The 125,552-nt window shown below is 41.0% G+C and overlaps 5 protein-coding genes and 1 long non-coding RNA gene across 6 annotated transcripts; 4 read left to right on the top strand and 2 right to left on the bottom strand.

Moving 5' to 3' along the window:
- The first annotated feature begins 16,406 nt into the window (after nt 1–16,406).
- On the top strand, nt 16,407–23,243 carry LOC134459106 (uncharacterized). Its single transcript, XM_063211432.1, has 6 exons — nt 16,407–16,543; nt 17,369–17,421; nt 19,608–19,665; nt 21,086–21,409; nt 21,624–21,932; nt 22,652–23,243. Exons 3-6 carry the CDS (start codon nt 19,620–19,622, stop codon nt 23,014–23,016), a joined length of 1,044 nt encoding a protein of 347 aa, XP_063067502.1. The 5' UTR covers nt 16,407–16,543; nt 17,369–17,421; nt 19,608–19,619; the 3' UTR covers nt 23,017–23,243.
- Nucleotides 23,244–29,506: 6,263 nt separating this feature from the next.
- LOC134458605 (uncharacterized) lies at nt 29,507–42,731 on the top strand. Its single transcript, XM_063211024.1, has 8 exons — nt 29,507–29,595; nt 30,368–30,685; nt 30,789–31,115; nt 31,243–31,551; nt 38,011–38,205; nt 38,303–38,341; nt 38,538–38,576; nt 42,367–42,731. Exons 1-8 carry the CDS (start codon nt 29,559–29,561, stop codon nt 42,552–42,554), a joined length of 1,452 nt encoding a protein of 483 aa, XP_063067094.1. The 5' UTR covers nt 29,507–29,558; the 3' UTR covers nt 42,555–42,731.
- A 7,726-nt stretch (nt 42,732–50,457) lies between these two features.
- On the bottom strand, nt 50,458–52,156 carry LOC134459105 (uncharacterized). Its single transcript, XR_010036770.1, has 3 exons — nt 52,112–52,156; nt 50,826–50,895; nt 50,458–50,550 (listed from the first exon to the last, which is right to left on the bottom strand). It is a non-coding gene; the product is annotated as an uncharacterized LOC134459105 (long non-coding RNA).
- A 9,466-nt stretch (nt 52,157–61,622) lies between these two features.
- Nucleotides 61,623–66,243, top strand: LOC134459104 (uncharacterized). The gene is made up of 5 exons (XM_063211431.1): nt 61,623–61,679; nt 62,428–62,472; nt 62,623–62,949; nt 63,694–64,014; nt 65,154–66,243. Exons 2-5 carry the CDS (start codon nt 62,430–62,432, stop codon nt 65,603–65,605), a joined length of 1,143 nt encoding a protein of 380 aa, XP_063067501.1. The 5' UTR covers nt 61,623–61,679; nt 62,428–62,429; the 3' UTR covers nt 65,606–66,243.
- LOC134457802 (endoplasmic reticulum protein SC65-like) lies at nt 65,668–72,506 on the top strand. Its single transcript, XM_063209772.1, has 8 exons — nt 65,668–65,688; nt 67,440–67,880; nt 68,854–69,000; nt 70,254–70,413; nt 70,498–70,626; nt 71,347–71,492; nt 71,799–71,882; nt 72,360–72,506. Exons 1-8 carry the CDS (start codon nt 65,668–65,670, stop codon nt 72,456–72,458), a joined length of 1,227 nt encoding a protein of 408 aa, XP_063065842.1. The 3' UTR covers nt 72,459–72,506.
- A 796-nt stretch (nt 72,507–73,302) lies between these two features.
- Nucleotides 73,303–124,847, bottom strand: atr (ATR serine/threonine kinase). Its single transcript, XM_063211023.1, has 47 exons — nt 124,696–124,847; nt 124,471–124,562; nt 124,218–124,361; nt 122,545–123,428; nt 121,732–121,892; nt 120,923–121,102; nt 119,797–119,999; nt 118,784–118,936; nt 115,468–115,666; nt 114,816–115,066; nt 113,452–113,639; nt 112,858–112,958; nt 110,878–111,049; nt 110,557–110,727; nt 109,952–110,146; nt 108,481–108,666; nt 108,095–108,190; nt 107,693–107,823; nt 106,151–106,294; nt 105,575–105,668; nt 104,339–104,464; nt 103,391–103,597; nt 102,435–102,548; nt 101,749–101,864; nt 101,375–101,495; nt 99,280–99,417; nt 98,637–98,823; nt 97,758–97,930; nt 91,047–91,211; nt 89,122–89,213; nt 87,678–87,769; nt 86,486–86,663; nt 85,832–86,029; nt 84,025–84,187; nt 82,723–82,908; nt 81,448–81,590; nt 79,834–79,931; nt 79,264–79,496; nt 79,003–79,137; nt 78,573–78,773; nt 77,621–77,764; nt 76,572–76,722; nt 76,218–76,374; nt 75,623–75,776; nt 74,895–75,046; nt 74,710–74,815; nt 73,303–73,568 (listed from the first exon to the last, which is right to left on the bottom strand). Exons 1-47 carry the CDS (start codon nt 124,749–124,751, stop codon nt 73,395–73,397), a joined length of 7,905 nt encoding a protein of 2,634 aa, XP_063067093.1. The 5' UTR covers nt 124,752–124,847; the 3' UTR covers nt 73,303–73,394.
- Nucleotides 124,848–125,552: the final 705 nt, after the last annotated feature.

Below are 125,552 nucleotides of genomic sequence, written 5' to 3'. Positions count from 1 at the left end.
ATGAAAGCATCACAGAGGCTCCAACTCCTGCTTGCTCCTCCCAAAATTCAATGAACTAAATTTGTTTTAATTGTTTAATTTTTATTTTTGTGTTCAAACTGGTTAGTTTCACCACTTGGTATGATGATTTTTAAAACATCTAATGCAAGTGCAACAGTATGTGAAGAGGGTTTCAATGTCATTTTATACTTGAATATAATTTGTGATCATACTGTACTTTCCCAATTTATTAATATATCTGTTGAGGAAGTAGCTTTGACTTACTTTTCATGCAGTGGACAACTTGGAAAACGGTTGATTACTGTACAATTTGGCCTACTCATTTCCCTTAATTATGCTGTGGCCGTAGAGACAGGAGGAGCAGGAGGCAAAGCTTTCGGGTGGGTGTGGGGACATCATCCCTGTGCGATCCCATCTTATTCAGCTGGGTGGATGGATGACCCCTCCTTACTATACCTCTATATTCGAAAGTGGTTGTCGCGCCTTTCACTTTCAAGTTGAGTCCTGGAGGGTGTGTAGAGGTTACACAAAGCGGCCCAGGAGGTACATCAAAAAGGAACTCGCAGACCACTTCACCAAGTTTAATACGTTTAATGCAGAACTAAAGAAAAATAACATGCTACCCAGTGAAGTGTAAGATGTTTCTAATACTGATGATGGTCTGGGTGACTGAAAAACCTTTAGCAGTTCACTGGGTATAGCACTTTATTTTTCATTCTACTTAAACTGCATCAATATAAGTGATGTGCAACTTCCTTTTGACTGAACTCCCTACAGTATACACCCACCACTGCTGTCAGGTTTCAATGGCCAATACCTTCCCACCCCATCCACCCCATTTGGTGAAGAGTTACTTCTACAAATATCACAAAAAACACATAGTCTCAAATATGTGTTAATTTGAGGAGAAGCTTTACCCTTAGGAGCAAAACATACAATTTTGATTCCTGCTCGTGTAAAACCCTCAAGATGTTGAAAAGTTCTCAAGACAAGACACCTTCAAATGCCTACAGTTGCATGGTGAGCTGTAGAAAGGGACCTGGTTTATCGGACTGATACATCTAGAAAACTTTTCAATCCACTCCCCAAGATCCAGCCTGAAAGAGTAAAACTTTAGCATCATTCAGCTAGATCTGCTACAGCACAAAAAACACACCTCTTAATGCACAACCCTAAATCACACATTATTAGCCATTTTGATCTACCCCCTTTGATCTACTAAAGCAGTTCATGTTACATACAACATGTGAAGAACTCTTGGCCTGTGCAGGACCACAACTAATTCTCATCTTGGTGTTGATTCTAAACACACGCTCACACACGCTCATACACGCTCGCACGCGCACACACGCTCATACACGCTCGCACGCGCACACGCTCACACACATACTGCCGGACAAAGGCAAAGTGCAGTAACAACATATTTTGTGAAAATTGAGTTTAGACTGAAAATGGTCTTCATAACACCTCCTTCATCTTGTGCCAAATCCTTATGGTCCAAATTGTCCCATTTTAGAGATATTGCTATGCCAAATTTGCAATAACTACAATATCCAAACTAATACTAATACCAATATTTTGAAGGCCATTTTCTCAGTTTCAATGTCGGCGTAGTTACTAGATTTTGCCTTTGTAGGGCAGCACACGTAAAATCATTGCAGGACCCCAGCCTCCTGAAGAAGTCATCGCTGCCCTTTTTACATATAGTGTAACTTGCAGCAGGACAGCTTCTCAAAAGGAATTTTTATATTCTTACCAGGGCTGGGTATCGATTCAAATTCCAAGAATCGTTCCAATTCCGATTCTGAAGATAAAAATCGATTCAATTTGATTCAATTAGATTCAATATGATTCGATATGAAAAATAATTGTGATCAAATAAATCAATCTTTGGACGTACAATCTTTAGTAATTCATATCCATATCAATTCTGAATCAGAAAATCGTTTTGTTTTTTCCAACACAGGCCAAATCATTATAGGGTTAGAGGAACACAAAGGCTGTGGAAACACAAGGTAAAATTTTATCGCAGAGAAAAAAATCCTATTAATGTGGTACAACACAGGGCTGCAAGAACGGTCCTACATTTGGCTCAAACTCCAGATAACATCCTCCTCCTCTGAACAGATCTTTGTGAAGCTCTTAAACTGAACCGTACTGCTGAAAACTGTGACATTGATAACATTAAGGGCCTCCTCACGCTGGTTCTGACAGCACTGCAGAACACTGTCGGTTCCGTCAGTTGCAGTTACGCCCACACACTGGCGTAGACGTGCTATAGCATCAAATGGTGAATTTCACCCCAGTAGATCATGGATAAGCAACTGGCAGCTCCGACAAAAATAGATCCCTCCCCTAATCGTCCGCCGAAATCCGCGGACATCAGCACTGGTGTGCTGGGTTGTATTGAAAACAGTGGAATCGAACGTTGGCAGACCAGTGTTCCGCACTCTGTGGGAACTGGTATGCGGAGGCCCTAAGAGGCTCATAGCTCACAGTTACCTGTATCAATACAGCTGTAAAAATATACAGAGCAGCTTTAGCACCGTGTGTGTGTTGTACATTGTCAGTGTTTAGTGAAAAACTGAAAAAGGCTTATGCATGTTTGTAAAACTACTAACACATCTGTGCTCAGTGACTAGTGAAGGTCTCTCTCTGTTAATTGGAGGAATATAATACAAGTGTTTTAAAAGCTGGATTATTCGTCCCCTTGAATTACACACCCCTAAGAAGTCCACCACAAAGCAGCATCCAAACTATGGGTGTTGTTCATCTGCTAAAGCCATGCCACAATTTGTTTTGTTTGTGTTCTTAACATGCACAGTGAAAGTGTGTCACGGTTCTATGACTGTTACGTTATGCTGCTATGCTGTACACAGACATGATGACCTCTGTTCTCTCACCTGCTGAATAGTTGAACACCAAGTTAGTGTTTGTTCCTCAAACAGTTTCTCATCTACACTCCTAATAATGGAACCTTTAAATGGAAAAAAGTATCTTGTGCTGCTGACCGGGTTGCAACTTGTAGCACAAAGGTTAAAGTCTTTGATGAAATGGTGTTCCCCTTCTCAACATGGAAATGAACAAGTCCATGTCTTTTGGAGTATAGTGGCAAAGACACAGGAGATAGAACTCTACCTAGTATGTGCAGTATGCCCCAGTGTCACATACTGCCACATTTGCCACCTCTCAAATGGAAAAGCCGTCATCTTTCAACTTACAAAAAGACTAACTTTTCACCGTCTCTGGGTCTGGGTTGTCTGATGATGACTATGTTTCGGACTGCAAAATTAGCAAAGCTGTGTAAGTGTGCCAATGCACAACAGGCAGAGATAAGAGTTAACAGGGCAAAACCAGGCAGAAATTGAATGGTACTTTTTAACCATCTTTTAACCTGTTACTGACACGCCCTCTTCCCATCATTCCCCTTCACGACCCACAGTGCCATGACAATTTCCAATGGACTTGCTTACATCCTCTTATTCTCTGTATGTGTAGATTCTGTTTGAAAGGTTATAGACCTTTAGTCATTTAAACGTCACACACACAGATTTGTGGGATAACACCCATAATGGAAAAATGAATCATTAAAAGCTTGAGTTTTTATGATGTTGTGCTACACAGCTTTGTTTTAGAAACACAGTCTAGATCAACTAGATTGACAAACATTCCGGTTGCTACTTGTGTTAATAAAAATATCAAACTTGTGTTCCACAATAAGATCAGAATTATACGTAGCAAAAACATGCATAGGCCATATTTTCCAGTAAACTTAAGATAATCATGTGGGACAGAAGTTTGGTTTGTTTGAATCAGAAATGTGTCCTCAGCTGAAAGACGCACAACCGCCGTTTCGTGTTTTACAGGCAGAATAAGCCGAACACATTTCCACGTATCCACGTCAAAATGACTAAAGCTGCACATTTGTTAATTGTGTTGTTTTGGACAAATTTGGTTAAAACTGTCATGTAACATATCAAACGGGACAATCTAAATTGTATTTCACCTATCATTATACAGTAATGATGTATTAGGGCCTACCCGTAAAGTGATACTATACCATTTTTGGAGATAAGCTCATATTACTCATATTACATATTACTCAATGCCATAATTGTATGTTATAGGTCTTTCCTTGTTCCTTTATTCTAGTCTGTTTCTTGCACATTATGCGTATTACTGAGTCTTTGATCCTCTCATATTTTGAATACCGTAGATACTACAATAGTCAATTTCACAATACAGTCACCGTCACCGAAACCATTAGTAAAGTTAGCTATACATGCCTTCTTTATCCACTGGCAGCTGAAAACACATTTTCATGCTAAATGTTTAATCAGAACTAATTTGTTTGTTTTGCTGTCTTTGTGCTCTTCTTTCCAACACTCTTCTCTTGTCATTCGACGTGTCTCTCTCTCTCTTTCTCTCTCTCTCAGGATCGACTCATGTGTTCACTCCCACCGTCCTGCTGGATGCCCTTAAGAACATGAACAAGCCAGACGAAGAGCCGGCAAGCTAAACTCAACCCTGCTAGGCTACTCAACATTCTTCCCCCAGCTCCCTCCAAACCCAGCACCTTTATCATGTACTAGATTACTGTGTATGCATCTTGCTTGATGAAACAAAAAAACAAAAAAAACATGAATTAAAGAATATTATAAATAAGTATATATATATATATAATATATGTATATATATATTATATATATATATTTATATATATAGTATGTTGAAAGTGCAAGTATTCTTGTGTTTTACAGTGGATATGCAAATGACTTTAAATGGATGAAACTATAAAGACTTGGTTCAAAACTAGAAGTACCAAAATGCTACCCCACCTCCTATATGTATCAAGGTAGAGCCTTTTGTTGGATAGTCTCCCTTTAGTTGAATTATTGGTGTGATTTTTATAGCAGGGGATGGGGAAATGAATGGCTGAGATGGGGCAGAGACAGTCTGAATGGAATAAAATTATTACTGGGAGCTGTTGATACAATTGGCAGAATCGGGCGCAGCATTTAAAATAGTGGGCCATGGTCTTGACCGAGTCTTTGATTTTTAAAAAAAGCCATGGCATCTGGATATACGGAGCAGATGGTCTCAACATGTTTGTAGTTTTAGGCTGCTGGTGTGACTGACCGGCAAGACTATTTTGGATGCTCAGCTAGGTGCATGAAAATAAAATAGCTGATGCTTTAGGAGCTATGGGGTATGGTAGCAGACCCGCAGCGAACAGACGGACCTTCCAGCCAACCAGAATATGGAATTTTAAAACTTGCCACGTCCTCTAACCTTTTTCCTGTTTTCTTTTCTTCTCAAGATATCAAAATGGCCACATCTTGCTTGCAAAACTGTTTGGAGTATATACTAAGGGCCTGTTGTATTTCAGTATTGTATCCTGTCCTGATTAAGTCTTTATCATTGGTTAGTAACTGGGCTATGCACTGAGTGGTGTGATGTATGCCATTTGTTTGTTTGATGTTTCTAGGGTCTCACTGTTGAGTGGTAATATTTCTGACTGTGAAGTAGTTAAAAACACAAAAATGTGAATACACTGTGTTAGTGATGTTAATGTTGTAGCTGTAGTACAAAAAAGGGACTTAAATAATCTGAAAAAAAAAAACAATTTTGTTTAGTCTGTCTGTTCTCTCTCGTCTATTCCCTCTTGGTGCAATGATAAACCTTCCAGTGGTGAATGGCTTTGCAAATAATCCTCTCCGCCCAGTTAAGATGTGTATATATATATTTATTTTTCTGAATGATTTCACTGTTCCCTGTTTCCCTGTTCCTCCCCCTTTTCTTCTGGCAAAAGGCTGTATATTACACGGTTTTCCTATGTTGCAAACACTTTTTACATTTTATTTATTTATTTATTTTCATATTTATGTTCCTATTACTTGCTCCTGTTGTAAAAGTGTCGACTGTGTCTTTTTGATTGATATTAAATGATTTATCAGAGAAAATAATTAATGAAAATGTTAGTCTGCCCTACACCTGTTAAAGCTTATTGGGATTCTATGTTTGCGAGTGTTGAAGCACAACCACAGTATACTTTGTGTGAACCCTTATGTACTAAGGCTGTCAAATAAACTGGCTTCCATTACCAAGGGACGCTGAAGCAGTGTGTTCTTGTACCATAGAGCATGTTTGAAAAGAGATGCGCTTCTTAGATATATACTATGTTAGAGTGTGAAATGGTCAAAGATAAATGGGATCAGGCAGGGGAGCATATGGGGAATTATAACACACCTTACTGACTTGATCACTCCCAACAGAAAAGCTCTTCGAGGATGACTGTGGAGACAAGGCAGGACCAATCAAATGCCTCATGGAATGCCCCTTTCTCGAAGTCCTGTCTAGCCCATACATAGGCTGATGCATGTTTGTCAATTAATGAATCAAATGGATGGTATAACTAGGTCATTTTTTGATAGATTTTCATTTTTCACATAACATCCTGGGTCAAATTAACCCTAAAGAACACAGGTAGAGATAGAGATATAGTAGGCCTACTTTTTAAGAGTAGATTACTAAAATTAGAAAACTAAATTCATGAAAAATGTAGGCTGCAATTCTCCAGCATATTACAGTACATTGAAGACCACATCACACATTACTGTATGTGCATTCAAAAATCAGAATGTTAGTGTAAAAATGGGACACAAGGCAGGAGGGGCAGGGACACTCTCTCACACAGACAGACAGACACACACACACACACACACACACACACACACACACACACACACACACAGACAGACAGACAGACAGACACACACACACACACACACACACACACACACACACACACACACACACACACACACACACACACACACACACACACACACACACACACACACACAAAGTAATCACTGGTTGTGAGCCTTAACTCAAAACTAAGGAGATGTCTTGATGGTGCAGTGTGGTACTGTGTAGGATGGTGGCCATGCCTATTGCCAAATGTTATCTTTTCATGAATATTTACAAAGTAATAAGCCAATATTTACTAGTATGACCAAAGTACTGTATGTTTTACAGGTAAAAATGTCTATTGGACATGCAATGGAATGGAGAAAATCCACAATTTAATGTATGAAAAGTGCAATTTTCCCAGTCATAATGGGGGGGGGGTCTATAGGCCTTATGTGAATGAAAAGATGGAAAAATACAGAAATGTGAAAATAGCATACCAAAGTGTTTTCTCTGGGGGAAAAAGGATTCAAACCACAGTGCAATGCAGCAAAATAGCACAATAAAACAAATGCCTAGCCTAATGTATCACAGTCTCTTAAATGAATTGCAGTATAGGCTATTGCAACTGGGTAGCTGATACTTAGGACTGTCTGTGTGATAGCTACACAGTATAAATACATTATAGTATGACAAGGGACTTGGAGACTAAAGGACCATATGATACGGAAGATTTTAGCTAGTCAGTGTTACAAATACAATTGAAACAAAATAATGCAATGATCACCCACTATTCATAAGATGTAGTTCACCATTCTTTAAGTAATTATGGTCGATTTACATGTATTCTTATCTGTTTTATACAGCTAAGTTGACCACAGCCTGTCACTGGCCTTCCACTCTCTGCTGTCCTCTGGTGGCCAATCACTAAACATGTTGAAGAGATGCAGTCATCAAATATATGCAACAATTATAATTACTCTGAGGTCAATAACCTTAATGGCACTAAAGAAACCGTGTATGTGTTTAAACCTTAGAAGTTAAAGCCTTCATTCAGTGAAATATGTTTTGTAAAACACTATTATTGGGCCTACTGGGGGAAATTTGACTTTTTTTTCAATGGGGATTTCAAATCGTATTTTCAAACAAAAAACCCCAATGTGTCCATGATTGAAGAGGAAGGTGTCAGGGGAGCCCTTGTAATGAAGGTGTGATATTGTTTAGGGAATAGATACTGTATGTATACATTGTGTTTAAAATCTAGTGCAGCCCAAACATTGGATTGTCTTTTATTTAAGAGTTTTACACATGTAAGCCTACAAAATCAAATTATAAGTCAAATTATAAATCAAATTATTATATTATCACGTAGAAAAACACATTTACCTTTAACTGATTGTTCCTCATATACACTTGCAGAGACTTGGAAAACCTGAAGCTTCGTCTGACAAACCTGTTTCCACCTATCTGTGCATGTAACAGCGTTTGTTTATAAAGGGTGGGGCTGAGTGCTGTACCACAGCATCCATTTATTATTATTATGGCATTTTTTATGTACCTTGGGGTTCCTATGTGGGTGTGTATGAGTGACTTGTCTGCATTGGTAGATATACTAGCCTATAAAGAGTTTGGAGTCTGTATCTGATGTCTGTCATGATTCTTTACTAAAATAAATCTGAACAAACATGTCTTGTCTGTAAACCTCAGTGGGAACCAGGAAATATTTGGAATGTAGAAAAACTTTGGCAGTGCATCTGGGCGTACAGGAACCTACTGTACAGGAACCTACAGGAATCTGGAAATAGCAACATTAATTTTCAGTCTTTCTAGCTTAAGAACTCAACATTTAAAGTCAGTCTTCTACCTCAAGACAGTGATTTCAGAATAATGCCAAAACTCACTGTTGTAACTTGTATATAGTTCATACCATCATAACTACTGTAAGTCTTTCTAGATCGTTACGTTTTTTTTATTATTATTATTATTATTACTATTATTATTATTATTATTATTATTATTATTATTATTATTATTACAACTATCATCAATACTACTACTACTTGTACTACTACTAGTGCATAGTGCATGTTTCACTCCAAATCTCTATCCCTTGTTTTATTTTCCAATCTTTCTTTTTCTTTTTCCTTCAGGATCAAAAAAAAATCTCTACTTTACAGCATTCTAAGCAGCAGAAGGTTTAAGGAAGTTATATTGCAAAATAACTTCCATCTCCTAACCACAACTGCTCCCACATTTGACAACAAATATGCAGACCAACCGGATATACAGGTAGGCCTAAGTGTGGCGCTTTGCTTCAAATGGGCCTACACAGGTTTCATACCATCAGAACTGCACCAACATGAGGATTGGTAGTCAAAAGATGGCGGTTGGCTGGAAGTCAAAGGAATCACAACACAATGTTAGTCACATTTAGTCACACATTTTTTTTGTCATCAAATTCAGTGAAAAAGGTTCTAAGACGACATTTGTTCAACTTAGTTATAGACCTACATGAATCATTATCTATCAGTTTCAATTTCCTGCTGTAACTTGTGAAGGGAGTGACATCTCTCACAGCGACACATTGATACGGTGATTGATGCAACAGCATGTTTTCACCAAAAGGGGGTGTGGTCATTCCAAAAAAGTGAAAGTGAAAGGGACAAAGTTGGCAAAGAGTCTGAGTAGAGAAGAGCTCCGCCAGAAAACTTCAGTAAAACATTTGTTCTGAGAAATGCTTGAGGTAAGTTTTCGGATATATAGATTGAAGATATTTGCAGGCAATCTTAAATATCATGAGAGAGAGAGAGAGAGAGAGAGAGAGAGAGAGAGAGAGAGAGAGAGAGAGAGAGAGAGAGAGAGAGAGAGGGAGGATGGCGAGAGAGAGAGAGAGAGAGAGAGAGAGAGAGAGAGAGAGAGAGAGAGAGAGAGAGAGAGAGAGAGAGAGAGAGAGAGAGAGAGAGAGAGAGGCTCCAAAATAGAATGTGTAATGACTGAAAATATCTCCTTTACATTGTAATACCAGCAATACTTTACATTCTCTACTTTACCTGCCTGCTATTAGGTAACGGTTGGGTTTGCAGTTTGCCGATACTACAGCAGTTTGTTAATACTAATCAATGAGTACCGTATAAGTCTACATAACTTGCATTTCATCTCCCTTTCACACTCTTTCACCCTCTCTCTCTCTCTCTCTCTCTCTCTCTCTCTCTCTCTCTCTCTCTCTCTCTCTCTCTTTCTCCTCTTCAGGTTTTACAACTATGGCATGACAACATTAGGCCTGAAGTTGGGCCTGTATGACACTTTGTTTAAGGAAATTTGAAGAGGACGAATCAAGACATATATTTAAAAATGAGACTTCAATTCAAGGATTGGATTCACTTGATAGGTGAGTGTAAATAGTCTAGTTCCATATATGTTTTGTTTAGTGAGTTGAATTATCATTTAAGTGAGTCCCTGTATGCTTAGATGTTTAGATTTCAGACATTTGACACTCCTTTTGAATTGGTAGACTATCCAAGCCAACATACTGTAAATCAGAAGTTAAATCATATTTGGAAATTATGCTAAGAAAAAAATGGCATAGTGTACATTGTGTTTTTCAGTGGTTTCTTCTGTAGCTGGAGAACATTATTTGAAGTCAGTGGAACTTGGAAAAGCTGCCACTCTTTTCTGTGATGGTAAAGGCTCACTCAAAGACGTGGAGATCATATGGAAGACTCAACATCAGTTGGTGGCTAATTTCTCCAGGGGTCATTTCAGCGTTGGCCCAGGGTTTGAAAATAGAGTACGTTTTGAAAATGTGCATGGTGAAGTTAGATTTTCCCTTCACATAAATCCTACTGTCTTCAGCGACTCTGATACATACAGTTGCTTCAGAGGGACAGAGTTGATAAGGACACTGAACTTGATTGTCACTGGTGAGTTCAGAAGGGATGTTGGGAAGTTTGTTGGACTTCTTAGATTGAGAAAGTACAATCGAACACTGTTTTACATCATGCTTATGTTGTTTTCCCTTGCAAGTGGCACGTCATAAAGAAGTTGAAGTCATTGAGCGAGGCAGAGTTACTCTGCCTTGCTATGGCATTATCAATCGACGACTGGCAGATGAACAGTTGAATGTACTATGGAAGAAAGATGGCTATGTGGTGCTGAATTTAACCAAGGGAGCGACACATCATTATCCAGGGTTTGGTTACAGAGCAAACATATTCTTGGATGGGATCCGCAAAGGAGACATGTCCATGGAGATAAGAAAGGTTGAACTGACTGATGCAGGAAATTATGAATGTTCAACAGAAGATGGCGAAGGGAAGATTTTGAGCCCTGTGTCACTCCGTGTCCATAAAGGTATACCTGTAGGTGGCAAATGCCAATATGCTACACTTACTGACACATCCCCTGTTTACTAAACTAACAATTAAGTAGTATGCTATTTCTTGCCATTTGTCTAAGTTACTGAAACACTCTTTTTCTCCCTGCAGGCATACACCATGGCTATCGTCAAAAAGTGCATCAATACACAGGCTATTCCTTCGTCTTTTATGTCACTTCAGAAGATGCTGATGTCAATCACCTAGGGGAAAATGTTAATGAAAAATCAACTGTTTGCTGGGTCAGGGATGGTGTCGCAAATTGTAGTGCACATAAACGTGAACGCATTGTCATGGATCAGGGCTATTTAACTCTGAAAGATTTGACTGAGGACGACAATGGTGTGTACCAGGTCCTGGATCCCAGAGGCACCGTAATGAATGAGATTGTGCTAGAAGTGGGACAGCTGTACTCTAAAGGTAAGGCAAGGCAAGGCAAGGCAAGTTTATTTATATAGCGCATTTCATACACAGGTGCAACTCAATGTGCTTCACAAAGTTAACAAATGTAAATGAAAGGAAAGCAGGGAAATGAATTAGAGTCAAAAAAAACATTTAAAACATTAAGATAAAACATAAGGTAAAAATAATAATAAAATAAAACATAAATAAACATAAAACCTTGAAAAACAATTCTTATTTTACTAATTTACTTCTCTTATTTTACCGTCTTTTCATTCAATAATTTAAGAAAGCATCTGAGAACAGCTTTGTCTTGAGTCTAGATTTAAAGCTATCAATAGTGGGTGCATTTTTTACGTCATCTAAAGGTAGGCCTATGTTTCTGCTTCTCTCATGATGTTATATAGGTGTACATAAGGCCTATTCAATTAGAATTACATTAGGGCCACATTTCAAAACCAAAAAATTAAGGTGGGCCGTACATTTTCAACTATCACTAAGGTGGTAATGACACTTCAAATCAGTAGTCTAGAAACTATTTTTAATGTAACCTAAAACCTAACCATATTGAATGTTTAGTGTACAAGACAAACAAGAGATCCACAAGAAAATCATGTGTTGTACTGCAGTATCAAAACTGCATTGCATATGGGGGGCACGCCTGGGCCGCCAATTGAATAGGCATGGTCTACATGTATACCAAGTTCAGAAATTGCAAACTTAATGGTAGGGCACTCGACTGCCCTTCCCCGTCTCTCTCTCCCCGTTTGCTCCCTGTCCACGTCTTCACTGTCCTGTCTCAAATGAAGGCAAAAAGCCCAAAAACTTACACTGGTGTTTTTTTGCAGGTAATGTTTTTTGTGTGACCCTATGCCTTCTAGCAGGCCTTCTGCTGTTTTGGTGTTTTGGAAGAGGACGAAGAGGACGAAGAAGACCAACAGCAGTTCTACCCATTTGGGGCAAAATATAGACCTATAGACAAGTATAGACAGTCATTTCAATTAGGCTACTTTCACTGGTACTACTTAACATGGCAGGGCTGACTGTTGTGGGTCCCATAAAATGGGGAAATTTGTCGGGGCCCTAGGCAACTGCCTAGTCTGCTTATTGATAAAACCGGCTCTGTCTGCCAAAAGATGACGGTGGGCATGTCTGATTGAATGTGAATGTGTGTACACATGGTCTGATAGGCTGATCCATCGCTGCCTGACAAGTTGAACTTTTTGGCGGAGGCAAGGGTGCAGATGGAACTGATAGCCCCAGAACTTATTTTGCAAGTCAATGGGATCTATTGGTGGACAGTTTTCAATGCTTTGAAATGCTTGAATTTCATTTAAGGTTAATTTGCTCCTGAAATGCCCATGGAAGTAATTGAAATTTGGAAAAAATATGCCACATTGATTACGGCATTAGATAGTTCACTAGGACCGTGCCCGTGTGTTCGAGGGGTTAGTGTGGGTTTTGGTACATGCAAGTTTTGTGATCACTGCACATCTTTAAAGTTTTCTGTGAAATGATTAGCATCTCTGATGGTTGTTGTGTAATGCATTCCTAAGTTTTGTTGTGTGAACCTGCTGTCCTACTTGGCTACTGACCTACTTTGTGAATCTACTGCCTCTTGTTGTTTCACTGACTGGTGCTGTGAGGGCCTGCCCAGCTGTGTTGTGGTTGTAGTAATTCTCTTTTTTATAGTCTTTGTCTGACCAACACATCATTCATATTTTAAATAATATAAATAAAGAAGACCAATTGTTTTTGGAACAATTTCTGCCTCTTCGTATCCATTCATTCTTCGTATCCCTTTATTGGGTCCCTGCATTCACTTGGGTCCTACCCACTTTGTTACACTTACGTAGCCTCTTACTGCAGATGGGGTCACCAGCGGGCGTATTCACTATTTGCTGAAAATACTTAACATCATAACAACATTGCTATGACAGTCCCAAGAGCCTTAAGTGGCATATTAAGACATAATTATTACAATTTTGGTGACAGTAAGGTTATAACTGCTCTAAGGACAACCCAACCCATCCCCAGACCCACCCCAACCTTAGATATAAAACCACATTTTTAATGGCACTCATTTACAGAACATAGTACATTTTCCCAGAGGGCATCCAAACTGTGCATGAAGACACGTATAAGTATGTGCTTAACATAAAAATATCAATTATAAAAAAATATTTAAAAATGTCTAACAGCGATGTCAGCTGGAAACTTACCTGATGTCAACACAGCACAACTAATGGCGCCACACGTTTCAACAAGCTTTTTTTTGTCTATTTTCAAGTAAAAACACCCAGTCAGTCAAGTCATACAAGCAATACAAGCAAGGTTGCCTTGATGTAATAATGAGTCACTTGGTCTAACATAGCTGATTATCTAGGTGGAACAGGGATATAAAATATAAAAGTAAAAGTGAAAACCCCTGTCACAGATTCCCTCCAACACAGGTTTGTCCTCTCCATGTCATTGGCTATAGACCAAGTGACTCAATATCAGATCAAGGAAATTTCTGTAAAATGTTTGTATTGGCAAATGGACCTTGTGGAAATGTGTGGGGCCATCAGTTGTGCCATGCTGACGCCGGGTGGATAGACCGCTGACATTGCTGTTGCACAACAGCGAGAATTTATATTTTTTGTCAAGCACTGCATATAATTCTACATGTGTTCTTGCACAGTTTTGATGCCCTCCTTTAACCCCTTAAGACGTGGCTTTATACATTCGTTGTTACCAGTATGGTAATGACCAAGTCGTGGTGCTTTACTAAAGGGCCTGTGTTGTGTCATAGTATTGTAGTGCTATGGTAGTTACATTTCAATGACTATTACAGCGTGCCACTGGAGGTACGGCGCGCATTAAGGGGCTACAATCCACGATATATATGGAATGTTGAAATATGTATGTCTATGGGACACAAACACCAACTGAAATGTTTCTCTTCCCCTGCGGTTAAACATGTTGAAATGAAGTTGCTTCAAAAGCTCTACCAAAGATAAACTGATGTAATGATTTTCCAAAAGGGTGCCCAAACTCATACCACTGTATATCAATAGAATTTAGTTCAAATTGCTGCCAAACAGTTTTTTGCACATCTATTGGGCTGGAAATCATCAAAACCACGTCTGGTAACACTGACATCTGTGGCTAGTGGTTTTCAATAGCCTTTCTACTACACACAGTTTGTCATCAGTTGTGTTTCTTTACCCTGACAGTGCACAGTTACAGGTAATATCAGAATATGAAGTGCTAAAGCAAGAAGATTAACATAGCTTCCTACATAAACCCAAATTAAGGCAAATAGAACCTGTGCAACTAAAAAGCTTTTTTTTAGCTTAAAAGTGAACGAGTAATGCAGAGGGGAAACAGAATACAGGCTATTCTTATGGTATACCTTGTAATAAGGTACCTGCCAAAGTGGCTGGAGATACAAACAACGTATTACTAGCCAATTTTACCTGCATTTGGCCTGTCGGGAGGTCCCAATGTCAAGCCCTATTGCCCTATTGGCAGCGTTGTGCTGTGAAGATGGATTGAGATTTGTCTTGCCCACTCTGTGGTGCTCTACTAGCACTCAGTGGTTGAAACGTGTTATTAAACCAACATTGTCCAGACAGCTCCTTTGGTGACAGTTTGGTGTCAAGTACCCATAGGTGTTAGAGACAGACGACAAATAGCAAATGCGATGCAATATAGATAGAACAAAAATCTCTGTTATTATCACACTGCTGTTGTTAAAAAAAATGCCCAGTCTCGGAACAAGACAATACAGGAACACTAAACATCCATTTATATTATATGTAATTTCAGCATAATTTGCCAGTGCATCACCCCAGGGGTTCACAAACTTTACCATGACAAGGCCCCCCATATTGCTGGTATACATTCCAGCCAAGACCCCTCTTACATAGGTTGTGCCACACTATTTTTCCTTTGCACCCTCTTTCACGACCATATTCTGAGACAGTGCCCAACTGAAATATATACAGTAAAATAATAAAAATAGTCCATAATTTTACAAGAGATGCAATAGGTTATTCAATCTTTCATCTTATTTTGGTTTATTTTGGTTTACGTAAGTTATTCAGTTCGTTCAGTTCATTCTTTTAATATTTTGTTTTGTGTTACTTTTCCTGCCAGTCTGCCAAGGCCCTGTAATGTTTTATCAATGAGCAGCCATCTTGTAACATTAGAGAAGCAATGCTGACAACTGCAGCCTCCTAACCGCAATAAAACCTGACCTCAACTGCTGACACCATTTTATTATGCAAACAATGTGGCACGGTGACACTCGATACCACAATAGTTTCATTTCAGCTGAAATGTGAGACAGTTAGGGGGGAAATCACTTGGGTGGGGTGGGTAGATATTCTTTTTAATTCTACATGAATAATTTTACTGCCAATATTGTACATTGTACAACATTTTCACATTTTTGACAGTGTTATTTTTAATTAAAGGTAACAAATAGTAAGCAGAAGCTTAACACACCTTAAAGATCAGTCAGACAGTTAGTCAAGCCTTTAAAACATTTGTTCAAGCTGGTTATAATGCATACAAACCTTTCTTTCTTATCTTTTCATCAGGGCTTGACATTAACTTTTTGTTCACTTTTTGCCACCGCCCACAGTGACTAGTGGTTTTCCAGAGTCACAAGCCATTCAGCCTTTATAGCCACAGTTTTGTTGTCAGTATTTTTTAGACATAGCCCATTTTCTTTACTTTGATACATCTGAGCTCAGAAAATTAAGTGATAAAACAAGATGGACAGTGCTATGAATGTATATGTCAAATGATACAGTTTATCAGACAAAGGGAATCTGAATGACCCTTATATCATACCCAAGAATAAGTAACCTGCCGAAGTGGCTAGTCAGGCTGCAATTGTTACTAACCACAGCGAAGTTTTACCCATTTTTGTCCAGTTGGCAGGTACCAAAGTCAAGCCCAACGTTTGGGTGTGTTGACAAAGTGAAAGTGAAAGAGTTTGCCAGTGGAAAACTACCGAGAGGTAGAGAAATGTCTGCCAGTAGATGTAACCCCGAGAAACAGTTTCAGGTGGGCTACCTGTAGTACGTTTCATAGCATAACATGGATTAAATGACTTAAGTTGTTTGGTAGAGACCCAAACTGATGCTTATATTCGTTTCTATTCATGTCAAATGGTGAATGCAGATAGGGTGTGTGTGTGTGTGTGTGTGTGTGTGTGTGTGTGTGTGTGTGTAGAGCCCAGTCTCGGGGAAAATCAACTGTATACTTTGTGGTGCCACTACGAGATAGCCTCATTTTTTGTAGTTGGGCAACGCACGCTGTCGTCGAGAGTGGGTGAGAGAGAGGGTGAGAGAGAGCGAGTTAGAGAGAGACCACCCGAGCAGCGTGCATTCCGGGAGGAGAGCGCTATGTCTTGTGCCAGACAGGCAGCCTATACTGGGAATGTATTTCCAACCAGTCACACAGTATTGTGGGAGATTGTGAATTTGAATTTCTGAAAAAATATGTGCTATGTAGTATCTCTCTCTCTCTCTCTCTCTCTCTCTCTCTCTCTCTCTCTCTCTCTCTCTCTCTCTCTCTCTCTCTCTCTATCTCTCTCTCTCTGTTTTTTATTCTCTTGGAATTTCTGTTGCGTGTGAGTTTGAGTAAGTAACCATCATTTTTTAAAGATGGTATGGTTTATGGCAGAAAATCGAACAAAGCATTCTGCCTTACTGTTCTTCCAGATTCTCTGAATGCAGTCTGTCAGTTATAGCAATATGAACTGATTTGGGGTCACAAGTTGGCCTAACCCTTGCCAAGCGTGTTGTATTGTCACTCACTGTACTGTACTGTAAATAGACAAACAGATATTCTGTATCTCATACATGCAATGTTCAATAAGGACAACTATTTGCTGTCTACAGAAATTTGGGATGATGTCTTCTGACATCAATCTGCATGGAATCAGCGTGCATTCGTAAGTACTTATGTTTTATCACAGGTGCATCAGTCAGGACTCACCACTGCACTCTTTATAGAACTGTACAATGGTTTTCTCTTTCCTTCAGGACAAAAATGAATGCACTGACTTTTATTGCCAAATCCTTTATGGGTTAACTAACTTTATACATTTTTAATGTACTTTCTTTTCAAGATAGCCCTTACAGGACTAGGTTATTAGAAAAAATACTTTTGCATACTCCATTTACAAGAACTGAATTAGGAAAAGCAGCATTTTTATCATTTGCACCAACAGCTTGGAATGAACTTCAAGCCACTCTAAATCTTGAAGTTCTTCCATCCCTAAATTATTAAGACCTGTTAAAATCATCATTAACTGACAGATGCAACTGTTTTTGAGTTTTTGCCTTGTTTGCTTTATCTTTTTGGTCGTCTGTTTATGTTCAATTTTGTTGTGTACAATTTTGTTTAGATGTTATGTAGCTGTGGTTGTCTTGTCTCTTGTCCCTTGTGGTTTTACTGTAATGCAACTTTTTAAACCGCCTTCTTGGCCAGGACTCCCTGGAACTCAATGGGACTTACTGGGTTAAATAAAGGTTAAATAAAAAAGTTAAAGGTATGGCTGGATTTTAGGAGTATGCAATTTCAAGAAGCCAGTTGTCTCCAGTTAATAAATGCCAATTTTCTTTAGTGCTCTGGTTTCAAGTTTCAGGATGTTCATGTTTGATGGGTATAGTGGTTAGGGGTTGTTGTAGGTTTGAATCCTAGCTGACCTCTCCCTACACCTCCGTCCATGGCTAAAGTGCCCTTGAGCAATGCACCTAACTCCACACTGCTCCAGGGACTGTAACCAATACCTTGAAAAATAATAACTGTAAGTTGCTTTAGATAAAAGCTTAAGCTATGTGTAATGTAATGTAATGTAATGTAATTCCATACAGATTCAGTAAGCGCTCACCAAATAGAAAATTTGTTGTTCAAACAAAGTCACCTTTTAAAGTCAAAGTGCTACAACAAGACGCTTCCAATAATCACATGACTTTTCTACTTCATACTGTTTCATCACTTTCTAAGTCCTTTTCTTACTGTCCATTTTCTTTCACTGACCGAAGTTGGCAAGGAGAATAAACTTTCTAACTTTGTCTTCATCCAGACAGGACAGTTTGAGAGGGTGACCGGACATGAATAAAAGAGAGATAGTATCAGGGACAATCATTTAATGTATTGGGCCGGAACCTGTCCTCGAGGTGTAACAGTACATTTGAGCTATAGTTGAGGCCAATTAAACAACATTTTAAAGGAACTTAATGAGCTGTCATATTTCAACAGAGTAGACATCCCAGTTTCTTATGGAATGACACCTACGAAAGAAAACTCATTTTTAAATCTGTAGAGTAAACCTCAATATACCATTCCTTTATAGACCTATTTATAAACACACAATACATTACATCATGTTTACGTCACATCTTGTTCATACACATTACATAATATTACATTACATTGCATTTGGCAGACGATTTATAACCAAAGCGACTTTCAAAAGAGGACATAATCATAGCCAACATCAAAAGCAAATACAAAGTGCACAGGAAACATACAGAGCTACAAGTGCAGTTGCAAAGGGGGGTTAGTTTTTGTTTTGTTTTTTTTGTTTTGTTTTGTTTTTTTAATTAATAAAGAATACACACACACACACTCACAAACACACACACACACATACACACACACACACACACACACACACACACACACACACACACACACACACACACACATACACACACACACACACACACACACACACACACACACACACACACACACACACACACACACACACACACACACACACACACACACCCACACCCACACACACTCAAACTAAACTAAACTAAACATCATGTCAAGAGTCTGCTCTGGGGCTAGACCAGCTCAAGCATTAGTTTAGCAGATACTCAAGAGGAAAGAGGAAGGTCTTTACTTGTTTCTTGAAGGCTGCAGGATATGTGCTTAGTCTTGCTGCCTCTGGGAGACTGTTCCACCACTTGGTGATGGAACATATACACATACCGGTAAAGTGGGAGTTGTGATTTCCTCTTGCCCTCTTGTGATTTGCTCTCTACTGTGTGTCTCTAAACTACTTCTTCCTCTCCTACATCTCTCTAATTCCGTAAGTCAATGTTCTTTGTTCATTTACAGGTAGAGCAATTGATGCCAATGGCGCTAATGTTGGTGAGCTGCATATTTCTGTATTTAGGTATGTGCAAAAATGTTCATTGTTAAAAATGAAATCTTTTTCATAATTTCCCAATGAGAGCTAGGACACCAATAATTGACCTCTGCAGAGGTATCCAATTGAAGTCTGTGTTTTCAGACGTCAACAGGCAGCTTAAGTTCTCATGCGAAGTTGTTCAGGCTGGCATCCATTATACACATGTGGGTGCAAACCGGAATCACTTCCTGTGGTGGGTGTTGAAGCAAGATGGTGAAAGAGGAGTGTAACCCAGTTGTCTGAAATACTGAGTGGACAAAGTCACCCGTTAATTCCCTGGTCATATTCTATCTTTATCATAAGATTGTGGGATTGGATGCAATTGCATGCTTCTGTTGATCTGGTATGGTCCTCCCAGCATTTACACGGGTTTGAACATGCTGAAGGTATACTTTAAAGTTCAAAGGAAGTCCACCTCATTTCAGGAAATTGCTCATGTGTAAGCCCTGGTAAATAAGAGAATACATAGGATTTTTTCTTTATGTGTTTGCATTAACATTAAACTCATTTTCTGAGTTGTCTGCATTGCATTACAGTCCCCCTCAATTTCATGTTTGCTTCTGTCTCTGTTATTTAATTTGGATTTTGTCTCAACTGGGCATCTTGGCATGTCCAAATCTGTTCTTAAAACCATACCATTTGTTTTCAAGAATATGCAACTCACCAAGGGTTCAGGGGTATCCACTTGTATTACATAATTTGGCTTCTGACGTTTTATGCAGCTGTTTGTACAGTAAATATTTGGCACAAAATGGCAATGATGAAATTACAGAAGCCATATTTCGCCTTCAAACTTGTTAGGGAATGCCATTGACCACCCCTAATCACTCAGTGAGATGCATACTTTTAAGAACAGTTGTTTATGGTGGTTTTTAAGAACATATTTGGACAAGCCCAATAGACGACCATTGTAAATGTGACGCATGTGATTTATGAGGCTTTTGGGAGGGAGGTTTACTAACGTTCCACGACAACTCTGCTAGTTAGCCTCCGTTACACTCTCACTCCCACTCTCACTCCCATACCGGGTCAATCGGCACCACTGTGACGGAGGTCTTCCTGCACCTGTTTGTCCCCCTTGGGGCGCAAACCTGCAACCTCGTCAACTACATCGGTTCGGAATTGAGAGGCACAGTACCGCTGGACTAAAGGACCAGTCCCCAGTCCAACGGCATCAACGACATCAACCGGCTTTCGGGAGGGAGATTTACTAACGTTGCATGCCAACTCTGCTAGTTAGCCTCCGTTACATAAAACCAATTGAGACAAAATCCAAATTAGCCAAATAATGGAGACAGTAGCAACTATCAAAAAATGGTGGACTGTTCTTTAAATAAATGCATGTAAATAACCAATACATCAAACAGTGTATTTTAACTTTCTATGTATTTTCTTTTGCACCAAGGGTGTCTATCTGCTGCTGGTTATGATGACATAGAAGAGAAAATCGTACACGTTGGGGATCCTGTTACACTCAGTTGTTATACAGATCCAGAGAATGTGGATCCTTCTAAGATTACATGGAAAACACATGGTAACATCGTGGCCAGAATTTCCAATGGAAAACTCACCTCAGACTGTGGGTATGAGGGCAGAGTACAGATATCTAAAAGCATCGCAAAGGGAGATTTATCCCTCACCATACATCGCACAGTGTATAATGACTTTGGTGAATATGAATGTTGGTATAATGGAGAACACAAGACAGCTTGGTCCTTGAAGATTACAGGTAGGGACTACACATCTGTTCTTAATCAGAGAAAGCAAATGTATCTGAATTTTGATATTAATTAATAAGAAGAAGTAATTAATGTAGTCTGGTAAAACCAGGATAGCACAATTGTGGCGTCAATTTGTTTTTTTGTTACTCAGTGAGTGTAATTGTTGTATCTGTTCATGAGCCCCAAAAGTTATATGCCCCAAATTATATATTTTGTCTTTAGCAAACATTCCAAAGAAGCTTGAAGTAACTGCTGGAGACCCTGTGTCCATCCCTTGTTTTACACGACAAAATAAAGGTTCTCAGAAGGGGATGATGTCCGAGGACATCAGTTTTGAATGGAAGAAAGATGAGAAAAGTGTACTTCGAGTAGAGAGAGGTGGAATAATGGATAAGGCAGATGAAGTGGACTTCTCAGATGATGTACACAATGGAAATTTATCTCTCATCATTGCTCAGGCATTTTTTTCCGATCGTGGGACCTACAGGTGCAATGGGGATATAGATGTGACTTGTCTTCTTGTAGTAAGTGGTAAGTCTACTAAACGTGCGAAATCTGTAAAATTGTTTATCGGTAATTCAGTTCAATGATGTTATTCCTATTAATTATCTTGTTCATGTCTGACTTCTGCTAGTCTGTCATTTCTCAAGGATGGCACATAAGACAACTCCCTGTTATATTAGTCATAAGGCCGGGGACATGCTTTTTTAAACTTTGAAGTCACGTCTATGAAAATACAGCGATCCTGATTGGCTCGGCTACAAGGTGGTTCATGAGCAGGGCGAATCTGAAAGTCCTCCAGACCCTCCTGTGATCTCACAAAGCTGAGCGGAATAATCACACAAGGGTCTGGCGAGAGTCAGGCTAAAGATTTGATGCAAATTGTTGAAAACACTGAAGAAGGCACACGCCGAAATGCGTCTGTGCAATAAAAAACACTGCTATGCAAGGTGCGGCCTCATTGAAACAACAAATTGTTCAAAAGCCATGATGCAAAAAAAGTTGATCATGTTGAAAGTCAGCTATCTTGAAAGCGCTGGCCTAAATATTGTCAGTTCATGCATCTACCAAACTACTAAGGAACCCATGCAAACCCTCTAATATACACAATTAGACTTTTAGATTTTTTGAGTACATTTGATTGAACTAACATTGACAATGCACATTGCAGCTTTTCTCTGTCTGTGCCTTTACACTGTTGAAAATCCATCATAATTTCAGAACAAACATATTTTACTGTTCAATTTCAGGTCACAAGAAGAGAAGAGAAGTTTCTCTTGAAGACCGACTCTCCCTGCAACTTTACACAGTGGATCCTGTTATTGTGTACTTCCAGAGGGACCATTACAGCACTCCAGTCATAGTCTGTAATGGTAGTCAATGCAGTCCAGGCTGGATTTATGTCAAAAATGGACACAAAGTTGAACTGAACACTGTGACGAGGGACCATATAGGGATATATACTGTGAGAGATAGACAAAGTGATGAATTATTGTGCACGTACAATGTTCAGGTAACCACGTCAGAGGGTGTTTATATTCATAACATTGTTCATGTTGTGTATTTTTTTCTTGTTAGCATAATTAGCATAATTTTAGCCTCCCCTTCACCCTGATGCAGGACAACTGATGCTTTTGATTCCCCTGCGGCTTTCCATGGTTTCCTGACAACCATAATCCCGCTCATATTGCTCCAGTGTGCTATATCTAGACTACTTACTACATAGGGTGCATGAAACGCCCCTCGAAAATGAAAACTTTGCAATATCCCACTCTGCTCTTGCAGCATTTTCCCTTTGCACTATCATACTGTAACTCCCTTGTAAATTTCTAGGAAATTTTATTGACGTTAAAGGGTGGGTAAAAGTTCAACTAAGGGTAAAAGTTAAATTAGACGTGCTGATCTGAATTATCCCATAGCCTGTCACGTTGTAGAGTGTGCCCACCTTGTCTCTTCCCTACGGTTTCACGGAATTGAGCAAGTTAAATTATCAAGGGGTGGGAATATTGATAAAGTGTTATGCCAAAGGGAACTGTTCTGGATCCACACGTTGGATGTCGTACATCCCAAAGGTTTAAATGTTGATTTTGATATGGGTGTCATGTTATGATTGGAGGCATAACTCTTACAGTCTTGAAATTGCAATTTATGAAGTTGTTTTTACTGATGTCTTTGCAGTTATCTAGAACTTAAACTGTTTGTATGTATGTGGACTGACATGTAAATATATTGTTTTGGTGGAGGGTAACTCTGTTTGGTATATTGATGTAATTTTTATGCCTAGCTACCTTAGGTAGAGGAAGTATGACAACCAGGAAGAAGAGAAAAACTACAACTCCCACCACACTTGGACTACAACCAGTGCAGGTGTCACTGAACACCTAATGAGTCTTAACTGATAAGTTTGTTTGTATGTTCCATTTGTAACTGAGCCCTGAGGAAGGTCAGTAGACCGAAAGCTTGGCCTATCATTAAAAAGAACACAAAGGGGATTTAAGTGTGCAGACATTTTTCTTTCAATTTCACAAATTTTTTGTTTATGTTTGGCACCTTTAAATTGAGAGTGCGGTGGGATCCGGTTAAATATTGATGTTAAAAGGTGGTAGCCTGGGCGAATAGCTGACTGTTGACTCCGTCAATCAGTCTGGCAAAAGCCATGAGGAATCCGTCTCCGTGGACGATGGGAGAGGTCTGATCTTACTCTATCATTTAAATTAATTGAAGTTCCAAACTCAAATTAAAACCCATATTGTGCTTTATTAGCATGCCTGTTACGTTATAGCGTTGCAAAAGCATACAAATAACTAAACGAATTTGTGACTTTAGTTACCTTAACCAATCAGTAAAGGAACTCGCGGGTGAGTTCTACGTCACCACTCTCAACTGTTTGCTGATTGGCAAAACACTGAGAGAACCGAGCTCGAGGCTTTTGCCAGACGATGTGCGGAGCCAAAATCTTTGGGTGGAGTACAGAGGATGGCGTCGCGAAGCTAAAAGGGTGGCACAATAGGTTTGAAATTTTGAATGGTGAATGGGCATTTTAGCTAAATCTGTGCAAAGTGTATTTTGAGACTGTTTGATCAAAAACAGTAAGAACAGTAATTTGGAGGAATGCTTTTCCACTTCCCCAGGACACCAAAACCCCACAAAATGGCTAAATAATGGACACATGGGTGTTTGAACGTGGCTAAAAGATTAGCGAAAGAAGACTCTAACAAACAGGCACGCGGAATTTCAAATCTGGGAAAGTGGAACAGGAACTGGAGCATTCTTCCAAATGATTCTCTTTGATTGTACTTAACGTTTTCAGCAATTCACTATGATTCCAGCATTGACATTAGGTGTTAGGCGCCAAAGTGTGCCTCTGTGGCAACATCAGTAGACTTGGATAGTAGAGGTCGGTAAGGCTCACGGTGTCACAATGTACGGTACGGATATCCAGTAGGCCTAGGCTATGGTAGGGGCCTACAGGTTTTTTTTAAAATTCAGACGATAATAATTATTGTCAGCACTTTTTATCGCAGTTTCACGGTTTAACAGTTAGCGTGAAACCCCTAGCAAGGTTTTCAGGATAGAGGGCATGACCTGATCATGGCTTCCGCTCTCAGTTTTTGGTTGGAATGGTGGCCTGCTGGCTGTAGTCTAGTGGTTAAATTGCATAATGAATATGATTATTCATGTGTAACGGGTCCTCAGTTGGTATGTGCACATATGAAATGGATGCCTATTGGGTGAGGGTGGACCCCTTCTGGGTCACATTTAGCCCTGGTGTTTGGATGTTAGCCAGTCTCTGTTGCGTTGGCGCTGGCAGGAGCTCTGTAAGCTGTTCCCGGTTGTCTATTGTGGCACTTTGCGGATCAGACCCCTGCTCATGGTGCTTTAAAGAGCGCAACTGAGGTGTGAATAAGGTTATTTGACTTTGTTGCAAGCGTCGATGTTGACGAAGCACGTGAGCGAGAACTTGTTGTCACGATGTGAGTGGTATTAAAATACAGCGCATTTAAAGTCGGCCACAAATATGCATGAGACCAGTTTGATCTACTAACACACCACGTGTGAGGTGTGGGGGGACAGGAGGAGAGGAGGAGCTGAAGTGGGGAGCAGTGCAAACTTCTGTAGGGGTTTGAGACAAGACACACGTGAGTGAGTTGTTGACCAGTTCATGGACACGTGACCTCAGAGGCGGTCTGCAGACGAGCATCGGCGGGGATAAGCAACTGCATTGGTTGCAAGATCCGACTGCAGTCGCATTCATCCCGCGATAGTTTGACACCATGTGACATGTCACCTCGTCGACGCAACATGACTGAAATTTGTAAGTTGGACAGGAAATCTAACCATCATGCAGTGTTTTCATCCAGAGTGCATTGCTGTCTGCAGGCGTTGATGGAAAATCGAATAAAGCTAATGTGTGGTTCAGATGGTGACTTAATCGGCTGGTAAGGGTATAGGTTCTCCTGCAATATGCACCTGGCAATACTTAATTGCGTTTTGTACAGTGGCTAATGGAATGTTGCACTGCCTAGCTAGAACCCTGTGGAAGCAGGGGGCAACGTACTCCTGTCCTGCTACAGCAGTATGGTCATTTATAAGTTTGCCTTTTGTCACTTAACCTGTGCCAGTAGTGCATTGCTCCCATGCCTGTCAGGTTGGGAGGCACGTTGTCAACGGGCAAGCGTGGGGAAACGCCGCTGTCTTTTCTTGACCTTGTCTTTTTTTTTTTTTTTTAAATGTGTACGAGCCCGTTTTAATTGAGACAGGTGGTAGCCAGTGGCTTGATAATGCGCATGTGTTCATACATTTTCATTTTTGATTATCTTCTGTTTGGTTTACCTTATTTCTGTACAGTTTTTGGTTTGCTGTGTGTCAAGTTCACAATGTGAGTAGCCTATCCTCTATAAAAAATGATAGTGTGTTACTCAGTGTTCTCATTCTTCAGCCTTCATGGTTTCACGGTTCATGGTTTGCATTTAGCAGTTTGGTGTGTAAATTAATCTAAAATAAACTGTGATCTATCTGTCCTCTTGAAATTTGCACAATTTAAAGATTAAAACAAAAGAAGAAGAAAATTAAAGAATCATATGTGTTTACAGCTGTGTCCTCATTCATCTAGAACCTGTCAGGGAAATTGTTGTGCAGGCAACTACAGGGTTGTCTCACTCATAACTTCTTCTTCGGGAATTTGTCGTTGTAAATAATGTTACTGAGCATTAACTTATTATAATAATTATTATTAAATACATTTTGGACTGACTTAATGGATTTTTTCTGTATTTGACTTCTCTACTTGGATCATTTTTTAATGGATATTTTTTTCTATTTGCCTATTGACTCAGAGGGCCTGCACAAAGGCTCCAATGTGCCTGAAATGCTACTTTGTGCACACATTGCTTATAAATGAAGAACTTTGAACTTTAGTCAAGTCAAGTTGGTTTTATTGTCAATTTCTTTACATGCACTGGTCATACAAAGAATTTGAAATTACGTTTCTTGCTTTCACATGCAGAAATAGACTAATCTAGGTAAGGACATAGACAGTATAGACAGTACTCATACGTGGACATAAGACAGTATGGACATAGACAGTGCTCATACAGACATTTAAAGTGCAAGACTGGACAACAGAAGACTTGTAGAGAACATACATTAAGAGGAGGTATTTGTTGTGATTTTTCTAAAAGTCCTTTATAGCGTCCTGACATAGTAATAGTAGCATTTTGAAGAAAAATAAATATTAAAATAGGTCTATCAAGTACACCAGCAGCAGTGTGTGTGTGTGTGTGTGTGTGTTTAGTGCAGGTAGAAAGTGCGGTGTGTGTGTGTGTGTGTGTGTGTGTGTGTGTGTGTGTGTGTGTGTGTGTGTGTGTGTGTGTGTGTGAGTTGTGTGTCAGTGTGTGTAAGTTTGGGTTTAGTGCAGAAAGTGCAGTGTGCTTGTGTGTGTGTGTGTGTGTTTGTGTGTGTGTGTGTGTGCGCGTGTGCATGTTTTGAGTTAGTGCAGGTTGAAAGTTCAGTCACAAATATAGTAGTGCAGGTGGAATGTTCAGTCGCAGATATGGTGGTGGGGATGAGGGGGGGGGTGTCAGTGGCCTGGCTGGCTAGAGGCTGACAGTGGAGGAAGAGTGGGTTGAGTGTTCAGTATCTTGATTGCATGGAGCTGCTTGCAAGCCTGGTGGTACGGGAACGGAGACGCCTGTACCTCTTTCCAGAGGGCAGGAGGCTGAACAGTTTGTGTGCAAGGTGGCTTGTGTCTTTGATGATCATCAGTGCTTTCCGGGTGAGGCGTGTGGTGCAGGGAGGGGAGTGGTACTCCAATGATCTTCTTCAAACTTAATTAGAACTTTCTTTCTTAGAACTTAATTATGACGCTGATTATGGAGAGAACCAAGTAGGCCTATTGCATGTGGGTCCTAAATGTTCCATTTTGCTGTACACAATAGCCTACTACAGGCTTCTCAAAATAAATTGTAGTAGCCTACAGAGGAACAAAAATGACAATTTTTACATTCAGCCCAAGTGAAGAGGAGACGAATGCAGATGTTCTCAACAAACAGAAAAATTAATCAATATTTGGCCACAATAGAGCTATGTCTAATCACACCAGAAAACAAAAAAATCACTGAGAGAGTGCAGACCTCCTGTGACGGAGGTCTTCCTGCACCTGATTGTCCCCCTCGGGGCTGTGAACCTACGACCTTGTCAACTACATTGGTTTGGAAATGGGAGGGACAGTACGATACCGCTGGACTACAGAACCAGTTCCCCAGCCCAACGGCATCGACACTTAACGCTTTCGAGAGGGAGGTTTTACTAACATTCCACGCCAACTCTGCTAGTTAGCCTCCGTTACACTCTCCCCCTTAAAACTCTCTCCCATCCGGGTCACGGCACCACTGTGACGGAGGTCTTCCTTCACCTGTTTGTCACCCTCAGGCCTGCAAACCTGCGACCTCTTCAACTACATCGGTTCGGAAATGGGAGGCACAGTACGATACCGCTGGAATAATTAAGGACGAGTCCCCCAGCCCAACGGCATCGACACTGTATGAGGCTTTCAGGAGGGAGGTTTTACTAACGTTCCATGCCAACTTTGCTAGTTAGGCTCCGTTACACTGCACCAAGAAAGCTCTTTGATGGAACATTTTATTATGTTATCCTACACCATACAAGAGCTCTTTTCCAAAATGAGACATAGGCCTATCCATTTTGTAGAATGTTGGGAAGTTGACAGTTTTGTATTGGGCATTCCATTGAATTGCATTGCAAAAACGCATTTTATAAGCCTAGAGGTTTAAAAATGATGTTCCCAAAACATTTGAATGGCAAGTCACACATAGATCATAGGACAAAGCACTGCAAAGCGTTACACGGACCAACAGTCAGTTCCAAAATTGAAATACAAAAAGTCAAAAATTGTGGAAAATTGGGTAAATTTTGGAAAAGAGCTCTTCTTTTGTCTTTCTGCCTTCTTTTTGTGGAGTAGAAACTAGACGGTTCAAATTTCGCTCTAAAAATCCTGGTTCCGCGTCGTGATCCGGATCAGCACCAAAATGTAATCCTTTCGTCATTAAACAACTCCAAGTTTAATCCAAATCTGGTAACTTTCTGAATAAACCTGCTGTCAGATAGACAAACAGACAACCCCCGTTTTCCGTCAACAGTCGATAGTTTTGTTTAGTTGGCGTCGGTATCACCAGGCTACTGTCCAACTAAACGGACACTTTCACTTTTTAGCAGGGGAGGATGATGCTAAAATCAATGCGCACTGTCCTGCAGGCATTCGTCGAATCGAAAGTAAACTGCATGTTTTGACAGCGTGGCCGTGGCGCATGGTAAGTCTGCATTTTTGCTCCTTTTTTGCCTAGTCTAAAGTATTTACTATTTGGTCGTAGGCTACCCGGTGTAGGTTATTATGTGTAGGCATAGCCTAATACTATGACAATGGGCCTAGTATGTTTTCAGTATGCTGTAGGTCATAAATGCTTCATAAAATACGCCGTTGTTTGCGTCTGGAGGGCTTACGCATCTCTCTCTCTCTCTCTCTCTCTCTCTCTCTCTCTCTCTCTCTCTCTCTCTCTCTCTCTCTCTCTCTCTCTCTCATCGCCTGGGAACAGTGGCGCTTGTAGCAACGTGAAATCCAGCGTTCAGACGTCTGTAAATATGAGACTTCGACTCGAGACATGGCTCCAATTGCTAGGTGAGTTGGTCTACAAAAAGTTGTTTTTGATAGTTAAGTGAAAAGATGTGCTGCTGTATGCCTATCGTCTCTATTCCTATCTTGTTGGAACTAGTCCAAATGTTTAAATCGAAAGTGAAAGTGGGAGAGCGGGCGGGGACCTAACACGGAGCAAGTTGAAATAATTACCTTTCCATCCACAGGTCAGTTTCTGCCCATCTCCACCCAATGGTCGCCAACATAATCAGATAGGCCTATGTGTGGATAATTTCCATAGAGTTACTAGGATGGACTAGTAGGAGGACCAAAGTACCGCAGTTGTCAAGCTAAAAATGGCGGACATGGGGAAGATGCGACTTTTCATATAGTGCCATTTTACGCATCTGTTACTGTTAAAGGGTAGGTCTAGTGTGTTACAACTGAGTTCGCAAATTGTAAAATAATGAAACGTTTTGCTCTAATGAAAACCACATTTGTGGTCGAAACATGTTGGCATGACATGAGCAGCCACATTTAATTAAGGCTTCCCATAAATCTATTTCCATTCTTCCTAATTTGAATGTAAGCTAGTCCTACACATTGCCTGGAACCTGTAGGTTTTTTTTAAAATAACAAACTTGCAGTGTGCATTTGTAGCAGAGATGTGTGTGGTAGAGTGAAAAATGAATGAAAAATATATAAATATATCTAGATATCGATCCAAAAGCAAATCTGTTAGGTTGATGCCCATGCTCCTGGGCTATGTTGGCAAGTCATGCTAAAGAAAAGATAACATGCATGCTATGTTTTTCAGCGGTCTCTTCTGTAGCTGTAGGTGAACAATATTTGAAATCAGTGGAAATTGGAAAACCAGTCACTCTTTTCTGTGATGGGAAAGGCTCACCTGACGACATGGAGATCACATGGAAGACCCCCCATCAGTTGGTGGCAAGTTGCTCCAAGGGTCATTTGAGCGTTGGCCCAGGGTTTGAAAATAGAGTACGTTTTGAAAATGAGGATGGTGAAGTTAGATTTTCCCTTCACATAAATCCCACTGTATTCAGTGACTCGGATACATACAGTTGCTTCAGAGGGACAGTGTTGATAAGGACACTGAACTTGATTGTCACTGGTCAGTTCAGAAGGGATGTTGGGAAGTGTGATGGACTTCTTAGATTGAGAAAGTACAATCTAACACTGTTTTACACTATGTCCATGTTGTTTTTCATTGCAAGTGTCACCTCCTAAAGAAGTAGAAGTAATCGAAAGAGGCAGAGTTACTCTGCCTTGCTATGGCATTATCAATCGACGACTGGCGGATGAACAGCTGAATGTGCTGTGGAAGAAAGATGGATATGTGGTGCTGAATTTAACCAAGGGAGCGACACATCATTATCCAGGGTTTGGTTACAGAGCAAACATTTTCTTGGATGGGATCCGCAAAGGAGACATGTCCATGGAGATAAGAAAGGTTGAACTGACTGATGCAGGAAATTATGAATGTTCAACAGAAAATGGCGAAGGGAAGATTTTGAGTTCTGTTTCACTCCGTGTCCATAAAGGTATAGGTGGCAAATGCCAAGTAGCCACTAACTGGCACATTCCCTGTTTACAACTTAAAAAATGAAGTAGTATGCTATTTCTTAACAATTTTTTTAAATGAGTGAAACTCTCTTCTTCTCCCTGTAGGCATACACCATGGTTATCGAGAGCGTGTGTTATCTTACACGGGCGACTCCTTTATTTTTTACATCACTTCAGAAGATGCTGATGTCTATCACCTTGATGAAAAGACTAATAGAAAAACAGGTCTTTGCTGGGTCAGGGATGGTGTCGTAAAATGTTCTGCACATAAACGTGAACGCATTGTCATGGAGCAGGGGTATTTAACTCTGAAAGATTTGACTGAGGATGACACCGGTGTGTATCAGGTCCGGGATGCCAGAGACATCATAATTACTGAGATAGTGCTAGAAGTGGGACAACTGTATTCTAAAGGTATGTTTTGCTTTTTCCTTCATAATGTCATTGATGGAATTCTCAGTTTCCAAACATTTGCACTGCGCGCACGGACAGGAACTCCAAAATAATAAGTGCTAGGTGTTAAACCTTTGAAGTCCGATTGGTAGTGATGACACATGCGTGCTGGAACGTGCGAAAACCGTAAAACCACTGTTCCAAAGGTTGCTTTAGTAGAAAAAAGAATGTGACATATTATGTATGAAATAGTAAACTGTTTCAGTTTTCCGAAAGCTACTGCAGTGTTTCGTGCTGCCACACGGACCAGTAGGTGTATACATGCGTTTGGCCCATAGTAGAGCCGTAGGTCTGCCTAACAGATATTTAATGCAATTGACTGTCATTACGTCCCAATTTATTTATAGACAAGTAGACAACGCAACAAGGACAAGAGAATGTTCTGACGTGTGGTAACATTTTATTCTGACAATTAAAAAAAAATATATATATATGTGTTAAGACTGGTCAGGAGGGATTTGTGTAACGGAGGCCAACTAGCAAAGTGTGACGTAGAACGTTAGTAAACCTCCCTCCCAAAGTCTCATACAGTATACTATTGGTAGCTCTGAGCTATCGGACTGTTCCTTTATATCAACGGTATCATCAGAGATTCTTTAAGTATATAGAGATATGCCAACATAATAGGTTGCTAATAGGTTCCGGTCTGCCTAAAGGGGCGTGTCATAATACTCCTAGCCATAGAGGTAGAAAATAACACTAGAGAGGAAACAGCAATTTGCGACAGCACTGGGAAATGACAAATGGAGCTTCCCAACTTCCGTAGGTAGTGTAGGTACCTTCAGGCAATGCAAGTCAATGGAGAACACGCCCACCCCTGTCAAAAAATTGACTAAAACTGTGAATATGAAGTAACACATTAATCAAAGACCAGATTTGAAATGTCAGGCTAAATATCTACTTAAATCATATGAGTCGATAAAATACATTTAAATCAAATAATATCTTTTATGAACATAGTTAGCACTATTGTCCTTGTATAGTGTGTTGATGGACATTTTCACATGATTAAGCCATTTTTGACAGAGGTGAGCCTCGTTCTCCGGTAATTTCCATTTCTCTGATCTACCTACAGATAATGGCCGCCACAGATTACCGTAAAAAGGGGGGCAGGGTCACCTCTAGTGTTATTTTCTACCTCTATGCTCCTAGCATTGAATAGAACAGTCCTTAGGTCTGCCTAAAGGGGGATTTCCCCCCCCCCCCCCCCTTGCAATAATAGAACCCGGAAACAATGGGCCAATGGAACCTCTCTCTCTCTACTCTCTCTGGTATCATGCTGTGACTCCCATGCCCGAACTGAGGCATTGACAAGGAGGTGGTGAGTTCGAGGGGCAAAATAAGATATATTGTCTGTAACACATGAAACAGAAAATTGTATTTGGTGTGGCTCATTCTCACAGACATTAGACAAGACTTGACAAAACAGGACATAACAAGACAAGACAATACATGTATGTTGAGGCAGGTCATTGTCTGGGAACACCTCAGTTGTCACATGTTTTTATTACACATAAAAGACATCTCATTTTTTCTTGAACCTGCACACACCAAACTTGGGAAATCTCTTCCTAGCTACATACTGCAATCTCATGCACAGTTGGGATGACAGCAACAAGGATTATGAAAAAACTGGCGTTTTTCTACGTTTTTGGGACTATAAATGCACGTTTTGTTTATAAAATGAAAGTTCGGGAGAAGCGTAATGAAATTTGACAGGTCTAAATCAACACCTGCTCTGTATTCCCTGCTCGTCTGTCATTCGTCCATTTTTGCGCGCTAGTACAGGCACGCCTACCTACCCTGAATCTCATTCCCTTCAATTATCAACACCATATTTATTCCCCACTAACCTGCTCCAAGTCAGAAACTCGCTTTCTCGCTCGTACCCTCCATCCGCCCCTATCGCCCCCTATCTTCATCGTCTCGATCATTTTATCCAGGATTCCGCCCTCGCGCCTCCTTGGTTCTGTTCACTCTCCCAAAAACCGGCATGGGGGTGTCCGTTCAGAGCTCGCACATATTCACGGACGTGGGTATTGTCCGAGCTCTCAGTTGGAGCCCCATACTCCCGAGCCCATGCATCGCCTTTTAATCATAACCAGGATTTGGGCTCGGCAGTAATTTCAGCACCATGGCCAGTGACCTCGCCCAACACGCTATTTTCGCAATTCGCTTTTAACTCATGTTCCTCGAGTGCAGTGGTCCAGCGACCCCGTAAAGCACTTTCATGATTTCTCGAGTGCAGTGGTCCAGCGACCCCGTAAAGCACTTTCATGATCGCTTCGCGGGCAAGACAATTCAATAATTGATTCGCCAATAATGCCATAATCGATGCACCATATTTTTTTCAAGTTACTTCTGTGGGCATTTCCAGAGCAAATTAACTTTAAATGAAATTAAAGCACTTCAAAGCATTGAAAACTACAGGACTGATACACACAACAGCCAATAAAAAAATGTTGTCCAGTATCTGTCTGCTTGTATTGCCTCATGACTGATGAAAAATGTGCCATGCTTTCAATAGAAATGCAATGCATCATAGAATCGGACTGAATTGATTAAAATGGAATCGTTACCTCCCGAATCGTAACCGAATCAAATCGTAAGGGCAGTGCCAATGCACAGCATAATTTGCTTAAAATTGAATAAAATCCAGAAAACTTCCAATACAATTTTTTTAGGTTTATGTCCCTAATACAGTGGAGATATTTCACACATTTTTTGGCTTGTCTCGGCGCTCCTTCTTGACATAAACAGCCTAAGCCTAATACTGCTTTCCTATGCATTAAGAAGCTTCCTCAAGACGGCAGATTTATCACTGAGACATGTGACTCTGGCTTTGAAATCCCGTCACATGTTCTCCTACTCTGTGTAGTCAAGAGTACAGAATCCACTTAAGTGAATAGAACAGCCAATGAGACAACAGGTTCTTATCATACACTGTGCAGAGTTCCAATGGGACTTTCAATGTCAAACACCTAGCCACTTAGCATTTCTGGAATTCCTGTAGCTTGTACAGCGCTGCGCAAATATTGGTGAACTGAGAAATGTGTGTATAGGATTACATGTATGGCAATTTCAGAAACTTACACTGGTGTTTTTTACTTTATTTGTTTGATTTTTTTGCAGCAAATGTTTTTTGTGCAACGCTAGGTCTTCTAACAGGACTTCTGCTTTTTTGGTGTTTCGGAAGAAGACGAAGAATTCGTTCAAGATTTTGAGGTTCCTGAAGTGATGAGAATTAGGAATATAAAGTAAATCTACAAACCCCAACTCCGGTGAAGTTGGGACGTTTGGTAAATAGTGAATAAAATCAAAATGCTATCATTTTCAAAACGTTCAATCCATTCATTAGATGGAGAATAGTGAAAAGACAACATATTAAGTGTCAAAACCGAGAAAAAATATTGCTTTGGGGGACATATGTACTCATTTCTAATTTGATAACTGCAACACGTCTCAAATAAGTTGGGACAGGGATCAGTGAAATGTAATAAACATCCAAATAAGATAAAACAACAAAGAAGAACATTTCAAAATGAATTGTACTGATGGACAATATGAGTGTCCAGGTATAAGACCATCACAGAGAGGCTGAGTCACTCAGAATTGAAGATGCAGAGGGAATAATTGCCATAGTTATTACATACATTTTTTAATTCCCTTTGATTTACCATGATTGAGTGTATATAAGACATATTTTTCTCATTAAAATCATTGTATAGGTTCATGAAATCATGAAATATATATTGGCTGTAGTCTCACTCTAGCACTCCAATAATTACAGCTATTGAAAATTGACCATTTTAAGAATGCTTCATGTGTGCAAAAGATACAGGGGTTTAACATTCTCCTATGCACCCGAGCTCACTTGAAATAGACCTAGAAGACATGGGGGAAACTGTCCTTTGCTTACAGAAGTTGCAGAAGTCTATTCTTTTTGAAAATAATAGAGTATTGCACATCCTGTGCTACATCCTGTGCTACAGTGTGTTAGTGCTAACTTCAAAAGTCAGCCTCCATAATGGCATGGGGGTGCAGTAGTACATTGGTTAAGTTGTTCTCACTCATCTGTAGAGTTAAATACAGTGCTGAATGATATAAATGGGTTTTAAACAGCATGAAAAGCCACTCGTGCATTATATTTTGAAGGGAGATGTTCAATTACTGCCATATAATAAGGACAAATTGCATTCTCTACTATGTTTTAACAGTTTAGCTCCATCATAAGGACCAGCCGGTGATAAAATGGCGGGCTTTTGGTCAAGACCTGTCACACTGTAAGCCCTACAGAAAGGAAAACAATGACAAGGAATACAACCACCATTTAAGTTGGAGAAATCATGTCCAAGATAGGAATTAACACTGTTTTTATATAAATTCATCTCATCGGTTAATGTATTTAACTGTTAAGTGTTGCCTTTTGTTTTATCTCTGTCTTTGTCTTCCTCGACATTTTCTGCCTTTTATTGTCCCTGTCCCAACTCTTTTGAGACGTGTTGTTTTTACATATTCATGAATATCCCCCACAACAATAATTTTGGTCAGTTTTGATGGCTGATGTGTTTCTTTGTGCCGTTCTCCATCTAATGTAAGAATCAGACGTTTTGAAAATGGCAGTATTTTGTTATTATTCACAATTTTTGTGTCCCAACTTCTATGGAGTTGGGGTTTGTATTTTATCTTAGGTCATTGACCCTTTTTGTATGTTCCACAGTGCATTGAATAATTTTAGTTAGGCCTATTTATTTAAATTAGGAATGTGTACCATGCTTGTTTTTCACTGTAATCCATGTTATTACATGGTGTTCTTTATGTTTGTGTGTGAACAGTGAAATTGTATATTAGATATTTATATTTCAAACATTTATATTTTAAATGTAGGCCTATCTAATTTCCAAAGTGTAATGGAATTTAAAGACACAATAAGACACCAACTGTCCTCAAAGTGATATCCATCCTGGCATAAGCACTACTTAAACGTGAATCAAACAATTCTCCAGGAATCTCTGTGCATTCATTGTATTCATCCATGGCTGTTATTAATTCTGTGACTGGTGCAAGTCTCAGAGCATACTTAGGATATCAGTATGGGAAAAGATAGAAACCAAATAATAATGTCATGTGTGTGTAAATTGTATAAATATATTTTAATAAACATCTGCTGTACATCGTATTTATTTACATTTCTGCTAAAAAGGAATTTGCAATGCCCATTTAAGAAAAGTACTGCACTCTGCCCTTTGCTTTCACTACCATGTCCCTTCGGCAATGCATTTCAGACAGACTTAAAGAGGAAGTGGCCTGTTGGTGTCTTGGCCACAACAATGCATGCACATAAAGTGTTTTGTTACTCATTGAGGAGGTGGGTAAAGAAAAAAAGTTTTCTTTTCAAAGGTCATGAGCTATAAATTACTTCTGAATTTTGGTTTTATTCTTCATAGCAGGACAAAGTTAAGAAAGTTTGATCAAAATTCGCACAGATCACCTTGCCATACAACTACTGTAGCTACACCAACAAGTTACGCATGAATGTGACACTCAGCTTCACAAAACATTTGTTTCAGTTGCCTCATTTGAGTCACTTGGAAGTGAAGAGGTAGTGGTGCACACATACAAGCTACATGCATAGGTCAAAAGGGCCAACAACTGAAAAAAATGAAATGGAATGTCCCCCCACTATAAAATAAAAAAGTGTGCAGATATTACTGTTTATTTGTATATCCTCAATCCAGTCTCACCTATGTGAGCTTTCTCAGTGAGGTTATGTAAAGCTAGGTTTTGTAGGTGCACAGCTGGGCAATATGTTTATATACAGTACACTTAAAAAAAAAAAAAAAACATCAAGAGATGAGTTTTCTGTGGTCACAGCAAGGTCCTTCCTGTGAAGCTTGCGTATAAGGTCTGTAGCTTGCAGTTCAGCACTCTGGTTTTGTTGAGGAAGTGTGCCAGTACGACCAGCCTCATCTAAAATGTGTGTCTATGACATTGTTCTTCTAAGTAAGTATGAAATCGTCATTCCATATTTTTGTACTTTACTCTCTTCCTCTTCAACAAAATACCGCTAGTAGTAATCGGGTTAAAGTTATATTAAACTGGTTGTTGACCATAGTAGGTGTAATGTTTTTGTTTTGTTTTTTTTTTAATTATAAACGTTAGACTTAATGGTAAAATCTCATCTTGATAGCTTTAGATTTCATTGTTTTATATAAAAATGTTAAGTAAAAAAAACTTAAACCTAATGCTAAAATCTCATCTTGATAGTTTTAGGTTTCATATCTCCTGCTCAGATGCTTGACTTCTGGAGGGTGAAGCTGGGAGACGATGTGACTCTACCATGCAACATCTCTTTTCATCGAGAGGTAGCTTGGGTACGATACAGGCCTGAGGAGATGCCTGTGATTCTCCTCGTTGCAGGTCCAAATCACCCTGATGGCAGTGTGTTCAGCATGGACCATGTAAGTGACCGGTACACAGCAGTTGCCAACAAAAGCCTTGGATCAAACGACTTGAGAATCAGACGTGTGACCGAAGAAGATCTGGCTCTGTATTACTGTATGGGAAGGGTGAAGGGGAAGCAAGCATTTGGAAAAGGAACCAGACTTTTTCAAGGTCAGTAGAATCATACAGTGAACCAAATGTAAGGTAATGTAACCTTAAATGATATATGCCGCCCTGTAAAACACTAAGACTTTGTCATGAATTTCAGACCATACTATTCCACATGACGACAGTGTCACCACAAAAGGTAAGAACACTTTTGCTCCAGTCAACTGCGACCAAAAGAAAACAAATTTGAAGTACAGTGTACTGTGCTAATACATGACTTTTTCCATTTTAATAACTGTAATACTATAGCGAGATGTTCAGTTTAATTTGCTTGTAATTTGCTGTTAGTTCTAAATGTTTGTGTCCATTATTATGAAGCATTCAATGAATTTCAGAACATAAAAGTGAACACAAAAACAGTGTTACCACAAAAGGTAAGAAATATTTATAAATGCATTAGTCAACTGACCTGAAGTACAGTATGCTGCTGAAAGATGATTTGTTCTGTTTTATAACACACTAGTCCTAGTAATAGGTCAGTGGGGTTCAAATACACTAGTATGTGTGCATTGGCCTTATGCCTCAGCTGCACATTGTCTGGTGAACTTGTGACTGCCCATGACTGGTTCTGCCATAATGCACACTACGAGGGAGGAGACATGTGTAAGACTTTACCGTGACAATGAACTTAGGGAACAGCAGGTACAGTCAATCCGGAAAGTACTCACAGCGCTTCACTTTTTTCACATTTTATTATCTTACAGCCTTATTCCAAATGCTACAAATGAATCTCTGTTGTCAAAATCCTACACAAATTATTCCATTATGACCATGTGAAAAACAAGTTGTCTTGACAGTTTTGAAAATTTATAAAAAATAAAAAACAAAGAAATCATATTTACAAAAGTATTCACAGCCTTTGCTGAATACTTTGTAGAACACCTTTGGCAGCAACTACATTCTTGTTTCATTTCGAAATGAAAAGGGATTAAAAGGGAGGTCATCGGTGTGTGTTTCAACCTTTCAGTATGTTGAAATTGTACATTTTGAGTCTGCACCTGGCTAAAATAGATTGGTGTGAGTTTTGAATGAAATCCTATGGAGAGTATCATGATCTGCTTCTGTAGTCACAGTGCATGTTGACATGCATGCTTCTTTAGGTGTAATTCATATTTCCAATGTTGACGGCATTCATACATCCCCAAACAATGTCAGTCCCACTACCATGCTTGACGAGCCAGATGATGCACTTTTTTGGTCAAATTCACTTGTTTACCACCACACATGCTTGACACCATCTAAGGCAAATTTGTCTAGTATCTTGGTCTCATCAGACCACACGACATGTTTCCAGTGATCCATATCCTTGGTCTGTTTATTTCTCTTGAGACCAAAATAAACAAATTTGCTTTAGATGGCGTCAAGCATGTGTGGCGGTAAACAAGTGAATTTGAACAAAAAAGTGCATCATCTGGCTCGTCAAGCATGGTTGTGGGACTGACATCCTTTGGCGATGTATGGATGCCGTCAACATTGGATATCTGAATTACACCTAAAGATGCATGCATGTCAACATGCACTGTGACTACAGAAGCGGATCATGATACTCTCCATAGGATTTCATTCAAAACTCACTCCCATTTATTTTAGCCAGGTGCAGACTCAAAATGTACAATTTCAATGTACTGAAAGGTTGAAACACACACCCATGACCTCCCTTTTAATCCCTTTTCATTTCGAAATGAAAAAATGAATGTAGTTGCTGCCAAAGGTGGTTGTACAAAGTGTTAAGCAAACGCTGTGAATACTTTTGTAAATATTTCTTTGTTTTTTATTTTTATAAATTTTCAAAACTGTCAAGACAACTTGTTTTTCACATGGTCATAATGGAATAATTTGTGTAGGATTTTGACAACAGAGATTCATTTGTAGCATTTGGAATAAGGCTGTAAGATAATAAAATGTGAAAAAAGTGAAGTGCTGTGAATACTTTCCGGATTGACTGTAGGTAGGCTGCAGTAACTTTCATCCCTGGGTAGGAGTCTGTGGGAGTCCATGTTTGACTAACTGGGCCGTGAACTCTGTGAACCACAATCTCTGTGTGCCTCATGCATGCTATAAGTTGTTGGTACAACTGGCACTTACAAAATGAGATAGTAGGCTACTGAAATATGCTCGGATGGCTCACAGGCAAATATAAAGTATCGCACTTATGGGATTTCTATAAGGAGGCTACTTTGTGCTGCACTGTAGATGTATGTTAGTCACTCGTACATGAGTCACTCATTGCAGAATATATGCACTGAATTGACAGATGTCATTGATTGATTTCGTAAAAGTGATCCGTTTCTTCAAGAACATTGCTTTGCAAAGCTTCTCTTCTTAATTTCTGTGCTGCCTGTTGCAGAAGGTAAAAAAACAATGTTCTCCTATACAATTCCAAGGTTTGATGGCTTTCACCTCAAACAGGTGCAAGGTGCGGGTTGGAACTGCACAAAAAACATTTGTTTACTTCTAAAGAGCAGAGAGCTGGCTGAACCTTTCCGTGACAATGATGGGTCAGCCAGCTGGCCCATTTTGCTAATGTTTTCGCTGCACAACCTGAAAAGTTAAATGCAAGGTTGCAACTTATGCCATTCATCTGTATATCCAGTACGTGGTGGAAAGCTTTAAATAATAATAATAATCTTTACATCCAAGAAAGAGCTATGTTTATGACAATAGGCCAAATTGATATTTAAGACCCCTAGTATACATGGATTTTTCAGTTTTGATTCTACCTGAATGCGCACGCAGCCAGGGATCTCAAAATGCTAAGTGGCTAGGTTTTTAACATTGAAAGTTGCATTGGACCAGTGTGGTGCGTGGTTAAAACCTGATTTCTAGACGGCTGGATGTTGTAGCGGTTTCTGAGGTTTCTGTACTCGTACCGACTCCATTCTGGAATAACATATCTTAACGCGAGTACATCAGAATTGATTCATATGTTTTGTAAATGAAGTTATATTGCTTCTCTCCAATCACACGTGAGGACAACCTTTGAGTAACGGCAGCTTCCATACAATCAGAGGCTGCCTCCAATCGCGAAACCCCGCCTTGTCAGCAGTGGCTTCACAACACAATATAGCCTTTTTTAGGGAACATGGCAAAGAATTCTGAGCGACATGATAGTATGTTCTTCTAAACGGTGTCACCTACAGTACAGAGTGCAAGTAAGTGGATAAAACCGCAAGCCGACAAGACAACAGGTTCTTGTCATACACTGTGCAGGGCTCCAATGGGACTTCCAATGATAAACACCTAGCCGCCTAGCATTTTGGAATCCCTGGCTGCGTATGCATTCAACTGTATACAAACAGCCAGAAGCCATGTATAGCAGGCCTTAATATAAATAATAATTACCTACCGTTTCAATATGCAAGAACATTGGTGCAGCCAATTACCGGTAGGTGGAATTGGATTAACAAGAGGCATAGCTTTATTTATATACAGGTATTGGGGAGGGCTATTGAGGTCAATTAGGTCACAATCTCAGGCTTGATCACCATGTATCCGAAGAGCCCAGTGCTGAAAAAAAAACCTGTTGGAGCCATATTTGTGATTTCAATTCATTTGCTTTAAGTTGTATTGTAAGATGTAAATCAGAGACTTTTAGGTTCCTTGCTTCCTGTTTGTTTCATATACTTATCTTTTTGTTAAACCTGTTTTGTGTATCCTCTTGTGTTTTTATATTTACTTCTTGTTCATATACGCTTACCTAGACCTAATCACCCTTTGTCTTGTCTTGCACCTGTAATGTGAGTTTGTATGGTACTGTGAATAAGTGCCTCTGATGCGCATTGGTGGTGTGAATCACAGATCAATTAATTAGTACTCTCACAGGTGCCTGGCAGACAGAGTGTGGAGAGGAAACAGTTTTTGACCGTATAGCGTTTACTCTTTAACCTTTGTTTCTTCATTTGCTGGAGTCATTGAAAGTCTATGGATAATAAATAGTAAGAACATATAATTGTATTACACTCTCCGTACGTGCATACTCTGGAATGCGCGTTTCAAAAACGCCCACACTGTCTCACACGTTTGTAAGAAAATGGCCTTTACACCCCCAGACTCAGAGATACTTAACATGGCTGACGATACGGTATGTCTCAAAGTTAAACGCCCATGCCACTCTCAAAGGTGTGATTACCAATGTATGAATCTTAATCATTCCTTTTTTTCCAGCCCCATTTCAAACTGAAAACCATTACTTCAACCTCTACTGGCTTCTGGCTTGTGTGCGGGCCATTGGGCTATTGACATTTATGTCTGCTGTACTGGCTGTCCACATCAAAACAAGGAAAACAAGAAGAGATGCGGACCGCAGACCTCCACCAAACCGGAGAGCTGCTGCCGCATTTCTTGCCAGTTGATATATCCAACAAGCGAATCATCTCCATCATAACTGTCATGCACCTTCATGCTTTTCTTTTGACAGTGTTGTTTTTCTGTCCATACCGAAAAAATGGTGAAGAACTTATAAAGAACTTATATATAAAACTCTTGGTAAATCATGCTATAGCCAAAATGAATAAATGCTTTTTAATTTCCTTCCTCTTTGTTTACTCCTTGCAGTTGCCTGGATTAACTGTGTTTGATTAAATTGGACTAACCACCTTTACCTAAGAGCAGTGCTACACTATTAGTCGAGTATATCTATGGCCTTAATACACCAAACCCCAAAAAATTGATAAAAAAGGTTTTTCAAATGATTTCAATACACAGGTGTCCTTACTAACATACTAAAGATCTAGGAAAATCTAACTTCAGGAAAGGTGTCATTTTCAAGATCAAAGTATTTTTTAATAAATGTTATTACATGATAATTACATTATTAGCTAACTTCAAAAGACCTATTTCTTTTTTATTGGAAACCCAGAAATGTTGTGTATGTTAATATGTTTTTGTCAACAATATATATTTGTCAAAATTGCCAGATGCTAACTTCCTTATATTGTTCAACTTCACTATGTCATGCTATTTGCATGAATTAACATGTTTTCAGGATCTGTTTGGTTGGAGTGCTGTTAGGGTGGATAAAGACACTACTTCTATGGTAAGATCCATGTGCTGTTTGTCAGGGCACATCATCAGTGATGAATCATGGTGTCACTGGGTGTTTTGGGTCTTTCAGCAGCTGAACTGAACAGACAGGAGCCACTACTTGTGTAAGTAGAGGGCAAGGTGAAATGGTTGGTAGAGGAAGACAATGTCCTGGAAGGAACATGGGGCTTTAGCATAGCTTTCAGATACGCCAGAGTAGAACCTGTTGTAGCTTTGTAGGCAAGGGTCAAGGCCTTGTATTCAATTTGGCATGAAAAAGAGGAGTGACATGCAGTGACATTTGCAAAGGTATTATTGCACAAGCTGGAAGACCAGTCAGGAGGGAGTTGCAGTAGTTGAGGTCAGATGGACAGTAGGCCTACCAGAAGTTGAGTCATTTAGGTCAGGCACAGTCTGATTGTATGCATATTGAAGTTACTGAGAAGCAACATGACTGGGAAACTGAGGCTATGTGGTCAGAGGATGAGGTTTCTTGTGGCCTTATTTGGGGCAACAGCAGAGTCCATATTGAGTTTGATATCATGGCAGCCTGATTCTTTGCCTGGGATCACCAGCAGTGCTGTTTTAGCGAGGCTCAACTGCAGGTGGCATTCCTTCATACTTGTGGATAGTTCAGAGAGGCAAGCGGTAAGGTGTGCGTAGACCGTGGAGTCATCTGGCAAAAAATAGATATATGACTGTGCTTCATCAGTGTAACAGTAGTATGAGAAGCTGTGAGAACAGATGACATGACCCAGTGACGTGCTATACAGTACATGGCAAATAGGGGCCCCAGCAGCAGCCCTTAGGACACCCCTGTGGAGAGGCTATGAGTTGAGGACAGCTGACCTTGACATGGAGCCCTATCTCTGTCATTTCGTGAAGTATTCACGAAAAAAAATAACTTCAATTTTCGTGGTGCATTCACGTAATTGCCCGTTTTTCGTGGTTGGGCAACGAAACACTGCCTATTCATTTGAATTGCCCCACTGCTGCTATGGTTATCCAAGTGTCTGCAGGGGCGGGGAGGGGGTGCTGACAGAACACTGCTGATACACTCGGGACTCACTAATTCGACGCCCTTTCGGTACTTACGCCCAGGGCTCTAAATTAACTTTTTCCACCACCAGCCAATATGGCTAGTAGACATTTTTTCTTACTAGCCAAATGGAAGGTCAACTAGCCATTTTTTTCTCACCAAAATAAACCATGCGTTAATTATGTTGCTTTTAATTATTTTATTAAACTAGGCTATGTCCTCAACACAGATAAACAATATAAATATTATACTCAATATAATTCAGTCTATTCTATAATTATTTAGTAATTATATTTTTATTACCTGCATTTCATTATTTTTCATTGCATTTCCATATACTGCACAGACAGCCAAACACCTCACACACCATCACCCAAACCTCATACAGTATAGGCCTACAACTCACACAAACACAGCATGCCTTCAACACTAATGTCACACACATACCAGACTTTCAACATACACTAGCCAAACACACACACAACCAAACACTGCAAAACCACATATCCCCTACACAGCATCACTTCACACACAGTGGGCCAAATACCATGGACAATGCACAGAAGACAGGTGAAGGGGAGAGATGAAGGGAGGAGGAGACGGAGAGGAGAAGGACAGGAGACACCCCCCCGCGCGCGCACACACACACACACACACACACACACACACACACCAGAGACGTGCGGTCAGGGTAGGCAGGGTAGGCAGTGCCTACCCTGGGATAAATGTCTTAAAAATAAAAACTAACACGTGTTTTAAAACATATTCTTCAGAGTTCACATACACAACAATAACATTGATTCAGCATAAATTATGAGCTGTTTAAAGTACAGTATACGCAGGACAACGATCAAAAACCTAAGTAATCGCACGAAGCAAAGCGCTCAGGCTTGGGCAGGTTGCCGTGGCAACGCGCAGTCCCGGCTGGTAGCAGAGCCTGTGAAAGCAGAGCTTTCGAATGCCAGCCAGGCAGCCAGGTAAGGCTCGCTTTTCCTCTGCCTACCCTGCCTTCAATGCTGTCAATGTAGAAGTTTGCGCATGCGTATTAAGTTGTCTCATAGCTTGTCAATGGGACTAAAAGCAGAGCCTTTACTCTGTGGCGGGAGTATGTGAGCCAATCACAGCGCCCAAAATGAAAAATTGTTACAATTCAGGTGTAATAACTATGCAATAGCCCAGCGCAGAGTCATGAATAAGAAATGAAAAAGAAAAGTCATGTTTATCAATGGCTCTGGCCCAGCGAAGACACTCTGCATTCAGCACTCTATCGAAGACTTTGGAAGTGAAATATCGGCAGCTATGTCAACAATTGCACATCTGAAGTGTTTTAGCAAGCTGGATTACCAGCAGAAGTTGCTTACCATCAATCGGGCCAACACCTCCGCGATTTATATCAGCGCAAGGGGCAGAAAATAGTACGTACATTCCATCAGGAATGGTATGAGAGAAAAGAGTGGCTCTGCGGGTGTTAGCAACCGTCTGTTCTGCTTCCCTTGCTTGCTGTTCTCAACACAGCTAGCACCCAGTAAACAAAATGACGTTTAAAGGACGTCTTTTTTAGGTCATTTTTGGACGTATAATTTAGGTCATCTGAAGGTGCAGACTGTTACTCCAGACGACGTCTTTTTCAGACGTCTAATGGACGTCCATTTTTGACGTCTGTACTACGTCCATATTAGAGTCATCTCTAGTCCAAATAGGGTCTTAGAGGACATGTTTTTGACGTCATTTTGTAGGTGGTTATATTGACGTCATCTTTGTGGACGTCTTTTTGACTTCAAATTAACTCTGTGAGTTGTCATTCAAACATAAAAGTGACAGCATTAAAAACCTTGAAACTTCTAGTTTTCAAAATATACAGACAATTATCACATGGAAAGTGACAGGGGGGTTTACTTTTATTTAGCAAACACTTTTGTTTACAAGGTTCAATCTTCAAAAGTCTTGACTACATACCTCTGCAACGTTTTTTTTGGTAGAGTTGTGTTTACATTCAATTAAAAAAAAATGTATTACATTAACTTTACTGTCATATTCTTTTTTGTTAGGCTTTTCAGAAGAGGGGGAGATAACAAATGTGATCTTTTTCAAGAATAATTAACACCACTGCGAATTTCATGAAGTATTGATGGTTATGACTCGTACACTATCATCTCTTAACAACATTACCGGTGTATTACAAAACCCGAAAGTCTTGAAATTCGAAGTAGTGTTAAATATTCTTGAAAATAACATTCTTATGAAATAGGTTCCAACATATTGGAAGAAAAGACATTGTACCTTGGGTTAAGAGACAGTTCATCTGAATGAAAACTCTGCATTACATCAATGGGTCTTACATCTGCCACATATCATTTCACAATCGTCCAGTTTTACAACATATATATTTTTTAAAAATATGATGGTAACACTTTATTTTAACATTACATCGCTTAGCACTAATACATACAATGTTAACCCATTGATGCCTAAAGCACTTGCAGAAAAGGGTGCTGATGCCATACAAAACTCCAGGCGCCAGGGCCAATGTTGCACAACGCAACATCCAGCATCAATGGGTTAATGCCTGTATAAGTAACTTGTAAGGCATGTACTAAGCGAAATCAAACATTTGTTAGGTCCTTACTGAGGTTATATTAGGTAATAAATCCCAAATTGTGCATGAACAAGGCATTTGCGAATACATGCCTAATGTATGTTTGATTTTGCTTAGTGCATGCCTTACAAGTTACTTATACAGCATACAGGCATTAACACTGTATGTATTAGAGCTAATAGATGTAATGATAAAATAAAGTGTTGCCAAAATGATAATCAAAATAATTCCCTGTAATAATCCTAACAAGCATGAACACAGATAAATTGTCATTAAGTGGTAAATTATGGAGAATCGGTCCTTGAGAAGGGACACAAAATGCTCTTTCTTCAGGTGTTACTTGAAGCTGCATAGGCTGTCTGAATGTCAGTGGATTCAAAAGAGTCATTGAAAGATACTCCCATTTCTGTTGTTGTGGACTGGTGGTGTCTACGTAGGTGGTGTCTACATAGTAAGTCCTTGTACACTTGAACAGCCATCTTGGCTGCAAATTATCATCATATCCTGTGCATCTGACAAAGCGTGTACATGAAAAAGATGCCAAACTACTTTCTTGATGTCTGTAGTAACTATTTACATTTTGGGCATAAACACATGTTGAGTGATCACTTGGGCTGCTGGGAAGCTTTGAGAGAAGTTGTAGTGCCTTTGTTCGTTTGTTGGTTGAGATGGGAACGTCATAAACATATTCAAAGAAGGTGAAAACAGAGCTGAGCTGTGCTGGATATAACAAGTTGCAGACCCAGTAAAGCTTGAACAGCTTGTCAATTGTGCAAGTCAGGCCGTCTGCAACGGGAATGGTCACACGGTCATTCCTGGCGGTTATGACAGACTCTTCAGGTTCCCAATGCAGACCACTAGTGGTTGGGTTGTGGATTCCATCTCAGTGTCAGTAGTGCAGTGAAGAGGGATGTGAAGTTGGTTCCAGACTGAGAAGAAGTAGAAGAGGAGGAAGAAGAAGGGAGAGAGAGAGAGAGAGAGGAGAGAGAGAGAGACATCATTAATAATACTTAATAGCAAGTTTTACTTAACTGATTGAAAGGTATGAAGCATACCAGTCAAACTAAGTATAGCCGAATCAACTACACATACATTGATATCATGACATCTTCTTAGCTCTTCATTAAACTGAGTGAATTTAATTTCATTCATTTTTCATTTCATTATTTATATATACGTATGAAGAGTTTATTGCAAAACGGTGTATCTACCTTTTTTTTTGCATTTTATTATTGAAAATGGCCAGAGGTCCTATCACCTATGTGTGAATTCTTGCCATTCAAATATTTTGAGAACATACTTTTTCAACTTACAGTATATCACGCAAGTGAGTACACCCCTCACAGTTTTTGCAGATTTGTGAGTATATATTTTCATAGGAAATCATTAGAGAAATTTCACTTTGACACAATGATTAGTGACCTTTTAACAACATATTTAACCGCTTAAATTTCTTGTTCACTCAGAAAAAAACTAAATACAGCCATTAATGTTTGAACATGTACTCACAAAAGTGAGTACACCCCAGATTAAAATCCGGTAGAAAAGGGGCTGTGTTGGCTCGAAATGAAACAAAATGAAAAGGGATGAAAGGGGAGGTCATCAGTGTGCGTTTCAACCTTTCTTTGCATTGAACTTTTACATTTTGAGTCTGCATCTGGCTTAAATAGATTGGTATGAGATTTGAATGCAATCCTATGGAGAATATCATGATCTGCTTCAGTAGTCACAGTGCATGTTGATATGCATGTTTCTTTTAGGTGTATTTCAGATTACAAATGTTGACAGCATCCATGCATCCCCAAACCATGTCAGTCCCACTACCATGCTTGGCTTTTGATAGGATACACTTTTTTTGTAAAACTTACTTGTTTACCACCACACTTGCTTGACACCATCTAAAGTATATTTGTTTATCTTGGTCTCTTCAGACCACACGACATGGTTCCAGTGATCCATATCCTTGGTCTGTTCATCCCTGTTGAGACCAAGATAAACAAATTTGCTTTAGATGGTGTCAAGCATGTGTGGTGGTAAAAGGTCACTAATCATTGTGTCAAAGTGAAATTTCTGTAATGCTTTCCTATGAAAATGTATACTCAAAAATCTGCAAAAACTGTGAGGGGTGTATTCACTTTCGTGATATACTGTATATGAAATTCATTTTGCAATGCGGTGTGTGTGTGTGTGTGTGTGTGTGTGTATGTGTACACTCACATTGTGTTTTGCATGGGTTTGGTCACCTGGTCCGAGTCATCTGAGAGTTCGGTACACTGCTTCCCTCACCATCGCTGTCGCTGTCAGAAATCTGTCAAACACACAATATACAGTCTCAAGTTTGCCGTCCGTGTTAGCTGTAACTCATCCAAATACTGCTACTTTATACAGCAGGCACATATTTACTGACAAAGTTGCTCTCTATGACAAAAGTGCTATGGGCTACTGTGACAGGTAAACAAGAAATGTTGTTTATATATAAACGTAGTTCTGGAGGAAGTCCGAGAGTGATTGACAGCTGTCATTACTTGCTCCCGCCTTCGCGCATATTTAAATCCCTCCTTCCCTCTCTCGCCTGTCATGCGCGAAGGCTTTCCGAATTGTCTCGGGCATTAGCTCTCACTCGCATTGGCCCGCATCGGATCGTCACCGTTTCACCACGCTGCGTTACGTAGCCTATTATCATTATTATTCTTGTAATTATTTGTTTTGGTTATTTAGGCCTGTTTATTTTTAAGCTTGGCCCTCGGTCCTCTAGTCAGCTGCGCACTACTTCGCTTTTTTGGGAGGTAAACGGACCTCGTCTTGAGTGCATCGTCTGGCATAGTTGGTTGGTCTCAGCATCTTTGGGGGGAAGCGGATCTCATCCCGCATGAGCTCCGTTTAAAGCATCCCAGGACCGAGGCCAGCTAACATGCCAAACATGCATATACTATACGTAAACTGTACACCAAGCACTCAAGGACAAACTCGTGAAATGTTGTTTATATATAAACGTAGTTCTGGAGGAAGTCCGAGAGTGATTGACAGCTGTCATTACTTGCTCCCGCCTTCGCGCATATTTAAATCCCTCCTTCCCTCTCTCGCCTGTCATGCGCGAAGGCTTTCCGAATTGTCCCACCACCTCCCCATACTCCTCCATTTCACTGGAACACCCAGTTACACTTCCTCTATACTACACATAGGGGGGAAGCGGATCTCATCCCGCATGAGCTCCGTTTAAAGCATCCCAGGACCGAGGCCAGCTAACATGCCAAACATGCATATACTATACGTAAACTGTACACCAAGCACTCAAGGACAAACTCGTGAAACAACAGGTTAACAACACTTGGCGCTAATTAGTTCTCTACAACTACAAACCGCTGCTGTTCTCTTCCGTTTGGGATCCATATCACCAAACTATAGTTCTCTTGAACTTAACTGCATTGTTATAAGAATATGGCTATGGCAGCCTTAAATAGCAGGTTAAAATATGGTCATTGACATTTTGGTGACAAGGTCATAACTCTGTATCGCAATGAGGTCCTAACAGAGGCTCTGCATGAAAGTGTTTTTAAAGATTAAAAGATTTTAAAAGTAACTATCCTTTGAAAAATACCTGCACAAAATCAACCAGAAAAGACATCTCAGATTTTACACTGCAGCGGCTTCGGAGTCAGAAGATGTGTGAGAACTGTGTAGCACTTTTCATCTGAAAATGAGAGCAGAAAATTGTACAGCAGTACTTAAATTTCACATTTACCAAAGTCTCTGTGTTATAACAATATCACAGTAACATATTTGTCACAATTGCATACAATACAACAATAAGAAAAAAATCTGAAAAAAAAATCTAAAAAAACAAATGAAAGGAGGCAGAGGGCCTGTAAGTGGATGGCAATTAGACACATGATCACATAGACAATATGATACACATGGAAACACACACACACACACACACACACACACACACACACACACACTTACCATCAGTCTGATCATCCAACTGTTCAATCAGAGTAGGAGCTTGGACAGATGTGGCCACAAGACCTGGGCCCTGATTAAGAGAGAAGAGAGAGAGAGAGGGGGAGAGCACGTTAGTTCCCAGTGCATTGAAGGTACTTTTAAAATCCCGTAGCCATAACTGGTGTTGATACCTTGGTAGTCGCCACACTTCACACGCAGCTGTTGTTCTACTCTGCCACCTAAAACCTTCTTTTCAAACGTCATGGTATCGTCACCAATTACCATTGCCTACAAAATCTCGTGCGTGGCAGATTTATCCCTCGAACAGCGTACATCTGGCACGTCGCACCCTCCATCTGAAACAACTGCCGGTATTTTCCCAACACACCGTCATACGAGGTCTACCGAGACAAAACACGACAGCGTTGACCAGTTGCCCAGATCTACCATATTCAACTACATACTGAAACGGTGAAAACCACGACACTTACATGGAACTACGGTTCAAAGCTTGTCTATTGACTGGCCACAACAACTACAACCAAGCCAACATAATGTGATTCGGAAATTCGTTTGTATCACCTTTCATCGAGCCAACACAAAACAGTGGGATACTGCTTGCTTTTACTGGTGCTATTCGTTATCATGTACGAGGGTGGCGGATGGTCTGATTTTCATGATTTGACGCAGAACTGCTTACGTTTGAAGCGCTGAAGTTTAAAATCGCCTCTATGCCAGCTAGCCCAAGTCTTGCCGATACCTCCGATACATGTTACTAGCAGCATCCACTTTTGCCCCACTACCAGTACTAGCTCTACGTCAATCCATCCGTGGTGTTTCAGTATCCTTGCATAAATCCTGTCAGACTTTCTTTCTTTTATGTTCAGAAAATAGCTTTCAAACTTCACATCAGTAAAGTGCCGCCTGATTTATTCCACACCAGCTAATTATCAGTTACCCTCATTGTTACTGTCAATGGTTACCCTATTAGCAACCAATGTTAGCAAACCATCCAATATCACATTTCAAACATTTAATTTTCCCAACACAACACGTTTTAACCATTAAGTTAGTCCACATGTGAATTAAAAGAAAATAAATATAATTTATAGTGCAAGCGTTAAAGATAAATAGCTAACTGAGTATCAATAACTAGCTAAATATGATTGTAGGCTAGCTTAATGTTCACAGAATCACTGAGGCTGTTCCAATGTTCGTGCAGCAAAACTTGTGAAGCAAGGTTTGATTTTAACCATACATTAACGGTAACACACGTAATTGTTACGAAATTAAACCGAATTACTTACGCCAGCCTCTCTCGGTGTCTGAAGTCAAGTCGCCGCATCTTGCATTTCTTCCAACGGTAGAAAACGCGGGCGGAAGTCTGCTTTCAAATGTCCACAGTCACGCGATTGGACAGCCAAACGGCCGTTAGTTTCTCACTTGTAGCACGACCCAGAAATGAAATCTTACACAAAAATGACACCTAATCTGTCAATGCTGTCTACATATCCCAATGTGTTATTTTTTTTGACACATCTGTTTAGGCAGTGTGTCCCACGGTGCATTGCACGTTTGGGATTGCCACACACTCTTTCCCCACCCGATGTGAACAGAAAAAATAGCCTACTAGGAAAACTACTATGGCCTATTTAAAAACAAAGCAAAAAAAAAAGCAACAGCAACAACAACAATCATGTCGATTTCCCTCACCTGTTTTTGACGTCCAAAAAAGTGACCTAGACTGACGTCTGAATTTTGAACTTCATAATGACGTACAAATAGGGTCATTATTAGACGTCCAAATAAAGGACCTAGTTTGTACGTCATTCTAAGGTCCAAAACTGGTCATGGACCGACGGACGCAATTTAGACCTAATTTCAACGTCTATACGACGTCCAATGTTTAGTGGGCAAGGCAAGGCTTGTTCAAACTCACGTACAGAAAACATGGCATGCAGTCTTTGGCGTTTTGCCTTTATTGCAAAAAAAGCCGAGAAGTAGCAAGAAAGATGGTTCAGATGACAGGCAATAGCTGAGCCGTTTGCAATCGCTGCATTGTGGAAATATTCAACATCAGATGGGTAGCAGCTTCAAGTAGTTTGAACACACTGGGACAAAATATCTTCATCATGTCAACCACCCCGGGCTTTTAATGGAACTAACTTGCATGGAAAACATTCTCGTGATTCTGCTTTAAGGTAAGATTCATCTAATTATTAAGCTGTGGATAGCCTTAACATGAACATGCTCAAGTTTCTCGTGGTGCCTTTTGTTGATGGGTCAGGGAGGTGTTGACATTGAAGATTTGTGCTGTGGACACGAATAGACTGTGTGTATGAACGCGAGATTGTTTTTTGAGCGTACGACATGACTTCATTTTCTTAATTTATTATGATGATGACTTGATACGCGATGCGTGAGGTGTGTGGAGCCTGTTAGCAAGTTGACGTGCAGCTGTGTTCTTTTGAAGTGCACGGTGTAGAACTACGAGATCAACGTAGGGGCGGTGGGGCTCGCTCGAGTGACTGGGATGGGTGCTCACGCACTCAAAAATTGACTTGATTTGAAACAACTTGCACCACCGTTGCTAAAGTGTTTGAGAATACAATCACGCACAAGAATGAGTCTCAGAAGTGTTTTCGTTGGTTTACTCGATGTACCAGTATTTACTGTCTGAATGCACGGCTCATGTTTGTTGAGTTCGCAAGCAACCCGCCCCCTTGCCAACTTTACTTCTTGTCTGTGAGTGTTTGATTACCAGCACAAAATGCGTCAATGAAGCAGGAACTGTTACTTAGGTTGGTTGATTGCTAAATGTAAATCGTTTCCCCTCACATGCTATGGTGTGATTCACAGTTGGTGAACTAGACATTTTATCTTCTAAACAAAGTAGGCTACACTGCCACCCTGCATCCATGTGAAACACCCTGGCATTTGCAACAGAATAAACAGAAGAGGAGCTAAGGCAACTGCTAAAGCCAAAAGTTAAAGCTTTTCCCCCAAAATGCTGTGATGTTGTAGCTTTCTAAATTATTGTAAAATGTAGGCCTACAGGTCCTTAAATGTGTACAAAGTAGGCTATGGGTCCTTGAGCTACCAATTTGCCAATTTGGCAAAAGAAAGCTAGCTGGCCTTTTCAAGAAATTGAAATTATGCATTTTCACTTATTGTTTCAGATGTAAGGTCTACTGACACAATGTCCAAATGTCTAATAGTTTAGCCTATTTACTTATTTAGTTATTAGAGCTGTGGTGGCTAAGCACTGATGGCATTTTATATTATAGCCTACTTTATATTTACAGTATTTAGAGAAACATAGGCCTACTCATTTGTTGCACATTAAAGACCTTATCAGCATACTGTACTAGGTGAATAGGCCATCCAAGCCATACCTTGTGGCATAAGGCCTCTCTCACACACACACACACACACACACACACACACACACACACACACACACACACACACACACACACACACACAAACACACACACACCATGTTACATTTCAGATCTGCATGAAAGGGGGTACTATTTGTTCAAAGTTTTTAGTCTTTTATAAACGTTTTTAGCTGATAGTGACTCTCCAGATTTGGTTAAAATGCAGGAAATTGCATCTAAGAAATACAGCGCTAAAAAATACACAAAAAATATTGATTTTCTATATTTACTGCCTACCCTACCATACCCCTCACTGCACGTCACTGACACACACACACACACACCTACACAGTGCGTGAATGATGTCTGCATTGTGTGTTTATGCTGCTGCTGCGTGACACCTTCAAGTTCCTCCAGGTCAAATTAATATTAGGTTTACTTACGATGCGCTTGGAATGACAATTACCGTTACGCTATGTCAACTAGATATCCAATAACACCACGGACACCACGCTTAGGCTACTTTGTTACTTTCGTCGCTAGTTTTTGTTATCTTTTTTTTTCACTTACTCGTATATCCATGTCAAACTCGTGCAGGGTCTTTGCGATGGCGTGGGCGTTATTAGGAAACGACAACTCCATCGCTTGTAGTTGCGAGGACCTCGCAAATATCAGACGGCTTCTGACGGCAACGACACTGTTTTGACAGACAGCTGTCCTGTCCCTTCACTCACTCACGCCGTTTTCGCTCCACCAATACTCTATTTCACCGTCACAACAGTTACGCTGCTATTACTTGCATTCATCGACACATAACCGTGCTTTAACCACTGCCACATTATTTTTCATCTGACAAACCTTGAAAAAAATAGTGGTGCTGTGTGCACCCGAAAAGGACTGTATGAAAGGGAGCTGGTGCAGGTATACAACAAACACCACAGGCTGTCCGGCCAGAACAGTATGAAGATGTCCAATGAAGTGAGACACACACAGATGGGAAGTGAAACCGTGGAAACCGTGGTTTTACTAGAAAAGTAGAACATACAAAACAAGACATAATATACATATACATAATAATAATACAATATGCAAAATACACATACAGAGTATATACAATATAATATACAATATATACAATAGGGAAACTGAGGATAGCTGCCTACAGCAGCTATCTTACCAAGGGGGAGGGGGAACATGAAGGTGACTGCCTACAAGCAGCCACCTTAAGCAGGGGGGAGTGAGGAGGGAACATGACACAGCTACCTACAATAGCTGTGCAGACTGGGGCATGGATATGTGCCTGCCTAAAGCAGACACACAGAGCATGCATTAAACAAACATAGAGAGATGTAAGCGCTACTCCACCACAGTAGCACATTACTGAACCAATGTACTCTATGGTAGAACCGCGGCATGGACAATGAGCACATATACTATGCAGCTACTAGTCAATGCAAACTGTACAGTAAACAAAATACAATACAGACAGTCATAGCATAGTAACAACATAATACAGACACTCACTCTCAAAGACGCACGGCAAGAGTACATGAGTGGACGCTGGGATCCTGAAACGTCCAAGATGTTGAGAAAGATGGATCCCAAGAGTGCATGGAGTCCCCGTCCGATGAGTGGTCTAACTAGTGACCTCCTGTCCTGGCCCTATATGCTCCCAGCAGCACAGCAGGGTGCCGAGCCAGGGGTGTTACCAGCAGGCCAGGACCCACCTCTGGAGCCGGAAGGTCTGCTTGCTGGGCCAATCACTGCCTACCCACACTCGGTGCATGACGGAAAAGTACTGGGTCTGTAGGTCAGTGAAAGGGGTCTGTATGTCAGTAGCAGGGGGAGCGCCTGTTGCCGAGGGCCCCTAGCAACCCACTATAGGGCCACGAACGGAAAATCACCGAGTGCACAGGTCAGGCAGAGGAGAGCAGTAGAAGGAGGGGGGACACAGGTAGCCCACCAGCAACGGGGGATGGGCAACCTGCTAAGAGCAGTGAGGAGAGGCCTGGCTGTTGAGGGCTCAGGGGACTCAGGGCTCACAATTCTTAACAGCCGCCCCCAACTTTGTGTAGCAAAGTTGAAAATGGTGAGGTGAAACAGGGTGCCGATGGGATGCTGATGGTTCAGAGGACAGGTGACGTGTGGTTTGGTCCGAGACCCAAGCCGTACTGCCAACTGCCACCAGCTCCTGGCACGGCTGGGATGACAGGAAGATCAGGTCGGATGTCTGAGCCGCCCCATCTGCCCACGGCGACTGGACCGATGAGGCTCCGACGCTGGAGTGGAGGGATGCTGGTGTAGCTGCTGCTGCTGCTGCTCCTGCACATGGCTGTGTTGAACAGGTGACCTGGGGTGGACACTCGGGGAAGGACTCCTGATGGCGGCGCTGAGGGTGGCCGCCCCATGACGGGCTCTGACAGGTGTGCGCCGTGGCTCCTTCCTGCCACTGGTGGTGCTGATGCGACGCACAACCTGACCCGGGGATGATGGGTGAAGCTGAGACAGAGGGGGGCGCCAGTTGTGGCTGTCAGCTGAGTTGCTGGCAGAACTGACTGCCTCATTGTGGACCTCTGGTTGCTTCTGACCATGCCTGCTAGCCGCTGCCTGAGCCAGCCTGCCTGAGGTGTGGCGCTGGCGCTTGGCAGACTGATGACGGCTGGCAGGTGTCTGTTCCTCGGTGAACAGACAGCTTGAGGGTGACTGCTGAAGCTGGGCTGGTCCTTGGAGCGCCCAACCGAGTCGAGTCTTCATTGCTGCTTGCCCACCTGTAGGGCCCAGGCGCACTGGCTTGACTGGCGTGATGAGATGAGGGCAGTCGGAGCCAATGAGCAGCAGGGGGTGAGCTGCCGTGAACTCCTGTAGAGGCAGACCTCTGAGGTGAGGGTAGGTCTCCTGAAGGGTCTCTACTGGGTAGGAGTGGCTGGACAGGTGAAGCTCTGGCGACGTGAATGCCTGCTTGATAGGGAACTGGTTCCGGGGCTGATCAGCAGGTGAAACAGAGAAGGAGACTGATCTCCCTGAGACGGGCCTCTGTTTCTCACAAAAAGTCCTGAGTGAGACCTCCTCCTTCTGACCCTGGAGATGTAGCCTCTGAGCTGCACTGTGAATGAGGATGGTGCGCTCTGACCCATCGTCCATGAGTTTCCACCTTCCTCCCGCGGTGATGGAGGCACATCTTCACCAACTTGAGTAGCACTGTGCTACTGCGTGCTGAGGTGACGCAGTAGTTCACAGGCTCACGGGCGGTGGCTGACTTCTGTGAAGTGGAGGTTGAGGTTGGACTGTTGACCTCATGTAGAACGTCGAGGTGGGTGCGGTTACACTGCTGACAGCGAGCCTTCAGGTAACACTGGGCAGTCTGGTGATCCCGACCACACCTCAAACACTTGTGTCCAGCCGTGATCCATTCCACTCGCTGCTGAGTGGAGAACGATGTGAAGACAGGGCACTGGTTGAAGTAGTGCTCTGTTGTCCTGCAGCACGGACAGAACTTCTGTGGCTCTCTCTGACGAGCCGACGAAGACGATGACGATGATGAAGACAAAGATGATGATGAGGATGATGACGACAGTGATGAAGATGGCTCAGCAGACTTGACAGTACACATCTCCTGATGCGGCGGAGATGGCGGTCTCGCTGACTGATGCGAGGACTGCAGCTGCGTGTGCTGGTCCGAACCCGTGGCCCTCTGGTCTGCCAATGAGTGAGGCGCAGCCTGCTGTCTCTGTGCAGATGAGGGGGGTCGTGAGCTGTCCACTGGTGGCCGTTGCTGACACCTCTCGTGCTCTGTTGGTTCTGCATGCCCAGGCGAGGAAGGATGCAGCAGTGGTGGCACCCGGGGTGGTGACTCTGCTGCATCGCCTGGAGTGTAGTACACTGGCGGAGGAGGTGGCGGGAGGTTGTCGTCATTCAGCTGTGCAGGCTGAGGAGAAGGGGGGCGTGCCTCTGGTCCTGGGACATGCCGGTGATCCCTCACTGGATGACCTGGGCTGTGATGTCCGACGAAAGAGGACGCTGGAGAAGCTGGCACCTGGAGACCGGCTAGGTGATGCTGCATGAGAAAGTCCACGTCTCTCCTCAGCTGCTGATTGGCTGCACGCAACAGCCTGCTTTCCTCTCGCAGTGCCTGGAAGGTCTGCCTGTGTTCCTCTCTCAGGTGCTTGAGAGCGGTGAGGATCGCTGCTGATGCGTCGAGGTGGGTCTGAGCAGCAGGGGGAGACGGTGTCACCTCCCGGGGCCTGCTGTGTCCCACGACGGGGATGTCCATGCGTGTGTGTGTCTGATCCTGGGGCAGACGGCGAGGATGAATGCTGACCTCAGGGAAGGACATCTTCACTGTGGCAATTGTTGTATCCGGCGAGGAGGACCATGAAAAAAATGGTGCTGTGTGCACCCGAAAAAGGACTGTATTGAAAAGGGGCTGGTGCAGGTGTACAACAAACACCACAGGCTGTCCGGCCAGAACAGTATGAAGATGTCCAATGAAGTCAGACACACACAGATGATACATGAGATACATATACATAATAATAATACAATATGCAAAATACACATACAGAGTATATACAATATAATATACAATATATACAATAGGGAAACTGAGGATAGCTGCCTACAGCAGCTATCTTACCAAGGGGGAGGGGGAACATGAAGGTGACTGCCTACAAGCAGCCACCTTAAGCAGGGGGGAGTGAGGAGGGAACATGACACAGCTACCTACAATAGCTGTGCAGACTGGGGCATGGATATGTGCCTGCCTAAAGCAGACACACAGAGCATGCATTAAACAAACATAGAGAGATGTAAGCGCTACTCCACCACAGTAGCACATTACTGAACCAATGTACTCTATGGTAGAACCGCGGCATGGACAATGAGCACATATACTATGCAGCTACTAGTCAATGCAAACTGTACAATAAACACAATACAATACAGACAGTCATAACATAGTAACAACATAATACAGACACTCACTCTCAAAGACGCACGGCAAGAGTACATGAGTGGACGCTGGGATCCTGAAACGTCCAAGATGATGAGAAAGATGGATGCCAAGTGTGCATTGGAGTCCCCGTCCGATGAGTGGTCTGACTAGTGAACTCCTGTCCTGGCCCTATATGCTCCCAGCAGCACAGTAGGGTGCCGAGCCAGAGGTGTTACCAGCAGGCCAGGACCCACCTCTGGAGCCAGAAGGTCTGCTTGCTGGGCCAATCACTGCCTACCCACACTCGGTGCATGACGGAAAAGTACTGGGTCTGTAGGTCAGTGAAAGGGGTCTGTATGTCAGTAGCAGGGGGAGCGCCTGTTGCCGAGGGCCCCTAGCAACCCACTATAGGGCCACGAACGGAAAATCACCGAGTGCACAGGTCAGGCAGAGGAGAGCAGTAGAAGGAGGGGGGACATAGGTAGCCCACCAGCAACGGGGGATGGGCAACCTGCTAAGAGCAGTGAGGAGATGCCTGGCTGTTGAGGGCTCAGGGGACTCAGGGCTCACAATTCTTAACAACCCTACATAACCAAAGTAATCGGCGCTAGTCCGCTCATTGAACATATTTTATTAACACTAGTTCGAGCGGCGCGCGGGTATCAAACACGCAGCCAATGGATGTGAGGCTGCCTTATTGTGATTAACGGTCAGCCAATGGGTGTGGGCTACATCATGACGGTAGGACTAATGTTCATGGGTAATGTAGGCGACGTTTTAACGTTCATCAGACGGCAGCTACAGATCTGTTCGGGCAGCTGTTTAACGTTCAGTCGGGCGCGCGCTACCGGCCAATTTGGCTAGTGGATGATTTTTTCTACCAGCCAAAATGATTTTTCACCCGCATTTGGCGTGTTGGCGTGCGTTAATTTAGAGCCCTGCTTACGCCTTATGTCATACGACCCTAAACCTAACCCTAACTCTAACCTTAACCCTAATTAACCCTAACCCTAACCCTAACCTTAACCCTAACCCTAAATTGCTTGTTTGAAATGTTTGATTACCATGTGACGGTACCGAAAGGGCGTCAAACTAGTGGGTTGCTAGGCAGCAGTCGGGCAATTCAAATGAATAGGCAGTGTTTCGTTGCCCAGCCACGAAAAACGGGCAATAACGTGAATGCACCACGAAAATTAAAGTTATTTTTTTTTTCGTGAATACTTTGATACATGCTAAGAATGATATTACCAGACTCGTAGAATGTCTGGAAGAACATGAGAAACATAAAACTCAATTATTTAAATCTAAGAGAGGTGTTAAATAACCATGTTTTGAAAAAAATTGCTAGCTGGCGTGTCTGCACAAAGATCTTTATATTTACTACAAAACAAAAAGAGATGTCCATAATCTCTTCTGAAGATATCTTTTGGCTTACTAGAAACAAAATAAAAGAGTAATTTTAAGCCTGGCTTTTTCAGATTTAGAGTTTTTGCATTTTGAAATGTAATGCATATTTAATTAGACATAGTCTAATTACCATATTAAAATATAACATCTCAGAAAACTTGCAATACATTTTTTTCTCACAAATATGTGAGTAATCACCGGTTTAAGTTTCATGGTGATATCGGCAAGCTAAAATGTTTGGCCTATTCACCTGGAGTGTCTCTCTGCCCTTATAATAAGCCTATGGCAGCCATGTTGAAAAAAAAACTCATTTCCCAAAGTCAGATTTAACTAGATTTTTAGTATGTCATTTAGCAGGTCCAATAGTAATAGAATCCATGAAAAAACCTTTTGTATAATTTTTTGGGGGGTTAAACCCTAAATGTACTCGCCTATATGGTAAAGATACAGCAACTTTGAGGGACCGGTCATCTTTTGTAAAAACAAAACTAAAAAATCTCTATTATTAAGCCTATTATTGATCCTGACCTCAGTCAGCCATATTTTAGATATCTGTCATATTGATTTCTACTTTTTCTGAAGCTTTGCTAAAGCATAATGCTTCTCAAGCTTTTCTGGCTGTAGGTTTTCACAGCCAAAGTAAGCCACTGCAATGTTTTGATCTTTTGCACATTCTTTTTTTTTGCGTATGAGAGGGCAGCTTCCTGTCTCAACCACTCTGTGCTCGGCAGTGTGCAAATCTATTTTACTGCAGGCCTAATTTATTGATTTGTTTCTTATTGTTGTTGCAGTCCAAAGATTGAAAAAACTAGACTGCATTCTCGGAAAAAAATGCAAAAAGTGCATTGCCTTTTGGGCCAGAAATGAGCAGTTTTAGGGAAACTAACTACTGTACATTCTATCCTAACTTGGCTTAAGGAACGTATATAGACTGCTAAAGTGATTTGTATTGAAAACACCTGGGCTGAGCTATATTTCAATGCCATTGCTCAGGTGTGCTCACAGAACTATTATCTAGTTTAGACTAGTTTAATCTCGATCTGTGGGCGTGCCCTCAAGAACTGAAAGTGAAGGTAACAATGCACTTTTGAAAACAGCGCGCAGTCAATTGTTTTTGTGACTTTGAAAGTAAATGAAACCACCAAATGCACTGAGGTAAGTTCAATAATTCCTCAAGTAAAGGATGGTTTCTGGTGTACTTTACAATCTTTGACAACTTTAACAACAGTAACTTTGGAATGACATGGATTGGTGTTTAACCAATAGACCTGAAAAAAGCATTTCTTTGTCAAATCATACAGCATTGGACATACAGTATACAGATGACCTGAGTGTTTTACGTTTTCAATAGATTTGTTCTGTATTTCCAGTTACATAGGCATAATTGAGAGCTGCCTCAATTATGCGGCAGCCATGGCGTAGTGGTTTAGAAGATGGGCTTAAGACTTCAGTTTAGACTTTAGACTCCAGTTCAAATCCCTCCCTTTCACTCACTATCTCACTTCATGGCTGAAGTGCCCTTGAGCAAGGCACCTAACCCCACACTGCTCCAGGGAATGTAACCAATACCCTGTACTTAAAATAGCTGATGCTGTTATCCAAAGTGACTTACAGATAAGTGTAATGTAAAATTGAAGATTAGGCTACATTGTTTTCAATCCCATATTGATGCCATGCCATGCTGTACATTGTGGTAATTTGGATTAAAACATTACGTTCATGCATTTCACAGAACAGTTTTGAGATTGTAATTTGATCCCTCGCAAATTATGGTGTGACCTAGGATTATGATTTATGAGTGTTACATTGACTTGGCAGCACCTCTTAATCATTCTCTTTATCCATGTTCACCATGCTTTGTTAATTGTCACCAACATTCAGTATGTCTCTGTTTTTTCCACAGATATGACTACGGTTCTGTTGTCAGTCGTCAGTCTGGTCTACCTAGGTTTGTACAAACAAATGATACACTATCAACTTCCACATAAATACATACCTACACCATGTTCACATTCATATTGAAGTTACTGTTGACAGTAAAATGAACCATCCCAATTAACCAATACTTAGTTCGTATCTCTCTTTCATTATATTTTAGGCACTATGTCTGCTGCTGCAATTACTTCCTTAGTGGAAGATGTAAACATTGGGGATCCTGCGATACTCAGTTGTACCATAAAGGACAAGGTGAACGTGGATTCTTCCAATGTCGAATGGAAAATCTATGATCAGACTGTGGCTAAATATTCCAATGGAAACTTCATGTCATACTGTGGCTTCAACGGCAGAGTAGACATTCCGAGGCAAAATATTGAAATGGGAAACCTATCCCTTTTCATGACTTACACCGTATATAATGATTATGGTGTGTATGAATGTTATTTTAATGGCATACATCAACTCGATGTCACCTTGCGGATTAAGGGTAAGTCGTACGTCATAAACACATCAAATTAACTGCTGTAAGTGATGTTGTGTGGGTGTGTTGTTCTTGTGTAGAAGGGGGGATTCTCAGGACTGATGTTGTGTGGGTGTGTTGTTCTTGTGTAGAAGGGGGGATTCTCAGGACTGATGTTGTGTGGGTGTGTTGTTCTTGTGTAGAAGGGGGGATTCTCAGGACTACTGTTGTGTGCTGAGTTGTTGAGTGCTTTACTTTTTGTGTTTGTTTCTTGGGTGGTCCGAAGGGGGAGGCCCAAAGATCTGCGGAGGGTTGTGATTGTGAAGCCCTCTTAAATTTAGGGGGTTTAGTAATTTTCATGTAGCCTAATAAATGAAATAAATGACAAAATGTTTAATTCATAGACCCTATATATGTGACAAATCCAGCAAAATTCAAGGTCCATTGGCTATTAAACATCTATTCATGTATTTAAATAGAAAATGGCCCTACATTTGTTAGTTATCACAAGGAACAGAGAATGTGGCTCTTGTGCAGCACCAGTTTATAATGGTATACGTAAAATATGGAAAAAAAAGTTGAGGAACACTGTTTTAGATAGCCTAAATGGTTACTGAATCGAATTCAAAACGTCAGATGTGTAATTAACATGAAACCACAATGGCAACTAAGGTATGGCATTACAATGTGTGTTATATTGTTTATGTATCTTTGAGATACTTAACAGCATAGTACTTTGTATTTATTCATTTGTTTGTTTGTTTGTTTTAGCAACCATTCCAAAGGAGCTAATAGTGGAAGCTGGATGTTCCATCTGGATTCCTTGTTACACAAGAAGGGAAATGAGATGTGTGGAAGGCCAAAGAGCAGTTGATGCAATCTCTTTTAATTGGACGAAAGACAATCAAAATGTGTTTCAGATGGTTAAGGGTGGCAGACGGAGACAAGGTGCAAGTGAAAAGGAAAGAGTGGGTGTGTTAAGTGATATAGACAATGGAAATCTATCACTTGCCTTTCCCGAGGCATATTTTTCTGATCATGGGACCTACAGGTGCAGTGAGCAAAAGAATGCCACTGTTCTCAAAATAAGGGGTATGTTTGAAATATATTTGATTCGTGATTGTGTATTTCTATAATTACTTTGCTTAATATGGAATTAATAGATTCTAACATAATCATAACATAAATTACTTTTCATGTTATCAGAAAGAGTTTTTCACTGATTGTAGTTTTGTCACAAGGCTTTGCATAGATGCAAACCACCTCTGAAAATTGTTCAGCATGTGGGCTTGGCCAGAATAAAATTGTGTGCACTTGTGGCCCAGTAAACTTTTATAGGACTAATGCTCTATGGCAGGGTTGTCAAACTCAGGCCCGCCCGCGGAGTCATTTTATTTGGCCCTCGAGATCATTTCAAATGTATATTGCAGTTGACCCTCATACATCATTAATGCACAGTGTACAAAGACTTGAACATGAAATTTAGTGTTTCTCAGAAGTATTAGCGGGCCCAGGCCAATGGCACAGCTCACACTCACAATATGTGCCAGTATGTGTGAAATTAAACTATGAGTATTAAAGGCGTGCCTGCACAATTTTTGTCCATTTACTAAAACTAAATCTTGAGCTCGGCCCGTGACTTCGTTCCATATTTTGATTTTGGCCCTCGGTCAATTTGAGTTTGACACCCCTGCTCTATGGTTTTGTCTAAACAGACAATGGTCTATTTATCTGAAGGTTACAGTCTTCAAAACAAAATAATCAAAATGCTGTATACTGACTAAGCAAAAAAAAAAAGGATGGGTAAAAGAAGATACGTCTAACGATCTCAATGTATTTGCTCTACGGCTCTGGGGCCCGTTTCTCGATTCTTGTCGTTGCTAACCATCTTAAGACCGTCCTACCATTCCCTTCGATTTAGTGGTGAGCGTCGCTGTCGAGAGTGAGTTGAGTCGCTCTTACGAAGGACGTTGCTACCGTCGTTAGCAAAGACGCTTTCGAGATACGGACCCCTGATTAGCAAGCATCTAAAATATTTATACTTGAGCCTGAGATGAAAGAAATAATCTTAAAATCCACCAGTTGTTTCATTTTCTATTTTAATACTCACTTTTCATTACAACTAAAACAATTTTCTAATAAGTATGTGTTCATGTAACTCTAAGAAGATGCTGTTTTTAAAATGCGTCATTCTAAAGGAGGGAAACTTTTTGTTTACTTGTCTTTTTCAGATCACAAGAAGGAAATTGAAGTTACTCTAGAAGAACCGATACTCGCCCTGCACCTTTACACAGTTGATCCTGCTGATTTGTTCTTCCAGAGGGACAATTCCAGCATTCCTGTCCCAGTTTGCAATAATTATTATGACAAATGTAATCAGAACTGGCGATATATCGACAAAGGACACAAAGTTGAACTGGACACTGTGACGAGGGACCATTTAGGGATATATACAGTGAGAGATAAACACAGTAATAAAACATTGTGCAGTTACATTGTAAGAATGGCGGCACCTAATAGAAGGCAGACCACGAAGGTGGAAAAATCACAAAATCTTGAAAGAAAAGAGTACCACATGGACGTAAAAGTTTCAGTGATTATATTTTTTGTTTTGCTTTTTTTTTGCTTTGGCATGTATACCAGTTGTATGAATTATCATGAGAGAAAGAGGGGCTCAAAATGAGCTAGACCACAAGTGGGCCTACTACAGTGAGGTTTAGTAACTTATGGGCTCCTTAACAAAGCATGGTACACTGTGATGAGTTGGTGAGTTGCGATCTCTTCTGAATGCATGGGACACTGAAATGGCCAGAGTACCTTAAGTGTATCATGTCTCGGCCGTGAGAGGGAGAGATAAGAAGAGCTCTGCTCTGGTGGAGAAGAGGACGCGTCGCAGTCCACTAGGCTGGACATGGACAGTCAGGTGAACTCAAGTTTTGCCCTGTGAGTGGGAAACCCGCTGGAGTCCCCATACCGGCCAGAACTAGAAAAGAAATGAACTCATCATTAACCAATGAACTCACATGAGCAGAGGTAAGAGCACTGACAGGCTGACAGTCAGGGCTGGACTGGGTGAAACAAATCGGGTATTTTCAGTCAAGACTGATCCACCAGGCATTGAGAAAAGAAATGAAGCCTGTGACTGGCAAAATTGGTTGTTGTTGGTTGTGGCGGGGCTGCTGTACTGTATTGTACTGTACTGTATTTTACTTGTATGTTTTCTTACCTGCCCAGGGACTGCAGATGGAAATGAGCTTTTAAGATATAATCTGGTGCAGGTCATCTTTTTACTATGTAATTAATGTACTTGGGACATGTGTAATAAAGAGCAAATTAATTAAGATTCAAGATTCAAGATTCTTTTTAATGGTCCCGAAGGAAATTTGTCTTGGACATAGCTGCCATAACACACAACACTGATACACATGACGCCACAAAAACAAACAAACAAAACAAAACAAAAAAAACAATAAACACATACATACATACATGCATACATACAAAAAGTGCCCTCATAGAGATACTCAAATGCATATCTACTACAGCCTACCACACACATACATGGTATTACAAGGATGGTACACAGTAAATTATACGGTGTTGGTTCAACACTTAAAGAGTTCATTTATCTTAATTAATTTGCTCTTTATTACACACACACACACCATTACTTATCCCAGGTAGGCAAATACAAAGACAGACAGAGCACACACACACACACACACACACACACACACACACACACACACACACACACACACACACACACACACACACACACACACACACACACACACACACACACACAGGGAAGCCGAAAGGGGTCTGTTGTTCTGGGCCTAGAGAGAGAGAGACGGGCCCCAAATTTGTTTCCTTATTACAGGACAAAGCTGACAGCGGCCCTGCACAGACGAGTGTGCGAGTGCACACACACACACAGCAGCTGTGTGTCATAGTCCTGAAACTCCAGATCCCTAAAGTAGTTTTCCAGACACGCACACACGCACGCGCACACACATACACTCACACACACACACACACCACGTGATAGCGGCGAGGAAGCTTTATGTTCTTTGAGTTTTGTAGCCTCCACAGGAAACGCTTTCGGAACTTCAGATTCCATAGAAGGGCTCTGGGTCTGCTTTGGAATCATAGAAAGCTTCCCATTCTGCTTCCAAAAGTACCACAGAAGATTTTTAGGAGTTCACATTGGGAATCCTTGAATTCCACAGAAGGGTTCTCCTCCTGGTTTGGAATCTTCACCTTCCACAGAGGATACTTAATGTTCTGCGAAAGTGGTCTAGTGAGTTCCATAGAAGCCTTTGTGTTCTCCAGGAAGCGCTCTATAAGTTTGGACTTGGAATCTTGAAGAATCTTGCAGAAACCTGCAGACCTGCCACTGCGCTGCTCCTTCCACCATGCCTGCTGGAGAGCGATATGCAGAACGGCATCTGGCCATGTACTTGTGTGTGTGCGTGTGTATGTGTGTCTGTGTGTCTCTCTGTCAAACCGAGGAGGACACACTGAGCTCAGAGGAGGAACAGTGGGCTAAGGAGAAGAAAGTGGTGGAGGAGGGAGAGGAAAAGGCAGTGGAGGAGGGAGAGGATGGGGAGGTAGGCTGCCTTGGCTGGATGTTCGGCGTTGCACAGGAGCGCCTGTGGGCGGGGCGTTGGGGAGAGAGTGCTCGGCTGTTTGAGTTGAGTCTCCGTCTGCATCGCCTCATCTGGCACTCGCTGGCCCTCTGCTGCCTCTCCTGTCGTGAGGAAGAGGAGGACACGTCGCCCCCTGCTGGGCTCCCCCGGGAGCTGCAGCTCCACTGGGCTGTGCTGAGGAGAGCTGGCTGCGTCGGGAGGTGTTGGGGTCGCATCCCGGGAAGCTGCCCGCCACCATCACAACAGCTGATGACGGACTTCAGACGCAGAGAACCTTATAGATACCTGCACCTGGCTTACAGACAGGTAGGAACACGCTCTCACTCTCTGTGTGTGTGGGTGTGTGTTTGTGTGTGTGTGTGTGCACGCATAAAAGCTGGGGTCGTTCCTGAGGTGGTTTTGTAGGCAAGGGTCAAGAGCCAGATACAGATCTGGGCAGCCAGCGGTAGTGCAACTCGGTAAGTAGAGGCACTTTACATGTATGCCTCACATCAGTTCCTGACTAACCATGGATCATGGTTATTCATGGTTTTCCTGTTTTTTTTCCCAGCTTGGATTGTGACTATGGTTTAACCCCATAGTCACAATCCATGCTCAAAAAACCATGGTTAATTGTGGGTTTCATGGTTACCCCGCAAAAAACATGACAACTTGTTTGCAGCTGTGGTGTAGTGAGTTCGACAAAAGATCACTGAGTTGCAGGTTCAAATCCCACCCTCACCTCCATCCATGGCTGAAGTGCACTTGTGCAAGGCACCTAACCCCACATTACTCCAAGGACTGTCACCAAAATGTGCTTTGGATAAAATAGTGGCAGTTAAGTGTAATTTAATGAATAATTATAAACCGTGGCAAAACCATGATTAGTTTTCAGAGTAAACCCATGGTTAATTTTATAGTTAAACCACAGGTGAACCATATAAGACACAGTAAAATGACACCGTGCCGAACTATGCTAAAAAAAAACAAACAAACATGAAAACCATGATCAATTTCCGTAAGGGTGGTGACCAGAGCTTCCATGCAGGGTACCACCCTGCCACCAGGAACAATTTGGGGTTATCTATCTTGCTCAAGGTCACATCAATGGGGGTCAGGTAGAGCGGGGCTTGAACCTGCAACCTTCTAGTTGCTGAACAGGCTTGTTTACCAACTGAGCCACCAGCGTCCCATATTATCATATCAGTGGTAAGCACTCTGTTGCATAGCAGACAGCCCAGCTTGTGTTGTGGCTATGACAGCATAATGATTGAGATTGTGATTGTGTGTGTGTTTGTAGCTAAATGAGTCTGCCAGAGCGGCGTCAGCAGCACACACCTACCTGCAACGGAACCCCGAGGACCTCTCCATGACAACCAACCTGCGTTACCATAGCAATGCTGACACACCTGGAGAACCAGATGACCTCGAGGAGAGACCCTACGAGGTCAGAGGTCACACACACACACACACAGTTGATTTAGCCTATTTTGTTTGGCTCCAAGAGACAAGCAAGGAGCAGAAGATCCAAACATTCTGGAAGAGGTCGAAATGATAGGTTGACAGATCTTAAAGAAAGTTAAAGGGGCATTCCACCGGTGGAGACATGAATATGTATTGAAAATGGGTCATATATGTAGTAGCATAGTAGCATACATTTCTAATTTGGTGCCTTATTTGCAGAGAAAAGGCAGAGAATGACTTTTTAGTTCTTGAGGATTTGTGACAACAATCCCCATACTGCATTGCAATGCTCAAGTTCCACAGGCCACACCCAGGCAGCTCTGCCAGAGACTTACTGGAGCCTCAATAGGCCCATACGACTTGTGTTGCTGTCGACCAACATTGACGAAGCACGTGAGCGAGAACTTGTTGTCTCGATGTGGGTGTTATTAAATACAGCGCATTTACAGTCGGCCACAAATATGAATGAGACGATAAGCTCGCATCGATTTGCTCTACTAACCGTCATGCAGCATTTTCATCCAGGGTGCATTGCTGTCTAAATGCACATGCATGCGTTGACACCATCTCGATCGCACCTAATGCCAGTGATTTCAAAAGCACTGGCACACTGCCATCCAATCTCTGGCGGCCATCACAACTCAGAGCTGCTGACCGCCGTGGGTAGACACCTACACCTTGTATTAAAATGTTGAATATCTAAAAATAAATGAATACAAACTTCAGCTGCATTGGTTTGTCTGTCTGCTTGTTTGCCTGTCAGCAGGATAACTCAAAAAGTTATGAACGGATGAAATTTTGTGGAGTTCTTGGAAGTGACACAAGGAACAAGTGATTACATTTTGGTTGTGATCCGGATCACAATACGGATCCAGGAATTTTTTTAAAGGTAGGCTGGCTACACCATTGCCGGATAGGGTAAATTTTGACATTCCAGTTTCTAACTCCACAAAAACAAAGCAGACAGACTTGAGAAAAAATTAGGGTGTAACATAGTCAAATGTTCTATCAAACAGTTTCTTTGGCGGAGGTCAGCATTCTCTGAGTGCATTTCTAGTTTTTATTATGGAAGTACACGGACAAGGGTCTCTGAAATATTGACCTACAGTGTGTTTAAGCTGCTAAAATGGGATGATGGCGTCCTTAAAGCCATGAAAAACCAGCGAGCGTTGATTGGCAATATGGGACAACACTGTACAGGGACGTGTGTGTTTGTGTGTGCATGTGTGTGTTAAGAGGGCGTTTCTGCAGGCCGTGTTCCTGTTCAACGGGGGCGAGTGGCGGAAGAGTGCTCTCTTGTTGGAGGAAGCGTTGCTAGGATACCAGCGTGAACATCAGCTGTGCACTGCAGCCTGCGACATCATGCTGGACACTCCGTCGCACTCTACTGTGGCAGGTACACACACGCACACAGTAGTCTGTGAAGATGCTCTTATACCTGTTACTATTATTAAAGTTGTTGGTGTTGTCTGTTGTTTAGAGGTGTACGGTGAGGTGCTACACTGTAGTGTTTCCTGTGAAGACGACCTCCGGCCCTGTGTGGGCGGAGCCTATGTGGACAACTTCCTGCCGACGATATACCATCACCTGCAGTTCTGCTACTACAAGAGTGAGCACACTCTCAAACACACACACACAGCACCTGGTTGGGCTGCACGTGTCCCCTCAGCCCTAACAGTCAATATTTAGATAATTTCCTATTGATCCTACAGCCAATAGTTCGACATCTCTTTATTCAGATGAAATGAAACCTATTCCTCCGATAGCTCAATGTCCAACTACAGCAATACAGTCTGCTGTGCGAAGTTTGGAGTGAAGTCTGGGGTAAAATGGCAGCCACTAATCTCCAGAACACATTACTGAGTGCCAGTCTAGTTTAATCTTGGTCTGTGGGTCTGATCTACATCTTATCTACTATAATAAGTACCGGTATGTGGTGTGGTGTGATGTCATGTGTGCTGGCCCACAGTGGAGGAGTTTGACAGTGCAGTGGTGTAAAGACTATAATTACACTAAAACTTAAGTTTTATTATACTTCAGACATGTACAATTTTCATCCTTTACCTGTTTCAAGATGTTTCAACTGTATAGCTTCCGTCCTCATTAGAGGATTCCATGGATGTTGATGCGTGACATTCTTTAAAATTAGCTGATGTTGTGGTGTGACTGCCTCAGTCAGTCATGTGATGTTGTGGTGTGTACCTTTAGTTTTACTATAACAGTTAGACATAATGAACATCATACATCTACAACTACACAAGTAATAAGTGTATATAATATACAGTATAAATTCTACGACATTACAGTATATTGTGTGTGCTGCCCCCAGTGGAGGAGTTTGGCAGTGCGGTGGCGTGTGCAGCGAGTTTCCTGCTGTTCGAGCCGCAGGATCAGCTGATGAGGGACAACATGGAGATCTACAAAACACACCAGGAGCAGTGGAGAATACACACACACCATTACACACCCAGATCTGTGAGCATGCACGCACACACGCAAACGCACACCAGTTAGCCGCCAGCTGGTCTCATAGGACTGAATGTTAATTGTTAGCTTGGAGGTAAAATTTGCACTGCCATACTCAGAGAACAGCAGGATGTACAGAAGAAAGGTAAAGCTCAATCACTTAACTCAATTAGAGGTGTAAAATAAGCTCTTATTTCAAAACATGGGACAGTATCACTTTAAAACATTACAATTATTATTGCAAAAAATTGTTGAAAATACACAACCTTCTCTAATTGTGTGTTTGTGTGTGTGTGTGTTTGTGTGTGTGTGTAGGAGGCTGTGGATTACTGGACACTGATCTCCTCCATGAAGGAAATGCTGCAGCTCACACGACCCAATCTACACACACACCAGCAGGTACGGACTACTGTGCGTGTGTGTGTGTGTGTGTGTGTGTGTGTGTGTGTGTGTGTGTGTGTGTTGGCTTAAGGCGCCTTAAGGGGGCCCAACATTTCTTTCATGGGGGTCTATGTTTCTGGCAGCGCTCCTGTAAGTGACTTCTCCAAGTAACTGGCTATAGACTAAAAGACTCAATATCAGATCAAGAAAATGTCTGTAAAATACTGGTATTGGCAAGTGCCTAAAACTGTGTTTAAACGTCTCAAATTTCTAGTTCTAGTTATTGGATGACTTTTTATTCAATTAAGATGTACTTGATTGGGTGTTATTACTTAGAAATAAAAAAAAACTTGTCATTGGTTTCGTTACTGTGGGACCATTAGTTGTGTTGTGTTGATGTCAGGTGGATAGACAGCTGACATCACTGTTAGACAACTGCTATACCGTATCTGTGTGTGTGTGTGTGTGTGTGTGTGTGTGTGTGTGTGTGTGTAGGGAGGCCCTGATGTTGAGTTCTCGGGGGAGGGGGGGAGAGAGGAGCGGCTACAGTCTCACTGGGAGCCCCCCCTCAGGAGTAGAGGAGACCACGGATAACACACACTTTATAATTACTTACACCCGCCCTCTCTCTCTCTCTCTCTCTCTCTCTCTCTCTCTCTCTCTCTCTCTCACACACTCTCACACACTCTCACACACACACACACACACACACACACACACACACACACACACACACACGCACGCACACATACACACCTGAACTTTTATCATCTTAAAATCTGTTCTGAACTAGTGCGTGTGGACTATGTGACATGTACTGTAATTCAAAGACGTAATATGTACCTACGTAATTAATAGGTGTAAAAATATTCAGTGCGTAAATATATCTACAGACAGTGGACAGACATTAAGAATGACGTGCAAGGTATATGTGTGTGGGTAACATCTAGTGACTAGTGTAGAACATCAGTTGACACGTCATATGTGCTAACACACAGCTGAGGCATGTCATAGGTGCAAGTCAGTGCCGTGCTGATGTTTTTGCCCCCTTACTGATTTTGTTTCCCCTTTTTTGCACATTTGACACACTTAAAACTTTCAGATAACCAAATAAATGTAAAAAAAAGAAAAAGAAACTTGAAGTGCAGTTTTTTGTGATTGTTTCATTTGTTAAGAGAATAATGCCATAAAACCTGCATGAGCCTGTGTGAAAAAGTGTAGATGGTGCATTAGAATGTCTAGATTCGAAATTCATTAAAAAAAAAACTTTGGGAGTCAATGCACATGTTTTTACGTGACATGGGGGTCAATGTGTTACAATGAGACTTTCATCGGTTGTTGATCTCTCGAGGGATCTGGTTTTGCATTCCAAAGTTGTATCCAGCAGCTCAAAGCTGCTCTTTGGGTTGGTTTGGAAGACAAAACACAGCAAAAATGATTTCATTGACGTAATATTCGTTTACTAAAACGTAAGAACACATATCGGACCTGTGAACACAAATTCAAATATTCTAACTCTAACAAAATTATTCAAAGGTAAGGTCCCCAGCCAAGATACATTTGACAAAGGCGATTCTCATCTGTCGCTTCTTGAATGAGGTAGTGGACGTGTCCTTCAATAGAGAGGGGTAAACCCATGACTTTGTTGCGGTTCTTGATCACTCCTTGAAGTCTCTGTTCAATGTCTAACACATGGGTCTTGGCCTGTGAGGGACAGAACACACCATGTAACTGACCCCCCTCGTGCAGATTAGGACCATACCTGAGAAACCTCATACCACACATTCTTCTCCATGTCTGCCATTTTGAATTTCCCAAAATAGACATTTTAGCTGCAAAAATGACTGTACGTACTCTGGCCACCATCCTACACAGTGCACCTTTAAGTCTATGCTTCACAAAATGTTAAGACTTAAAAAACATAGATCAGGCTTAGTAAAAAAAAAAAAAAAACCTAAACAAAACATAAAAGTCATGAGGACCACTTTGTTTAGACTGTACACTGAAGTGACCCAATTCATTTTTTTCCCTTCACCCTTTTACGCCCATTTTCTGTTCAAAGTTGAAATCACATACAAGATGCATTTAGGAGAAAATATAAACGACCTTGGGGGAAAAATAAAATCAGATTTCACGTAACAATCAGGATTAAGCTTCATAAGCCCTGCAGTCTGAATGCCGCGTTTATGACTCAATTCCACCTGCGATGTATTATTTGGAGCTGCCTTTTAGATAGTTTCGTTGCAAAATGGTGTATCCACCATTTTTGACTTTTGCATTTTATTATTGGAAATGACTGTTCAAAAGTCATCATCTATGTGTGAATTCTTGCCATTCAAATATTTGACAACATACTTTTTAAACCAGTATCAAGTGCATTTTGCTATGCCATGCAATGGAATGCCGAATACAAAAATGTCATTTTCCCAAAATGTTTCAAAATGGATATATACTATTTTGCAACAAATCTCTTGTCGGTCAGTGGGAACTTGGCTATTTTAATCAACCATTCAGTCTTTTATTATCCAACTTATGAATAAATCCAATTTGTATGAGGGACATTCTATTTCTGTGTAGACCAGTATTTCTCAATGGGGGCTCTACAGCCCCGCCAGGAGACATTGGGGAGCCCTTGAGGGGACATCGAGGAGGATACACCTCAGAGGGAGTGGGGCTTAGTTACCATGGTGGGCCATTAATGCATTTTAATTTTTAATACTGAGGGGGCGTTGGGAGGCTTATAATGAGGACCTCATTATAAGCCTCCCAACACCCCCTGAGTATTAAAAATTAAGATACACTAATGAGTTCCAAAAAAGTGGAGAACCAATGGCGTAAGCAATACCTTTTCATTAAGTATCTCTCCTGATTCGTTGACCTGGATCTTGGCCAGGCCCTTTGCTGGCTTGCTCCACTCCACCAAAGGGTCATGAAGGAATGTCTTCAGGACACTGTGAAAAGAAAAATTTGTGAGTTGTGAAAGGTTTACTGTGTGTTATTTTTAGCAGTTTCTTTCCAGCAGTTTCTTACCTCATTAATGATTCCCGCTGATCTCTCACCAGGCGAAGTGTGACTTCACAAGCTTGTCTAAAGAGTCCTTCAACCCCCATGGGTCCCATTGCATGGACCATGTTCTGAGTGAGCCGGAAAGGGACTACCTCTGGAACATCAAAGCTTTCTCCCTTAAAACAACAGAAACACACACACACACACAAACACACACACACAGTTAATAAGTTAAAATACATAACTTAGTTAAGCTACTGGGAGTAGCTAAGCTCAAAACTGGAGGGTTTTTTGTTGTTGAGAAATCCAAATATGCATGCCCTGTAAAGAAATCTTATGAAATGAGGTGAGTTGGACTTCAGGCTGCAAACCACATGACTTGTTGTCCTTACAATACGAGATAATAGAAAAAATAAAAATTCAAACATATTGTGGCAACAATAACACACGTGACACTGTCAGCATACCATCAAGAAGGATGATCCACATTCATCAGGATTAACTGTGGACGCAAGACTAAGCTGTCTGAAAGGGATGTTTGCGTGCTAACCCAGACATAAAACCACAGCTGCCCAAATCACAGCAGCATTAAATGTGCACCTCAACTCTCCTCTTTCCTTCAGAAATGTCCATCAGGTGCTCCACAGGGTTAATATACATGTCCGGGCTGCTATAGCCAAACCTGTGTAAAACCAGATTATTCAGTTTCACTGTCTAACCCCTGCATCTGTCAAGGCATAAAGTTTACCAACCTTATTGAAAAGGCAGTTGAAATCCACATGGACACATTCGCCAGTCAGAGAGTCAAAAAGTATATTCTCTCCATGACGGTCTCCCAGCCCAAGAATGTAGCCCACCATCGACATCACTGCCACAGAGCGGCAGTACGCAGATCTGCTGTTGTACCTGTAGAAAAAAGACAGCGGTTAAAATACCTAAGGTGTTATAATAATAATAATAATACTACATTTTATTTAAAAGCACATTTCAAAACACTCAAAAACACTGTAAAGAGAGAAGCACATAAACAGATTGAAAAACAAAAATAAAACGAAACACAATTAAAAAGTCATAAAGAATAGGGTAACTGAAACAAATTAGTTTTTAGTCTGAACTGGGGTAATGAGTCAATATTGCGGATGTCAGGGAGAAGTGAGGACAGAGAGGAGAATGGAGGAAGATGAACAGAGGGAGCGATTATCAATTGTATCTAATGACTTACTACATTTTTCACAGACAGTGTAATATTACTATGTTTCTTTTCAGTGTTTGATGAAACATGCGTGTAAATCTGCCTTAAAGTATCCCTAGAACATGTTCATGAAGGTCAAAAAAGGCAAAGACTACCAGGAGGTTGGATCAGGAAATGTTCTCAAAAACCACTCGTGGAAGACCGGAGGATGGGAGGCACACAGAACTTCCTTGAACATCTTGTACTTTTCTTGAAAGGGTGCCGTCTTGGGTAAGATATACTTTCGCATCTGTTTCCCAGTCACAAAAAGACCTAAATGAAAGATGGAACAAAAATGTTACTCAATATCCACAATAACAAAGGCTTTTGCTATTGCTTGTGGAATGTGGTTTCTCAACTGAGCAAATTTCATTATGATGTTTGACATACATCACACATCTAAAAAGAAGTCATTTTGCCTACAACAACTCTGCTGTGCCCCCAGAATGTATTTATTTATTTATTTTTACCTCTTTCTTTGTAGAGCTCCATCAGGATGTGTCGCAGACCTGCTGTGTTGTTCACCCACTCGATGAGGCCACATTCCTCACTCAATGGAATAACTGCATATGTTCGAATGCGCAAGTCCCGCCTTCTCGACTCTGCATCTTTCCGCAAACACTATCAGAGGAGAAGATGTGAAACCTTATGTAATGGTGTTTCCACCAAGTGAGGCAGGTGGGAAGTAGATATCTGACGCACAATCCAACATAAGAACGCACGGAGAGGTGAAGTAAAGTTGGTGTCATTTTATTCACACGGTCCGGTTGACTTTCAGTTTCTAATCACTAATTTGTGGTCGAACACTGCCGAACACAAAGTGAGCTTCCTAATTAAAGTGCTCACATTTGCGGTGAAGGCACATCCAAGGGGATTGGTCTGTGACAGGTAGCCTGGTAAGTAGGTACAGATGTCCCACATCAAAGCAAATAAGGCAATAATGCAGCTTCCTAACAAAAACTATACAAAACCTTAGAGTAACAAGTAACATTAAAAATATTTCAAATTTAGCCATTTCTTTGCCTTCCAAATAATCAAAACACAAATATGTCTCCTACACCATAAAAAACCTAAACTGCATTCCAGTGCATACATACAGACAACAAAACAAAACAAAAAAACAAGCTTTTTTTCACTATAGATGTAGTGTTCAAAGTCCAGCTCAGGTTTGATGTAAGTCTATTTAACATCTAACATTGCAAATGCAGAATAGGCCCACTGTTAAAAGCTTAAAAACAAAGGATTTCCAAAACAACAGCAAAGCAATGAAACATTTTTTTAAATGTCTAGCTAGACTTTTTTTACTTTTTACTTCTCAATGACTGTAATTATGAATAACTCCCTGGTGTTATAGTGTGTGTGTGTGTTGCTACTTAACGTGTTTGCATTACAACTCATGCACACGACCATTTTCTCTGGGGCAATGCAATCTAGCAATTGTCATTAATTAATCAAGTTCATGCAATACTAGTTGCTAATAAAGACTACCAGATTTAATAAGAGTTACAAGTAGTTGTACCTTGTTTATCAGACAGTTGACCTCCATTAGCCTGCAATCCTTCCTCAAATCATCCTTTGGTTTGCACATCATGGTGTAGGATTTTCCATCAGAACCTTTCAGACAGATTTTTTTAGGTTTCTGCAGCGATGCCAGTATTTCCACCTTAAAAGAGCAAAAAATTACGTTCAACCATCTACAGCAGGGGTTGGCAAATAAGTTTGGACTAGTTGTACTGTACATACTTAATACTACACTAATCTACACCACATCCTTATATCGTATCAGTGCAGAATACAAATAAAACTTTTCAGTGACTTAAGCACAGCAGGCAGGGCCTTTTATGTAATTTCATACATTCCTTTAGCTAGAGTTACTGTAATTTCATTACAATGTAGCCTACCGTACAAGGCTGGGTTTGTATGTGACAAATAAATTACTCTTACTTAATTTCAGAACAAATCCCTTAAAATGCCTTATGTTACAAAGGCATTGAACATTGTAATGGGTTGTGGGGAAGTGGCCAATAGAAGCGAAAGGTAAAATGAGCCTAATGGTGCATAGAGATATTAAATGAAAAAGTAGTTATCTTACACCATCAGTTAAGTGTTAATTACTAACTCATTCATTATTATTGAGGAGTTTTCACTAAAAGATGTTATTTAGCCACACACCATATTTATTATTAATATTATTTACCTTACCTATTTGTTATTTTATTGGGTTTTGTCTTGCTCTGGTGTAATTTCTGTTTCTGTTACTGCTATACCTTTTACAAGTACAGGTGACTTAATCGCTGCTACGCCTTTTTACTTGTAGTGCTGCCTTTTGTTTCTTTTTACCGTTTTACTATTTATTTCTACATTTCTACTACATGTTACTGCTGTTTTAACATGCTACTATTTTAATATAATGTACTGTGTGTAAAGTGTCCTAAAATTGTTTTTATTATGATGATGATTACTATTATTACCATATCGTCAAAACCTGCCAGGTAGGCCCAATGCCCTGGGAAAGCGTCATGGTTGCGGCTAGCGCCACCTGTGGATGGCAGCGTGGGGATGAGAACAGACTGGAGAGGGATGAGAACTTGGCTGAACGTGGGATCCTTCACCAGCAACTTCAGGCTCTTGAAATGCACATTCATGCTGAGGTTGGCACAGTTTCCATCCACCTATGCAAAATTAACAAATCAATACATAATAAATAAAAAGAAAAAAATAGAAAGGTCCAGTGAGAGAGCTGGCTACCGTATATCTCAAGTTCAAGTTTTATTTGTTCCCAAGGAGGAAATTAGGTTGTAGCTGGTATTGTAGCACAGAGCAGACACCAAACAATAAAAACAACATGACATATACTGTACTGGTTGATATCATCATGAAAGTAAGTATTGCTGTACTTACTGGCTTATTACTGAGTTCCAATAGTTTGTCAGTCAACTTAGTGGCATCTGCTATGAACTTTTCCAAAGAACTTTGAAGATTGACAGCTTTTCTCAGTATTTCTTTGCACCTGTTCATCCGAGTAGGGTATGTCGACTAGATAGGACAAAAGGAAATGTTTTACTTTTAACACAATATACATTAAAATATTACATATACATGTTATACAATAATTCATATACATGCAAGATGGCAAAATAATAGGGCTTGTATATTCCTGACCTTCAAAACAGCCGTCATCATCCACATGGATTGTTGTGGGTAGGCCAAGAAAACTTTGGCTACAATTTCCTGCAGCACAGCAAAGACATCATGGCTAGGGTGGCATATGCGTGAAATTAGCTGTGAGAAGGCCGTGAGGAACTGATAGGGGGACAGGTTGATATTGTGTTCCCTCATGGTGGCGTTGATTTTGGTCAGCTCAGCACGCATCTGGGAATTCTCAGCACGGCCACCTAGAACACACGAGGCCAACAAGAATTGTCTGGTGACATTGTGGTGCCCAACACACAACATCTAAGAGTAGAGAGCAAATGAAGAGTTTTGTGGCAAAATGACTCAAGTGCCATTTTTTTTACTTTTGCATTTTATTACTGGAAATCATCATCTATGTGTGAATTCTTAGCGTTCAAATATTGACAACATACTTTTTAAACCTATATAAAATGTATTTTGCAATGCAATACCCAAAACAAAAATGTAAATTTCACCAAATGGATACAACGACGCTCTTCAAATTTAACAATGTTGAATGTAAACCAGAGATACAGCTCTGTGAATACTCAAACTGACCTTTTTCAACTTCGTGAATTTTGGCACCATAATCTAGCCAAAGAGAGAGCATTCTTGGCATGGCCTGGTAGATGTATTGATTCCCGAACTGCAAGGCTCTGTAAATGTGTGATTGCAGGGTCAGATTATACGGTTCTGTTTAGCATTCATTAACTGTTGGCTACCACATTCAACAACACTGTAGGCTTTTTTTCCGCATACAACCCGGCTCTGCCATGCTACGCTGTGCCGTGCCATGCCGCGTCGATCTGAGTGGTGCTGTTAAACCAGTCCAGTTTGTGTTTCAATTACAAAACGTTACCCGGAGTACTGTAAGGTTGGAGTTACGTTTTTGGCGTTGTCACGTAGCATTACTGTACGTAGGCCTGTTTACTTAACGTAAGGCCGCCAGATATGTCATCTATCGAAGTAAGCTATAAATATTTGGATAATGTTTAATTCTGCCTTCGATTTTAATATCAAAGTAATACAGTCTCAAACTAAAGAACATTCCAAGAGATTTGATCTGGTGGCCGCCATAATTATTTTTTGATTCACCAGTGAGGACGAGCTGACGCACAGGATTCTGGGTAGCAGGCAGCGAGACACCCGCTCAGCTCGATTCAGCCAGCCAAAAAACGAGGGGTAGTTTTCGAGCTGTGCTGGGCTGTGTCGTGCCATACCTAACTTATCGAAACGGAAAAAACGGCAACAGAGTTGTGCTGTGTAGAAAATCGGCAGTGGAAAAGAGCCTAATATGACAATGAAATCACAAATTCTCCACAAATTGTGATGAAAGACTGGACATATTACCCTACAACATCATGCTCTCACAGAATTCTGTCAAAATCAACACGGACAATTGTGACACAAAATCTGTAGCAGCGTCAAGAAATTTTGCTGAAAATCCATGATGGAGTCACAGAATTGTTTTCTGTGAAGGGCTCACGGCAGAGCTTTCTCTATATTCCACAGTCTTCTGTTCCAACTTGTGTTCTCTCAGGATTGTTTCTTACTGACAGTTTAGGGTTAGGGATGGTTTTGGTCTGGGCATAATTTAAATTGCTAGAGCATTCTTTTGTATAGTAATAAAATTTGGTATTGACAGACTGGAAAAGGTAGGCTATTTCACCACCTACTTGTCAGTTTTCTAACGATACACTTAGCATAGTGTTGTGGGTACATATAGAAAGCACTTCCGTTTCCATCACTGCTGTGACCCTAACACAGAATTTTGGCAAAATCTGTGAAACATTGAAGTGAGGAGTCCGCACACTTTAAAGCTTTTTTGTCTTAGATTTTTTTTATTCCATGTTAGGATTAGGTTTCGACCATCGTCAGAGAATCTGATAAAGACAATGGTCGAAACGTAATCCTGCCATAGAAAAAGTTTGCGGACTGCTCACTCCAAATTTTTAGTCAGCCTTTGTCCTGCATTTCCTGGCATCTGCACAATTCTCACCCTCAACAAAATCTGTGAAACTATGACAGATTTTGTGTCCCATGGGTCCGTGTCCATTTCACAGAATTCTGAGATCAGGCGGTGTACTAGGGACACACGCACAATTGTCACATTCACTCTCTCTCTCTTCCTCTTATGCACAGACAAAATCTGACAAAGAAGACAATCCTCACTTTCCAAAATACATGATGATATAATGGATCAGGTTTCCTTGTTTCTCCAATTTATTGTCAGTCACTTTTGGTGTCACTTTGTCATAGTACTTGGCCAGATAAAAGTTACCATCCTCCCATTCAGGCAACAAGGTGGTTACATCCTGAATAAACGAAAAAAGGAAAAACAACAATGTCAAAATAAAGAATGCTTCTTATTAATTGTCTGATATTTCAGGTCACATCTGTTACCCGTCAAACTCACTTAAAGGCCCTCTATGAGATATAGACCCCTGAAAACTAGTAGAATATAATTGCAAAGTTTTCATATAGTTTCCATAGGTCTAACAATCAAGAACTCCTTTCTATCCCAGAGCCATGGAATTTAGATTTGTGACAACCGGGATACAGGAAGTTCTTTGGTTACATTATTCGGTAACGCTTTAGAATACGGTTCTTCTAATTGGCGTTTATAGTCATTAGTAAGCAGGTAGTAATACCCTTACAAGTGCCCAATAACGTGCTTATTAACTTTGTTAACATCTTATAAGCTGCTTATGTGTTAATAGTGCTTTTTTTTATTTAGTCTTATTATTTACATCGGTACACATATCCATCTTGATATGCTGACTAATACTAGATATGGAGGCATCGCAAAACATTTTTTTTCAAGATGGCTGCCATGTGTACCGATTTTCATGCTTTTACTCAAATAAAGTTACTCATCAGATGTTAGCAACGTTAATAAGCATGTTAACAAAGTTAATAAGCATGTTATTGGGCACTTGTAAGGGTATTACTACCTGCTTACTAGTGACTATAAACGCTTATTAGAAGAACCTTATTCTAAAGCGTTACCCATTATTCACCTACTTTGAAATAATTCTAGGCAGCAGCTAGAGACTTACACAGAACCACTACACAACAACCAAAGATGAAGGTAACATGAAGCTCCTGGTACTATATTAGGACTACGTGAATGGCAATTTGTGTGTCAAAGGCTCTTTGAGCTGCCATGTTTGTGTAAAAGTGGAACACAAAAGTCAGTGGGATTAGCACAACTCTTACTTCCATGGCTCTGGACCAACCTGTCAAGCTAAACATTTTTGGCTGCTAGGTAAGTTTGTCTAGTCTACTACAACAACAGCAACAACAATCAGTATCATTCTAGCTGTTGTGGTCTTTGTCAGTGAATATTGTAAATAGTACTACTGCTGCTGCCGCCGCTGCTACTAATGTTATTAATAATAAGTGTGTTATTGTTGTTAAATTAATGATTTAATCAAATGATTGTACCCGATACGTTTTCATGATGGCATTGCTCTCAAAGTTTGCCGTCTCCTCCATGAGTCTGCCCATCAACAACATGGCTTTGCTCTTGGTCTGAATCAGCTTGCTGTCAGAAACTGGATAGTCACTTGGCAAGAAGCAGTGCTGCTGCACTCCCTTCTGTAGGACGATGAGAGCCTCATGTACATCTCCCTGAAAAATAAGAGTCCTCCATCAATTAGGGCTTCACAATATAGACAAAACTGCACATCTGCAGTGTGAGCAAAGCACCGGGCTTGTGACATCCTGACCACCACATTATTTTGCATTACATTAGGCAGACATTACATGTTAATCAAAGCGACTTAAGGAAGAAAAATCCGCACTCACAAACTGCGTCTCATTATTTATTTATATTACCACCTTGTCCAAAAGCAAGCGCGTTTCGGCTATCAAGCCTTCATCAGTGCGTAGTGAAGGCTTGATAGCCGAAACGCGTTTGCTTTTTGGACATGGTGGTAATATAAATAAATAATGAGACGCAGTTTGTGAGTGTGGATTTTTCTTCCTTAAGTTGATACTTTTTATCTCGCACCCAAAGTCTTTCGTTTTTCCAAGAAGTTGAGCGTATCCTTTGCCAATACTTGAAATCAAAGCGACTTACAATTGAGGACATAATGATTACTACATTAGCATAGGGTTACATAGAGTACACGCACACGCACACGCACGCACGCACACACACGCACACACACGCACACACACGCACACACACGCACACACACGCACACACACACACTATCAAATCACTATATCGGGACTGGGCCATCTTAAGCATTAGTGCAATAAATAGTCACAAAAGAGAAGGGTCTTAAATTGCTTCTTGAAGGTTGAGAGAGATGTGCCTAGTGTTGCTGCCTCTGGGAACTTGTTCCACACCAAGGACTCACTTTAATTCTGAATAAAGCTTAATTCCGCTTTGAAAATGTAGTGTTAACACTTCACACTTCGGAATTAAATAGAACTATTTAATTCTGAATTAAACACGTCATATAAACGTAGCAAATGACAACCACATCCAATGGACCGACACACCTGCCCCTTGTGGACAGGGTCACTTGAGTCACAATCTGGGGTTTCAGTGCTGTGTGTGTGTGGATCCTGACACTACCCCTTATTGTTTGAAGTGGTTCACCTTGGAGAAATGTAACTTGTGTGGTGAAAAGAGCGTGCATGTTTTAATGTCTGTGTGTATGATTGGAGCCACGCCAAAAGAGTATTTTTCTGCACTAGGTTTTGCACTCTTCCTCCAAATCTTTAAAGACATACCTTGGACCACAACCACTTGGCCTTCTCCACAAACAGCTCAGACAGGTGTGAATTCTCCGTATTAAGAAGTGCATTGAAGGCCGTCTGATGGTGTCCAGCCTTCCTTGCCGCTATTGCACTCTTTAGCCAGCACTCTCCGATCTCTTCCTCATAGCTGGGCCTGCTAAAATGGGCAATGGTTACTCAATAGAAATATAGAAAGCCTTTAATATCGTCATTACTCAGTATAATGACACTTTAAGCCTCCCTACAAGGTGCACACTACAGGATAAATTAATTCATTATTTCACTAATAGAATGACCAAGTCTTTAGGGAACACAGTCCTTGATAGATGAATACAGTCCTTTGCGCAATTATGAATTCAGAATTGTGAGTGCTTTGGGGAAGAACGGTCCTTCAGTGTATTCGTTCTGGCTGGTATTGACCTGTGGTGCCTAACCTGTGACAGGGTTAAGTTGAGTTATCTTGCTCAAGGACACATCGAGCAGGGCTCAAACCTGCAACATTCTGGTTGCCGAACGACTCCTCTACCACCTCCGGAGCCGCCACCGTCACAGATTAATATGACCTCATGTGACTGTTACCACAGCCGCTTTACAAACAGCTGCCCCACTTGCCATTCACCCCATGGCCTAGGGCAGGGGTCGGGAACCTATGGCTCGTGAGCCACATGTGGCTCTTTTGGGAACTGCATGTGGCTCTCGGACAAACCTGTCATTTGTTCACTCAATAATAAGCCATGAATAATTTTGGTACGGCACAAAATTAAAAATGGACCTACTGAAATCAAAAACTCAAGATAATATTCAAAATATTAAGTATGATCGCGCATTTAATCCATCCCAGGTCCAATCAGCTGAGCCAAGCACAGGCCTTCGACGAAGGCTACTGTACAGATATGAAAAACACGTTTTTTTTTATTGGACAATGCCGTGCCCGCGCTGGGTCGTGTGGTGTGAGATAACATTCCATCCGTAATGCTTTACCTAAAGTTCAGCTAGCTAACGGTTGTATCCAAAACAAAGAAACTGTTCACGATCGTGCCATTATGATGGCAATCAAGTGAGGAAACGCAAGTGAGGGATATAAATGCAGCGCTGTACTTCTCCCTCGCTTACAGGAAGAACTTTGGGCTGAATCAACTGACGTAAGTCTTTCCCAGTTTAGTGTGATTGCGAGATAACTGGTGCTTGAGTTAAATCATGCGTTCTGTATTGGGGCCGCATGTCGGTAAGGGACGCGATTTGTACCGTATTTTCGTGAATTACTAAAAATAGACACGTCAGCCACATATCAACTGTAAAATGTTAACTATTGTCAGCGCGACCAAGATGAGCATCCTCTCTTGAAGTTCTCTCTCCCTCCCTCCTCCCTCCTCATGCACCCTCCCTGTGTCTGTCTGATGGCTAGAATAGAAGCACCCCAGCCATCCTCATTGGCAACTCCGATGCATAAAAGTTAGAAACTTACGGTAATGCGCGTGGCTTCTTAAATGCACATCAGCACATCCACAAGTTTTAGTTCTTCTTTCGTCAGCTCTCTCCCTTCTTATCCCCAATGCAAGCGTTACTTTTATTCTCCTCTGTGCATGACAATTAGCATTAGAAACAATGGCGAAAATGGTATGGCTCTCACAAACAATATGTTTTACAAATGGGCGTTTATGGCTTTCTCCACCAAAAAGGTTCCCGACCCCTGGCCTAGGGGCACTGTCGAGCAAGGCGCCCAAAGAGTGCAGCACCACCTGGAAAAAGTCTCAAGCGTTCTCTCTAGTCATATCCATAAAACCTCTCTGCTGTTACTTACTCTTGACACTGACTAAGAATAGCCCGCCGAAGAGCAAGGACAGGTTCTTTGGCCCTGAAGGAGTTCTGGGTCATCAGTAACCGAGCGGTCCAGTTTTGCTTCTGCTCTTCTTTGCTTCCTCTCAATGCTGCCGTTTCTCCGGGTGTTAGCTGTAACAGGTTTCTGAAGGCATGTTCTAGTTCACATAGCATATGCAGCCTGGAAAACAGCAATCCATGATCAGTTAAGCTCTAGTAACAGAGCATGAGAACACAATGGCACGAGAACACATCACAAATAAAAACTTCTTTTCTACAAAAAGGAGAAGGTGTCAGGATAACAGATATTACCAAAATAAGGACTCAAGAAGACAAATAAAGGCCTAAAGGTCAGATAAACAAAACGACAGAAACTAAGGTGCGAAACTAAACAGAACAAATGGGGGCAGTCGCCCCATTAAGGAGATGAGGAAGGGTTAAGGAGATGGGCTTTATATCAGAGGGTTGCAGTTTCAAATCTCAATCTCCCACTCTCTACCTCACTCCATGGCTGAGATGCCCTTGAGCAAGGCACCAAACCCCCATTGATCCATGGACTGTAACCAATACCATGTTAATAATAACTGTAAGCCTCAGCTAAGTGTAATGTAATGTAATATATGGAGATTATACATACCTGACGATGTATTCATAACCTCTCTGGTAGGTCCCACACTCAAAGCTGGCAGCAGACAATGGCACAACTTGATCTTTCCTTGCTTTCTTTAATTTCTCATAAAACATCCCAGAGTCATGTTGCTTAGCCGCAAATAACATCTGACCGAGTTGAACTGCCCAAGTACTGGACTTTTGATCTACAAGGTGAAGACAAAAGTTGTAAGCAGAGAATTGAGCAAAAGCCCTCCAGGGATGTTTCGTATGGTATTTGTCACAGATCAGATACAGTCAAGATACAGTGAGAAGTTTTTGCCACTGCCAAATTTTGTCAATCCAGTTAGTGTTGATGGGAAATATGTGAGGACTTAAAAGATCCCCATGCCAAGGGGTGGAAGGCCGCAATGAATTTGAAATGAGATGAAAAAGATGTGCTTTAAAGGAACAGACCACCCTTTTTTGATTTTCACATATTTGCAGTATTTCCAAGCATTATTTATGAATGTGCATATAATTTTCGTCTATGTGTTTGCATTGCCCCGTTTAACAGTATAGCCACATTAGGCATAGCAATGCAAGTCTATGGTACAAAATAAAACACAATCAAATGTACTTATAAACCATTTTAAAATTAATGTAAAATTCACCCGAGTGTAAAACGGCAATTTAATTCCGTCCAGTGACCACTTGTGGCTTGATGCTAAAGATACCAGTTACTTCCAGTGATTATGCTAAGCTATGCTAATAATTCTGATCCAATAAATCTAAGTACTGAAAACACTGAGAAGAAAATGATATGCACATTCATGAATAATGTTGGGAAATACTGCAAATATGTGAAAATCAAAAAAGGGTGGTCTGTTCCTTTAACTACAGACCTTGATCTTTAATTTCAGGTAATGTACATTAAAGGAATCTGAATATTAGGCCTAATCTTGTACATAATATATTGTAGTGCTAAGACCCCTTGGACTGAACTGTGTGTCATGTTTCCTTACATGATACCCTCTCTGTCAGTGTCTGTATGCGTGTGTACATGTAAACGTGTGTGAATATGCATTAGTGTAGGTTTATATACTCCCTCTTACAGTGTTCTAGAAATCGGAGTGTGTCCATCAGTTTTGAGATGGGCTTTGATTCTGAATATGAATCCTTCTGTTTTACTAACATTTTTTGTAATCAACTTCCACAGAACCAAGTCATGTCCACATTACCTGAAGCCAAATAATCCTCCACAAGATTCCACTTGGAGAGTTTCCATGCCGCCTCCACTCTGTATGTGTTCAAGTCACTTTTCCACTGCGGCCTTGAAAGGTTAAGGTAAGGTAAGTTTAAGTGACTATTGATACCTGAAGGTAGATATGTTAGCAGGTAAAAAGTTAAGGCTTACACAATAACACACAATACAACGAAAGTGACAAAAGACAACAATAACAAACATATATGGTCAAATAAACAATATTGTCAGACAGACAAATGCTCCAGGCAGAGAAAGTAATAAAATGAATGGTATAAATAAATAAATAAATAAATAGTTAAGCTGATTGAGGAGGACTACTTAGGTAAGTTAAGGTTAAATGAGCACTTTATCCAATTTTCATACCAGTCTATAGCCAACGCAGGTCTATCTTTGAAAAGTTCGATATTGCATCTTCCTGTCACTGATTTCAAATCTTAACACATTGAATGCTTCATAAATAATTGTATGCTTTTTGTTCTCATGCAATAAGGGCCAAACCGTAATAACACACTTTTGCTGGGTTTTTTAAATTACAGAACTAGACACCCTAATGCACCTTTTGTGTGATTTTGGTAACTCTGATGAGCAGAACTGACACAAATCATGAAAACTACTACAAAGTTAAAACTCCTACAAAGTCATGGTTTGGATATTTCATCTGGGCATTTTATCACAATACAGTATTTGATTGTTATCACAGCGAAGTTTCAAATCATGCACTTCCTGATCACGTCACATTAAGTTTTCTGGGGTAACCTAATCAAAACTTGCCGTCTCGCCAATATTTTGCTACTCATGGACATAAGGGGTGATAGTGAAAAAAATCCTGAGCCTGAACTTTTTTCCCAGCTCTAACGACGCCGACAAGATAGAGCATAGTGACGTAACGTAGGCCTATTGTGACACATTATTCAAACATTTAATAGCCTGTGTATGACCATTATTCAAGCCTGATAGTAGAAGAAAATCCTGAACCTGTAACACTTTCTGAGATAAGAATAACCTAATGGCTAATTATTATCAATGTTTTTATTTTTGCAAACTCTGTCAAGCCTGAAATCAGGCATGGAGCCTGAATACTATCAGCCCTGAACTTGGGAAGGACTTGCTGCCACCAATCTAATAGAAAAATAGCACAACAGCTGCGATCGCAGCAGCAGAAAGCAGTGTTGGGTGAGTGAGTCGACTTTTTCTACTAAGAGAGACAAATGCCCACGTCAGGAGAGACTAGCAGCTGCCTCGTCAGAAGATATGGCTGTACACATTAGTACTGATCCAGGTGGGTTCTTTTTCATTCAAATACAGATCTTAGAGGGAACAGGACTTTTTGGGGCACGAAAACTACTATACTAACTATAACTACTACTAACAATAATAATACCACCAACAGATTTGTTTTACAGATCGATAGATATCACCTGCTTGCCAGCACTCCATTCACTTGTGTGATAACAGATGACAACTGTCCGAGGCCCAGCAAAGAAGTCATGACGCCATGGTAATGGCCAATCTGAAAATAAGAAAATGGTGGAAAAATAAGTTAGACACACACACACACAGACACAGACACAGACGCGCGCACGCACGCACACACACACACACACACACACACACACACACACACACACACACACACACACACACACACACACACACACACACACACACACACACACACACACACGCAGTAAAGACCAGAGATGTGGACTTGTGACTTGTGACTTGGAATGACTTGTGACTTGAATCACAAATGACTCGACTTGAGACTTGACTTACCAATATTAGGAATGACTTGTGACTTGACTCGACTTGTACGCTATTGACTTGAGACTTGACTCGACTTGACAGTTTTAGCTTGCAATGACTTGCAATAGTGCTCCAAGTCAATCAATATATGTTTTTTTTGCATTTGTGTGTGAAAAAATGCACAAAAGAAAGGAAAAATAAAAGCTTTACCTTTAACCATAGTCACAAACCTAAAAAAATATGATCAATTGTGGGTTGCATGGTCACCCCAAAAAAACATGAAAGCTTGTCTGCAGCCGTGGTGTAATGGTTAGGGAGTTGGGCGGAAGATTACAGAGTTGCAGGTTTGAATCTCACCCTTAGACCCACCTCTCCCTACACCTCCAATCCAAGGCACCTATATTGCTCCAAGGACTGTCACCAATATGTGTGTTGGATAAAAGATAAAAGTAATGTAATGAATAATTATAAACCGTGGTAAAACTGTGGTTCGTTTTCAGAGCAATACCATGGTTCAATTTATAGTTAAACCTAGAAAAACCAAAAACCAATGCCGAACCATGCTCATGGTCGATTTTGACAAGGGACATGACTGGCGAAGGGGGACATGCAAAGCAGTGTGGAGAGGTAATACATTTATGACCAAAGGCAATTGTCAATATTGCACATAGAATACAAGGTGACTTGTTAATGACTTGGAAAAAATAAGACTTGGACTTGACTTGGCTTTGGCACGACTTGGACTTGGACTTGACTTGGTCAAATGTGTTGTAACTTGTGACTTGACTCGGACTTGGTTGGAGGGACTTAAGACTTACTTGCGACTTGCAAATTAGTGACTTGGTCCCATCTCTGGTAAAGACTAACCTAGATTGTGTACATTCTCTCACTGACACATTCACTCACAAAGTATATTGCACTTCCTGATCACGTCAGGTCATGTTTTGTGGTGTAATCAAAATCAAAAATTGTCTCGCCAATGCTTTGCTAGTCATGGGACATAAGGAAGGACTTCCCAACTTTGATTCCATACATTTTCAAAAGTTGAAGTAAAAAAGGAAGAGATTTCTGATACGATCACTGTTATATTTTGTGATATTTTTTCTTCTAAGTGTTGGGTGAGTGAGTCCACTTGCCCAAATGCCAACGTCAGGAGAGACTAGCTAACCTGGTTCTCACGCGATGGTTGTTGTGCATCTAGATTTCTGGGCTAGCAGATTGTTGGCACTCTACTGTAACATCAAAATTCCACAAACAACTTGCCATTCCATGTGTTAAAAGGGGGTGCATCACTGACACACACTCTTATGAGTTGACTGTTTAACATGGCCCTCATACACACAATTCTACAGTGGTCCCAGTGGAACATTTGCCTATTTAAATATACACGTCAGCAGGGCTCTTAATACACTTTTTTCATCACCGCCCAAAATGGCTAATAGATTGCTAATGTTCCTAGCCAAACACACTCTCCCCAATGGGTCCAAGTGGCTAGTAAGTTGGTCTATTCTACCCGTCAAACTCAAATTTCACCAGCATTTGGTCAATTTAAAGCCCTGAACATCAGCTAGGATCACGATCAATTGATGGCACTTACCTGGTCTGATTCAAGCTGAATCGCTCGGTCATAACAAGCAGTAGACTCACGGAGTAAGCCAATACTCTCATGCTCTAAGATCTGCTCTCTCAGAGTGGGCTCATCTCTTCGCAAAGCATTCACTCCTCGCACACCATCTGGCTCATGCATTGCAGCATACAATGTCTGAGCAAAACAGAAAGCAGAAATACACTGTACCAGAGCCATTAAAGAAAGAGTTGGGGTAATCCCATTGACCTCCGTGTTCCATTTTTACACAAAGATGATGGCTCATGGAGCCTTTGACACACTGAGAACACCATTTGACATACAGTACAGGCCAAAAGTATGGACTCAAATTCTCAATTAATCAATTCTCTTTATTTTTGTGGCTATTTACAGAACTTAGTACATTTTCAGGGAGGGCATCTAAACTGTGAATGAACACATGTATAATGTTTCGCGTAACAAAAAAATGAAAATATATAAAAAATAAAAACAATTATTTAAAAAATATCAAAAAATGCCAAACAGTGACGTCAACACAGCAAAACTGAGGGCCTCACATGTTTCAACAAGCTTATTTTTCTGTCTATTTTCAAGTAAAAATGCCCAGTCAGTTGAGTCAATTTTAATTGATACAAGCAATACAAGAGAGATTTTCTTGATCTGATATTGAGTCACTTTGTCAGCATAGCTGGTTATCTAGGTGAAAGAGTGACAAAAAAAGTCAAAGTGAAAGTGAAAAACCCTGCCACAGATTCCCTCCAACACAGGTTTGACCTCTACAAGTAACTGGCTGTGACTCAATATCAGATCAAGAAAAGGTCTGTAAAATGCTTGTACTGGCAAGTGTTTAAAACTACATTTCTAGTGAGTTATTGGAGGACTTTAATGTTCAATTAGGATTGACATGACTGACAGGGCATTTTTATTTTAAAATAGACAAAAATAAGCTTGTTGAAATGTGTGGGGCCATCAGTTGTGCCGTGTTGACATCAGGTGGATAGACAGCTGACATTGCTGTTGGACAACAGTTAGAACTAGATTGCATTTCCTCACCGAAAATGCTGGAGTATGCTTGCCCGTCTTGCATTCACTGCCCTTCATGCATGCCTTGCCCTTCATGCATACACAACATACAGTTAACCATCTAGATGAGCTAACTTCCTGTTTGGTATGTACCATATTGGCAAAAACACATTTTCATTAACTGTAGCGCCCACCAGTGGCCATATTGCACTGAATTCGGTAGGTACCCTCTGGGTGTACTGGAGATCATGTATAAGAAATTTCGTTAAGATCCGTCAAGGCGTTGCTGAGATATGAGCTAACTTCCTGTTTGGACGGTGTGTGGCTGCTGTGCGGCGATGCTTTCAGCTATTGCTCTGTAAATTTCAGCATAGGTGCAATGGTGGTCTAATAAAAATTGTAGGACGAGCAGACAAAAATTGTGGGCGGAGCATCATTTTTATTGATTTTTGAATATGTCAAAATGGTGGGAAATTCATGATGGTAAATATGACATCATAGTATGCGTTGGATTTGGCTGACCCAAGGATTTCAGCGATACCAAGCGTTTGATGAATTGAGGTCGATACGGGCCAATATGGGTAAAAACACATTTTTGCTTATTGTAGCGCCCCCTAGTGGCGCATTTGCACGAAAATCGTTACGAGTCCTCTGGAGATAGTGTTGATTATGTGTATGAAATTGGGTTCTGACACAAGAAGCCGTTGCCGAGATCTCCGCCGCCAACTTTGATTGGCTCCTGTTTGAAGCGGGTTTAATCAATCGTTCCAGGACTTTTAGGGTAGATGTACAGTGAGGAGAATAAGTATTTGATCCCTTGCTGATTTTGTTGGTTTGCCCACTAATAAAGACATGATCATTCTATAATGTTAATGATAAAATGTATTATAATATAGAGAGACAGAGTATCAAAAAGAAAATCCAGAAAATAACTGTGAAGAATATATTTTAATTGATTTGTATTCCATTGAGGAAAATAAGTATTTGACCCCTCTAGTCAAAAAAGACAAAATACTTGGTGGCAAAGCCCTTGTTTTCTCATACAGAGGTCAGATGTTTCTTTCAGTTAATGACAATGTTTGAGGGTATATTAGAAAGGATTTTTGTCCACTTTTCTTTGCAGATCATCTCTAAATCACTTAAGTTGTATGACTGTAGCTTGCCAAATGGGAACTTCTGTTCCCTTCACAGGATTATTATAGGGTTAATGTTTGGAAACTGTCTAGGCCACTTCATGACCTTAATGTGCTTCTGCTTGAGCTACTCCTTCGTTGCTTGGGCTGTATGTTATGGATTATTATCATTTTGGGAGGCCAATCCATGACCCACCTTCAGTCTAGTGGTGGTGGGAAAGAGGTTGGCATGCAGCATACGTTTACATGTATCCCTCCATCCATTTCTTGACAATGTGAAGTTGTCCTGTGTCTTGGCCAGACAAACAACCTCAAAACATAATGTTACCACTTTCATTTATGATGTTAGATAAGGTGTTGTTCTTGGGATCAGAGGCAGCATTTCTCTTCCTCCAAACACATACAGTTGTGTTAATGCCAAACAGTTTGATTTTGGTGTTATCTGATTCCAGCACCTCCCAATCATATCCTAATCCAGTTTGACGTTCATTGGCAAACCTCAGGTGAGCCTGAACAGGTTCCTTCTGAAGCCGGGGTACCATACATGCACTGCAGGATTTTAATCCGCTGTGGTATCAAGTGTTTCCAATAGTTTTCTTAGTGATTGAGGTCCCAGCTGCCTTGAGATCATTTCCTAGCTCCTCCCATACAGTTTTAAGGTGCTTTATCTCCTTTTTTCTGGTTATTAAATTCCCACAAGGTCAAATCTTGTATGGAACCAGAGACAGGCCTAAGATTGATGATTGATGATCATTTTGTATGTCCTAAAATTGGGAAGAAATGCACCAACAGTTTGCTCTTTAATATCCAGGAGCCCGTTTCAGCCTTATTGAGTTCTAAAATCTTGTCCCTGACATCCTTTGACAGCTTTTTGGTCTGTCCCATGTTGGCGAGTTTAGTTTGATTGATTGACTGATTCTATGGACTGATTCTGCAGATTCAATGTGTCTTTTGTGCATGTTACTATTAACAGGTGTGTTCAATTCAGATAACAAGTTGATTGGAAGTGCCATTTGATCTGCGGGATCAGAACTCTTAATGGTTGGCAGGGGATCAAATACTTATTTCCCTCAATTAAATATAAATCAATTATTATATATTCTTTAGAGTTAATTTCTGGATTTTCTTTTTGATATTCTGTCTCTCCATATTAGAATACATATTATCATTAACATTAAAGGCTGATCATGTCTTTATTAGTGGGCAAACCAACAAAATCAGCAAGGGATCAAATACTTATTCTCCTCACTGTATCTCAGCTCGAAGATGCCCTCACAATTTTTTGACGATGGGATTAAAATTGTGGGCAGGGCATCATTTTTATTGATTTACTAAATTCAAGTGGTGGAAAAACTTTCCAGGCGGAAAATGACGTCACAGGGTGCATTGGATTCGGCTTGGCCCAAGGATTCCAAGTTTTTGAAATTCCGACCAATGGTTCAAAAGTTACAGCATGACATGTACTTGCAACTTTGACCTGCTGGTGGCGCTACAGTGTTCGAGGTACCCCAAAACAAAGTACAAGCACGCATCGGCACACCGAGCCGAACATTCCGGCATTTGGCCACTGGCAAGCATACTAATTATATTTTTTGGTAAGCACGTAACTCTCCATGTGTTCAAGCACAGTTTTGATGCCCTGCATGAAAATCCACAAAAATAAAAAGAGTATACATGAATGAGAAGGTGAGTCCATACTTCTGGCCTGTGCTGTACTGCCCTACAATATCAGAACGCAGTATCTTGAAAATGGTCGAAAATGGGTTTAGACCGGAAATTGGCTTTGAAATACCTTCTTTTTCTTGTGTTAATTTTTTTTGGCCCAAAACGCAAAAAACTGATTATACTGTGCTTTTTGGTTTTAGGAGGTTACGTCGTACTAGCCAAGAACGCAGTATAATGCGAATTATACTGCACTTCTCCATTGACACCGTGGTTTTGGTGTAGACAGTAATACCACAACAGAACGCAGTATAATGATTTTTCAGCTAAAAAGTAATGAGAATGTTGGTTTTTTTGCTTTTTTCTTGTGTGCATAAATTTTCACCATAAAAAAAGTATTATATGGAAGTGTCATCACCACTTTACCTCCAACACAGTCGCGTGGACAGAAAGGAAACTTTAAAGCCTTTTTTCTCAGTTTGCCATTTTGAATTATACTGCGTTCTGAAATTGTAGGGCAGTGTAGTTCCAACATAGTTGCCTCAAAAACAGACAGTGCAGTAAAAGTAAATGTAACTAGATTGCATTCTCACAGAAAATGCTGGAAGCGGGCTTGCCTTTTGGGGCAGAGATGAAACAAAGTACTATTGAGAAAACAAAGCTAAAAGAAATGTTGGAAAAAATCCATCCACCCAGTCAGAAGTTATGGGCCAAACAATTCAGCCAACTTGGATTCAGCCATCTTGAAAGTGTTGTAGCTCTGCGTTTTGGGGATATACTAAATGACATGCATAGTATTTTAAGTTGGCTAAGGAACACTGCATATGATATCATTTTGAAAATCAACATGGCTTCGAGCGGGATTCGAACTCACAACCTCCATATCTGTAATCCAGCCCTTTTGCCATTGATATTAAATGACATACAATACATGATATTTGAAGTTGGCTAAGGAACACTGCATATGATATAATTTTGAAAATCAACATGGCTTCGACTGGGGTTCGAACTCCCAACCTCCATATCTGTAATCCAGCACATTTGCCATTGATACTAAATGACATACATGGCATTTTAAGTTGGCCAAGGAACACTGCATATGATATAATTTTGAAAATCAACATGGCTTCGGGTGGGGTTCGAACTCTCAACCTCCATATCTGTAATCCAGCACATTTGCCATTGATACTAAATGACATACATGGTATTTGAAGTTGGCTAAGGAACACTGCATATGATATAATTTTGAAAATCAACATGGCTTCAAGTGGGATTCGAACTCTCAACCTCCATATCTCTAATCCAGCAGCATTCCCATTGAGCCAAGCAGCTGGCTGTCATGCACAGTCCAGCAAGACTATATCACATTGCATTGAAGAGCTGAACAATAGACTTCTAGAATAGTTCTGCCCTACAAAGCAAAAAGGCAGTAACTGCATTGCTGTTTAAAATTAGTTAATATGACTTTAATGCCATATATATCAAATTCTAAAGTTAAATAAAATGATTGATCTGCAAAAAAGGTGGTGATTTAAAGTAACAAAACTGTCACATGTCAATAATCTCCCAAAAACCACCTATACTGGATTGCAGTATAATTTTAAAATCAACTGACTCAGTTTTGAGCTCTGCGCAGTTACTGCCTTTTTGCTTTGTAGGGCAGAGTTGCGCAGCTGCTCGTTAAGAATAGAATGTTGAGAGAAAGTGACAGTTGAGATGGAACCCTGTATTGGCAGCACCTGTTCTGATTGACTGAATGACAGTTAATATGGTGCTCTAAGCAGAGGGCAGAATGAGAATGAGTTTTTTGTCTTTACAAGATCGTTGTAAAAAAACTAAAAGGAGTTGGCACGTGTCCTGCGCACAGATCGGAGTCATGTATGTGATCTCTCTAACAGTCTTTGAATGAAGTTTATAGGTTAAACGGTTCAGTCACAAATGGACCTCTTGTGGGACATGCGCTGACCTCTTGAAAAAGGCACTTTTGGGAAGAATGGGAACCTCCATAGACCCAGCCCTGTCGTTTTTAAACACCTGCCATTTAAAAAGTATTGGGAGTTGGGAGACTTTGACAATTTGGAGACATCCCATAGAGCTCGCTAACAACGCGTCAACTAAACTTCTAGGTGAAAGTGTTGATGTTTTATGACCGAAAAAGCCTCCTACACTCTAATCTCTAGAGTGGCGGAACCTTGGTTCATGAAGGTTCTACGATTGTTTTCAATGGGGACCCAAACTTGCACAAAATCGCCAAAAACGGGAAAAGACGGGACAGACACGGACAAGCCTATTAATAGAAATGATCTCCAAGCCGAGCCGGTCATTTTAGTGTTTGAACGGTGTCTCTATCTCAAAAGGCCTAGGAGGAGATCCATTTTCTATTTTTACTGCCCTGCACAAGACAAATAAATAAACAGAACTTAGAGATTACTAGAATCGGGCCTTGCTCTGCAAGCCCGCTTAATTAATATTTACGTCATCGTTGCTTGTTGTGTAGTGGTTCTGTGTTAGTCACTAGCGAAAATAAAGCTGCTTTCTAGATTGATTTGACTGCAATTGGAAAAAAGACCAGCATTTTGGGTTGTTTACCCACAATGCAGTGCTATAGAGCTACCATTTAATACACATGCACCATACGTCTAGATACTCTTCATGCGTGACCCATTGTAACTGATTGAAAAATATCAGGCAATTGATAGCAGTGGATTAGTCATCGTTTCATTACTTATTTTTCTTAGTTTTAGAATTACGTTTGGAATTGGGTAAATGGAAATGTATTGATATTAATGATGTATGTCAGTCAAATTATTTTTTAAATACATTGTGACAAGAGTTTTCTCTCATACCGCTCAAGCCCAGCTTCAACCCTAATTTCGCAATCTCAATACAGAATTTCTACACATACCTGTAAGAATGTCAGATGATCCTGGATATTTTCTTTGCTTTGAACCAGGAAGGACTCAAAGTGCATCACTGCACGTGTGTATGCTTTGGAGCGAAAGGAAGCTTTAGCCAGAAGGTCCTGGGGAATGTCCCCGAGAAAGCATGTTACTTTCTGATAGTCACCATTTCCTTGACCTAAAATGTACACAAAAACACAAGGACATACGTAAACAGACAAGAATAGTACACTATAGATCTAAAAATCATAGGTTTTTTTTGTTTATTTTGTTTAGTTCAACAGGGACCATGCACAATACAGTAGACATTGTTTACAGAAGTAAAAAGATGGCTTGTGCCAGATTATAGCTATAGCTAATTTCGGTCTGCAGTCCCTGGACAGGTAAATCAAAAATTAAAATAGACCTGATATAATATAATAACCTGAAAAATTTGCTATTAGCACGCTTCAATGAATTTAATTTATTACACCTCTTGTGACTTCGGTGCACCTCTGAATCTTGAGACGGTCTTGCGCACCCATTGTGGTCAGTGGTCCCAACCAACTTTTTTTTGCCAGCATATAAAATGCTATGTGGCAATTATTTAATTACGCCAACATCAATTTAATATACATTTCCAAGACTTTTCCAAAACTTCTGGACAAATTATTTTCCACAAATTTTCCAGGGCCTGAAAATTGAATTTTAAAATTTCACAACTTTAACATTCGTTTTTTTCACCACTGTGTGATCAGGGACACTTTGCGATCAGGGACATCCTCAGTCAAAAAAGCCCCTCTAACAAAAAACAACAGCAGTAGGCAAAGCTACAGGTATCCATCTCTATGTTATGTACCCTGGGCTGAGAGAAAACGCAAAACTGAGCATGGTCATGTACTCACAGCTAGATTGGGCACTGGTCTCCTTTTTTCTTAAGCTCTGGAAGACATGTCGGCTCCATAGGGTCAAATGGTCCAGGACAGAGAAAACTGTCTGAGTGCTCAGCTGGCTTAGACTTGATGCAGTTTCTTGCGAGCGAACTGAGAGCTGGTCGTCTTGTTTTAGGACCGCCATAATCTCTTCTGTCACCTACAAAAGAAAACATCTGTTAACTGAACGTTAAAGGTGCACTGTGTAGGATGGTGGTGAGAGTAGGTATTGCAACTATACTGCCCATTGTAACTGCTGTCTTCAAAGCCAAATGCAATCTTTTCATGAATAATTACTAAATCATTAATCAATATTTACTAGTATGACCAAAGTACAGTAAGTTTTGCAGATAAAAATGGCAGACAATGGAGAAGATCTCCCTTTTCATATGAATTGGAATTTGATGGTGGTAAGTATTCATGAAAAAGGTAAAATTTGTGAACGGGCAGCATGAATTCTGGAAATAAACTACTACAAATATTGCAATGGGCACCTTTAAGATATGGGTAACTCATACAAGGCTTCAATTACAGCGGGGAAAAGTAGAATTAGCCATTTCTTAGAATTAGCCATTTGTGTCTGTTAACTTGGTGCAAATGATGCACATGTCCATACCTCCTGCTTTTCATCCATAGTGCAACCCAGAAGCATGTAGACCAAGATGTGTGGAAGGAGATGAATGGTGACTTTGTAATCATGCTTAATGATGAATCTGCAAGAGTTGAATACTTTGCTGGCTGACTCGTGTCGCACCTGAAATACACAAACATAAAATAAAATGCATACAGTGCGATGGTAGTGCAGCTGTAACATTTCTGTAGTCTACATTTTAGTAGACTGAGGGATCAGCGGCCCCAGCGCAAGCAGAGTACTTAGTTGAAGAAGTTGTTGTACACAAGCCCGACAGCTACTGTGGTGGAGACAACGATGGCTATTACCATCCACACAGCTCCCCCAGTCCAGGGGTCAATTTCTCAAAACCGAAGTTGCTTACTACATTAGCAACTTTGTTGTTTTCAATGCATTTTCCCATTGGCAACTACCGAAGTTGCTAACAGGCTAACAACTTCTCTTTTGAGAAACTCACCCCAGAAGTCCAGAGTCAAAAACTGGGACTGGGGTCCTCTATGATGTAGTACTGTAAAAATGTGTGAATTTTTAATCGCTGCCATGAATGGGACCCTTCAGTGCATTAATGCACCTTTTAATTTCACTCAAACCCTTGTCATGATTTGGACATTTCAATCAGAACGCCAATGTCTCGGCGCCAACCCAAGACCAGTTGTAGGCCAACTGTAAAACTGTAACTGTAATGATCGTCCTGCATTGATGACATTGCAGGTGCCCCTTCTTGCCCTTTTCTCTCTGTAGCCCTACACCTTGTGATATGGTATCTGCGATGCTGCCGTCTTGTTAAACACAAAGATCATGCTTGTATGTTGTTTACTTGCTAGTACGGTCTGCGCCGTCCACTCTATGGCGCTTTATAGTATCCTTCACGCAATAAACACAGAATTTTCTGGGACTAGATCCTTACTGGATTGGCTACAAAATGGCACCCAAACTGTGATTGGATTAATACCCTTGGATTTGAAAGTTTGATTGCCGGCGAGATACATTTATTCTGTTTTTGATTCCCACCTCATGATGACGAACTTTCTGTATGGGATCTTGCCGTCAGCCAGATGGCTAGGCCACGCATCCTCACGTATGGATCAGATAGGCCACTGAGCATCGGATTATTGGGGTTTGTTGTCAACGTTTGTTGTCAACGGCTTAATTACTTTCGGGACCGGTTTTAGCATATGTTTAACCTTCTGCGTGTATGCAAAGACATTAGGCTACTTGCGCAGGGACAGAGTCAGAGAAACTTTGCTGTGTGAAGTTCTGGATCTGAAAATGAATGATGCATGTTTTTGATTGACCGACGTAGTAAGACAGAGGAGGTGTCGGGTCAGGATAAGGACAACACACAGCAGAGCTAAGTGCCTGTACCAATTTCATATCATTAAACCAACTAGTCCCTGTTCAAACACGTTACATTCTGAAACAGCACATGTTTCACAAAAACCTCAAGATCTTCGCTTCTTGTCGAATTCGGTGGATACCTGCTTTGGTTTAACTTGGGTTTGCTTGGCAAAAAAAGCTTGTAGAGACACACAGTTTTCTCCCAGTTAAGAGCTTAAAGTCTCCACTTTCAAACGAGCCATAACATGTTTCAGTGCCCCGATCACATAATATGCTGCGACTCAACAAAAAAAACGTCAAAAAATGGTTTAGCACGCTGGTATTCCACGAATTAATTCCATAAACACAGCCAGTATTCAATGTTTTAAATAAATGCAGTGCACATACGTCACTGAACAACTTCTGGGTCAGAAAACAATATATTGTCACCATCAACATGGGAATAAAATCAAATCCTTCAATTCCAGTTCAAATCTCCAGAATTATCCAGTAGTCTGGTCTCGTCTTCTCAAATTAGCTTTTAGAGGATGCTTAGCCAATGGTGTACTTACTCATTCCTCTCACTGTTGTGAATGTTTACATCTTATGGGCTACAACAGATGATCGCATGTAATTATTTGGGTGGTTCATTCTTCTGATTTTAGTGAAGATCAGACCATATTCAGACCATATATTTAGTGAAGATCAGACCCCCCCCTATTGTCAGACATGTGCATATGTCATATGTTCACATCGTACTCACTTTGCTGATGAGATAGCCAGCCCACGTTGAAGACCAGTCCGAGAAATTGCTTCCAGAGTTGCTGAGGTAAATGGGTTTCTTCAGTTTTGACCAGTCAACAACCTTTTGGGAACTTTTATACCTATAGTACAACACATCACACATTAGAAAATTGTCAACACAGATGTGACGCACAGTGGTGGAAGAATTGCATTCAGGGACCCAGGGCATAACACTGATAGGGCCCCCCATACGGCCTGCAAAGGACATAATAGAGCCTCTGCCACCAATATGGGAGGGCACTGGGCCCAGGGGCAAATGCCCTGCTTGCCCCCCCTACAGCTCAGCCCCTGGTGACACATAAATAATTGACCGTTAGTTGAAAATCCACTTACTTGCTGTTTAGATGTGGTTCAAGGATGTCCTGAACGTGCTCTGGGAACCTTCGCCATAACCTTCGACCCGGGCTATCTCGATGGCTTTCCCGACAATCAAAAATAGCAAGAAGCTCCTAAAAAGTCAACAATCTCTTACACAAAACTCCGGAACAGCAGCAACAACCACAAAAAAACAGCAGCAGCAACAAAAAAGACAACAGTGTAAAAATTAGGACAGGTTGGATAAGAGAACTACACTTCTACAACACAGCCGCCTGCTCTTTCTAAGCGATCCCAGTCAAGACTGTTCTGTCGTTGTTCCTCAGTGGTGGAACAGTCTCCCAGAGGTAGCAAGACTAAGCACATCTCTTTCAGCCTTCAAGAAGCAAGTAAAAGACTACTCTTTTGTGACTATGTACCAACTACACTAATGCTAGAGGTCCCGGGCCAGACTATGGCATGGTGTGTGTGTGTGTGTGTGTGTGTGTGTGTGTGTGTGTGTGTGTGTGTGTGTGTGTGTGTGTGTGCACTCTACCTTTAAAAAAGAAACTAACCCTAGCATCTGCACTTGTTGTTCTGTATATTTCCTGTGCACTTTGTTTCTACTAGTGATGTTGGCTATGAGTATGTCCTCAATTGTAAGTTGCTTTGGTTAAAAAGCATCTGGTAAATGCAATGTAATGAAATTTAATAACCGAGAATACCTGCATGGCATAGGCAGCCGCATCCTGGGCCTGAACATCATCTGCGGAGGCTAAGAATGTTCTGGTTACTTCCATGAGAAGTTCAAAGGCAAAGTTTGGATCATCCAGCCCACTCTAATGAGATTGATATAAGAAGAAACAAGACATTTGGTGGTGATGTACATAGGCATAAACTCTTGGAATATTATAGGCCCATCTTAGAATTATATACTGCAAAATGTAAAGGTGGACAAAAACACCTGTGTGCGGGGTGAACTGGGGAGCACTGGAACAGAAAATCACCAAGAGAGTGAAATGCCTAGAGTGAATCATTGTTATTGGCAGCATCATGCTTTGTGACCATTTTTCTTCAGCTGCAAGTGGGGCTTTGGTCAGGGCGGAGGGAATTAGGTGGCCCATACATAACAAATCAAAGCTCAACCAGAGTACATACAACACATTGATTTTGCAACCAAAACATGCCAGACCATTGCTACACTGTTCAATGAAGGTTACAAACCAAGCTGCTACCAGCATTTGGTAAGTCACATTATGCACCTCTAAATTCTACCCATTGGCTGTCAAATTTGCACAACAGTACGCAAATGCTTCCTGGTTGGACAGGCAGATGTCAATTAAGTATGATTGACTTTAGGTTGCACTGCGCAGATTTTATGTCCCTTTTATTTTTTTTTAGCTTAATTTTGAGCTTTAGTGGGTAGCCTCTTACTGCAGCAGGGGTCGCCGGCGCAGAACTTTGGTAACTCTGATAGGTAATCTTACCACAAATGTGGAACTTTTTCGCTTCAAGTCTGTAGTTGAGATGGCCGTTTGCTTCTCTTACACACACTGATGAAGGCCGCAGGGCTGACTTTTAATGCATTTGCCCAAATACTCTTTTTCCTCCTGTCTTTTGTAATCAGAGACATTGGAAGAGGATGTATCTCACTAACAGAAAATCTTTGACGTAATCTTACCACAAATGTTGAACTCTTGCCCTGCACGTCTGTAGTTGACAGGTCCAGCCGACCAGGATCGATTGCACCCAGTTCTCCAAGGCATTCTCCACAAAGTAATCGAATCTCTGGGTTAATATCCTGGCAGCCTCTTAGCAACACTGTAACTAACTGGGATATGACTGGTTCCACCATCTCACTGTCCAACACATACTTCAGAAGATATTCCTGTAAAAAAAGGTTTTGAGTTTGAGGTACATTCACATACACCCAGAGGTCATGGAATGCTGTGCCTAGAAGAACAAATCAATTCAAGGCCAGGGATATGCTTGCTGCAGGATACAGTGTGCATGCACATTTCGTTCACAACATCATTGCCATGTGTATTTTGTCAATTTTGCAATGATTTGCATCATTTAACACTTTTCTATTTTGCCATGAAGTTAACCCCTTCACTCACAATATCTTTACTAATGATCCTAAACATGTTAAAGAGGCACAATGTAGGATTACATAGTTTGCGCGGTGCCCGTGGCATGCCTGTCTCAAAATCTACTCAGTCATGAAAAAAATGCTGTTTAACTAAACTCGCTGTAAGAATGTTTTTCATCACAGAATGCTAGCAGTTGATACAAATGTGAATATGTATCTGGCAGAATTTAAATCAAATTCTTTGTATGAGAAGTGTTTCCCACAACACTTGTTCGGGTCGCTCTGTCAAAAGTTACATTATATGAGGGGTTATCTGAAAGCAGACCACGAAAGTGGACGCGATGAGTCCTGGTTCACTTACTATTGACTCAAATCAGCATCCGCTGACTCAGAACAGTGATTAATTAAACTTTTATGGACGGACACATACCTTTCCTCTAAAGGGGGAATGGCAGAAAAAGTTTAAGACTGTAAATGCAAAGACAATCATCTTCGATAGAAAAAGACAGACAAAACATACTAAAAAAAGTCACTTACTTGGTTCTTGAAGAGCAACTCCTTGAGGCTGGTGAGGGCATGAGTGCGGACAGCTCCATTCTCGTGCTGTATAGCTCGCATGGACAACTGGAGAGAGGACTGCAGGTCGGAGGTCTTTGAGCATTTCTGTGTAAAAAAGAACCAGCAATAAGAAGTCAAAGTCAAACTTATTTATAAAACACATTTCAATGACACTCGTGTCATAACTGCCATGAGTCATAAAAGCTACAAATATAAGCCACACCAGAATATAAACCGCACCCAGTAAAATTAAGAAGAATAAAAACAATTGTACATAATACAGGCCATACCTCTGCAGCCACGGGGGTCCATGTTACATTTATACACCTACAGCTACAAATGAAGCTCTCTGCAGCTAAGTCCCTTCACTTTGTCACAATAGTTATCTATATATTAGCCACAAATATTAGCAGCATCATAGTATACAAAACAAATGAAAAATTAGCTCTTCCACACTTCAAATTTATTATTCACTCAAATAATTTGAAATACAACCATTAAAGTCTCAAAATGTGTTAAAATCCATGGTACGGATGGAACACTTTTCTTTGTACAAATGAGCGATTCTGGCCCAATGGCGCAAAACTTAATGTAGGAAAATTGCATCAAGTTAACACAGCTAATTGGGAAGCATGGGTTCAAGAATAGCCACAATCATACTTTGAATACGTTTCAAACGTTACTTTAAAACGTACAGCAGTGTCACAGTCGTTAATCTTGATCAATGTCCAATTCGGTGCATGGCTCACTGTTTTTTGCAGTTTAAATAAAGAGGGTGCATTTGAGTTGCTTTGTATGACTAACAGAAGCTCATAGTTGCAATATTTTAGCTAGACTGGAAACATCCATTGGTATAATAACAAACGAAAAAACAGCTGATTAGCAGCCTGACAAAGCTGCTATCTGCAATCACATCAGATTTTTAAATTATTACTATTGCCAGTATGTTTAATCTACACTGGCTACAGTATGTTTTTTTCTGACTTGTCTTTGTGCACTGTTGTAATTGTCTATATGTCCAAATGTTTGTTCTATGGCTCCTAAATGCAACACAAACTCCCTTTGAGTCAATAAAGGTGTCATTCTTTCATTCATTCATCCAATTGACCAAACTTTTCTCCTCAATTTCGCCAAAATCGCCAAAGACGCATATACTTTGTCAGTATGGTTATTTCCAAAGTTGATACCATTTACGATCCAAATAGCTTTACAAACCTCTCGGCATTCCTGAAGGATATTTTGAACATCCCTCAGCTCCAGGTGATCAGGCAAGAAGTACACTTCATGAAGAAAGTCCTGAACTTCTTCTCTACAAGAGAAAGATCAAAAGTATTCAATATGTGACCATAGCAGTTGCATAGACAGTGTGACATAAGTGCAAGGGTCATATCCATGGACCAATGTGGTCTGAGGATAGATTGCTCGACGATTAGTTACTAGTTGATTCATTGTCGGCATCCTAGTACTTGTAGGAGCAGCTACATGGAAGGTTCCGTTACTGGTGGAATTTAATGAGGGCCTAATTTCCATACAAATAAATTAAATTCAGAAAACTTCCAGTACAACATTTGACCCAACAATGCCCTGTCTCCGGCAGCGAATAATCAACAGGCACAGTACCTCTAGGTGGTAAATATGGTTTTGTTGATTGCATTTTAAGTATTTTGTACAGGTGCTGGGAGCAAAACGCTTGTATACTGTACCTTCCTACACATGCATATAGGATTTTATTCCCTAGATTTCCAACAGTGTAATTCCTTGGATTGTTGTGAGAATTGAAACAAAACTCACCTGTTCTCCAGGATAAGATAGCGAATGATGGAGGCTGTTGCTCTGGGTTCAATGGAGATGAGAGGCAGGAGGGCCACGATGATATGACTGAGGAGAGGCCCAAGGTAGGGTGGATCCAAGCAGCGCACAAAGCAATCCCAGGTCCTGCGTTAATGCACAAGCAAAGTAAAACTTCACTCAACGGCTCAGCATTCAACATATGGAAGTTGAATTTAATCATCAATGTGTATTTTGGGATAATTATAAGCTCATGTTACACTTGTGGTGATGATATTTCTAGTCCCACTAGCAGGGGTGATAGTGAAAAAAAATCCTGAGCCTGAACTTTTTCCCCTGCTCTAACGACGACGACAAGATACTGCATAGTGACGTAACGTAGGCCTATTTTGACACATTATTCAAACATTTAATAGCCTGTGTATGACCATTATTCAAGCCTGATAGTAGAAGACAACCCTGAACCTGTAACACTCTGAGATAAGAATAACCTAATGGCTAATTATTATCAATGTTTTTATTTTTTGAAACTCTGTCAAGCCTGAAATCAGGCATGGAGCCTGAATACTATCAGCCCTGCACTAGTAATTGCCACTGAATCCTAATCCACTGAATTATGTCATGGCGCCGCACCGGTGGCAGCCTGTTGCAGCAGCTATACTATATAAGGGACCAGCTGAGTCCTACCTGGTCCCATGTGATTCAATTGAACAGTGTTGTGCAAAAGCATTTAGCCGCTTACTGATTCCTTGCACCTTTGTCACACATAACCTTTTCAGGTCATCATACATATTCAAATGGCAAACAAGGATAACCCAAGTAAAATAAGCGAGAATAAATAAGCCATCCAAACAATATAGCCTATGGTCTGCACTATCAGAGTCCATTACCACCCCTGAAATGTTGCTTATGATTTTGTTTATGCAGCCCTGACATGCATGATGAGAATTTACAAGTGTAGATAATATGGACCCAGCAAAGAGGAGGACACCTCAGGTTGTCAACAAGAAAACGGCACATTTGATGCAATGTTGATTAAATGCAACAGCCCATAATAAATATAATAAATATTCAAGTTGCTAAAAACTTTCTTTGTAGTCTTAAGAGGGGCTTAACATTCAAAACGAACTATTTGGGGATAATTTAATATATATATATATATATATATACACACATAACACACACACACATATATTATACACACATATACACACACATTAGGGTGCATCAGTTGCCCCCTATGAAAAGATATCGCCTTGGCCCTATAGTAAAAATGTTCTACACCCAGTAAAAACACACTGTGTAAAATATTTTGAAATTTGGATGAAGTCTACCGGGGCCACCAGCCCCATGAAAATAGAAAATAATGGTGATAGTCAGAATCTTGGAATAGAAATGGACATTTTGCTGCATAAAGCTACCCAATAAAAACATATTGTCTCAGCTCTGTGATAAAAGTGTTCTATGCACAGTAAAATCACTCTGTGTAAAATATCTGATGCACCCTAACACACATGCAGGGCTGAGAGTGGGGATGTGTCTTACTGGCAACAAAGCTCTGGGTAATCCTCCTTGTACCTCAGTCCAGTCCGGAGTGTTGTCATCATCTTAACTCTCACAGAACTAATGTGTTTGGATCCCATCAGTTTCATGAGAGCAATTAGACTGCTTAAGGTCTGGTGGGGGAAAAGACTTCTTAAATTAAAAGAAGATCCCATTTTATAGGTTTAGAAAGCATGTTCTCAAAATATTGGAATGGCAATAATTCACACATAGATGAAAGGTCATCTGAACAGTCCATTTCCAGTCATAAAATGCAAAAGTAAAAAAAAAAAAACATTTAAATCAACGAAACTGTTCATATATACCTACAGTTCACAATGAATCTAAGGATGGAAGAGTAAAAATAGGGTTTGCCGCATGGACCCGCTGCAAAGCCCTTCATACCATTTTCTTTCTGTCTTTTTCTCCTGTACTGGAACTCATCAGCTGCATGTTGAAGAAAGCCAAGATCCCCAACAATTTGGGCTGCAGATAATCACCCTATGTTGCATGGGGGAAAAAACAAACTCATGTCAATAAAGGTCTCAGTACGGTTCACTTCCGAGGGGTCTGGGTACACTTTGTAGCGTTCACATATATGCACAGAAAATGTTGAGTCACTTAAATTGCTGAAAGGGACTGGGGTGTGCTTCTCGACAACATTGTTGCAATACAATTTCCCATTGGAAACCTAGCAAGTTGCTGACCGGTTAGCAACGATACTTTTGAGAAATGGGGTCCAGGTATGAAAACACCCTATTATGCCTGAGGGGACTGAAACAAAGACTAACCATGTGCTCTGTAGTGGTGATCTCGCGTTGGTTCTGAGTAGGATCATGCATCGATGCAAAAGACGACAAGATGACAATGCCGTTGAAAACCTGCTGGTAGTGTTCGCCCAGACGGAGAAGCAGTTCATTGTGAAGCCCCTGGAAGTCTTGTCGCAGAAGACTACCCAACTCCAGTTCTGTCTCAGTCTTGAAAATGAAATAGATAGATGGACAGACATTACAATCCTGTATGGAAAATGAGCTGATTTCCTAACGCAGGTCTTTCCTAGTAAACTAGAGTGAGGGAGAGAGAAAAAATACCTACGTTGTCACTCTGTAGTAAAACCATGAGCCTTTCAAATAGGAATGAAATTTAGAAATGTAAGCGTAAAGATGGCGCTTCTGTAAAATCATGTTTTTCTTATGCTGCTCATAAGAGAAACAGCAGGTTCTGTCAGGTGGCCCTGTTTTAGCGATCTAGCTCTAAAACTAGATCACCAAACACAACGTGATTTAGGCCTACTAAACATATGACTTATGATGCATCACAATACAACATAGATTTTTGCGGTTGCCTACATTGCGAGATCATTCCAATGCCAAGTGAGAGCATTGTTCTTGCGGCAATTGTACAAATAGATCGCCAAACAGAACGTATTTTACTGAACAAAGTAAACAATTGCTTTATTGAAAAAAAATGTAAGGGAGAAGATAAAATAGCTTAATGCCATTATTATAAAAGATGCAGGGGTCCTTCTGTAGTCCAGTAGCCATATCTAAGCTACTCTTCTCCAGGCTAGGCAACTCTAGTCCTCTCCTGCTCTTTCAGCCTACTTCCTAGGCACCACTGGTGGACGGCAGCTGAATTAGAAAAAATGTCCCGTATGCAACTTTGCACTGAGCCAAGATTTTCTAGCATGTGACGGGGGCATGGCACCATTTTGGGTCATGGGGCGGTGCGAGCCATTAGCGCACATCAAGTACACAGAGACTACGTATTAAGAATCGAATTGTTACTTCCCGAATCGTAATCGAATCGAATTCCAACGGCAGTGCCAATGCACACCACTACGGACAAATGCCGAGTATGATTCTGCGTTATGTCCCCCACATTTGGACTTGTGTGCCCATGGAACCCTGGTTAAAGTCCAGCCAGGGTCATTTCCAAACCCTGCCCCATCTCTCTCTCCCACTCATCTCTTCACTGTCAAATAAAGGCATAAAAAAGACCCAATATATATTTCTGTATCTTCAAGCAACTTCTGTGTGTTCCAAGATACAGCCGTAGAAAAAATGAGGAGAACACTTCAAAATGTTCAGTTTTTCTGATTTCACTATGTGTTTTGAGTAAAACAAACATTGTAGTTTCATTCTCTACACTATCGACAACATTTCCTCCACATTTCAAATGAAAATATCATTTAGAGCATTTATTTGCAGAGAATCACAAATGGTCAAAATAACACAAGTAACTTCATGTCCATTTCATCACCTGAAGGTAGTGAAAAGATCTTTCCAGCTCCTCCTTCGTACAGGAGCACACAAGGTGTGAAAAGATGTACTTGAAATTGCTGATGAGGATTTCTTTTCGATTGCTGTTGAGTTGTTTGGCAATTGCCCGTATAAGAGCGGATGCTGTGGGGCTGGCCTTGGCTGCTAAATACGGAAGAAGAACTTGCAGAGTGCCCTAAAACAAACACAAAGCACAGAAATAAAATTCAAGAGACAAGGGAAAATGGCAGAGGTAAAATAAAGTAATTTTTCGAGCCTTGTTAGGCAAAACACTAAAAAGTAGGGCTGTAACAATACGCTCAACTCGCAATGCAGTTCATAGGACGATTTTTGCCCTATGATAATTCACCTCTATAATTCGGATTTGAACAACTTTTTTCTTTCAAAATTAAAACCTGTTTTTGCCACATTCTCAAGAATCAGTGAGTTGTTTTCTGGACTGAAGAGTAACAGAAGGTTGAAAGGGTGCATCACGATACTGGCTTCTTGCACTATTATACAGAATTGTGACTGTGTATCACGATTTCTCGATTCGATACAATATCATTACAGCCCTACTAAAAAGGAAAAACGGCAAAGACATACATTGAGGAAGTGTTTCAGATGAGGAAAATCAAAAACTTGTGCCACGTGAAAGAGGACATCCAAGGCGGCTTCCCTCTGCTGTGCCGCCTCTTTACGAAGAGCCTCACTGCTCTGGTCTGGGGTTGAACGTAACGCTGTAAGATGCCGCGAGTGAATGGATTCCACCAGGAACTGCAGGATATAAAGACAAATAAATCAATCGGGAGCACTGGTGCCAATAAATCATTCAGTGCCCCTTGCAGGTCTAGCACTGCCCTTGCACAGGTGAGGCAAAATTGGGGGTTAGTCATTTTGCAACAAAGCTCTTGTCTCATCACTTACTTGACAAATTGGATTCCGATACTGGTTGAAAAACAACTTCAGTTCCAAACCCTTTGACATGGCCAGGGTTTGGATCTCTGTGTAAGCCAGCATTGACACTTGAATTGTCTTAGAGAGCAAGAAATTCAAGAGGTGCAGAAGCGCAAAAGAGACAAGGGACCCCTCTGCAGCCCTGTACAGGAAGAAAGAGGAAAAAACTAATAATTAATAAGATATTGGGAAAAGACTAATATCCTTAATCCATTTAAGCCTAAGGCACCTGTGAAAGACGTCTGCTAAATGTCCATGCCCTTTCTGGGAAAAGGTTCCCTCAGCCTATAAATCCTAAATATCCCAGCCACTGAAGCAAAACCATGGAATACATTGCATTTAAAAGCTAAGACCCTCATCTTGCAAACATCCACCCAAAGCCTAATTCACAGGATATCCAAACCACCCTGCCAACAATGACAGAGTGTGTCATTTCTGAGCTAGCCACCTGGCATACATTCATCTGAAGCTTTACTTTATTTTTTTCCAAATGTTTCAAGTATTTATGCACATGCATGTACAAACGTATGTATGCATGTATGTATGTATGCATGCATGTATTTATTTATCAAACTGATAAGTCATATTGAGCTGCATGTCTTGTATGATTTGTGCTACTCAAAAAAAAAGAGTTTTTATTAGCTTTGTACAGTAAACTTCCAAAGCGAATTTCCTTGACGCCATTAAAAGAACTGGTCAACCCACGGATAACAGATAACCCATGGAAGCACGCACTAAATAATTACAAAGAAGGAATTAAATTAACATTTTGGACAAAAATAATTTCACATATCTGTGGCAGTGGTCAGGGCAAATAAGCTGTCAAGACTTCAGTACAATTAGTGTCAGCAGTTTTCATTGACTAAATCTAGTAGTGATGAATTACAGAAGCATGAAGTAAATGATAGAAGTCCGCAACACTGTTAATGCTCCCAGTGATTTATTTGCACGACGTTTCAGACCTTTTGGACCTTTCAAGTTGCACTTGAAAAAGGACGAAGGTCCGAAACGTCGTGCAAATAAATCACTGGGAGCATTAACAGTGTTGCGGACTTCTATCATTTACTTCAGTTTTCAACTTTATTTTGTCCAGCACCTGCACCACTGATGTGCACCCATTCTCTACCTTCTTGAATTACAGAAGCATGTCAGACTTAACTCATTTTAGCCTGGAGACACATTTACGCTGCATACAGGCTCTTGTTTTTTTTTTTTTTTTTAATTTGGGTATGTTAGCGTTTAATGAACACATTCTAATGCAAAACGAGGACCCTAGCTTTTAAATGCAACTTATTTCACGTTTGTATGTGCTTCGGAGGCTGAGATATTTAGGATTTAATAGGCAGAGGGCACCCTTTCCCAAAAAGGACTTAGGACAAAATCGTGTAAAGTGATACGGTCCCATTTTTGGAAATAAGCTTATTTTACACCTCCGCTGGAGTTAAATAATAGGGGTTTACCGTTCTCCTTTACCAGGGGAACTCAATTAAAAGTCCCAGAGGGCCAGTTTTTCAAAATTCCTCCCAACGAAGGGCCGGGCCGGATTAGATGCCCCTAATTGAGTATGGGGGTCCTATACTTTCAACAGTTCTCTGGGTATGTCAGTGCAAATTTCACATCCAAGCTAGCAGTTAACATTGAGTCCTATGAGACCAGTGAGCCACCAGCTGGTCTCATAGGACTCAATGTTAACTGCTAGCTTGGAGGTAAAATTTGCACTGCCATACTCACAGAATGGTCAAAAGTACAGAAGAAGGGGTAAAACCCTATTATTTAACTCAAGGGGAGGTGTAAAATAAGCTTATTTCCAAAAATGGAACAGTATCACTTTAAGTGCAGCTTGGTGCAAACGCTAGACTAAATGAAAATGAAAATCAATGAAACGTGGTTCAGAGATTCACTCTATGACAGAATATCCAGGTAAATATTATGAACAGAAATCACACAAACCTCCCAAGTTCTCCAGTAGCAAAAATGAGTGTGCTCTTCAGGGCGCTGTTTCTTCTTATTTTGGCATTGTTGTAGACCTCTTTCAATCGACTAGCAAGAACCTGTACCAAACAGACACAGTCACTGAGTCCACAATATGCTAATGTTAAAGCAATGTATTACAGTGTATGTCATATAACCACTGACGTACATACTTGGCTGGACCCCAAAATTCTATAGCACTCCGGTCAACGTTCTGAAGCATTTGCGAGATTACTTCCGCTGCGGATTTGCGAAAATGGTGCAAAAAAAAGAATTCTGTCCATCAAGCCAACTACCTATTCCAGTTGGTCATTTAAAAAAAATAACAGCCCTGAAAAATAAAGGCTCAGCACGAAAAAATGTGTTTGAAATGCATTCTAAAGGGGATACATTGTTTCAAGTCTCCTATACAGATGAATGGGAAATGGCACTCCACTTCCTTGTTCCACCGCAAAATATCCTATTGTCCCGTCCCAGGCAGCTGCTTCACTTCGAAATAGAATGTTATCCAGTATGTACGCCAATGGTCAGAACACACAACATGCAATATTTTAATAGATCTGGGCAACATACGTCCTTCAGGAAGTCACCACCATCCTGTAGTTCCAGCAGGTTCTTGAGGTTCATGCAGAAGGCCAAGCGCACCTCATGATCTGGGTCTTCTATGAAGTCCATTAAAGTAGTAACCAAGGATTTGGTTTCAGGTTCACTGTTGTTGAAGTCCACGTGTTTACACAGATGGGAAATGTTGCTGATAAAAGCTGGCAGGAAGTAAAGAGAAACACAGCATTGCACAACAAAGGTACACAGAATCTCTTTGGATGGGACTTCACATATTTCCCCAAAGTTGCTACTTGTTATTTGCTTTTCCCTTGCTCCCTTGTATGCCACTCACTCATGGACAAGTTTGCCTGTGGTTGCCAAGGTCCGTCACTTGTTTAACAATCACTGCAAAAGCGTCTGAAGGAAACAATTTGCATCTTCCAGAGAGAGAGAGAGATATTCATGGTCTGACTAAATGTCACAGCCAACAAATTTCAATTCTGTACTACTCCCAGAAAAATAATTTAGTAAAGTAAAGTGTCTAACATATCCAACATGGAAGTCAGAGTAAGGCTAATCCCTTGACCTCAGTGTTCCATTTCTACACAACAATGGCAGCTCATGAACGTGAGCGTTAAACACATGATTCTACGTGAATCATGTCACCAATTGACTTCTGTACTCCGGTTGTTACAACTCTGAATTCCATGGCTCTGGCTTCACCAAACATAAGATCATTCAAACCACGCCCACCCAATGCAAAGGAGGGTGCTCAAGTTTGGTCTCCTAAGGGGGTGTTGTTGTCCCCTCCTCTTTCTGTGGCATTTGGTGATGGCTTGCATAAGACGTGTGCTACCACCAGCTACAGTGTCAACAGAAAGCCACTCATTCTCAACCTTAAGTTTCTCCTAGGTCTCCTGACGGTTAAGACCTAACCAAAGGTCTACTAAATGGGCATTCACCTGACATCACATGAAACCAGGAAATGCACGAGCTTGAAGTATCTTACTCTACTAGAACATGTTTGGCTTCACCATCTGGGATTCACATGACCTTGGTGTCACTACATGTACAGTAGGTGAGACTTACACACCGAGATTAAGCCCTGATGAAGACCAAGGATGGGTGAAACATGTTGGCTTTTTTATTGATGATGTAGTCAAAAAGTTAAAGGCTTTTTAATGTCCCTTCCTCTGATTAATTTTTGTTCATGCATTTTTTAATTTATTTAGCCACTGGTTTTTATTTGATTCAGTTGTGTGAATGACTGAAATGCTACCATCAAATTCAAAGGTCATACTGCCAGATCTGTTGAGTATCGAACTGAACTCAAATAGTTTGAATTTTAAATTAGCCCTTTACTTATAGCAAATGGGTGTTTCAGGTCATCTCACCTTGTTTGACTGTGCTATCACCCTGAGGCTTGAGCAGAGTTAGGAGAGGCATGAGGATAGAAACACCCACAGTGGTGGCCCCACCAGGATGGCTGTCACCCAATGAAAAGCTGGAACAGAGATATTTGGAAGGAAGCAACGATTCCTCTTGAAGTTGGATTTTGGAGTTTTGAGACAAACAGCATAGGAGATGCCCTGAGATACTGGCAAACTGGGCCTTCACCAAGGGTGACCAGTCCTTCAACCTACTCCTGTAAACACAAAGCACATGTAAGAGGGACATGGTCGTTATTAATCAATGTATAGAGGCAAGCTGGAGAAATAGGTCAAGGCCTTACTGCTCTGCTTTGGGTTATAGGCCCCTTATCATTTGAAAAGTGTATTATTTTTAGTTATTTATTTCCAGAATTCATGCCGCCCATGCACAAATGTTACCTTTTTCACGAATACTTCCAACCACCATAAAATTCTAAGTAATCATACTGGGAAAATTGCACGTTTCATACATGAAAAGTTGGATCGTCTCCCTGTCCGCCATTTTGAATTTCACATTTGGCGATAGGCAGCACAGTTTCCATGAGCAGCATAGTTGCCATACCTACTCTGGCCGCCATCCTGCACCTTCAAAGCAATTATGCATGATATTACTTACAACAAAATGTCATCAATGAGGCGGGATGACTTAACACCAAGGTTGTGCAACAGCATGGGGAAGGCATGCACAGCTTCGGCTCTCTCCTCTTCATTACCACTGTCGAGTGCCCACCGGTATACAGCCAGTCGCCATTCTGGACATATGTTCTTAGGAAGTAGTGACATGAGGAACACACAGCGGGCTCGCATTTCACCAGCTGAAAGAGCAGTAACAAAATAACAATAACAAAAAAGGATTAGCACAATCAACACATACAGAAAAAAATGTATACATTTTAAAGTGATGCTGCTAAATTGTAAAATTAGCATAGTTAAAGTTGTGCACGATTCAATAACAGTGAAACACCTTAACTCTACAAGACTTCAAAAATAAACCAGGGGTTATGCTAATAACATGGTTAAGTGACAAACTACAGGAAGTGGTAAACCTATAGGTATAGTTCAGAAAATGGGCAGTCCAGGCTCTTCTATTAGATCATTTACCTCTATACCTAAAGGTTAGCTTAACCTGGTTTACCACTGAACCATATTGTTAATATAGACAGGTCATCAGCTGGGAAAATTAGGTCTTTTGTCCTACCGCACTTTTCTCTGTGGATTACTGACCAGAAGCCCTATTGGAAGAAATTTAAACATGGGGCCACGTCAATTTTTGCTCAGAATTCAATATGGCCGCCATTTTCCAAAATGACTTGTTTTCATGCATTATTACATTGTACTATAAGGTGATATTCATGAACGATGAACTATTTTCAGCACTATTCTGTCCTAATTCCTTACATACATGATTACAAAGGTTGACTAAACTAACAGAAATTAAAATAAAGTTGGCCACCTTGCAAAATCCAAAGGAAAGTGCTGAAAATAATGATTGAAATGCACATACAGAGTCTATGGCTGCGAAAATTAGGCCTATTGTCCTGTCAGGGTTTTCACAGTGGATTACAAACCAGAAGGCCTATTGAAAAAGATTCACCAGCTGGTTGCCATCTCAAATGTGCTCCAAAATTCAAAATGTTCTCTATTTTTCAGAATGGCAGACTTTCTCAATGGAGACTTTTCTCAATACTATAAGACCATAATTATCAATAAAGATAACCTATTTTCAGTGAAATCTCCTATCTACAGACGTGAGTACAAAGGTTGGCAACAGAAAGAGACAATATCCTAAGGATTGTTGTCAGAAAATGATTGAATCACACATACACAGTTGACTGCTGAAAGCTGAAAAGGCTATTGATCTACCCAACTTTTCACATTAGATTTCTGACCAAAAGTTTTTCAGGCCTACATTTTTTTTGCATAAAGCATGGGTGAGTGTGCGTGCGTGTGTGCGCGTGCGTATCCCCCGCTCATCTTTCCCCTGCTCTACAGTGTCTTTCCCACACACACTATTCTGCCTCCTCCACCCCCTCACTCATCCACCCCCCCCACACACACTATTCTGCCCCCCCACCCCCTCACTCATCCTTCCCGTGCTACTCTGCCCCTCACCCCTCACTCACCCCCGACTATTCTGCCCCCCACGCTCAACCCCCCTGACTCATTCTTCCTACACCCCCCCACAAAATACTCGTCCACCCCCCACTCAATGTGAAAATTTGGCAGGTCAACCCCCCCCCCCCCCACTCAACTTACCCCCCCCCCCCCCCCCCCCACACACACACACACACATTATTCTGCCTCCCCGAACCCCCCACATCCCCCCCCACACACTATTCTGATTCTGCCCCCCCACCTCCTAATTCAACCCCGACTCATTCCCCCCCACCCCACTCTGCCCCCCTACCCCCACTCATCCCCTCATATCATCCCCCCGCTTCTCCACATCATTCGGTCCTCCCTACCCCCCCACCTTAGCACCCCCCCCAACCCCAACACACACACACACGGTCTACTGTGTCTATGTCAGGGTATCTAAAGAAGCACACTCGCCACACACACTTCAGAAAAGCTCACTCAGGCACACGTACACACACATACAAACGCACGCGCGCACACACACACACACACACACACACACACACACACACACACAAGCGCACACACACAAGCGCACACACACAAGCGCACACACACACACACACACACACACACACACACACACACACACACACAATATGCCTTTTTTTTCAGCAGTCCACTGTGTTTGTGAAATTCAATCATTTGACAACATTCCTTTGGATATTTCAAAGTGGCAAGATACAGGGGGTGGACAAAATAACTGAGACACCTTTCATTTTAGTGTTGGAAGTTTAATGGCTCAAGTGGACCAGCCTGTTGGCCAATCTTCATTAATGGTACATTGCACCAGTAAAGTGAAGTGTGAAGGTTCAATTAGCAGGGTAAGAGCACAGTTTTGCTCAAAATTTTGCAATGCACACAACATTATGGGTGACATGTCAGAGTTCAAAAAGGAGAAATTCTGTGTAGCTGTTGCATCTTTGACCGAGACAGCAAGTGATGTATTGTGATGTATCAAGAGCCACAGTATCCAAGGTGATGTCTGCATACCACCAATAAGGATGAACCACATCCAACAGGATTAACTGTGGACGCAAGAGGAACTAAATGACACTAAAATGACAGGTGTCTCAGTTATTTTGTCCACCCCCTGTATATATATTCATGCCTTTTTCTAGACAAACTTTATACTCACGTCTGTAAGGAGATAGGACAATTTAACTGAGAAATAGGTCATCTTTATTGGTAATTATGGCCATACAGTATTGAGAAAAATGTGTGAAAGTCTGCCATTCTGAAAAACAGAGAACATTTTGAATTTTGTAGCACATAGATGGCCCCAAGTTTTCATCTTTTTCAATAGGCCTTCTGGTCTGTAATCCACTGTGAAAACCCTGACGATAGGCCTAATTTTCCCAGCCATAGACTCTGTATGTGCATTTCAATCATTATTTTCAGCACTTTCCTTTGGATTTTGCAAGGTGGCCAACTTTATTTTCATTTCTGTTAGTTTAGTCAACCTTTGTAATCATGTATGTAAGGAATTAGGACAGAATAGTGCTGAAAATAGTTCATCGTTCATGAATATCACCTTATAGTACAATGTAATAATGCATGAAAACAAGTCATTTTGGAAAATGGCGGCCATATTGAATTCTGAGCAAAAATTGACGTGGCCCCATGTTTAAATTTCTTCCAATAGGGCTTCTGGTCAGTAATCCACAGAGAAAAGTGCGGTAGGACGAAAGGCCTAATTTTCCCAGCTGATGACCTGTCTAATATACTCCCACACCCCTCACCCCACCCCTCTCAAAATTGAAGTTTCCTTAAATAACTGGAAAGTCACTCACTGTAGAATGGGCCCACGTTCTGGGAGAGAGTTATAATATTGGCTGGGAAATCAGCAGCCTGATAGGCAGAGAGAGTATTGTGTTTCTGGATCCAAGGAATAGACAACAAGGCACAACACAGCCGATGGACATTGGCTCCTTCCCTGTTGTGGACTTGGCATGACAAGAAAAGAAAGAAACAAATAGGTCAAATAGAACTTTTTAAATGTGGGTGTTGACATACACAAAGGCTGCGGTCGAAATGGAAAGCAGCGGTTCGATTAGTCCCTCCCTAAATAAATACTTGTCCGATCAGATATGACTCCTGTCGTGAAGGCATCTTCTAAAGTGCTGGTTTCCAACGACACTAACAACAACACGTTCTTCACGCCTAGCGCTTAGCTTATGCAAGCTAGTTGACTTGTGTAAGACCAACAGATGACTAAATCGTAAAATAGGCTCAAAATACCATAGATATAGCAATCATATTTAGATACACAATGTTAATTCCTTGCTTCAATTTTAATACCAATTTCAATTAAGTGTCTAGACGAAAAGCCGTTTAAAGGTAGTAGATCGGGTGGCAGCCATGTTTGTTTTCAGGCTCACTGTTGAGAGGGAGGTGGCGCACACCATTTTGGGTAGTAGGCAGCAGTAAGTCACCATCCGTTGTTGCCCTCAAATTTCCCCATTTCATTTTTCAGAATAGGGGGGCTAAGTATATGTGATATGATGTGATATGATCACTCTTCTTTGCTTTGTTCGTATACAACATGGGCATGACTGAATAGCTGTGAGCACACAATTCTTAGTAAGACAAGGGCCACAATTTAGAGTAACAGACACATGCTCTATTTATGCTTTTGCAAAATAGTCGAAAGCTTTCTTGACGGCCCTGAAAAAGATATTTTCGGAAATCTCCCAGGCTACACAGAGATGGAATTGCCCATACAGAATTGCACAGCACTAACACACGTGCGCGCACGCACGCACACGCACACGCACACGCACACACACACACACAAATCCCTTACTGATAATGAACAGCACGGCATCCACACTTCTGATAATACAGTCCATCCATGAGATGAGGTCTTCTTCTGCTTGACATTTAAGCAACAGCTTGTAACAGGCGTCCAAGACTTGTTCAAGTGTTTTCTCACACAACCACACTAGCTTATTGGCCAGATCAAAATCTGAATTGTTTATTTGCTCCTCAGAACACTTTGCAGCTTTCCTGAAAACATTCAGAAAAAAAGAAATTAGAACGTACTGCCGTGCCGAATATTAATTTTGTTTTGCTTGTTTACCACCACACACACTTAACACCATCTAAAGCAAATGTGTTTATCTTGGTCTCATCAGACCAGCCGACATGGTTCCAGTGATCCATATCCTTGGTCTGTTCATCTCTCTTGACCAAGATAAACAGATAAACAAATTTGCTTTAGATGGCGTCAAGCATGTGTGGTGGTAAACAAGTGAGTTTTACACAAAAAGTGCCTCATCTGACTAGTCAAGCATGGTTGTGGGACTGATATGGTTTGGCGATGTATGGATGCCATCAACATTGGAAATCTGAATTACACCTAAAGAAGCAAGCATGTCAACATGCACTGTGACTACAGAAGCTGATCAAGATACTCTCCATAGGATTTCATTCAAAACTCACACCCATCTATTTTAGCCAGGTGCAGACTCAAAATGTACAATTTCAATGTACTGAAAGGTTGAAACACACACCGATGACCTCCCTTTTAATCCCTTTTCATTTCGAAATGAAAAAATGAATGTAGTTGCTGCTAAAGGTGGTTCTACAAAGTATTAAGAAAAGGCTGTGAATACTTCTGTAAATATGATTTCTTTGTTTTTTATTTTTATAAATTTTCAAAACCGTCAAGACAACTTGTCTTTCACATGGTCGTAATGGAATAATTTGTGTAGGATTTTGACAACAGAGATTCATTTGTAGCATTTGGAATAAAGCTGTAAGATAATAAAATGTGATAAAAGTGAAGCGCTGTGAATACTTTCCGGATTGACTGTATATTGACTCTGAAGAAGACGTGAGAACGTTGAAGCGTTAATCTTGGCGCTTGCCCAATAAAACAAGATTAATTTAGTTTTAACCACAGATCTCTTAACGCTTAAATACAGTACCTGTATGTTCCTAAGAAACTGATCTTTGAACAGAGTCCAGCAAGACGAAGAATAACAGCGATCCCCTCAAGACGGCAAAGGGTGTAGGAATTTGGGCAGTCGTTCAGTTCAGCTGTCAAAGTGTTCAGCTTCTCCTCCACAGCTGCCCAAATCAGGCTTATTTTAGACATCTCAATCAAGCTAAAAAGAACACAATGAAAATGAGTTACATGACTTACAAAGACACGCAGACAGCACAACATAGTGAAAGTGAAGTGAAAGCCCAATTGGGAAACTCCAATTCCCATTGTCATTCTGACACAGCACACAAGTGAACACTGCACACAACGAAAATGCATTTATGCCTCACCCATGCAAGGGGGCAGCCCTCAATGGGGCCCAAGGGAGCAGTGCGGCGGGACGGTACCATGCTCAGGGTACCTCAGAGGAGGATGGGGAGAGCACTGGTTATTTACTCCCCCCACCTTCCCAACCAGCCCTATGAAATTACTTACCGTTAACAGAGATGGTTGCTACTTGTTAGAAACCATATCTGCCGGTAATTGCTAAGAGTTTAGTTACTTGTAATTTTACCAATCAACTACTATGATGACTATGATGGTTAGTCTCTTTCATATATTTGTTGTTACAGCATAACATTTGACTGTAACATGCACTTACCAACATTTCACTGCTTCAGTTGTAAGCGGTTTGTATCGTTATTACCTAGAAACTAAAGCATAATTGCACTGGAAACTGTATGGCTACTTTGTTGCTAGTACGGTACTTGTTATTAACAGTTTATTACCAAGAAATTACACTGAACTTACCCTGGTTGTGGTTTGGTCCCATATTTGAATGTTGAAGGCAAACAACTTCTCTTCATCTCATTGATGCAAGCACTGGATTCAGCAACGTCTGTCAAAGTTCCACTCTGTAAAAATATTCTCGTTTCTGCTTCCAGAGCAGCCCACAGGCAACCTTCCACAGTCTGTAGAAACAAATACAGCGGCGCAATAATGAATTGATTATGAAGCACTAAACAGTAGCACAATAAAGCAAACTTTAAAAGGTGCACTCTGTAGGATGGTGGACACCAGAGTAGGTATTACAACTGTGCTGCTCATTGAAACCGTGTTGCCTACTGCCAAATTTTATCTTTTCATGAATATTTACTAAATAATAAACTAATATCTACTAGTATGACCAAAGACAGGTCTATGCAGTTGTGTGTTAATATCAAAGAGCATTTTAATCTAGAAATCCTTGACAATAACAAAATGTCTCATTTAAGTCTAAAAATGTCTAAAAGGCCTAGGAGCTCTAATGATGCGTTCAGGCCGACTGAGAGCCGTACCGGTGCCAGTTCCCGCACCTAACCTTGAACGGGCTGGCATGTTCCCGTCACAATGTGTTCGGGAACCAGAACGTTTTTTTTTTCTACGTGAACCATGACGACAACGTGGCGTCAGTGTAAGTTCATTCAAGTAGCACACAGTAACGTGTGGAAAAATTCAGAGCCCGCTATGAACGCAGCTGATTCGCAGGTAAGCACTTACGTTCCGAATGCAACTGGTACGGACACTGTTCTGGTCGGCCTGAAAACGAGAAGGGTTATTGATATGGTACTAGATTCAACTTACCTCCATCTGTGATTGAGTGCCAATGGTCTTGATCATGGCCTTGCAGATGACATTCACTCTGTCCTTGCGCAGTGTCTCATCAGACTCAAAGCCCATTGGCACAGACTTGAGCAGAAACTTGAAGATGTGGCCAAGAAATGTCATTCCTTGTGATGCCACGAGATGTTGCAGTTCCTCACATGCTGCCAAATGGTGAAGCATTTCAAACAACATGTTCAGGTGGACCCGCTCAAACTTGAGGTGGGCTCCCTCCTCGAAGGTAAAAAGGGTTTGGCAGAGTCTGTTCAACTCCAGCAAAAACCTTGGGTTGGGCTGTTGAAGTGCCAGAAGACCATCCACCACGTGTAGGAAGGCCGCGAAAAAATCCTGAGAGTGTCTTCCCGGGAATCTTCCTAAAGCCACCAAGTCGGTCATCAGTGTCAGAGTAACAGCCTTCACGTTAGAGCTCCCACAGCCAAGAAAGACACAAGCACTTTCCCAGATGATTCCTACTTCCCTGGGGAAGTCAATCCCATGCATTATGTCGGTCACCAAACTAATGACAGCCATTTCAAACATTTCCAAGGCACCTGGAAACAGCTGGAGAGAGCTGGGTGTGAGGTAGGCAGTTTTAGACGAACCAACGACCAAGAACTGATTCATCACCACAGGCCACTCTATTGAGCTCTGGCTCGATTGATGATCAGCCTTCACGGCAGAGACGGACGCCAGATCTTGCAAGAGATTTACGAGGCATCTGGCCAACACACCGAATATCACTGACCCTTTGGCTCTAAACATGTGTAGCAAAGAGCAGATGACAGCATTGGTCTTTTCGTGCAGAGGATGACACGCTGGAGACGCAATAATTTGCAGGAGGCAGCCAATGATCCACTTGCTGAAGTCTGTGGGCAAGGGAGGGGGAGAAAGAAGTTGACATCTTTACATTTATTGGGGGGGGAAAGTGCCATTGTCTGCACATTTCAATTTTTACTTTAAAAACACAGAGTTGAGTACTGGCAGTAGCACTTAAACTACAAAATACGCATTGACTGTGATTTTGTGACATTGATAGTGCATTTGATGAAGGCATTGCCAACCCCTGGTGAAGATTGTTTTCCAGGATATTTTTAAAATGCATATCATATGGAATAATACAAATAATCAAAATCAACCATGCATATTTCCATGGATTCCAAGGATTATGAAATTGGTGGAATTAAATAGTTACGCCTCAATGGAAACTGAAAGCAGCCATTGAAACCAAATGCACCAAAATAAGAGAATTGTGTGAGTGATTCACGTTGTCAGAGGTCCCTGAGCCAGAATGGATATAGCTACTTTGAGGACAGGATTTATGTTATGATTGTTAACGTTAAGTCTTATTGCAATTTGAAAATGACATAAAACACCAATTTTACAATGACTTGAAGCAGGTACGCCCATACATTTACGACACCCCATTGCATTTTACCGTCATGGGAGAACCAAAACATGATGACAAGTGACAACAATGATGAAAACACCACGGCAGGCAGTTAAAGGCAGGCAGTTACAATACATGACAACAACATCCCTAATAGTCGCACAGACCACGACGGTGATGTTGTAGTCTGATTGTAGCTCTGGACTGTGAAGGTGCACAACTTTTGCTCTGCTGACAACCGCCCAAGACCGACGATATTAGAGCCTACCTGTGCTTCCTTCATCGAAGTCTCTGTGTTCTTTCGCTGGTCTCAAAAACAGTATGGGTGACGATTTTATCAAGTGCTGAACAAAATCAAGAAGCATCACGCAAGCTGGCTGAGGACTTGTAGTAGTGCATAATTCCAAGGCAACTGGAGGGGGGAAACATTGTTGAAATAATTACTTTACTGTGCATAGCCTACAGACCCGCCAATTTCGTCAATATTGATAATACAGTAGCCTAGTGCGAGAGACACTCACCAACATCCACATCCCTCAGTATCTTCTCGATAATCTGACAGAGTATTTTTCGCGGTCTCTGTACAATTTCCTCGTACAGCGTAGAACGGGAACTGTAATGTCCAAATAAATATCAGAAATACTAGCATTTCCAAAGTCAATTCTGCCTGTATTTACCAACACCCCATGCCATGTGAGGCTATCATTGCAACATAATGAAGTGGTGAACCGAATCATTCATCTTACCTTTTCAATTCCCGCAAGGCGGGAATCATGGCAGACAATACCAAGCTTTCTTCCATTTCGGTGGAATGTCTTGCATTTACTTGCGTCGACTGTCATTTGAGTGAAAAATAAGTCCACCCCACCGAGCAACAGCAAAACTAGAACTATACGAGGTGGACATGCATGCAATCAATTAAAAGTTTCCCCCTTCTTCCTAGTACGGCAACTGCTAAGGGTCAATCGTTCTGTCGGATGAACAACGAAACGCGAAACTGTAATAGGGTTTTCCAAACTGGGGGCGTGCAGCCCGAAACTGGACGAATATAAAAAAGAAAGAAAGAAAGAAAGAAAGAAAGAAAGAAAGAAAGAAAGAAAGAAAGAAAGAAAGAAACAAAGAAACAAAGAAATAAATGAAGAAAAGAGCATTTGAGCTTTGTCCTCCCAATCTCGGGTTGTGGCCAGAAAGCCCCACGTGTAGCCTAATTTAGGCCTAGGCTAGGGGAGACCGGGGTAAGATAGCCACTTTTTACATTTTTCGTCACAGCCAAGCGATGAAGGCGTATTTGGTTAAAGTTTTCACATCATACCAAATTTCAAAGTGTCCTTTTGTTACAGCAAAAACTAATCAATAAACTGTCATGGTTAAAATTATACTGCCTTTTAAAAATATTTTTTCAGGTGGCTCAACTTACCCCGTATACGGGGTAAGATGAGCCACTGCTTGCGGTAAAAATCTCAGCAAAACAAGTTTTATTTATTATAACAAATGTAACTAATGAATCTGTGAAATAAAACAACTAAAGCAACAGAACTATGCTAAAAAATAGCCTACATATTGTGGGCCCTTACAGCTTTGTTTGAATACAGTGGCAAACAAT

The sequence above is a fragment of the Engraulis encrasicolus genome, chromosome 11 (genome assembly GCF_034702125.1).
Source record: "Engraulis encrasicolus isolate BLACKSEA-1 chromosome 11, IST_EnEncr_1.0, whole genome shotgun sequence".
NCBI lineage: Eukaryota > Metazoa > Chordata > Actinopteri > Clupeiformes > Engraulidae > Engraulis > Engraulis encrasicolus.
Note: the sequence above shows the minus strand (reverse complement) of the source record. Positions and strands in the feature narration are given on the sequence as shown.

Bases quoted from the DNA above. Each gene is read 5' to 3' on its own strand.
- atr (XM_063211023.1), bottom strand. From the start codon at position 124,751: ATGGAAGAAAGCTTGGTATTGTCTGCCATGATTCCCGCCTTGCGGGAA. The intron at 121,103-121,731 runs GTAAGTTCAGTG...TGTTCTTTTTAG, and splicing joins GGGACCAAACCACAACCAGG to CTTGATTGAGATGTCTAAAA. The intron at 108,191-108,480 runs GTTAGTCTTTGT...CATGCAACATAG, and splicing joins TCACCACTACAGAGCACATG to GGTGATTATCTGCAGCCCAA.
- LOC134458605 (XM_063211024.1), top strand. From the start codon at position 29,559: ATGAGACTTCGACTCGAGACATGGCTCCAATTGCTAG. The intron at 31,552-38,010 runs GTATGTTTTGCT...TCCTCGTTGCAG, and splicing joins GGGACAACTGTATTCTAAAG to GTCCAAATCACCCTGATGGC. The intron at 38,577-42,366 runs GTAAGAAATATT...CTTTTTTTCCAG, and splicing joins AAACAGTGTTACCACAAAAG to CCCCATTTCAAACTGAAAAC.
- LOC134457802 (XM_063209772.1), top strand. From the start codon at position 65,668: ATGGTACACTGTGATGAGTTG. The intron at 70,414-70,497 runs GTACACACACGC...TCTGTTGTTTAG, and splicing joins GTCGCACTCTACTGTGGCAG to AGGTGTACGGTGAGGTGCTA. The intron at 71,493-71,798 runs GTGAGCATGCAC...GTGTGTGTGTAG, and splicing joins ACCATTACACACCCAGATCT to GAGGCTGTGGATTACTGGAC.
- LOC134459106 (XM_063211432.1), top strand. From the start codon at position 19,620: ATGCCAATGGCGCTAATGTTGGTGAGCTGCATATTTCTGTATTTAG. The intron at 19,666-21,085 runs GTATGTGCAAAA...TTTTGCACCAAG, and splicing joins CTGCATATTTCTGTATTTAG to GGTGTCTATCTGCTGCTGGT. The intron at 21,410-21,623 runs GTAGGGACTACA...TTTTGTCTTTAG, and splicing joins TTGGTCCTTGAAGATTACAG to CAAACATTCCAAAGAAGCTT.
- LOC134459104 (XM_063211431.1), top strand. From the start codon at position 62,430: ATGACTACGGTTCTGTTGTCAGTCGTCAGTCTGGTCTACCTAG. The intron at 62,473-62,622 runs GTTTGTACAAAC...ATTATATTTTAG, and splicing joins CGTCAGTCTGGTCTACCTAG to GCACTATGTCTGCTGCTGCA. The intron at 64,015-65,153 runs GTATGTTTGAAA...TGTCTTTTTCAG, and splicing joins CACTGTTCTCAAAATAAGGG to ATCACAAGAAGGAAATTGAA.